The sequence below is a fragment of the Equus asinus genome, chromosome 5 (genome assembly GCF_041296235.1).
Source record: "Equus asinus isolate D_3611 breed Donkey chromosome 5, EquAss-T2T_v2, whole genome shotgun sequence".
In the NCBI taxonomy this organism is placed as follows: domain Eukaryota; kingdom Metazoa; phylum Chordata; class Mammalia; order Perissodactyla; family Equidae; genus Equus; species Equus asinus.
Window position 1 is genome coordinate 49,239,428 of NC_091794.1, and position 125,124 is coordinate 49,364,551.

At 43.2% G+C, this 125,124-nt stretch overlaps 1 protein-coding gene across 1 annotated transcript; it reads left to right on the forward strand.

The window, feature by feature from the left end:
• The first annotated feature begins 1,958 nt into the window (after positions 1–1,958).
• SLC7A14 (solute carrier family 7 member 14) lies at positions 1,959–118,602 on the forward strand. The gene is made up of 8 exons (XM_014837397.3): positions 1,959–2,127; positions 56,182–56,634; positions 81,189–81,425; positions 83,578–83,795; positions 94,429–94,575; positions 97,101–97,309; positions 99,157–100,034; positions 111,776–118,602. Exons 2-8 carry the CDS (start codon positions 56,334–56,336, stop codon positions 112,096–112,098), a joined length of 2,313 nt encoding a protein of 770 aa, XP_014692883.1. The 5' UTR covers positions 1,959–2,127; positions 56,182–56,333; the 3' UTR covers positions 112,099–118,602.
• Positions 118,603–125,124: the final 6,522 nt, after the last annotated feature.

Consider the following 125,124-nt stretch of genomic DNA (forward strand, 5'->3'; position numbering starts at 1 on the left):
TTAATCCATAAATTCATCACAGAAGAGAGGAAAAATGAAAAACACAGCACTCAAAACACTGCACCCCTTAAATTGCATGCACACACACAGACTCACAGAAACACACCGACATTTCAGTAGCTGCCTGTTTCAAGACAAGTGCCATCTCCCCATCCTTTCATGCCCATAATGCAGCTGGATGGGAATAAATTCAGGGTTTTCTTCAGTCCATAATATTAATAGCTTGTATTTGTTTACTCTTTACTTTTCAGGTGTGGCTTCTCCTACATTATCCCATTTGAACGCTACAATCATCTCATGGAGAGGGATACAGACATTCTACTCCCATTTTAAAGATGAGACTCAGAATTTAAATGATTTGCCAAAGATCACACAATAAGTAATTGGCAGAGCATTCACTAAGACTCCAAACTTCGGATTCTCTAAGTCTATGCCTTTTCTGCCATGTTTCACTGCTTCTTGGGTATCCCAGAAAGTTTGATATACCCTGAAGGACTCTCATAAGCTTAAATTATGGGATGTCCCAAGACTTCAGGCCTCAATGATAGTCCAAGGCAATAATAAGCTCGAGCAAGGTGGACTTACCAAGACTGTCCTGGCACTGATCAGTCATTTTTCTGGGGAGAACCCAGGGCCTCTGAGCTAGAACCCACAATCTAAAGTAGATTTTAACTGTTCCATCCCAGGGAGGGGGTATCAGTTAGCCAGTATTCTCCTCAAACACAAGCCAGTGAACTTGTTTCCAAGGGCAGGGAGTTACATTTCATTAGCTCCTATATATTTTGAGGGCTTGAACCAAAGAGGCAAGAATTCGTGAAGGTACTTTCCATCTATATCAGTCTACTCAAAGCATGTTAAATAATTCACGCTCTGATGAGGCCAAACACGGCTGAGTTGGTACCATCTGGTCCTCATCCTTTGAGACATAACTCTGGAATACTCATCTTAATGGAACCAGTGAAAAATATAAGCCTGTGTCTCTCTTGTCCCCACTCAAACTAGTTATCTGTCTAGCTTGACCTTACAAATGCCCCCTTCCAAGTTTACAAAAGATAGCTCCATTCTGCTGGCACAAATCACAATCTTCTTGTTTTCTGAAATTTATTTTAACTGAGGCAGGGGAAGGACTCTTATTTATTGTGTTCCAAGTATACGTCCAGCACTGGGCTAGGCAATTTCAAGAACATTCTCATTTCTAATTCTCATGACAGTCCTGTGAGGGGGTCATTTCACAGATGAGAGAAGAAAGGCTAGGAGAAGTCAAATACCCCAAGGTCACACAGACTGGAATTCCTGGCCCCTCTTCAAATCTCCAATCCACAATCTTTCCACTCTAAGATGTTGAGAACTCAAAGATAAACTTGGCCCACTTGAGCTTTGGAGAAGGAAGAGGGTCCTGTCTTTCTTAGGAGGAGAGGGGAAATCCATCTCTCCCATTCATTCTTTCCAGTAAAGCTGAGGGAGATGGGAGAAATTTAGGAGCAGCAAGGGCCCAGCAGAGGAGGGGGAGAAGCTTTCAGAGGGCAGGGAGCAGATCTGGGTAGCCACCTTGTTTCAGTGCCTAGGCCAGCAGAGGTGGAGCTGCTGGCAGATGCCTTCTCAACACAGGGACACTGCAGAGTCCTGCCTGGTCCTGCTTTCCTGGAGCAGAGAACTGACCCTATCTCTGGACCCCTCAGCCTCTGGACAGCCTGAGATACTGGAAGCGGCCCCTGGAGGCTCAGTAGACCAGGGACAATTTGAGAGTGGCAGATAGCAGAGTGTGTGTGTGTGTGTGTGTGTGTGTGTGTGTGTGTCTGTGTGTCTGTGTCTGTGTCTGTGTTGGGGGAAGAAGGGAGGGGTGTCTGGTGAGAGGCTTTGGCTCCATAATGTAAGGGGTTGGGCCGCCCATGTGACTCCAGGAAGGCGGGGACAGGCGAGCTGGAGGGAGGACTGACAGGCCGCTGGGAGGGGTGCGGGGTAGGGGGAGCTATCTGAATAATTGAGGAGCTGTTCAGCAGCAGAGGCTGTCTCCTGCCTTCCTTTGCCACCGCCACCCCGCTTCACAGTGGGAGACACAGAGCCAGCGCTTAAGTGCGGACCGCTACCAACAGCCCGGGCAGCCAGTTCATCGCCTCCAACCCTTTGGTGAGTGAACGTCCCCCTTCGCCGCAGTCTGTCCCCCTCTGCGCCCCCTGCATCCCAGCTGGACCCTACGAACGGGATGATCACCTCTCGTTGAATGAATCAGGGAGCCGGAGCCACTAGGAGGGGGGAAGCAGGAACATGGCGCGGAGGCTGAGGGCGCCCTCCGGGAAGGGGTCCCCTGGAAGAAGGAAGGAGCTGGGTCGGGGTGTCTCTGGCTTTGGCCGGGAATGGGGCCTGGACAGTGTCCAGGGTCAGGGCACGCCGGGCTCCGACTCGCGGGAGCTGCCAGGCGGGGCTGGGGCAAACGCAGCCCCGGCGCGGCCGGAGCGAGGGGCGGAGGGGGGAGCTGCGAGAGGCATCCCGGCCGCCCAGGTCTCCAAAGAGGCCGAGCGCGTCCTTTTCTCCCCGCCTTGGTACACACTCGGCTCCCGCAGCTCAGTTCTCGGCCTCGGAATGAGTCCACGGAAAGGAAGAGACGCTTTTCCGGCCAAAGCCCGAGGGGAGGGCGGGGACAACGTCTGCCCTTTTACCTGAGAGCAAACTCTTCAAAGGGACTCCAGCTGAGCCCAGTGCCTTGACCAGGCCTGTGTGCTCCAAGGGGCATCTATCCCCAAAGAGTGGTGACATGTCGAGGACGGAGAGGAGGACGTGATGGGAGCAGTGTCCCTGGCCAGGGTGGCAGCCCCCGGGAAAGAATTCACTCCCGCACTTATTCACCCCGTCAGAGGCTCCTTTCTTCCCCCATCCCAAAGCACAACAGTTTCCTACGAATCCAGAGGGCCGGAGTAGGGCAGTGAGGCCCCGCAGGACGAGGCCCGCAGGACGAGGCCCCGAACCTCCTGCTCCCTCCTGAGTAACCCCTCCGCAACGTGCATTTTACATTGTAATTGAAAAGTAAGATAGAAGTCTTCAAATGACTAGAAGCAAAAGGAAGGTGGAGGAAAGATGCGGGGAAGGCTGGAACAGCAGGGTTCTCGCCTGCTCCTGGCACTCTTCACCCCACTACCTGTGCGAAGCTCAGTTCATTGAGGTCTTGAACTGAGAGGCGCAGAGGAACGGCCCTGGGGAGGGATTCTCACCAAAATGACGGGGCAGTCATTGGCTAGCGATGGCCAAGGACCCCAGAATCATAACCCGCTCCCTCGCCAAGGTAAGGGGTCCGGAGAACACCGCCGACAGGACAGCACCAGGCAGGACCCTGGGGCGCGGAGCGGACAGCAGGAAGGGGCGCTGTCCGCGGTGCTGAAAGTTATCCGAGGCGGGTTGCTGATACTGCCGGGGAACTGGCGTCTCAACCCTTGCCAACATTTCTCAAAAACAGAAACTGCATTTGAACCACATAAAATGAGTCAGGTGGAGCAAGCGACCTAGAGAGACAGGGAAATGCACTGCCTTCCTGGGTTCTCTGCATTCCCCCAGACTCCGTCTGGAAGGAGGTTTTCTGCACTCCCGGGTAGAGGAGCAAGGAGCGGATGTCACTCCAGATTCCAGCTTTGCTAACTTTGGGTGGGGGCGAGGAGACCTGTGGTGCCTCGTTCTATTTCCTCTGCCTGCGCGGTGAATCTTCCTTTTGGTAAAGTGTTGGAAAAGCAGTTAAGTTCTGGTAAACACTTCTGTGGCTTTTAGGAACCAGAGAGTTGTGAGGCTACACAAAGGAAGAGGTTTCATTCCCGAGATACTGGGCTTTCCATTCCTGACATTCCTGACTATGGCTTTTCCTCTCTCCAGCACCCTTCTCTCCCCACCACGTGTTGTTTACATCCTCTAGATATAGATCTCTAAGCAGCCCTGGGCGTTTGTTTCTTTGACTAGCCTTTTATATTATGGGTAAGATGGGGAAAGAACTAAGCCAATTTTGGGAAGTCAGATTACGAGAATATTTACTGATTATCTACTGTCTTCTGGGTAATATTATCTCATTTAAACTTCACAATAGCTGCTAACTGTAATTACAACAAAGATAAGAAAACTGAAGTTAGGTATCTCGAATCCAGAGCTTGGATTCAAATTCAGGTCTGCTTAACTCCAAAGTCCAAGCTGTTTTCACGCCCTCATTTTGGTGTTTGGCTTTGGATAGCTGTTATTGGGGAATATAGCAAGAGAATGTTAAAGGAGGAAGGCCTGCTTTCTTTTTCACACACACTATTCTCTCTTCCAACCCTTTTCTCTTTAATTTGCCCACCCACCCACTGTCACTCACTCCCACCATACCAACTGCTTTTGTGCGTGCTGCTTGAGATACCACTGTTCACACAACTTGAGCTTCAGGAGTACAGAAACAAGTTAGAGGACTAAAACAGCAGGCTTTCTGAGAGAGAGCACAGCTTCAGGGAATCTGGAGGACTAGAGCCCACATGTGCTTTTGTATTCAGAGTTATACTCTTGAATTTGAGGACTTTAAGGAATAGCCTTAAAAATCATTCAGCACCCTTATTTTACAAGAAGAAGAATTTGGGACCAAAAGATGGTCATTAGTCTGAGTCATGTGATTGAAAAGTTAGGATTGGAACCCAATTGCCTTGACTCCAGAGCCAGTGCCCTTTCCACTATGCCTATGTTGCCTCAAATACTCTTCCATTCTGCCTTCTTTGATTATCTTTGACAAGAACATTAGCATCAGTGAGCTATATTCAGTAATATACCATAATGCAAGCACCTAAAATACAAGCAATCCTCTTACTTACTTTGTCTTGCCATTCCTTCCTCTCTTGTCTCACTATTCCAGTGTTGTCTGACCTAACATGCCTGAGACATCCAACATACCTTCCTCAGAAACAGTTCCCCCTATGGCAGCAATTTGCAAATGGGGATAGTGGAGTGGCATTCCTCCACTTGCCTTTATGTTGTCTATATTTTCTCTTCTATGATCTATTCCCAATAAAATAATTTTTCCAAAATCAAAGTGTAGGTATATGAAAGTACTTTAAGGAGCATGATTAAATCTGTAAAGGTTGATAACTTCATACAGAAGTAGTATAGAATAGTCTAATATATAAACAAATAGGATTGTTTTAACTGATGCATTTCTGAATGTTTTTAATCCCTGGTATAAATGTATTTTGCTTTATTATCATTTTTCCACTGAAGAAAAAACACTTTCTGGTTCTTGAGATTTCTAATTGATTAGGTCCTATTAATTAAGTTCTATTAATTACTGTGTATTGTTTTTGGTTTAGTTTATTTGGCCCTGAATATTTCTTTCAGGAAAAAATTAACCAGGAAGTCTCAGTGGTTCTCAGCTTTTACCTTCTAACTGATAGTTTTAAGTCAGTTGTCAATAGCTATCCTGTCATAATAATAAGGATTCAGAGATACCATAAAAAGTATTATGGATATTCCTCAGTATGGGTAAGCGAGGGGGATAATTTAAAAGGAATATATTCACTATTACTAGTTGAAATGAGCTTATACCCATCTCATGAGACAATGAGAACAAAAATAATTCTATTTCATGCATTGATCTCAAAACAAACGTAAAGACCATTAATTTGACTGAATTCTCGAGGATGTGTTAGGGATCCTGATGTTAAGAAGTCTTTAAACCACCCATTCTCTATGATAAAATAAGCTCAGGTCATGAGTAGAACCTTAAGCACTTAGCTAACATTTACTCTCAAATCTGGCACCTATTGCTCACCCTTGAGCCTTGATCTATGGTGCTTATGCATCAAGTAGGAGTGCTTTTTTATATCCCTGATTGGGTCAGGAGATGACACAAATGCAGCCATACCTTCTTTAATAGGTCACCATTTTGATACTTAAATATTTTTCTCTTACAACACCAAGGTTCACACAATGCTCAGGCAGTATAGAAAAGAAGCTTTCAAAGGAAGCTGTTCCATCAGATGATTCTTTTTTTTTTTTTTTTTTTAAAGATTTTATTTTTTCCTTTTTCTCCCCAAAGCCCCCCGGTACATAGTTGTGTATTCTTCGTTGTGGGTTCCTCTAGTTGTGGCATGTGGGACGCTGCCTCAGCGTGGTCTGACGAGCAGTGCCATGTCCGCGCCCAGGATTCGAACCGACGAAACACTGGGCCGCCTGCAGTGGAGCGCGCGAACTTAACCACTCGGCCACGGGGCCAGCCCCTCCATCAGATGATTCTTAATTGTCTTTATTATGGTTGTTGTTCATCTTGAAAACTCAGAGAAGTATTTTATTTTATTTTATTTTTATTTTATTTGTTTATTTATTTATTTTGTCAAAGCACCTGAGAAATCAAGCTGAGTATGGCCAAAGGCTCTAGAGTCTATCTCTGGTTCCAGGATCTCTGGCAGGTTATTTCCTTTCTTAGGCACCTAGTTAAGTCTTAACAAAGGCATCGATGATAACTTGTAAGATGCTCTGCCAGAAAAATAGCTGACACATACTCTTAGCCCCTGATGCTGATCAAGCATGACTTTCTCAGGCCATTGTTGCATATGGAATTATATTACTAAACAGAAAATTAGGGATATTGTCAACTCTGGCCTCTAGTAGATCGTGCTGGCTTTAATAATAAACACTCTTTTGGGAGGAATCATGGTTTATTCATTTCATGGAAATTGTTTATCTCTTGGAAGGACCTGGATTTTGAAAGAGGGAAAATATATTACCTCGGAGCTGAAAAGAGTTTAATTTTCACCATCTTTAGCTTGAGGGATTTCACTGATTTTGTATCCCAGGAAATAAAGAGAACTGACAATGTAGCTTTGAAACTCATGCTGGTAACATGCAGTCATTCACTTAATCAATAAAGTAATTGAGAATTGTCCTATAGTGGCCCAGAAATGCTGTGGTTACAGGTGTTTGGAACTCCCATAGCCTGGCACATGAGTGCTCAATAAATATTTGTTAAATTCAGGCCATTGTTCTAGGTCAATTCATGCCATATACTCATCTAGCCAAGAAATGAGTATTCTCTGTGGCATTTTCCTTTAGCAAATAAAACTGGAGACAAATACAGAACATCAAATCTGACCCTGACAACCACACTTCTAACCCCTCTGGGGGCATAGGTAGTGGTGGCCAAGATAGGTTGCTCCTGAGGATTGTGTCTTCCTGCCCTTCTCCAGGGAACAAGGAACACAGCAGCCCAAGGATCTTGCATGTCACTGTGATGAGGCAAATTCATAAACTCAATGCTTAAATGGAGTCATATGTTATTTTCCACTTTTACCTTAAAGAGATATGTGTTATTTCGAGAAAGTATTTGATTGGCCTTCATGATTGTTGCAGGCAATTACTATTGTTCTTAAACTCAGAAGGAGCTCAGCTTAGAATGAAAGCACATACATTAATTAGAGAAGAGCTGGTGACATCACAGTCTGGCAGGTCACAGAATATTACCCTTTTCCAGGAATAATTGGGCCTCCCTTTAAGAGTCTTAACTGGTGATTACTGACAAAAATGAAATAAAAATAGATCATTCTATTCTAGCAAGTCAATAAGCAAATGCCTGGAATTAACTGATTCTCATTTGCCAAAGGCAAAATATTCCAACCCAATAAACTGTCCTACAAACAAGCAAGCCGGTTTCCATGGCCTGTTCACTTTTTAAATTGTTTTTTTCCCTGTTTGTTTTTTAAATAATTAGCAAATTAAAAAACAATTGCATCCAGGTGTTTGAACATTCTGATGACAAAATCGTCTTCATAACTGTAAAGACTTAATTGTTCATTAGAGATTATATTTGTACGACATAATTAATTGTGTAATATATGTAAAATACATAATATAACATAAGTAAAATTTATACAATATACTATTGCAATACAGTCATATTTTAAACTAATACAATATTTTGTAATAATCACATAACCCAACTCTCTCATTTTACAAACAGAAATTGAGGCTGAGAACAACCACTCAAGTTCATTGCAGAGGCAGAAGATTTGAGTCTCCTCTTAATCCCCTCTTCTTTTCATCCTTTAACAGCATGCGTCTTTTCTTTTTTTTTTAAGATTTTTTTCCTTTTCCTCCCCAAAGCCCCCCAGTACATAGTTGTATATTCTTCGTGGTGGGTCCTTCTAGTTGTGGCATGTGGGACGCTGCTTCAGCTTGGTTTGATGAGCAGTGCCATGTCCGTGCCCAGGATTCGAACCAACAAACCACTGGGCTGCCTGCAGCGAAGCGCGTGACCTTAACCACTCGGCCACGGCGCCAGCTCCCAGCATGTGTCTTGTCATTAGTCATGAAAACTTATTTAGTTAACGAGTTTAGCCAACAAACTAATACCAGGGCTGCTAGAAGTAGGAAAGTGGGTGTTTTTGGATTTCATATTATTTCTCTTTGCACCTCCAGGTGAAAGAATTTCTGGTCAAGGATAGTCAACAGGGAGAAATGTCATGGGTGGCACTATGAGCCAGAAGAAATCCAAGAATCCTTGTTGCCAGAATTTGGGCAGGAATTTAACTCCTCTTACCTTCATCATCCTCATCTCTAAAACAAGAAATTTGGATTAAATAATGTTTCAGGTCCTGCAAACTATGGCATTCTATGGTTCTATGAAATGGGGCCAAGGACTTGAATAATCCATACTCTGCCTCATTCAGCCCAAACGATCAAAAATAAATCAAGATTATTATTTTTACATCCTTATTTTTTGGAAGCTCTGACAATTCATGATAGTTCTTCACCCAGTAACAATAATGATAATAACAACAATAATAATGAAGATGATGATGATAGCTAATACTTACTTACATTTACTATGACCCCATCATCTTGGTAATGTTTTCATCCCCATTTTCCAGATGAGAAATTTGGATCCCAAAGTAGTTAAATAATCTGCCCAAATTCATACAGCTAATAATTTTGTACCACTGTGCTACACTGCCTCTTTGATAACCACTAGTCTCTCAGATAATTGATATGCATCATTTATAGGCCACTTAACACACAAGTCCCTTCTCTGGTGAATTTCCATTTTACCTACATTTTATGGCTGGAGGAGCAATCAAGACAGTGAATAGGACTTCAAGCTCCAATTGTGATGAAGCTGTATAGGGATCTGCATTGTCTTTCTGCAAGATGGCTCTTGTCTTTTTGCAATTGATGCCACTGATCAATTGTTTCAATGGTTCAGTATTGAGTGTTGGTACTTTGCAGGCTGCTGCATGCAATGAGGACCCCTCTGTTGCTTTTCCCAGAATGTGTGGACAGCCTGCATTGCCAGAAGTGGATGCATACATGTGCAGGATCCAGCACCTTCTAAGTCTACAAAAGTTAGCCTACCACATCTTCACTGTTCAGTGGAGTTTTCTGCCTTCCGCCTCCAGGTTTCAGACACACAGTGACAATCTAGACAATTTTAAGACAGAGAGAGAGAGAGCTTCCAGAGTGTCATTTCCTAGTGTGGGCTTTGGTCAAAAGTAACACTAAAACTCTCAAAATAGTAGTAATAAAATAGTAATGTGAAATTTATTTTCTTTTCCTAAAACCTACCTTATTAAATTAACCATAAATACAATATACAACAGTGCCCATCTATTTCACTGTGGATTTTAACGTGAGCTAAATCCGCTCATGGGCATATAGCATTTAATATGGCACGTCTAACAAGCTGAGACTGCTCTGATAGCAGCCAAATAAACGTATCTTTTTATTCTTTAGCTCTACCTTCTGGCTTGGTAAACCAGCCACATAACCCACCAATACCAAAGCCGATTATAGACTTCATAACTCTACTTCTGTCTCTGTGATTTTCTAGACGACTTGTGGGGAGTGAGATGATCTAGAAGTCAGCGGAGACCTGGTTTCCAGTCTCAGTTTTGAAATGGCTATGAGACTTAAGCCAGCACCATTCAGCTTCTTTAAGACTCAGTTCCATTACCTTTAAAATAGGGGTGATAGAATCTGCCCCTCATATCACAAGAGAGGCCAGTGAGATAGCATTTGTTAAAACTCCTTGTAAATCATAAAGTCTGTACAAAAGAAAAGGAATGGGTCTTCCATCCTTTCAGTCCTTCTCAGTCAAAAATAACTTTCAAGCTGCTGATACCCAGTCCTGAACCAGAGTTGACAGCTAAATCAAAGTCTTCAGGGTTAGGAAGACCTTGGATCTAAACTTGCATGTCTAGAAAATGGCATTTACAAAATGGGAGGCATCCTGGTTTCTTCTAAAATCAATGGTTCTTAACCTGGGGCAGTGCCATCTCATTAAGGGGTATTTTTTATTGTCACAGACACTGGGGGGATAGGTATTGCTACTGGCTTTTGGTGGACTGGAATCAGGAATACTAAGTATCCTGCACTAAGCAGGACAATCTTGCACAACAAAAAAAGTATCCCACCCAAAATGCCACTAGTACTCCTCCACTGAGAAATAATGCTCAAAGTAATATGCTGTTCATGATCCCTAACTCCAGAGTTGATGCCGACTGAGAGAATTTACTTTTGGTATCCTCCCCCAGGTAAAACCCAGCCATACTCACATGAGGCCTACAGCAGCTCAGAAGCATTACTGGGCTTCCAACAATTTTATTGAGAAGGGAAATATGAGGTCAGAGATCATTGGTTTTCAAATTGGCCTTTGGAAATTTCTACAAGAAACCCTGTCCAACTTCAGCAGGGGCAAGGAGTCACAGTAGGTTAACATGGTCATACCACAAGGCTCAGATAAAGGTTAGCATGTGGGGACCCAAAACCAGTGAATCATGATTCTGAAAACCACCATCTTTGTAGTTCATCTTTGCAGCATTGAGCTATGCCCCTATTTTGTGATAAGCATGGGTCTAGCTAAGCCCTGAACACAATCCTTGCCCTCAAGTCATCAACAATTTGACAGGCAGACTGGTGTAAACTCCTCTAATTATGTGTGCAACATGACATATGCTGCACCCTGTTATGAGGGAGCCTCTGAGGAGAGACCAGAGAACAATTCACTTCCGTAGAAAAATTACAGTTGAACTGTACTTTGAATGACATGTAATATTTTTTCATGTGGATAAATGAAAGGAAAAGTCATTGCAGCAATGGGAACAGCACAAGCAAATGCTGCAGTTGGGAATGTAAATGACGTAGGTGCAGACCAATGTGCTTAGATAAAGACCTGGCTGGGAATGGTGGAAGGTCATATTGGAAAGACTCTAAAGAAACTTGAAGGTCGCTGAGCAGATATATTTATTCAGCTGAGTTTACCCTTTGAACAGGGTTTTTATGAATACTTTGGGAATATCATTAAATTCAGGCTGGTTCATGGCAGACATCAGAATCATGAAGTCTAATCTCACAGCTAGAAGGCGTCTCAGAAATCATCCCAGCCTTCTCCTTTCCCTCTGTTTTACAGTTGAAGTAATTAAAACCCAGAGATGTTAAGTGACTTGTCCAAGGTCAGCCAGCAAATTAGTGGCAGAACAAAGACTAGAGCCTATCCATCGTCTTAGTTCATAGTGTTTTACCCTGCTTTGTGCTGCCTTCAGGCATTTTATTCCTCATTTAGCATAATCTAATGTAACACACAATGTGATTATTCAGTATTTCTGCAGCTCCAAGTTTTCCATTGCTCACTGTGAAGATATGGTTCCTTCATTACAATCTGGTGAAAGATCAGATCCTGGGTTGCTTCTACATGAGAGCCTTCTCTTCAGAAATGCACACAGTATACCCGGCACACGGGCATGACATTCTTCCCCTGCCTCACACACCCTCCCCTGCCTCTTCGTTTCAGACTGCCAGAGATTATAGAGGCACAGCCTGAACAGAAGGCATCATAATCTCTGGTGGTTCTGTAAATAATATGCTGTTCATGCTTGCATATAAATGATCACAGCCTCCCTGTTTTCTAGATGAGGGAGCCTTCACAAAGACAAAGTTGCCTGCGCACAGAGCACACCAGAGATAGGATTTCAGACTCCAGAGCACCAGACCTCTTTGTAACAGGGTTGAATTTTTCACCTATCTGCACATTCCTAGCAATTTATCCAAGCTTATGGTCTTAAATTTCATGTCTTACTCAGGTTAGTCTGTGCATGTGTAGGTTCTAAGATTGGTTATTTCCCACTTCCCTTCCTCTGGCCACCTTTACTCTACTTTTTATACAATATACATCCAGTAAAATCATCTAAACTAATCCACTCATTTTACAAGAGTGGAACCTGAGAGCCAGAGAGGTGAGGCCACTTGCTCAAGGTTGCACAGCCAACAGCAGCACTGTGACAAGATTCTCTGACTCTCAGTCCCATGCTTTGCCCTCCACATCAATTTGCTGCTTCCCAAGGGTAGATAACACAACATTTTCCCACTCTCCACCACCCCTGCCCCCCATTCACTGCATAACCTCGTAAGGATGGATGGAAAAGACTGATTGCACTGTGCTCAGAGGTTCGTTAAAGGACCTTGTTTAGAATACATACAACTTGCTATCCCCCATGCTGTATTGGTCCACCTATCATGTGAAGAAGTTGGTTACAAAGGAGTTGAACACACTTTCTGGTCTAGACGATAAATACCATCCACGCCATCACTCAGGTAGAGATCACCACAGAAAACAGTGTGCCCACAAAGAAAGAGGGCAGGGCCCATGGCTCCTATCATTTGATAATGGAGCAGAGTTCATCCCAAATTTACAGTAAGTGGTAGATTATTTGATTCCTAATCCCAGAGACCAGACAATTGGGTAATCAGATGGATTTAAGTAAGATTGGTAGCAGCCAAGTAAGTGAAAAAAGACCACTGCCAGACCATTTCGGCTGCAAGGGCAAGGTGTTTTGCCTGAATTGATCAGCAAGCTTCATTGAATTTAGTGTACACAAAGTTTACAATGATGGATTTTTTTTTTTTTGCTCATTTTAGAAAATCAATGGAACTCAAATTTTCTGTGCAAAATCCTTCTGAGGAATCATTTAAGACAAAAACTTCAGTAAAAATTATATTGAAAAGAGAACCAGGAAAGAGGGGAGAGAAATCCAAGAACTAGCTTCACAGGCAGGGCTTCGTAGGGTCGTGACTGTCGCACAGTCTGACCAGGCTCATTAGGTCCAGAAACTCAATTTTATCAGTTCTATCAAAAGTCATCTAGTTCCGCAGAATCAAGCCATGCTCCCCAGATCCCAAGAGGCTGATTTGTGAACTAGATGCCAATATAGTCACATGCAGTGGGACATGCTTGTGAGTGTTGCCCTGGTCATTCCCTTCCTGGTAGTAGGATAGTGAGCAAAGCAAATGAGCGGTCAGAGATGACCTGTGAGCACAACATCAGGGTTAATGGATTGGACAGACAGTCTCATGAAATGCGCCATCCAGCTGCAACAGAGACTAGGGAATCCTTCCAAATTCCACCCAAGAACACCTTTCAGGTTACAGGAATAGTCGTGCCCTGCAAATAGAGGGTCTTGTTTCCTCTTTTCATAGGGTCGGAGAAACTTTGGCAAATTCTTTCGGTAGAAGATAGAGGTTTTGTCTAGTCTCTATGCAGCCCACATCTTCTGTTAAGATATTCTTTCAGACATGTTATAACTTTGTAACTCACCGCCTATCTCATATTGTTACATGCTAGTCTCCTCTGGTAGATGCCCCCGTTTACATACAGTCATGAATAAACCACCTTGGTGGTTGAGTTGTTTCTGTAAGGGGCAAATCTCTCATACTGTGCACTGATTCTGTATATCCTGCTTCAGAGGGGAGCATGATCTGACCTCGCTCTGAGAGCACAGAGGTCTGGCTTATCCTTGTCCGTAATCTCCGCGTGTGGATCCTGACATTTGAAACTCTATCTGTTAGTCACTCTCAACACAGAAAACATTCATGGGGTGACTATGACTCATCCACAAAATGCCAAAAGAATCAACTCTCAAAAGGTTTTTAAAACTCAGACAACATGCTTACCTCTGAAAGAGGCCAAACAACCATTTTGATCATTTTTATTCTCCCCTGGGGCTGACTGGTTATCCTGGTTCCAAGCAGGTACAAACTACACAGACTGTTTGGGATTCATTTTAAGTTCTTTTCTATTTACACAGACTTTTGACACACTTTCTGTTCCAGCATCCAAACACAGAGGGAGAAAATATCTGAATGAGTATAGACTGTCACACCAGAAATAAATTCCTAATATAGACAACTAAAATATGCCACTATAGAACTTAGCTGTCAAAATAGAAACAAGACTTCTCTGTTTCGATACTATCTTAGTGACTAGCTTGTGTTCTTCCTTTCTGCCCCCAAGTCTATTCCAAACTACAGTTATAAGCAAATACTATGGTGCCATCACAGTACATTGAGAATCTGGCAAGAACTTGTCAACTGAGCATTATGATACCTATTTACACTTGTGATTCCAATATGGCAAGTTATTGAGTGTTCTTAAAGTCAGGGATAATTAGATAGCTACGTTATAATACTTCTGATAATTACAACAACAGCTCACATTTACTCATTTAGTCCTGTGAAGTAGGTATTATTATCCCAATTCTACATAGGAGAATTATCAAATTTTTTTTTTAAGATTTTATTTTTTCCTTTTTCTCCCCAAAGCCCCCCGGTACATAGTTGTATATTCTTCATTGTGGGTCCTTCTAGTTGTGGCACGTGGGACGCTGCCTCAGCGTGGTTTGATGAGCAGTGCCATGTCCGTGCCCAGGATTCGAACCAACGAAACACTGGGCCGCCTGCAGCGGAGCGCGCGAACTTAACCACTCGGCCACGGGGCCAGCCCCGAGAATTATCAAATTTAAATGACTTGCCCAGGCTCTCATAGCCAGAGAGGGTTATGGTCAAGATTCAAACGCTGTGCATTCTGACCGCCCCATCCATACTGCCCATCCACAGTTTGAAAATGCCCTCTGAAATAGACCAGTCCTCTTGTATCTTACATGACTGCAGGGGTAAGAACGACTCTGCAAGTCTCCCTTTGTGGCCTTATCAGAGGATCAGACCCAGGCATCCAAGGACTTGGTGTGGAACTTCGGGCAAGTCAGACCTTCTCTAGACTTCAGTCACTCCATCTAAGAAAGTGAAAAATAGCGGCTGTTTATTCATTTAGTTATTCATTCAACAAATGTGCTAAAAGCTGTAGCTACAATAGGAAAAAACACGGACTAGGAGCTGTTAATAAAAATCAGAACCACTGTCTAATACCAAGTTCCAATTGCCTAGAATACGTGGAGAATTGCATCAAGACTGGTTGTTTTGGTTTGGTTTTCTTAATCTGTGAAGTGATATGAATTCTTCCCGGGGACCTGTCAAATAAACAAAATGACAGGCCCAATTGACCAACATAATGCAAGTTACTACTTACAGAGGCAACGGTCTAGATCCTCAAGCTTCCTGCGAATGGTTTCTGGAAGACAAATTTGCCCTAAACTTTCAGAGATGCACACTGCATCTCCAGACTTAAATTAATATTCTAGAACTCGAAAGTACATTTTCATTTGCCTACGGGAACTCATTTCTTTCAGTGAAGGCTGAGATTGGGTGATTACCCCAAAGCAAGAACACAGCACGGGGAGACTCATGAGCTGTAATGGGACAACTAATGGCGGAAGGGATATTTACTGAGCAAAACAGAATGGGGCATTTGAAAAGAAGCCAAGTAATTTGAAAGGGCATTTTGCTCAGTTTAAGAGAATTCTAAAGTTTAATCTTGCTGATAGACCAGAGCACATTACGGAAATGTCAAATGGGAGAGTAAAAAAGAAAATTAAGTCAACAAAAAAAAGGAGGGGAAAAAATTATATTCTTTCTAAAGCACTTTCCCTTAAAAGAGAGAGTTGGGGTGGGAGGTGTCAGGGCCTTTGCTGGGCCTTGAGAAGTGAGATGCGTCTCCTTCCCCTTATCAAAGCCTTTGTCAGTGTCCTAGGCTTGAGAGAAGGAGGTATGTCTCGCACACAAATGAACAATTGGCCTTTTCTGAGTTCTGAATCATTCAATTGTTCCCCAATTTTCAAAAGTCACTTTCAAGGAGCATTATTAAGAAGCTATTAACTAATGATCCCAACTTCACCAAGCCTAGAGGCCTAATCTATATATCAGAAACTATTTGGACTTTTAAGGTGATTTTTAACGTCTTAAGACCAGAGACATCAAGCCTTTCCTAGCGTAAAACCAAAACAAACAGACAAAAAAATCAAGAAGAAACCACTGTGATTAGAAAATGAAATAAATTTGCCAGCCTAATCTCACAGCTCAGCTTCCACGAAGGGCCAATGTCTAGTCCAGCGGAATGTTTATGGTGTAACTCAGGGCATGACTGCATAGCAGCACCCAGGGTGGTCCATTTTAACTTTGCTTTAAATACTAAAGCAAAGGTCTTGGGGTTGGCTTTTTTATTTTTTTGACAAACTACAAGTTGATCCTTGCCAAAACTCATTTGGGGCTCAGCAGCTTGGAATTTTTCAGAGAAGCATTTCATTACAAGCTCAGTGGCAACAAGATGAGTAAAAGGCATCTCTCCCGGACCTTGAATGCCAAGCTAAGAAGATTAGGCTTCAAGCCACAAGCAGTGGGAGCTGCCAAAGGTTTCAGTGCAGAGGAATTGTGACCAGAAGAGTGACAGAAGGTTCTGGTAAATGAGTAAGATAGATCAGGTAGACACGGAGAGAGGACAGAATAGGAAAGTAATTCAGGAGATTAAACTGTGAAAAATGTGAGAGAAAAAGAACATCTCATAGCTGTAGAATCAGGGCGCATTGTTGCTATTCCTTGCCTGGTTTTGAACCATGTTGGAGACAGCACAACTCTGAGGACTGGGGAGAAAGAGCGCCCCTCTCCTTGTTGGCTTCACACCTGACTTGAGTGGCCCCCCTTTCTCTCAGCTGACAGGAGCCACTCTCCACTTGTGGTGAAAGGACTGGTGGGGACGGGCAGAAGTGCAGAGAGAGGGTAAACCAGATGACCTTTGCATGCCTAAAACCAAAACAAAGATAAGGAAGCCCCATGGAGAAGTGGAACCGGGCTGGTGGTTTCACAGCCTCTCCAGCTGTGCGCACCTCACCTCACACCAGAGCCTTTGCTTTTCGGGGCCTGAGACGCCTCATCTATAAGACAGAAAGCCTAGCACAGATGATTGTCACAGTGCTCTCCAGCTTGAAAATTTATAACATCAGCAGCATATTATTAATTTAAAGATGCATTTCATGGATCACATTCGATTCCATTCGGTTCCAGGGTGGACCACTGTACAAAATGCTCAAGCTCCTAAGGGCTTGATTTCTTCAATTTCTTCTTCCACCCTTCATTTCCTGGGGGTTTTTTTCCATCCCTTTTCTGATGCAGTATTTTTCCTCTCTTCCATTTTTTTCTTCATTCTCTAGTGACAGCAGGGAAGGGGCTGTGTCCATAGGACAAGACGCTGAGGTCATCTGTTTATCGACAGGACAGGGAGGAGCCAGGGCCTCTCCAGCCAGCTATTTTCCACACCATTCTGCTGGTCACCCTCAGCCCTGCACCAGCAAGAAGAGGAAGTTGAACTCAGCCTCCCTTCTGACTTACCTTTTTATCACTGTTTTCTCCGCCAAGCTGCAGGCTCCCAGATGTTCCAGGGAACTCTCTCTTTCACTGCCTGCAGGTCAAGCAAGGGGATGGTTTCACTCCCTTTTCCTAGGAAAGTAATAAAGAGGGAGGCGATTTGCACAAGTCTTGCTGTAGTTTCACTTGACAATAACCACTATACACATGCACGTGTACACACACCGCCTCAGTCTCCCATCTGTAATTGCCTCTATTTAACCTTGGCCAGCTCAAATCCAGCAGGTCAGCAGAGCCACGCCAGCCTCGCTCCCAAGGACAAGACTGGATCCTGAATTAGTCGCTCGTCTTCTGGTCCCTTGAGATACTATTGCATTGGAGGACCATCAGCTCATTGCCTCGCTCATCTCAGCTGAAGCTGAGCTCAGGTAGGGTCTCCCCTACCTTGTTACCCCCATCGCCACCCACCTCCTCAGCCCAAGGCTTCTGAAGCACTGCTTGGGTGTCTCACTTCCCGTACCAGCCTGGCTCGCTTTCTTTTGAGACAAGGGAAGTTGCCCTAGAAACATTCAGTGAAGAACACAGATTTATTTCTCCTGGTCCTCAGAGCCTGAGGGGCTACAGATTTCCTCCCAACAATCCAGGATTCTGCAGTGAGAACCAGACCTTGTGTGGCTAGAAATCCTTTAAAAATAAAACCCTTGATTCCCAAGAAAGGCCTTTGTGGAACCTGAATCTACATCGAGCCCAAAGCTGGAGAGATGAGGAAAGACTTAGTTGCCAAAGAAGTGCTGTAGAAAATGCACGTTATTGTTAAAATTATAGGTCGCAGCTGGTCCACCACCATCTTTTGGAATAATAATAATAACGTCTGTATTTTCGTCTAGTATGTACCGGGCACTTCCTATACATTAACATGAATTAAGATAATAATCCTACAAGGTAGGCATTATTATCCTCATCTTTCAGATGAGGAAACTGAGGCTCAAAAAGACTTTAAAGCTGCAATAGATGGGACAGGGATTCTAACACAGATCTATCTGACTTCAGAGAATACAGCCTATTACTTCTGCAAAAGAATAAACTGCTAAAGCTTAAATTTCTTAAAAGAAAACCCAAACCACTGTACTAGAGACAGACCTCCTGAGTCCTTACTGCCTGTAACTAGCACTGCGACCCTGGGCACGTCTTTTGGGGTCAGATCTGATCACTTCTTCCAGCTCCAGCCCTGGGAGCACGCTCTCTGATGCATCCATGTCTCCTCCATGGGGGTCAGTAGCTAAAATCTCACCTCAGCACAACAGAACTCTAACAACAGGAAGTGCCACTTCAGAGGCTCTGGAAATGACTCAGAAAATAATTCTGTTCTCCAGAGAAAACCTATAATTTGTATGACTGTGATTTCCCACTGGTCAGGGCTGGCTCAGGTAACATTCCCTGCTGTTTATTTCACAGCACTCCACTCCATGGCACTCTCTGACAACATTGATGAGAGGACCTGTACTCAATATTTGTCATCCATGTGTTTAAAGAGTAGTGACTCAAAAGTGAAACAGGAAGAAAAGATAAACATTACACACCCACACAAACCTCTTATGTGAAAATCCATTACCAGAACACCTTAATGGTAGATTGGGCTGGAATTATTTTCCGGCAAGGATTCTTCATTTAATAAAAGGAATCACCAGGATTCCTAAATAGTATGTGTTTACAGGCTATCAGAGACTGAACTTGATGGAGAGATAGATACTAAATTCAATGTTGACTAAATGCAGATCAAAACCAGAGGGGAACATGTGTTATTTAATGTAAAAATATGATATTCTGTTTGCAAAAGTCTGCTTTACACACAACTTTTAGGAACCAGTGTTTGTTGAACTGATGGGAATGTATCTTCTGTGTGGCGTGAGGCCCAACGGTGTAAATCTATACAGAGGGACTGGGTGCACACTGGTGAGGGAGGGAGAGAGGGAGGTGGAGACAAGATGTGAGAGCCCCATTTCTACTTCAAAAGGCACCTTGGTGGTAAATATTGCATTGACTTAAGGGAAAAAACTGGAAGGATGTTGCTGAAAGAGAGGATGACATTTGATGCAATTCTTTGAGTTAAACAACCAAAAATGAAGCTTCCTCTAAGCCTTCCAGAATATCAATTGGGCTCCTTTGGTCAACATATTGACCATTAAAGGGAGTTTGACAAGTGAAAAAGTATTTCTGTAGCAAGGCCAGCAGCCAGACAATGCTAGAATAAACAATATTTCCCAAGAGGAATCAGGAAATCTTGTTATTGCCTCTGTGGTTTGCCAAGTCCTGACCCACAGACAACAGCACATTATCAACAACATACCATGGGTAGCCTTTTAAACTTTATAACACTTTCCCACATGGCATTTCTCATTTAATCCTTGTCACAGCCCCGTGGGGTAAGCAGAGCAGAGCAGATATTGCATTCTCATTTCATAGACAAAGAAACTCAGGTTCAGAAAGGTAGAATGATTTGTCTAAAGACACACAATTTTTCTACCACAGACTAGTATAAAACCCTGGACTTCTGACTCCTAGTCCAATACTCTCTCCGTAACACCCCAACAGGATCTCTGGCTTGGGGAATCTCCAACCATATCAGTTTAATTGGAAAACAACTTATATATTTTGTATGAAGATACACACACAACAATTGCCCAGACTGGTGAACTTGTGGATTAATTAGCAAACATTTGTTGCAAGAAGCTTGCTAGGTTCCATATTAACCCTGAAAAAGACTAAAACGTGGGTCGTGCCTTCAGCAAGCTGAGAGCTGTGGGGCCTAGACTGTAAAGGGACTTCAGGCCACAAGACGTATCATCAGAAGCAGAGTTAGCTCCACTTAAGTTTCAGAGAATGACGAGGTGAAAGAGTCAGACGAAAGAAATGGGGACACGCTCCTGCAGGGGAGGGTAAGAGGAAGAAGGTCTCTGAGACCCAGGAAAGGGCACTAATGCTTAAGGGCTTGGACTGGAAGGCCCATGCAGAAGAGACAGTAGATGGAGACCCATTGGAGGAAGGGAGTTGGAACCAAACCTCCTACATGGAGCTAGGACCCTCAAAACACCTCACTCTTGGTGAAAGGAGGGACTAGAGAAATCCCACCCACTGCAGCAGTGATCATCAAGGAAGCTTTTCCCTGACCAGTGCTCTGAGTAGAGGACAAAAAAAGCTTTGCATGAGAAATCAAAACCTCAAGCCTTTCCATGCAAGGATTTGGAGTCCAGATTCACACTACTCATGTGGTGTGAGAATCCCAAGGCTGAGAAGTTAACATAAAAATTGGTCATGGATACCCATGAAGTACCTGGCAGAAGGAAAATGCAAGCCAACTCTGGAGGGATATTTTCTCAATCCAGGCTAGAGAGGACACTTCAGAGAAAATAAACTCCATTAAAGTTAGCTAACAGACAAAAATTATAAAACAGATAAAGAAATACTCCCCCAGGAGTCAGAATGAACTGGAGTTAGGCATTCCAAGAACCTGAGAAAAGAGGAAATCTGAAGGAGACTATGAAATAAATGAACGTAAAATATTAAAGAGCTAAAAGAAAGGGGGGAGGGGACCACAAAGAAAACACAAGATGTCATGAGAAAAAAATAAGCGGTTTGCAAAATAGTCAATTGAATTTTTAGAAATAAAAATATGGTTGTTGAAATTTAAACTTAGGCAGCAGATTACACATAGCTAGACAGAGAATCAGTGAACTGAAAGACAGACTTAGGGAAATTGCACAAGATGCAGTAGAGAAAGATAAAGAGCTGAATATATGAAAGCATCATTAAGAGACAAGAAGAATGAAACGAGAAGGCCAAGCGTTTATCAAATATCCCTTTCAGAAAGAGAGATCAGAGAAAACGTGTAGGCAAAATGTTTGAAAACATAGTGTCTGAGAATTTTCCAGAATTTCATAGACATATGAATTCTCAGGTGTAAAGACAACCATTCGTTCTGAGCAAAATAAATAAAAAAATAAATCCACACCTAGATATATGTAACAAACTTTAGAATCTCAAAGACTAGAGGAAAAAAATCCTAAATGTGCGCAGTGAGGATAGAAAGATTACCTAGAAAGGAATGGCCGTTGCAACTCGCACTTCCCAAGAGCAACAACAGAGGCCAGAAGACAATGGAATAGCAGGTTCAAAATGCTGGAGGAAAATAACTGTCAATTAGTATTCTAAACACACTAGGAGTAAGGCTGAAATAATGACATTTCCCAACAAACACTAGGAGAGTTAATCACTCGGAGACCCTTAATAAAAGAAAAACTAAAGAATATTCTTATGGAAGGAGATTAAACCAGAGAATAATGAGCAAAGAAAGAAACTTGGAAACTTGTGGGTAAACCTAAAGAAGCGTCTACCTGTTAAAAATAAGAAATAAATCAAAATAAAGGATAATTGCCAAAGCAGTGAGGACTTAAAAACAAGGTGGGAATGAAATAATAGGGAACGACGACATTGAAGAACAGGGGAAATTAATAAGAGTGACATGAGTCCAAGGCACTTGTTTCATGCAGAAGGTAGGCAATGATATTGACCAGCTTCAGATTTTAAGTGAAAATTAAAGAATAACTAACAAAAATAATAGACTGTATAACAATCAAATGAGTAGAAGAGAAAACTTGCTTGTCCTATAGAAAATTAAAAGGAAGTGGGGGGTGAGAGAGGCAAAGCAAAGGCACGGTAACCACACAACACAGAATAATATAATGGAAATAATCTAAATATTCCAGTAAGCCAATAAATATAAACAGATTCAATGAGTCATTTTAGGATTCTAAACGTGGATTTTTAATATTTTCACTTCAGGGATATACTTGAAAAACATAAAGACACAGAAAGGTTTAATGTAAAGGGATAGAAAAAATATAATCAACATTTTTCAAATACTAATCAAAAAAGGCTGTTATAGCTCCATTAATATCAGACAAAATAATTTTATATAAAAACATGATTATTATAAATAACAATGGTAATAACGTAATGATAAAAGGAAAAACCAGGAATATTTAATTCTGAACCTGTATATGCCTAACAACATAGCCTCAAAATATATAAAGCAAAAATTGCCAAATGGATAAAATTCCCAAACGTGAAAAGCTAAATTTTAGAACTTCTAGATAAATATGTAACATAAAATCTTTATGACATCAGAATAAGGAAGGATTTCTTAAACAAATCACACACACAAACCCCAGTAAATCATAAGGAAAAACATTGACAAATTTGACTACATTAAAATTAAAGACTTCCATACAATAAAAGACAGTTTTAAAAAGAAAAAAGACAAGCCACAGACATAGCACTGCATTATGAGCTACATATAAAATATTAGAATGCGGAGTAAATGTTAAAATAGGAAACAAGACGAGCCCCCAAAGCTCATTTCTTCCTTACATACCTAAGAATAAAAACAAATGTAGGGAACTGGCTGGTCCTGTTTTCACAGGTCAGCACAGCACAGTTTAGTGTGTGTGTGTGGTGTGTCTGCTATGCGTTATTACAGACACGGGGAAGGTGGTTAGACATGCCGCGGACGCAGTTTCAGTGTACGGTCTAAGGTGAAGTGAGTCAAACAGAGTAATTGAATATAGTTGTTCATTGGAAATTAACAACACTGTCCGACTCTCCTCAGGATTGTCTTCTGTTGTTGAGAGGAGCTGCAAACACTGGGCCCCTTCCTGCTCTGGCTATTGTTTTCCGTGAATCAAGACCTTGGCCGCCAGCATACAGACGGCGAGGGGCTCGAGGCTCTTGTTCTGTCTCCAGGGGAGGAGCCTCCTCTCCCAGTTAAGTGATTTCTTTTGGTTTTAGGACATAGGAGTTATTTTAACCAAAAATTTTTGAAGCATCCAGGCTGTATTGGATAAAGAAAATCCAATCCCCATAGTTCCCCCTTTTTTGGTAAAATTTCTCTCCTCAGCGTTTTCATAAGAAATGGATGACTTAGAGCCTTGTCCCAACTAAATTCCCTCTTGAAGCAAACGTCACGTGAGCTCTCAGAGCGGGCCAGAAACAGCACCGGAGGTCTGCATTTGCCGTGGGACGGTAGCATCTTCCATTTTAGGTTCTGAAAACCAAGTTTCATCGGAAAGAAAAAATCCCTTTTTAATTTTAGGATTCTGTCGGCAAAGTAAGTGTAATTGTCAAGTCTCCTTGACACATAATAAAATGAACTTTAAAAAAAGGAAAAAAAAAAAAGAAAAGCCACAGACCAAGAGATATCTTCAATGCATATAACTAACAAGAGATCAGTATCAATCAGATGTATTTTCGAATTCCTACAGATGTATAAGAAAAGGACAAAACACAGTAGAAAATGGGCAATGACTAGGAACAAGCAATTCACAGAAAAGGAAACCATATGGTCAAAACACATGTGACAGGACCTACTTAATGGACAATCAGAGAAATACCAATTAAACCTCTTGAAGCTATTTCAAACCCATCATACAAGCAACAATTTTAAAGTCTGTTAACACGAGGTGTTGGCGAGGACGTGCAGAACGAAGAAGTCTGACACATTGCCGGTGGAAGCATAAACTTCCGCAACCACTTTAGAGAACAAATTGGCAATATCTAGTAAAGTTAACATCCCCCCACCTTACACCCCAGCAACTCCAACCACACGTGTGAAAGGAGGCACACACTACCAGGGTATTCACGGCAGCATTGTTCGTATTTGTGGTGAAAAGAGAAACCACCAAACTGCCAGCATTAGAAGAATGAGTAAATAAATTAGTATATTCATACAGTCAGATATTATGCCTGAGTTAAAATGGGTTATCTAGACCTAGAGACAGACAAATCTCAAAAATAAAAATTTGAGTGAAAAAGCTAGTTGATACTAGTTTCAAACATTTTGAACGCAGACAAAACAATAATCTATATGAATACAACTTATGTGGTGGGGAAAAAAGTTTAAAACATCCGTGGGCGTGACACATACCATCTCCAGGAGATCAGTTACCTCTAGAGATAAGGAAGGAAGAAAAGACCTAGGGGAGCCGTAGCTGTTAACTGGTACCTTGTATTTCTTTTCAGAAAGAGAGATCTGAAGCAAAAATGTTGAAATCTGTTAAATAGGTATGGCTGATATTGCTTTCTGTACTTTTGCTTATGTCTAAAATATTTCAGAATTTACATTTTTTTCCTATTTTATTTTTTATTGAGGTTATGATAGTTTACAATTTTGTGAAATTTCAGTTGCATATTATTATTTGTAAGTCACATTATAGGTGCACCACTTCACCCTTTGTGCCCACCCCCTACTCCCCCCCTCCCCTGGTAACCACTAATCTGTTCTCTTTGTCCTTGTGTTTGTTTATCTTCCACATATGAGTGGAGTCATACAGAGATTGTCTTTCTCTACCTGGTTTATTTCACTTAACATAATACCCTCAAAGTCCATCCATGTTGTTGTGAATGGGACAATTTCATCCTTTTTTATGGCTGAGTAGTATTCCATTGTGTGTATATACCATATCTTCTTCATCCAATCATCAGTTGATGGGCACTTAGGTTGCTTCCACAGCTGTTGTGAATAATGCTGCAATGAACATAGGGGTGCATGGGTCTCTTTGAATTGCTGATTTCAAGTTCTTTGGATAGATATCCATAGTGGGATAGCTGAGTCATATGGCATTTCTATTTTTAATCCAGAATTTAAATTTTTTAATGTTTTATTTTTAAAGAAGAAACACTGTGCTAGCCCTGTATCAGAGCAGCAAGATGGCCTCGGTGAGGTTAAGGGAATTAGACAAGTCTTCCTAACGATTCACGAGAGAAAGTGGAGTTTTGGAGGTCACAGTCCCATGGAGGGAGATGGGGAATAATAATACCACCAGGCTCCCCAGGCAGGGCTCATGCACACCTTGATCAGCCCAGTCCTATTCGTGCTTGTTTCTTCAGAGATCCCGGCAGCATCAGCCACAGATGCTCAGTAATGGAAGGAAGTTCTTCCTCTAGCTTACTACTGATCCCAGAGGATGACTCAGCCAGGCCTGAGAGGCGGCCAAGACTGAGCCGGTCCTTCTCACCTCTGAAACGCCAGTGGACTGAAAGGGTTCGATTCGATTTGGTTGTTAATTACACATTGTGAGAGACCAGAGTCCCACTTAATAAAACCAGCCACGGTGTGGCCTCCCAAATTCAAAAGAGAGAGCAAAAGACGGAGAGAGAGGGAAATGGAGAGAGAGAAACTCTGTACGTTGTCAGTTTACTCCATCTGCTTGGTTTTTAACCCCGGTATTAGAATTAGTCATTTTTAAAAAAATCTATGGCATTTAATTAGAGCATGGATTAATCAATATGCCTTTCTTGAATAATGCAAACTAATGAGTGTTCATGGATTAAAAAAAAAGATTTGCTGGAGAGAAAGAAAGGAATAAAAAATTACTCTGTGAATATTACATGTCTTACATGAAAATAACTTAAAAACTGATGTGACAGTAGTAGGCATGTTAAGGTGACAGACTGTAGGTCTTTTTCCTACCTTCCAAATTTTCTACAATGATAGCTAATTATTACTTTTACAGTAACAAAATTTTTAAGGAAAAGGGGTAGCACTGCATTTCTGAAACCAATTAGCTCTACTGATTAAGACAGATATATCTTTTCTGGCACCCAGAAGACGATCTTTACAATTCCTTAAGAAAGCGGTTTAATTTAATAACCATCCACCTCTCCAAAAGAGAAAAGAATTGCAGTCTATATTCTCCCCTTGAACAAATGCAAAATTTGAAACAACCCTTTGAAACAATTAATGTACTGTTTAAATAGGTCATTGATCTGTATTAATGCTGGCAATTGGTAAGAACATATTAATTAGTAATTTTGTGAGGCACAAGTTTAGAAAGCACGGTCTGTCATTTGCAGGTTTTGTGAAGCTGACTTTCATGCAGGTGGACTCCTACATAACCTCCCAAGAGGGTCTCTCCGCTGGGCAGCTACAAGCATGAAAATCCAGGGCTCGCGTCCTTCAGCTGAGCAGGCCACACGCACACAGCACAATTCATACCAGGACTAAGCACTATTATCAGAGGAAGGAATTGCCACCCCTTCTGTTTAAGGTGCAAGGAGAAGCTTAAACAAGCCATTCTTATACTATAACCGTGTATTTATAGCCAGAGAAAAAGCCCAGTCATTGAAATCCAACTTTGTAATTCTCCATTCAGAATGACATTGTAAGAAAAACATCATGTTTAACTCTGTCATTTGACATTTTTCATACGAAGTGGGTGTGTTTCCTATTTGAATTTCAGCCACACAGTCTTATTACTGAGCTACTCACATCTACCATGGTGATCTGAAAATAAAACTGGCTATTTGCCCAGATAGCTCGGTGTACAAAACACAGCAAGTTAGAAGTAGAATGGCAATTTAGAATTTGCCAACTGAAATCTGAAAGGGAATTTAAGCAGTTAATCCCTCCCACCCTGCCGTTTTGGTTTCTAAATGGGGAATGCCAAGGCTCCACGCGGACCTGCCTGAATTGGGTTGTTACAGTTTCCCACTGACTTTAACACAGGCCAGGGGAGTACTGAGGTGCCCCGGGGGAGCCCCTGTGTTCTAGACACATCCTTCCTGCCCCCAGGGTGGAGTACAGCTCCCTTTCCCCTTGATAGTCAGCTCCTTCAGTCCCTTTTGTTTCAGAGGCGTGAGCCTTGCCCAAGACTACAGAACTGCTCAGTGGGAAAGAGAGGACTAAAATTCAGGGCTCTGGCCTGTCAATAGTCATGATAAACATCATTTACTGATGCTTACTATTAGCCCTGCATCTTCTAAGCAAGTTCCATGGAGCATCTCATTTGATCCTTACAATAATACTTTTAGGGAGGATGCTACTATTACCCCCATTTTACGGAAGGAAAAAATCAACTTGAGATGTAGAGAGCTCAAGTTACAAGGTCACATAGCTAGCCAGTGAGAGAACTGGAATTTGAACGGAGAGAGTTGGACGCCAGATCTCCACTGTTATTCACTAGGCTGTGCTACCTTACTCGGACCCGTGTCTCCCAGTGCAATGACATTTCCACCACACAGGCATCTGACTGTGAGAACCCTGAGGACAGGGACGTGGTCACCTTCCTCTCCTGCCCCAGCACCCAGCACAGCACCTGATGCAATCAGCACTCCTTAACCGTTTGATAAATGGGATCGAACTTCTTTAGGTAACAAAATTAGGCGACTCCATTTGCTCTATTCTTAAAATCAATATGGAATTGTGTAACTCAGGGATGCTTACAATGAAGGTTAACTGAAAACTTCCTAGCCTGAAGCCATGATATTTTAAGTAATAAAAAGGTTGGTTTGTGGGTTTGTTTCTTTAGCGCTTTCAGTGCACCTGGACTGTGCTAGGTGATTCAGGCACATTATTTCATATGATTGCTCACAACAACCCTGTAAGATAGGTGCTGTTTTTACCACCACGTTACACACGAGAAAGCTAAAGCTAGAGGAGCTGGAGTAACCTGCCCAAGACCACGCAGCTGGGAAGTGGGAGAGACAGGCTTTTACACGGGACTGTCTCTTTCCCAAGTGTGCCCCTTACTGCTGTAAATATAACATCTGTGTTAAGCCAGCCATTTTGCCTTTTTTCCAAAAATTTCCTTATCAGTTTGTTCATGTAAAGATTCATGTCAAAGACCCCCCCCACTCTCGCTCCAGCTGCTCAGAATGATCCTTGGGGCCCAGCAGCTGGAAGGAGGAGGCACAAGGGCAGAGCCAGCTCAGGAGGGAGGCCAGACCAAGTTCCCCCTGGAGAGCACAGCTCTGCCTCTCCTCCGACATGCAAGCAGGAAGGCTCTGGGCAATGCCCTGGCTGCATGGAGCTTGCTTAGAACATTTCAGCCACACTTTCCTCCTTCCTGTGGCCCAGCTCAGCCTGTCTGCCTCTGTTGATGGGATGCCTACATCTCCCCACCCTGCCCCCCATGGACTCGGGTTCAGCTGGGCAGCGGAACCCTCTGTCATTGCGTGGCTTCTGAGAAAGTAGGTTCCACATTCCAAAGGATTAGCCTACCGGGGAGCTCCCATAACACATCCATTACAAAGTCCTGGAGAACCTACACCTATAAGGGGACCAACCAATCCATCTAAGTATGCTTTTTTCTTTCTTTCTTTCTTTCTTTTGGTGAGGAGGATTGGCCCTGAGCAAACATCTGTTGCCAATCTTCCTCTTTTTTTTTTTCTCCCCAAAGCCCCAGTACATAGTTGCAGGTCATTCTAGTTCTTCTGTGTGGGATGCCACCACAGCATGGCTTGATGAGCAATGTGAAGCAGTGAACCCTAGTCTGCAGAAGCAGAGCACACAAACTTAACCACTGGGCCACGGGGCTGGCCCCCCAAGCAATACATCTAAAAAAGGCAGAGAGTTAGCCGAGAAATACACTTAATAGGAGAATTGTGCTCCGTAATCCACCCGAAAACCACTGGAAAGAGCAGGAGGTGAGGACCCCAGGAAGCCTGATCCAGTTCTCTGACTGATTGGGACTGAGAGACTGTAAAAGAGAGGAACTCCTTGAGAGCAGAAAGGCCCCATGAACATGATTTCTTAAACAAAGGTCTCGAATATTCATTTATTCCTCCGGGCTCTTCTAGGGCCCTCCTCTTGTTTTTCTCCTTAGTACCGTAGTGGTTTTGATATTTTGTTACAAATGTTCTGATGGGAGTCAGGGAGAGCCTGGTAGGCTATATTTCAGTGAGGATAATCTAGATCTTGAAATAATTTACCCGAAAAAGCCATGATTTGGTTTCCTTTGGTGTGCCAATGTCTGTCTACGGTGGGGCAAAATCAGTACCCAGTTCCTCTAGATTTTCTGAGCCCTGTGTCTAGATTCTGCTATTAAAAATACACCCACAGAAAATAGGCTTATACGGTGACTCACCGTTCCCTCTGCTCATGATGAAAAAGAGGATTAATGCCTTCCTCAAAGAAAAACCCTGGTGGATCAAACTTTATGTCATCACCCAGGGCACACGGTGCCTAAGTGATTTGTTGAAATGTGTGTTACAATAATAGCTATGACAATTAAAACCCGGTATTACAAGGAGCCCTACATACACTATCCCATTTAGTCCTCCCATGAACCCCGCCAAGTAGACATCATTAACAGTGATTACAGAAGAATTGAATTCCAGAGAGACTAAGGTACTTTGCCCAAGGTCACACAGAGGGGAAACTGAAGCCAGGGCTGGGGGAATGCAAACCCGGTTAACTTCCCAACTGGCCATGTGGCCTCCCAACAGCTAGCCTCCATCCTTATTCAGGTTACAGGCCATCCTGAGCCCTATAGAAAATCAGTTACCCACACAAGAAATGGGCTGTGATCACAACTATTTGTGAATACCATGGCTTAGATATGTACTATTACCAAAAATCTGAAGGTACAAAAACCATAGTATGTCACTGTTTAAAGGTAATATAATTTAACACCTTCTGTTTACAAATGACAGAGACCCAGGGAGGTGAACTGCCTTTTAATTCAACCAACATTCATAGTGCACCCATTATGGGCAGAACACTGTGCTGGTTTGCACAGGGTAGACACACATTTAGTAGGGGAGATAAACATGCCAATGATTAAAATAATAGGCCAAAGAGTTGTAAGGTGCCATCTTCTAGGAATCTCTTCTAAGTAAACATGAAAAATGTGATCAAACATTTGTATGCAAGCAAGTTCATCGTAGCCTTATTTATAGTCGTGAAAATTTGATAGAAACCTGAATGCCGAGCAATAGCAACAATAGATGGATGATTACATAAATTATGGCACAACTATACAATGGAACATTGAACAACCACTCAAATCATATTTTATAAGAATATTTTAATGATCTGAGCAAATGTCCATAATATAATAAGTGAAAATAGCCAAATACCATATTGTATGTACACTTTGAGCATAATTTTGGACCATTTTGCACCGAAGTGTTAACAATGGCTAATTCTAGGCAGTGGGATATGGGTGATTATCATTTTCTTCTTTACACTCCCTATATTTTCCAAATTGTCTACAATGAGCACATTTCACTTTCATAATTAGCTAAACAAACAACATTTTTTTCAAAGTGCGTGGCAGCCTCTTCAGAGATGACTTTTCACTGGAGCCTTCTGAGAGCAAGAGAATATAAGGCTGGAAAGGTAGACTAAGGCACATAACCTGCTAACAGCATGAACTTCCTTTTGCATCAGGGAATTGTTGAAAGTTTTTGAGCAAAGAGGTAATAACCAGGGCTGGGCTTCGGAAGCAGTGTCTGCCGTGGGGCAAAGGATGGGCAGGAAGGAGCTGAAAGCAGAGGCCCATCAGGGTGTCAGAGGAGGTCAGAGCAGCCATGGCTCATGATGGCTGAAGTTGGTGAGGGAAGAACGACAGTAGCCGTGCCAGAGACAGGCACAGGCTTAGTGCTGGCCATGTGTGGAGCAGAAGGAAAAGCCCCCCAGCTGGGAGAAGGAAATGCTAAGCATCAGTTAAGGAGCATCAGTTAAGGTGCATCAGTTAAGGCCTCTTGGACTTCATACTGCATAAATGAAACATAGACATAGAGGAGAAAATGTTGAATTAATAAACCCCCACAAAATCCGTTTTTCCTTAGCTTTAAGAACCAGGAGCTGCCCTCTGACTCACGGTTAATTTCGTTCCGGTCATTCTGAACTGCATTACTGACGTCACGGCTGTGCAGAGAACGATGTAACAGCACCAATGCTCTAATCACTCCTCGCCATGCCCAGCACAGTCCCCAGCAGAGGAGAAGAGCTGGCAAACTCCTCAACGTTCCTTGTTTACCCTCTTCTTGCTCTTGCCTTTTTTTTTCCTTCTTTTTTAGCTCTGAAATTTACAGTTTTCCCCAACGACTGGCTATCAGAGTCACACCAAGGAGAGGTTAAAAATACTGGCGAGAAACAAAGTTGCTGGAAGCACATACACCAGAATATTCACAGTGCCATCTGTAGGCAGTGGAATTCGTGGTGATGGATGTTGCTTGTTTTTATTTAGCCATATTTCTTAAGATTTTTCCAATTAATGTGCATTAATTTTGGGAAGAAAAAAAGAGTAATTTTTAAATGTCAAACCATGTAAAAGAAAACAATTTTAACAGTGGCTTGGGCATCAGAGCTGTAGCAGGGGGATTAGTGTCCAAGGTTGACTCCAGTGACAATGTTTGAAAACAAGTCATTTAAACACAGCAGCTGCCACTTCAGACAAACTTCTTCTGCTTGTTCTCTTCTTAGGGGCCCTGTACTATGGCTCCTTTTGGGTTCCCAGGGCTTCCTCATCTCTCCACAGCCTCTGCTTATCTTCTCTCAAACATTTCCACTGTCCTTGAATTTCTCACATGGGACATTTGAGTTTTAAACTGCCTCTTTCTTTATGGAACACCAAGACTTTGCCCCATGAGGGAATTTCTAGTATTTGGGAGACTTTGTGTTGCTTTTTTTGTTGGTGATAATGATGATGATGTTGATGTTTTGAAGTGGGAGCTTCCTTCCCTTTCTCCCTGGAATTATGCATACAGACCCCTGTCTATCTTCTCAAATAAAGGCATGTGTATAATATAAATAAATGGTAATAAATTTTTGTGAGCTGCAAAGTTAGTCAATGTCTCAGGAGAACTGGAGCAGTTAGTTTCCCAAGGAGTAAGAACTTACGGAAGGACTGAGGATTCATTCTTTCAAACAAAATTCACTGACCCCAGCAGTGTGCCAGGCAGTGTGCTTGGCACTGAGATAGAGCCAAGGATGCCAAAATGAACAAGGCAGGGTGCTTACAGCCAGTGGCAGAAAGAGAATTCAGCTCTTGCATTTCAGAATGATAAACGTCAGAACGGAAGTCTTCCAAAGGCATTTCGGGAGCTCAAGGCAGGACACCACCAGCTGGCGAGAGGACCCACGAGGTCTCCAGAGTTGCTGATGGGGCCAGTCCTGAAGGATGAACAGGATTTCCAAAGAGCTGTCCATGTGCCTGATGGAGGGGCAGCACATAGTGGCAAGGTCAGTTCCATAGGTCAGGTGGCATGCAGGATGAGGATTTCGAGAGAGTTGAGCTGATGGGCCATGTTTAAAAATTTGAACTTCATTTCACAGGACATAAGGAGACATAGGAATCTGTTAAGCAAAAAATAACTGGGAAAGACTCGTATTTGAGCCATGTAGGTGATGGGCTGGAGAAGGCAGAGAAGGAAATAGGCTGAAGGATGCAGAAGGTAACTTTAGAGGAGTAGCTCTCAGCGGGAGTATTGACACCTGAGGGGTGTTCTAGAAACTTATGAGACATTTATTGCCAAAGTGATCGGGGGGCACACTGGCATTTAGTTGGCAGGGGCTAATAATGCTAGAGGTACTGCAATGGGCAGCATAGTCTCAAACAGGGAAGAATTGCCCTGCCTCCCACAAGACTTTCAAATGTACCACTAGACAATCATATGGGTGAAAAACCTGTTGATAATTGCACCCAGAACATAATTCCATTTTACATGTAAATATTGTGCATAAATTTTATGTATGCTATAAAGATAGACATATAGATCAATGGAATAGAATCAAGAGCCCAGAAATAAACCCTTACGTTGATGAGCAACTGATTTTGACAAGCGTGCCAAGACAATTCGGTGGGGAGAGAATAGTCTTTTCAACAAATGGTGCTGGGGCAACTGGAATCCACATACAAAAGAATGAAGTTGGACTTTTATCTCAGACTATCTACAAAAATTAACTCAGTATGAATCAAATGTAAATCTAAATATAAGAGTAAAACACCCAGAAGAAAACAGAAGCATAAATCTTCATGACTTTGGACTAGGCAAGGTTTCTTAGATATGACACCAAAAGCATAAGCAATAAAGGAAAAAAATAGATAAATCACGCTAAATCAAAACCAAAAACTTTTGCATTGCAAATGATACCACCAAGAAATTAAAAAGATAGCTCACAGAATGGGAGAAGATATTTGCAAATCATATATCTGATAAGGGGTCTAGTATCTAGAATATAAAGAACTCTTATGACTCAACAATAAAAAGACAAATAACCCAATTTAAAAATGGGCAAGGGATGTGAATAGATGTTTCTCTAAAAGAGGTATAGGAATGGTACAAATGGCCAATAAGCACACAAAAAGATGCTTATTAGTTGTTAGAGAAATAGAAACCACAATGAAATACTGCTTCACACTCACTAGGATGGTCATAGTAAAAAAGATGGACAATAAAAAATGTTGGTGAAGATGTGGAGAAATTGGAACCTTCATACATTGCTGGTGGGAATGTAAAATGATGTTGCTGCCTTGGAACAGTCTGAATAGTCAAAATGTGAAACATGGAGTTGCCATATGACCCAGCAATTCCACTCCTAGCATATACCCAACAGACTTGAAAATATGTCTGTACAAAAACTTGTGCACAGATGTTCATAGCAACATTATTCATGATAGCCAAAAAGTGGAAACAACCTAAATGGCGTCAACTAATGAAGAGATAAACAAAATGTGGGGTACCCATGCTGTGGAATATTATTCAGTCATAAAAAGAAATGAAGTTCCGATGCATGACACAGCATGGATGAACTTTGCAAACATTATGATACATGAAAGAAGCCAGACACAAATGGCCACAAATTTATTATTGCATTTATATGAAATGTCTAAAATAGGCAAATCAATGGAGACAAAGAGCAGATTAGTGGTTTCTATGAGTTGCGGGAAGGGACAATGGAGAGTAGCTGTTCCTGGGTATAGGTTTCTCTTGGGGGTGATAAAACATTCTGAAATTAGATAATTGTGGTAGTTGTACAACTCTCTGTGAATATACCAAAAACCACTGAATTATACACTTTCAAAAGATAAATTTTATAGTATGTGAATTGCACCTCGATTTAAGAAACGTGTGTGTGCCGAATTTTTCAGAAAGGTGACTAACGTACAAATCAAGGAAAGACGGTATTAGGTTTAATTTGGAAGTTTTCAGAAAATCACTTCACCCACGAGCCCTCATCAGTAGTATTTGAATTGCCAACACCCCACAGCTTTATCGTTTGTGGCTGTTGAGATCACAGTGATTCTGGGCACAGATGTAAGTGTGAGTACTTCATTACATTGTGCTTGAACATTTACAGTTTGAAGAGCATTTTTTTATTATAAATTAATTGCCTTCTAGTTCTTCATATTACTAGTGCACTATATTGATTTTTCTTAAATAATGTTTTGGGTTGATTACATTATCTATAAATTTTATGTCAGGATGGGAGCAAGTATAACGCCTCATCACATGCGTAAAGTAATCTGTGCTATAAAAACAATGGCATTGAGGCTAATAGAATTGAAGACCACTGACCTATTTTCAGATCAACCCCTCATTACACACAAGCCCAGTCACAATCATCATTTAATTACAGCCCAACATCTTCCTCTTTTCCCCTCTGCACATAAAATCACAGAGAGGTAAAACCACAGCAACCCCAGCTTTCGGCTTTTCCCTAGACTGAGGCCTTCACCCATCTGGCCTTAGCCCTTGCAATTACGAGGATTTCCCTGGAAAGAGCTTAAATTGCTTTCCTGGCTTGACTCTCATTCAGATTCTGCGCACCTCATGGGTTTGGAGGAAGGTGATTTTCTGCTGATTGATATATGTATGTTTTCTCCTCTGCTCATGTTTAAAAAGTATGACGTGGGCGGCCAGCCCATGGCCGAGTGGTTTAAGTTCTGCCTGCTCTGCTTCGGCAGCCCTGTATGAGGGTTCCGATTCTGGGCGCGGCCCTACTCCACTCATCAGCCATGCTGTGGAGGCATCCCACATACAAAATAGAGGAAGATTGACACAGATGTTAGCTCAGGGCCAATCTCCTGCTCCAAAAAACCCCACAAAGTATGACGTGGAAGTGACCAGGGGAACCATTGTTCATTCTCAAAGAATGCAATCTTGAAGTCACTGTTCCAGCTAAGGTCCTCTTCCTAGGATGGCAGGGGGGAGAACTGTCAGCATTTTTAGTTTCTGAAATCATAAGTGTCACACTGGGGACAATTAAACAAATTTCCTCACCTTGGGCTGAGAATAAAATCTGTGGAGGAGAGCCTGGAGAGGCAGAGAGGGGACTGGTCTGGGGTTCCCAACACCAGTGTCCGACTCTGGACTCATGCTGTGTCATCATTAACAAATCACTTTGTTTCTCCAAACCTTTGGTTTTTTGTTATAAGATGGAGATATTAATGCTTGTACTTCCTACCTCACAGACCTATGACAATTGAAAGTTAAAATATTTACAACATGTTTTATAATGTATATCTACTTGTTTATTCATTCCTGTGTCCTGAATGCCACCTACTTTCCAGTGGGCCCTGGCTTGGTGCTGGGGACACTACAGTGCCCAAGACAGACATGGCTCTGCCTTCATGGGACTCAGACACTAAAGGGACACAAATTCTAATGAGTAAGGACACAATTAATTTGTTTATTACATGGAGTGCTCCAAAGGAGATGCGTGGGTGCTATGAAAGTTTACAGTGGGGGGACAGGGTCCAAACTCATTCCTAGATCAGAAGTGATGCTCAGGGTGAGGCCTGAGGGTCAGTAGGAGCAACCTAACCAGCAATTCCAAAAGTATGGCCTATGATTTTGTTTAAAATATTGACTCTTGGACCCCACTCCCAGATGTGGATTCAGTGGCTCCATGGAAAAGCCTGAGAGATGTGTTTATTCTTTTGTTGTTGCTGTTGTCTGAAGTTTCCCAGGTAATTCTCACATGCAGCCAAGTGTAGAAACAACTGAGCTAGGCAAAGAGGGGGGAACAGAAAAATAGGCAAACGGAACAGCTGCTGTGAAGGCCCAGAGGTGGGACAGACCCTGTCGCCGGATGCAGACCAACTGCACGGGCACAGGCCTCTTCTGGAAGCTTCTTAGAAGTGCAGAATCTCAGACCCATTACAGACCTACAAAGGCAGAAACTGCATTTTAACAAGATGCCCAGGTGATATTTATGTACATTAACGTACCCAGAAGAACTGGGTAAGGGAGTTAAAAGCTCCTCGAAGGCAAGAACCCTGGCTTGTGCGGCTTGGTAATCTTAGCAACAAGCATGTATTAGGCACTCTGTAAACACAGCTTGAATCAAATTACACAGATGCAATTTTTATTTTATGGGAACTGCCAATTTCAGAGACTGCTCAGACTTCGGGAAATGGGCACAGGCATATTATACTGAGAAGCATGTAAACTGGCGCCATCTTTGGAAACGGAATCTGGCAAAGGCACTAGAATATAAAAGATGCATATGATTCACTTGGTGACTCCACTTCTAGGATCACAGGCTAAGGAATTATATGGACATGTTTGCAAAATATATGTCCACTATAGTGCTGTTTATAAGAGCAAAATAATGAGAAGAGCTGCAATTTCCATTAAAAGATTAAACTGGTTGTTGAATGTTCATAAAACGGGCAACTCTCTAAAGTGATGTATTTTTTTTTCCCAAGGAAGACTAGCCCTGAGTTAACATCCGCCACCAATCCTCTTCTTTTTGCTGAGGAGGATTGGCCCTGAGCTAACATCTGTGCCCATCTTCTTCTACTTTATATGTGGGACACCTGCCTCAGCACGGCTTGATGAGCGGTGCTAGGTCTGTGCCTGGGACCCAAACCAGTGGACCCCAGACTGCCAAAGCGGAGCGCACAAACCTGACCACTGCACCACCAGGCAGGCCCCTAAAGTGATGTATTTTTAAAGCGTCACTTTAAAGTGACATTTACTGTCTTAGAATGATATCTCTGATACATTAAATGAACAAAGAAAAACCATAAAATAGTGTCTTGATTTTGCAAAATACATATGTGTGAATGGGTTAAAAAGAAATAGACATATTTACAATAGATATGTATTGTCTCGTTTATAACAGATGGAGAGTATCTTCGTGTTCATAAAAGAAAACAAAACCCTCTAGTTCAGAAAGTGAAACCTACTCTGTTTTGCTCGTTGAGTCCGGCAGGAGATGGTGAGGAGGAGGCGGACAGGGGGAACTGGGGGACAGGGCCCTGACTACCTGAGGTTGCTCATTGCTCCCGCCAGGTGGTCTCAGCCCTGGCTGCACAAGGAATCACCCGGCGAGCTTTCCAACAGCATTGATGCCAGGTTCTCCCCTCAGACCAGTAACACATAAATCTCTTAGGAGTGGGACTGGACGTTGTTATTTTAGAAACTCCATAGGTGACTCTAATGGTTCTAAATAATTCTAAAGGGCTAGGAACCCATGGGAGTCTAGCTTGAGAGACCCAGGAGGTCTGTGCATTGTCCACCAGCCTGTGATATTATTCATGGTGCTAAAGATCCCACCGATAACACCAGTTCAAGCGCAGCCAGTAGAGACCAAAAAATGACTGGAGGTGTGACAGGCTAATCCAAACCACCTTCTAGGGCCAGCTGTCCATCAGCATGAGGGGCCTCTCCTCTGATTCCTTTATAGGTGGACGCACAGGGAACGGCACGGTTTTGACAGCAAGATTGCTCCAGGAGGTAGCTTCGCAGTCTGATTGAGAGCTCCTGTTTAAAAGTACAATGCTAGACTTCATATCTTGAGAAATTACAAATTGCCTTCTTATCCCTTTCTCCTTCTCTATTCATACCATCATGTAAACTTGTTCCCTCTAAATGAGTCAGTGGAAATGAGAACACTAGTTTATGTCAGTGTTCTGGATTTTTAAGTACCCTAGGTTGGCTGTACTGGCATAGCTCATCATTATTTGAGAACCACCAAGTTCAGGATGTGTCACAGGGGAACTGAAAACATCAAGGAGATGCAAACGCAGAAGCCCTTTCTCCCCATTTTCTCAGTGTCCTAAAGGACATCGTCTCCTCAGTCTCTTCTCGAGCTTCTTTCCAACGGACTCCCACTTTCCAGGTCATTGGAAATACTGGCGTGCTCCTCTCCACCAGGAAACATTAGCCTCTGCCTCCTTCTGTCTGGGAGCTGGGTGAGCCTTTGTCTCCAGATAAGACAGCAGTTGTATTTTGTGATCAGATGGGCAGGCTGCTGTCTGACAAAGTAACAGCATTTCTTCTCTTCTACTGCCAAAAAGGATTACCTGGGTGCTTTAAGCCTGGGTGCACCTGTGTTTGAATTCGGTTTTTCTTTGTAGAACAGAGTCCTGTTTTCTCTGTTGTGCCCAATGGTTAAAGTGAGGTTTCCCATTCAGATACGTCCTAAGTCACTAAAGGAAGGCAAGTCAATGAAATGTTAATAATTGTTGAGAGGTTACTGGACACAAGACACTGTACTTGGCTCTTCACGTGTTAACACAAGGTTGGTTTATTCAAAACCCTGCTTAAGAAAAAGTGACAGTCTCCCAAACCATAAATGATTGTATATATTTTTCTTTAATAATAATATTAGCTAATTGAACCTAATTGAAAGAAGTTTTTGGGGGTGAGGGGAAGGGATTTCAAGTTAAATAGCAAAGCTTGAGGTAGATATAACTTTAGTACTTTTAACCAAAGGCTGTTTTGGTTATGCAGCATATATTTTGTTACCAATGATGGAAGAATTGGGGTAGGTTGGAGCGAAAAATAACCAAGAAGAAAGAGACAAAGGAGAAGTTTGGGATAAGCCCTTAAGAATGTTAAGAACAAGTACGCCACTTATTACCAAGTTAAGCAGTTCCACCTGGGCCAATTAAACCCCACGGGCCCTGCCACATCCCCCACGCATGTAGCATGATGTTCTGTCACGAAGCGCTGTTCTCCTGTTACTGTGTTAATAATAGAGGAAGGGAAAAAGAGACTCTTTGATAAGGGTGTAGGAAGAAAGAGATGCTTTCCGATCCTGTTTGGAAAGAGATGAAGAGCTGGAAGAATGGATTGGTAGGGGGGTGAAGGAGGGTGCGTCTCTGGTGACCAGAGCATGTGGCTTTAGTGGCTGGCATCCTGGCTCTTCCACATTCTAGTTTCAGAGCCTTGCATAAATCCCCCAATTTCTCTGACACTCAGCATCCTTGTCCTATAAAGGATACCGCCACCTTTCTGATGTTATTTATGAAGTTATTAGGCACAGACACTACAGCTGTGTTGTCCAGTATAATAGCCACTAGCCACATGTGGCTATCCAAATTTAAATTAATTAAAATTAAATTTAAAATTCAGTTCTTCAGTTGCACTAGCCACATTTCAAGTTCTCAATAGCCACATGTGGTTATGGCTACTGTATTGGGTGGAACAAAGACATGTCATCATCACAGAAAGCTCCACCGGGCAGTGCTGCTCCAGATGACCCACTGCTCTGGAGCTACATGGCCTGGATTCAGATCCCGGCTCTGCCACTTAGTAGCTGCATCACTTTGAACACAGCAGCTTTAACTGCTCTGCCTCAGTTTCCTCCTCTTTAATTTGGAGGTTACAAATAATATCTCCCTCCTAGGGTTGTTGTAAGAATAATATATATAAATCAATTAAAGCCATGCCTGGCACATAGTAAGCATCATATGAGTGATGCTGTTATTTATGTAAACATTATCCAAGATAAGATGTGGGCAGCATCTGGCTCATAGGAGGGGCAGGGCAAATATTTCTACTTCAGGTGTACGAACATAGAGGGCAGAGAGGGGAGACTCTCTTCTTTAAGCACTATGATTTGCATTTTAGATATATAACCATTTAACCTCTCTGCTTTTAGTCTCACAATAAGAGACTCTCTTTTGTCTATTTTTACCCTTATCTACTTGCAACAGAATGAGACCCACAGTACGAAATAATAAGGGAGCCGTTTCAACCCTGTGATGTGTCCCAAAGGGAGTTCGCCCCTTTTTACTGGGAGAGTCTCACTAACTGCACGGAATGGGGGTCCCGGTCAGACCCCAACCACAGGCAGGAAGGACTGACACTCTCCGTGCTTGCCTGTGACAGATGGAAGCAATTAAGCATTCTCCATACCAGGCTCTGAACGCAGAGGCTCATTTGTTAGGATACTCTTCAGTTGTCAAGGATGAAACGCAATTTGGCCCATCTGCTTTCCCACTTCCCTTTGCCCCAGAGAGACTATGCTTCTTATGGATAGACGTCCGTGAGCTCATGGGTCTCACTGATACAGAACATGCTAAAATGGGCTCTTCTTGGGCTGATTCCAAACATTAAGCATCGTGGCCTTCTCTTCTGAAGGAGGCGTAGAGGAACAGGTCGGACCTGGGCTGCTGTCTTTCCGGGGAAGGGAGGAGGTCAAAGACACCAGGGCAGCAGGTCTACCAGCCTCGCTTAGCAAAGGGACTTTACACTTTCAACCTGAGCTTCAGATCCTAGAGAGGGCGAGAGTCTCAGACAGGTCAGCTCCAAGCACGGGTCAAGGTCAAAGACGACAAATAGTCCACATGGACCTGAAAGTTAGTAAACCATCTGACCTTTTACCTCAAGGAATATTTTTATTCTTTGTTATATTTACCAAGCAGATTCTCCCATTTCTTTTTCATTTGAACTAAAGGACATTTAGATGGTCTCTCTCCCCCTTCTAGACCACTCTTTCAGCAAAGACATTCCAGGCATCATGGCAAAAGAGTTTCTTGATGTTGCCTCACACTGATCGATACATGGTCACATCTGTATCTCATTCTGTGATTCCATTTAATAGTAGACATCACATTAAGGACTAAAAATGTACCAGCAGTAAGGATCTTCTGGAGGATGTGTTCTTCCTATTAAAACCTCATTATACTGAAGAAGAGAAAAAAAAATCCCAATAGCTTATTCCTAAAAGGATGATAGGAGGGCACCATCAAGTTTGCATGTGACATACACACACTCATCCCATGGCCCTCACTGCTGTAAGATGAAATGAGAGTGCTTTGAGAAGGAGGACTTGAACGACTGTGCTGAATGCCTCTGACAGGTCAAGTGCGGGAGATGAGGGCTAAAGTACGTTCATCGCATTTAGCAACATGGAAGCCATTGAAGAACTGGGCAAAAGAAGGTTTGGTGGGAAGGAAGATGTGGAAGGCAAAACAGAGAGGGCCAGTAGCTGAAGTGGACACAGCCTGGAGGACAATAGCTAAGTGTGGCAATGCCTAAAGAGGGGCGTGGTCTTGGGTAGGGGAGTGTTTGTACTTGTTTTGTAAGATGAATCTGGGTGAGAATTATTAGAATTCTGAGAACAGTTCCTGAAATTATCAGAATTAGTTGCCTGTGGGGGATGGTCAACATGGAAGGATAAAAGCCAAGCTATGAGAAACCAGTGTCGTAGGACTGAGGCGTTTGCTTCTGCGCGGATTCTGTCTTCTCGGCAGGGATGTTGGCCTGAGCTTTCTGTAGCGACTGGGAGAATCTCACCTCCAGGCTCCTGGTGATTCAAATCCAGTGTGTAAGGCTGATTCTGGAACCAAGTCAGAGCTTTCCCTGGGCCTGAAAATTCTATGCCCAACATAAAAAGTGTGATAATGATAACATTGGCTAATCTAATTCTGTGGGGGGAACAGATCCTAAAACAGTTTCCCGTAATGGAAGATGCATAGAGGCATAACTACGAAAACCAAAGATACCTCTTCATGGCCAGGAATAAGAACATATGCATTATTCTGCTACAATGTTTTGTTTTTTAATTATTTTTTTCTGATTTCAAAGGAATACATGCTGACCACAGAAAAGATGAAAATAGAAATGATTCGTAATCCAACCACCCATAGGTCCCTACTTTTAATATTTCAGCACACTGCCTTCAAGAGAGAATAAAACTGGATCATACTCTATACAGAGTACCAGATCCTTTATTGTTACAGTTGTTTTAATACATCTAGAGTAATTTTTGTGTCAGTAAATATTATTTTAGAACACTATTTTAATAGCTGCTTAATATTTTATTCTTTGAAGGCGTCATAATTCATTTAACTCTGTGCCTATTTTTAGACATTTAGGTTGTCTCCAGTTTTTACCACTATAAATAATATTGCAATGGATGCCCTTGAAAAAATCTTTTTCTGCACCTGATTATTTCCACGTGATAGATTTACTTTCCAAAAACATTCATGTCAGTTTACATTCCCACCATCAGGGTATGAAAGTATCATTTCTTTGACCCCTTATCAACAATGAGTATTTTTATTTTTTTTTAACCTTTGCCATGAAAGGTAATAAGTGAAAAATTCTCCTTTTATTTGGCGTTTCTTTGAATACTTGTGATAGTGGACCTATCGTTCCACATTTTTGAATATTTATATTTGCATTAACATTTGCTCCTTACTGTAGTCTACGAGCAATGCATTTGAACTAAGAACTTGCAGCCTAGAAAAATTTTATCTCAACGCTTTGGCAGCAAACACTTTTCAGTCAAATAGCTTGTAGACTGGAAATTCATTTAAAAGTCCCCAAATGAAATCTGGCATTCCTTTGTGAGTTAGGGCTGTTGGCATTGAAGGATGCTGTCAGATTTCTTAATGAAAAGAGATGATGATAGTTAGGAAAGGAACTTACCTCTGGAGAGGAATTCTCTGGGCTGTGGATCCAAAGCGTATCCCCAGGGCCTGCAGACTCGTAAACCCTGCATAGGCGCCATCCTCAAAGGAGAATGTGAAGCTGGAAATGAACAGTGCCCCCACAGGGCACAGCAGACCTCCATTTTTCAAAAATGTGTTAAATTACCAGGCTGTCAAAGGTCTCCACTATTTCCCTCCCAGATGAAAAAAAAAAAAAAAGCAATAAAACAAACTAAAAAATATACCTTCTCTTCTGTGGTGTATGCTGTATGATTTAGGAGGTTTTTACTGCTCTGATTGGGTAAAAGGCTATTTGAGATCTCCAGGGAGCTGCATGGAACATATACATCAAAAAGTACAACTCTAACCTTAACTAGATTTTGACGTTTTAATATCAAAGATTTTAGTATGATAATACCGTGAATTTTTAAGTCAGTCTTTCCTTGACTTAATTAATATCAAAGGATCAAAAACATACAGCAATAATTTGTTTATAATTAAATAGACTTATTTATAGATAATCTGGTTTCCCAAAGGGATTTGTGAAGGCAGTCAATGAAAACAGAGTTTTCTCATTTGTCACATGTGAGACTTGGACCAGATGATTTCTAAGGTTTTGTGTTCTGTAATTTTATGCACAAAGAATAATTAACAAAGAAAGTCATCTTACATTGCAATAGATGTCTCAAGATAGCAGGGATTATTACAAGCTGTTATTGTAAGTGGTATCTTTTATAAAGACATACTTTATGCCCAATGCTCTGTTTAACACTGTGGAAGACTCATTCTACAAATATTTGTTGATTACCTACTGTGTGCCAGTCCCTGCTGTGGTCACTGGGGATTCAGCCAAGAATGAGACAGACAAAATCCCTATCTTCAAGGAGTTTACAGTCTAGAGGGAGGATGCAGATAATGAAAACATAGATAGACACAAAATAGGATAAATTATTCAATAATACATAAAAATAGGTAGATGGATGGATAGATGATAGATAGATAGATAGATAGATAGATAGATAGATGGATGGATAATAGAACATGAGGGAGAGAGTAGGAAAGACAAGGGCTACTTTTAGCTCAGCTGGTCTGGGAGGGCCTCCCTCCCTCTGCAGAGATGACATTTCCACTGAGACCGGAATCATGAGAGGGAGAGAGCTGTGCAAAGACTTGAGGCAAGAAAGTCCAGAACAACAAGGGCAAAGGCCCTGAAATAACAGAGTTTAATGTGTTTCAAAAACAGGGAGGAGGTCAGTGTGGCTGAACCAAGAGGGAGGGTAGCAGGAGATAAACTCAGAACTGAAGAAGACACCAGACTGCATAGGGCCCTGGGGGCCATTGCAAGGAATTTAGATTTCACTCTCTTTGCGATACAAAACCATTTGGAGGGTTTTAAGAAGATCCCAGCTCTCAAGCGTGTAACAATCCGTGCAAGGCAATTTCATATGTGCTGAGTTGGAGGTCCCGTAGGAAATCAGAGAAGAGGAGGCCCAAGTGGTTAAAAACATATTTAATGACATATGGGATATGAGTTGAGTCCCAAAAGAACATGAAAATATTGATGGCTTCCGGGGGAAAAGGTGAGAAAAATAGCAAAGAGAAAGGCTAAGAAGTAAAATCATTGTAGTCGGGAGGAGGCCGGCTGTGTCACCCTGGGTGGTCACTGCAGTGTTATGCCTGTCTTCCCAGCCAGCCCTGGAGTTTCTGGAAGGCAGGGGCCATCTTCTTCCTCTTTCTATCTCTGCATCTTGCACACGTGGTACCAGACATTTACTTGGTGCTCTGAACCCACAAGAGCAGATGGTGTGTTCTGAGAAAGGTACAAACCCAGAGTAGAGTGGGGCTGGGTGTGTGGAGTCAGGCTTTCTTGAGAACTGAAAGTTCATGGAGCACGTATAACAGCCTACATCAATAAAACCAATATCTATATGTGATATTGCTATATCACATAAAAATAGCCATATCAAAACTTGAAGGGTCTACTTGAAATTATCTGACTTAAAATTCAGACTCTTTGGAAGACTGGAAATTCCCTTTGGGGATAGTGGAAGGAATCTCAAAGAGACAGGTGGCCAGCCTCCAGAATAACCAAATCCAAAGATCAAAAGAGGCCTGGGCATGGGCTAAGACACAGCATGTAAAGAAGCCAAAAGTTTTCAAATGTGCATCCAAACCCAAAAGCACGAAGTCAGTTATCCAAATTGCAGTTGTTGACTTGTGAGGGAGTTCTCACGTGGGTGACTATCTAGCGTGTAGCGATGTACCTACTGAAGATTTGCCTGAGCAACGCTGAGAAGCCAGCTGGTTAATTATGTGAATAAAAGCATTTAGAAGACTCCTACAAGAGTTGCGCTTCTCCAAATCAGGATGAGGAAATTCCCATTGAGGCCAAGTCACTAAGGAGAGCTCTGAGGAACATTAAATCACCCTTGTCGCTTGCCTCTGCTCCCGGGGGGGGGAAATATATTTTAAAGGAATATTACCACATAGACAACTGAGAAAACACCTAATTTTCCTTTGGGGATCATCCCAAGCCTGGCTTGAGAGCAATATCATACAAAGAAAGTGTAGGCAGCTCCGTTTACCTTCTTAAACATGGAGCCGTAGGGAGACCACTGGCATGGAGGGCAGGAGACCCGCCATTACCTGGTGTGTGGCCTTGGAGAAGTCACTTGAGTGCTCAGGCTCCAGAGCAACTCATCTGAAAGGAGCTGAGTGAATCACTCTACCAGGGGTATTCCTGAGGAACATGAGTGGATGTAGTTTGGTTACACTTTTGTTTTAATTAGGGACAGAATTTTGGAGAGAGGGTATGGAGAAAGGCTGAGCCAAGTTTTTTCAGGAAAAGAAAGAGAGAAGAGAAGAGAGAGGTGGCTGTTTGCCACAGGGTGTGGACATATGAAGAGGGATGTCTAAAGAGTTGTTCTTAGAAGGTGTGTAGGCTGAATCACGAGCCCCCAAGATGTCCACGTCCTAATCTCTGGAACCTTACATGATAAAAGGATTTTGCAAAGGTGATTAAATTAAGGACCTTGGGATGGGGAGGGTATCCTGGATTAAATGAGTGGGCCTGAGGTAATCACAGGGATCCGTATAAGAGGGAGGCAGGCGGTCAGAGAGGAGAGAAGGTGCTGAGCTGCTGGCTTTGAAGACAGATGGAGGAACCACAAGCCAAGGAATATAGGCAGCCTCTACTTTCCAGAAGCTGGAAAAGGCAAGCAAAGTGATTGTCCGTTAGAGCCTCCAGAAGGAACACAGCCCTGCAGACTCAGAATAGTAAGATTATCATCAATTTGTGTTGCCTTAAGCCACCAGGTTTGTGGTAATTTGTTACAGCAGCCACAGGGAACTAACAGAGGAAGAATTTCTGCGTGGTACGGGAGATCACGTCTCTATTTTGTCGGGAAGGCTTCAGGAAAGTCTGCTTACCCTTCAGCATCTTAGAAGGCCAGCTGGGGTTTCTGTCTGGGGTGTGAGGGCATGCTGAGATGGGCATCCAGATTGGGTGCAGATTGGCTTCCGGAGGCTCAGCAACATGCAGATTAATTAGACGTGGCATGAAGGTGCTGCGCTGGACGACCTCAGACACAAGCATCCCATGACCTCATTATTCAGAATGGCCTCTCAAATCACCATTTGGTTTAGAGAGAGAAGAATTTTTGAGCGAAAGGCCAACTTAGGCATCACCTATGAATGCGCTTTGCCATGTGTAGTGTTGCATTAAAAAGTAGGTCATTATTATCTATTTCTAAATGAGAAAATAGAATCCTCAGCGAGCTGTGGCTTACTCAAGTTCTCACCGATAGCTTGGGACAGGGCTAAGGACAAGACCTCAGACTTCTTGATTCACAGTCGCATGCTCATCGTATGAGAGTGCTTGCTCACTTTTCAGTGTTAACTTTAAAAGTCTGCATGTGTTTTAGAAATGGCCTCTGGGCTCACCACATTGCCCAGTAACTTTTATATGCAGTTGAATTCCAAATAATTGGAATGCTTGGGAAATATGTTCTAGCTCATTAACTTTTCTGGCTAGCCAAATGCGAGTCAGAAAAAATATTATGTCAGTCTCCCCATTCAGAGGTTTTCCAAACTTTAACGGTTCACTATCCTACCTTGGTAGGAGGAGCATAGCAAACAGGTTTTGGTCCTCTTTTGTTAATTACTAAGTCTGTCACTGAGTCTCAGCCACCATTTGGGGAATTGGTCACCATTTCAATGTCTACACTGATAGGCTGCTTTGTAGTTTTCAAATTGCATCCACAAGCATCATCTTGTTAAACCCTCATAACAACTGTACAAGGTAACTATTATTACTCCCATCTTTCAGATGAGAAAACCACAGCTCAGAGATTTTGAGACTCACCCAAGGTCACACAGCAGAGTCAGAGTCCAGACTTCAGTGTTCTGACTCCAAACCCAATGTCTCTGTCGACATAGGCAGTGGTGGATTGTCCTGACTCTCTCTCAGCCCCAGGATATCCCCGTGTATCAGTCGGGTCCAAGCAGAAAGCAGATGGCACACTCAAATCTGATATTTTGGGGAAGGTTTACGGACAATAACTATATACAAAGGTGTGGGCAGTGGGTAGAGAAATCATAAGGCAAAGTGCAATTCCCAGGGCACCATCCTCTGCCTGAAAGGACAAAAGGCGAGAAAAGTTATCAGGACTCAGAATGAAAGGGTTCCATGGAGAGGGCCACCCGGCAGGAGCCATGGTCCTTAGTGGACGGACACAACCAACAGACAGCGACCCAGCAGGGGTCGCTGGAGATAAACACTTAGCATCCCTCTCTTCCACCTTCCCAATGGCCTGCTGGTGCCTCCGGTTCACCCACCCAACCAGGGGGCCTCTGTTGTGCTCCATGCGGGTCAGCAACCCAGGACATAGCTGGTAGGTGAGTGAGAGAGCATCTGGAAGGACAGAGGCCACCTGCTCCCCCGAAGATGCCTTGTGTCTAACTTCCTGATATTCTGTGTCCTATAGTAATTTCTTTTATGGCCATAACATCTACCATTGAGCTAAGCACAGAGTAGGAACTCATTAAATACTTCTTGCAATGATTAATTTAATACAATGTCTTAAATCTTGTATAGTGGCACGGAAGGATCAAATGATTTTCCTGTGTAAATTATTCCTTCTAAAAGAGGGCTTTCCAGTGAAATCTGATTAGCAGGGAGTTTTTCATTTCCCTGGGCTCCGGTTCTGCTGATATTACTATATGTACAATGAATAACACATGACACCAGGCAGACACCCAAGATCTTGGACCACGATCAGTAGGAGAGAAGAGGGGAAGGTGACGTCAGGCTGTTACATCCTCTCTGCCTGGGGTGTTGGAGCACAAAGGTGGACCTCAGCACTAAATAACCAGATCTTGAACAAGCTTCTCCTTGTGTCTCCCACTAAGTAGATGCCAGGCACTCTCTTGAGAGTGTTTTCACAACAGTTTCAGCCAAACACACACACAGATAATATTCTCAACCACTGAAGTGTTGACAGACAGGGGAACAGAATGGGAAACTTTTTTTAAAGCAGAAATATTGTCCCAGATCAGGTAAAGATTAATTATCCTCACAAGGTTTTGAGAAGACTTTCTTGTTTATTTCAAACAAGTAAAGTTAAAAATAACTTCTCATTGTTTTGTTCTGCTTGGTGTCAGAAGAACATGAATTTTGGGTTTATACTGGTCATTAAAGGAATCAATAATTACACCTTTACAGAATTAACTGTGGAAGTACAGGATTGAACACAACAGGGTCTCATTAAGTTTATACCTCAGAAGCGCAGACTTCTGCCTATTCCAGAAAAAACAGCCTCAAAAAAAATATAATTGCTTTGCCTAGTACACAGTAGGGATTCAGTGAGATGTTATAATATCGTCACAACTATTCCCATCCACCTTTATAGGCAAAGTATACAACCTCACCCTTTGCCATGTGACTCACCTGTCTTTTGTGGGAGGAGTATTCATCCCCCAGCCCCCTGGCACCGCCGCACTGCCCCCCCACCCATTAACCTTGGGCTTGGTCGTTCGACTTACCTTAGCCAATGGAAAGTCCGTGGAATGCCAGTTCCAACCAGAAGCAGAAGAGGCATTGCGCATTTCCACCAGTCTCTTGTTCCTGGCCTGTGCCACGAGCGAACAGCATGTGTCAGGCAAGGACTGCTCCTTTAGCTTCAATCCCAGAATGAGAAGACACGTGGAGACTCACAGTCTAGATGAAGGAAAAAAACCTGAAGCCAACCTGCGGTCTGGAGTAGAGTCACAGCAAGAGATAAATGTCATTGTCGTAACATACTGAAATTCGGGATTGGCTATTACTGCAACAAACACTGATTAATGCATTCAACAACTTTTTAGAAACAGCAAGCTTTGAAAAGGAAGCTGAATTGGTACAACCTCTTTTGCATAGCTACTCAGTTGTCATAGATTCCAATTCCTCTTTGAAGACATTCCAAGAAAAACAAAGCCAGCACGTCTGAGATTCCACATACAATATAAATGGGCCAGCACATTGTTAAGTAATATGGTAGGTGATGAAAAATACTTGAAGAGGGTTTGATCAATCAAACACTTAGCAAAGACATAATAGAAGATCAGTTATCTGAAACTCAGGAACCCTGTTTGTAAAGCCAGTTGTACAACTGAGTGACTTTGTCAGGCCCCAGCATTGTATGACTTAGGCGGCACAGACACAGACACACACACACAGGGCCAGTGATCAAAAACATCTCCCTCACCACTATGTCACGGTCCAAAAATGTCAACCATGATAAACTGCAGCCTGCCCAAGAAGTACAAATCAGAATGTGATTGATCTAGAAGCTGTAACATGGGAGACACTGCTGATCACTGAGGAAACTGAAGATGTTTAGTCTGGAGAAGATAAGACTCCAAGAGATATATTAGTTGCCTTCAAAAACTTGAAGCCTTTTCCCGTAAACAGATTAGCCCTAAATTAAAGAGCAAAACTGGGGACAGCAGGAGAAAGTTACCAGGACGCAACTCTCCATTCAATGTACCAGAGTGTTCTGTGAGGATTGGGCAGCCCTCAGATTCATACTCACGTGAACCATGTCTGGCCACCCGGTGTAAAGTCACAGTGACTGATATGCACCACATCCACGATCGGCATACAAACACATAGCCATATCTGGCAAGCTTGGAAGGAATAGAAGAGCAAGAGAAGCAAGGAGCTTGGCAGAGAATCCACCACTGGAGACTGACAGAGTGAACCACAGTAAGCCATGGGCACAAGGTCATAAGGGGGTCGTGTTTTAAGGGATAGGGTGGTGACTCTAGGTGAACCCACTGTGACCTAGCCACCCAACAGTGTGTGTACATCTTGGGGAGAAAAGTCAAGGGTATAAGAGAATGAGAGGCAGTATAATACCCAAAGGGCCAAGCAAATCTGCTGAGGAGCCCCTTTAGACAACGAAACATGGGAGGAAAAAGCCATGCTCTACAAGCATGAGAAAAGTCAGCACGAACCCCTTTGAGTAAAAGTACTAGGGAGGACACGCTGCAGTGGGAAGAAACCCAGTGGAGCTTCAGCAGAGAAGAGCCCTGAATTCAGACTGGGCAGAGGCCAGGGGCCCTCTGAGAGCTGCCTGGGGAGGCGGAGGTGGTTGGAAATTGTGGCAGCAGTAGGGGACAAAAAGACCCGGGCAGTGGCCCAAGCAGGTGACACCACCTGTTGCTCCTAGGGCACTCACACTATGCCAGGCACTGTGCCAAAACTTCACACGGATTAACTTCCTCACTTCTCATCACAACCCTGTGAGCTAGGTACCACTGTTATCCCATTTTATAGATGTAAAACCGAAGCACAGAGAGGCTTTGCCCAAGGTCACTTAGCCAGTAAGGGCAGGGCCAGAATTTGAGCCCAGGGAACCTGACTCCTGAGTTATGTCCTTAACCAGGAGCCAGGAGCTCAGCTCAGAGGAGGAAAAGCAGCGAGCCTGGTGGGGAAGAGAGTTAGCATACGACCCCAGAATACAGGAGTTGGAGCGGGGCCTCAGAAGGCTCCTTCAGATTCTGCAGCCACCAGGAGGCGCTCATCAATCCAGGCACCCTTTACTCTAACTGTAGCCTCATTTTCCAGGGGAACTTGATTAGAAGAATTTTATAGCAATCATAAATGTCCAACCAGGGGAAGGGGCTGCTTCTGGTTATCAGCCAATGCTCCCTGCTGCACCAGATGTTCCAGCAAAGGCTGGACAACGACTCATGGGGAATGTCATGCAGGGATTCTTGTAATCCCTTTGTATATTTACAAAATCAGGCAGGAATGGTTTTTGGCTGTTTGCTGTTTTGTCAGCCTCCGTTTCCTTCCTCTCCTCACCTCCAAAAGTAGACTCCATCCTAATTCGATAATCCTACCTATTCAGTGAACTTCTAAGCCATAATTATTTTCATCCTTACACAAACCTGCTTTTACTGTCATTATACTTGGAGCCCAGTGAACCCTCAGGCACGCTGGCAAACACCGCAATGATGACTCTCTTCTCCCAGCGGCCGGTAAGCCTTCCTTAGTTATAGCTGTGAAGTATTTTGAGAAGCTTGAATTAAAGTGCGAAAGAAAGCACAACACACATTTATTGCTCATCTTGGAAAGACAACAGCAATGAGCTTCCAAAACTATCTTTGATTAACATAATCTGGGGTAATGAATATGGATATTGTCAATAGTCACTAGAAGCATGTTTTCTTTTGTACATTTTGTTCTCTCCAGTAAATTTCCAACCAAGAAAGGAGAGGCCCCCAAGCCCCTGTTTGCATCAATAAAGCAAGCACTCAGAGGAATGATGTGGAGGGAAGAGAGCCAGGAAGGAACTCTCGCACCCTCAACCTTTTTTCTAGTTGATTCTCTATGTTCTCACCATGTTTCTAATTATCTATCAGGTAGAAGCTGTCACCTCCCTAACCAGCCTGGTTAATTTCTCAGTGTCCTTGTGATAGTTTCTGATAGAGGGCTGATCAGGATGAGTATCCCAAAGGGTGGCTCCAGACACCACAGCATCCATAATACCGCCTGCACTATAGAGCTGCTGAGAAGCCCGACTGGGAGAGAAACAGGAAGTATCCGTCAGACCTTGGTCCTGTGTGGAGAGTGGCAATGTGTTAGTGAGGGTTCTCAAGAGAAACAGAACCAACAGGATGTATACAGATATAGACAAGGGGATTTATTACAGGAATTGGCTCCCATGGTATGGAGGCCAAGCAGTCCCACAATCAGCTGTCTGCAAGCTGGAGAAGGAAAGCTGGTGTGTCATTCCATCTGGGTTGGAGGACCTGAGAATCCTGAGGAGCCGATAGTGTAAGTCCCCGTCTAAGTTCGAAAGCTCAAGAACCAGGAACACCATTGTCCAAGGACAGGAGAAGATGGATGTCTCAGCTCAAGCGGCATGAGTGAATTCACCCTTCCTCTGTCTTTCTGTTCTATTCAGGCCCCCAACAGATCAGATGATGCCCACCCATACTGAGGAGATCTATCTCCTTTACTCAAGCTACCAATTCAAATGCTAATCTCTTTCGGAGACACCCTCACAGAAACACCCAGAAATAATATTTTACCAGCAATCTGGCGTCCCTTCACCCAGTCAGAGTGACACACAAAATTAACCATCACAGGCAATATCATGTTTCCACACCGGCACTTAGTCATTGCTGGGGGCAAAGAGCAGCGGACCCCAACTCTGCCTTGCTGGAATCGCCTGGGGAGCTTTCAAGAATCCCTGTATCGAAGCCACCCCTCAGACCAATTAAGTTGGGATTTCTGAGATGGGGGCTAGTCACCGGTGTTTCTGAAAGATTCCTGGGTGATTCCACTGTGCGGCCAAGACGGAGAGCCACTGCCTCCTTCACTCGCTTTTCACATCCATCCTGGGACTAATTTATCCTTAGGCATGATTCAGTAAAGCGCGCAGATGCTACAATGAGCTTCTAAAAACGAAAACCATATCATGTTACTCACCTGAATAAAACCCCCCAATCACTTTCCACTGCACTCAGAGTGAACTCGAGCCCCTCGTCTTGGGTTGCAAGACCCCCAGCAGTCTGACCCTGGGCACCTCAGGCAGGAGAGCGGAGAGTAAGGACATGAGCTCTGCAAACAGCCGCACCAGGGCCAAGTGCTGGCTCTGCCCCTATGGGCTCCCTCTCTTCGGAGAAGTTACTGGACTTCTCCTGGCCCCCACTGCCTCATCTGTAAAGGTAGATTTGTTACAAGGATTAAATTAGTCAATAGGCAGAAAGCTCGAACACGACTCCTCCTCTCTCTGTCCCAGTCTCACTCGGTTCCCCGAACAGGCCTCCCATCTTCTCCCCTCTGGACCCGCTCTGCAGTAATGCTCTTCACTGACCCCTTCTTGTACCTCAGGAGCCAAAGCCATGACCACGGAGACCCTCTCGCCCCTTCATCACTCTGTCTGATTTCCTTTATGGCCTGTATTCATTTGCTAGAGCTGCTGTAACAGAGCACGGCAAACTGAGTGGCTGAAACAGCAGACACCGACTGTCTCACAGCTCTGGAGGCTGGAAGTCCTAGATCAAGGTGTTGGCAGGGTTGGTTCCTTCTGAGTGCTGCAAGGGAGAATCTGTTCCTGCCTCTCTCTTGGCTTCTGGTGGTTTGCTGGCAATCCTTGGTGTTCCTTGGCTTGTAGATGCATCACCTGATCTCTGCCTTCATCTTTACATTTTATTCTCCCTGTGTGTGGCTCTGTGTCCAAATTTCCTCTTTCTATAAGGACACCAGTCATATTGGGTTAGGTGTCCATCCTACTCCAGTATGACCACCTCTTAACTAATCACGTCTGTAATGACTCTGTGTCCAAGTAAGGTCACATTCTGGCGTACTAGGGGTTAGGACTTCAACATACAGATTTGGGGGGGACATGACTCAACCCATAACACAGCCCTTATACCTCTCTGGAACAAGCTAGTTTTATTTATCCATCTGTGTATTGTGTTGTCTTGTCTTTTCTCACTGAGTGTCATTGTTACATTGTCTGATTTTTATGCAATAGACATGCTATGGTTTTTTAATAAGAAAAATAATATGGGGTTGCCCCATGGCCGAGAGGTTAAGTTCGCACGCTCCACTTCGGCAGCCCAGGGTTTCACCAGGTTCTGGTCCTAGGCACAGACATGGCACCACTCATCAGACTACGGTGAGGCGGCATCCCACATGCCACAACTAGAAGGACCCACAACTAAAATATACGACTATATACTGGGGGGATTTGGGAAGAAAAAAGCAGGAAAAAAAAAAGAAAAAGAATGAAAGACAAGCTTTTCAGAAAAAAATCCTTCTCCCTTGCATTGTGATGTTGGTGTCCATCATCTCTCATTCTAGACTGGAAGCTCCATGAGGGCAGGGACCACGTCTTTGCACCCCCAGACCTAACACTGTGCCTGGCACACAACAGATGCTCAATACCTGGTGACTGAGTTGAAATTAAATAGGGATATACATCAGTTTCCCCACAAGAGCTCAAAAGTTCAAGCAAAGCAATGTTCTTACAGCCTTCCTGGTATACATGTGATGCATTTTCTCACAAATCTAGAAATCTTTAAAGAAAAAAGAATGCTGACAGTCTAGGCTTTTAAATGATTCTGGTGTACACAGCAGTGATATTTAAGGTGTTGTCAAGAATTAAAACACAGTATGAATAAACACTGTCAAATCTAGAAGGAAATTAAACCAGTAGGGCTGTCACCAACCCCTGTGAACCAAACTGCCACATTTCACCTGATTCTTCTAATTAGATAGTGTTTGCAAAGGCTTTAGAAGCATACAAATGTTACATTAAGTGTTAAGTTGTATTAATTAATAATACTGGTAAATTACACAGGCTGGTACTCATATAAATGTAAATGTCCTAGGCTTATCAGCACAGTACATGAAATCAATGTTCAGCTGTACTTTAAACATTCTTTATAGAATTTTGTAAAGCTTCTGGCTTCCAAAGAAAGCAGTTTCATATAATCTTTGCATTTTCTAACTTAACAAAACTTTAGAAATCATCTAATACAATAGTTCTCAACTCTATCTGATCCAATACCTCTTTTTTGTAATGTGTTTTGTCACACCCCCCCCCTTTAATATCCTGAAGCGAAATTCATGGATAACCTACCTGTATATAACATATTTCAGTATGTAAACATTCAGGCACGTCCAGATGAAGTTGTCAGATGCTTGTACTATATGCAGAATCACTGCAAATGGGCCTGTTCCAAATGGCAGGCTGTTGCAGGTGCGCTGGTTGGAGATGCAGTACCGTGGGTGGCATTGCCATGGGGACCTTGGTTTTCTGAAATGGTGAAGAACTCCTCTTAAGTTCCAAACTAAAGAAGTTACAATCTTCCCCTTCAATTTATTCTATAATTGCATTCCTCGAAAATTCAATGTACTCATATATTAAAACCATCTAAAAATACCCCATGAGTTTTTATGTAAAATAGAGTTAGGTTTTAGGTTCAGATCATCATAACCAGAATTTTCATCTACAAGAACGTCTGATGAGATATTTGAAAATTGCATGGCACCATCCCATAGATTTAGCATCTCTGGGGCCCACCCACCAAATACCAGGAGCACTCTTCCTTCTCCAATCTTGGAGAGCGAAAAATGCTCAAAACATTTTACATTTCATTGAGAGCAAAGTTCTAAAAGAACCCCATGGGGTGGCACTGGCCCTCTTGAGAGTCATAGATCTAATTTTATATCCTTATGTAAAAAATGAGGTTACTGTGTCCCCAAAGAATATGCCCAAGAATCACAGACCAAGTCTTGGCAGATCCAGAAGTACTTAGAGCTTGGACAGATGAGCATTTTCTGCGTGCCAGACGTTGTCTTAAGCTCTTTTTAGACATACACTAATTTAATCTTCTCATTAACACTAGGCAGGAGGCTTTATTATTCCTGTTATACAGTTGAAACTGAAGCACAGAGAAGTGAAGTAACTTACTCAAGTTCCCAGAGCAGTGTGGCAGAGCCCTGACTCAGACCATCCTCTTCGGAATGACTATGCAACATAGTGCAAACTGCAGGTTGTCATTTAAGACTAGAGGGGACACAAAGGGGGAAATGCAACTCTCCCCCATATGAGTACACAGGATAAACTAGTTCAAGGACCTCCAACCATGCCTCCAAATGATGGTTTGCTTTCCACTTGGTCTCATCTTCTCCTTGCTTGTGTTTTTCCTACAGACGTTCATGCCCAGGAGAAGGCCGCTTTGGGTCCCTTTGGACCTTTGCTAAAAGGGAGATCTCTGTTCACCAGATGAGTTCCAGAAGCATCCACTAAGGCTTCCATAGCCGTCTTCTATCAGTTGACCTTCACCACCACCCCATCACTCAGGATGAGTGGCTTCCTCGCCTCCCTGGACCCCCGGCGGGTGCAGTGGGGGGCTGCCTGGTACGCCATGCACTCCAGGATCCTGCGTACCAAACCAGTGGAATCCATGCTGGAGGGAACTGGGGCCACCACACCACACGGCAAGTTAGCCCAGGTGCTCACCACCGTGGACCTCATCTCACTTGGCGTTGGCAGTTGCGTGGGCACCGGGATGTATGTGGTCTCTGGCCTGGTGGCCAAGGAAATGGCAGGACCTGGCGTCATTGTGTCCTTCATCATTGCAGCCGTTGCATCCATATTATCAGGTAAGTGTCTTGGTGCAGAGGAAGGCCCAAGGAAAGTGTGTTTGCCGGCCTGCTACCGTTCACCCTACTCTGCTAGAGTATTTAGTGGGGAGATTTTAGTGGTGAGTATAGTAGAGAGGTGGACACCATGCTCCTTTTTTGTCTTGACTGCCAGGGAGTTCAAGGATAGGTTTTGGCTCAATTGTGGTAGCTTCCCTTTTCTTTGGTTTTTCAATATAAATAATTATTCTGATGCCCAGCCATCTGCCAATTTCTCATTCCCTGTCATGTCCTAATGGCTCTATTTTTGTTATAACTCCCTCTTTCATTGGCAATAACTCAATCCCTTTGGGAGGGTAGATATAGCTAGGATATTATTTATAAATAAATAAAGGTTGGCAGAATAGCAAAATGACAAGTTACTAAATCTGATATGATTGGGATTTGATGAGCCTCAAAGTGGCCCCCAAACAGGGGGAATCCAAGCTAGGAAATATAAAGCCACTGTGAGAATCACAAAACACCATCACCATAAGCACTTTGACAGACGGGTATTCTACGGAGGTAGCTCAACTCGCCCCTTCTCTCCCTTTGAGAAAGAAACCATAAAACTCCTTGTTTTTTTTTTTTAACGAGGTATCAGGGCTTACATGTTGATAATTTGTGAAATCACTCTCCTATTTCCTTTTCCTCTTCCCTGTTCTCTTGAGTTATGATCCATGATATCTTCCCAGAATGCCAGGACTAGGTCAATGGACAACTTGAAAAAGAAGGATAAAGAAACCTCCTGCTTCTTGGTGGTTATACTACAAAAGTGTGAGGAGTTGCTGGGTTTGGGGGTGGCACATGATGTGGATCAACTCGTGAACTGGCAGTGAATGCTGTGGTCTCTTCAAATTTGTCAGGAGAGGTAGGAACACTCACGTATCGAGAGCTCTGTGATATACCAGGAGTTCTGTGTACTAACGCATACCATCACGAAAAAAGTTCTACGTTAATATCGCACATCCAGACTGTCGTCATCACCCAGCTAGGATGCACAGACTAGGAACATGCACCCAGAAAGTGCTCTGGCTTATATTTGACATCTTTTTATTTGGTGAGGAAAATATTTCAGACATTTTATTTATCCCCTGTCATGGCTTACTTCCCTATTAGTTTCACCATCTCCTTTTCCTGAAATCATTCTCTAATATGCATGAATATCCTAATAATTAAGGTTCATGCAGAATAGAGGATTTTTTTCCTTATAGATGAAAACTAATAATTCACATGGATGAATTCCATGGATGCTTGAAATTTTATTAACCTGACTGCAATCATTTCCCAGCTTATTTGGCAAAGAAATTATTTGGGAGAAGCTGCCAGACTCTTGCTCACCATAAATGCATAGATCTGAAAGTGTTTACATAGAATAGAATAGCATGGTGGGACAAAAGGCAGACATACATCCAGGGAGTCCCAGAGAGGGCAGAGGGCAGGGCTTAGAGTCCTGCCCAGTTACTGCAGACTGCACAGTCTCCTCTAGATCCCGCCCTATCATAGCCTAGGGCCCCAATCCATGAGGATTCCCCCAAATGGATCACCCACTTCTTATCCTTCACAGTGCTTTGTTACATTTAGGAACCAGAACAAGGCCCAGCCGCATTCTGGAAGCCTGCCCCCTGCCGCAGTGTTTTCGGTGCTACACAACCTAGACTTTTCTGCTGCTCAGATGGAGGGCCTAAGACTGGCCCAGCCAGCATTGTGCTGGAGCCCTTCTGCACCAGCTGCCGAGAGCCCAGATTCTACACACCTCTTGCCAACTTTGCATTCAAGTGAGGTCATGTTGTAAACTTGAAACCGGCTATGGTGGGAGTATTTGCACCACAGAAATTGGCAAATGCTACAAACCAGAGTTTGTTTTCAGAGAGTCTGTTCTTAGCTCCACTGAAGGCCCTGGTTCTGCCCAGTAACTGGTGCCTTCACACTGCACTAGGCAGTAAAAGACAACCCTGCCTTTCCCCTAATCAGGGACCCTACTATCCCCATATAGCTGCATCCATAACACTTCTCTACAGTTTGTGACTGACTCATCTCCCCACCGAGGCCAGCCAGAATCTCCCGGAGCTCCTAGCCAGAGCCAGGACCAAATAACTTGTCCCAAAGTTAGGATATTTATAGCAGGTTTCTTCAACCTGGCCTCTCACTCTGTGATCCTTTGTCACTAAACTAAGGAAAGTCTCTCTCCACTGTCTTCTTTCTGCTCCCATACTATCCCCGTATTTCCTCTCCATATCACAATAATCAAACTCCCCTCTATCCTCAGACTTTTAAATATGTGCTCCTTTTCTCCTTCTGGACTTAACTAAAACCTAACTCAACGCTGAGGACACCATTGCCCTGATACTCAATATGGGGAGGCTGCCACCCCTATGCTCCTCACCCACTTACAAGGTCAGAAGAGTCGGCTTCCCCACTGCCCCTTCAGACTCCTGTTCTTCCACCGTCACGTCAAAGCTCCATCACCGCCCAACTGTCTGAGCTTCAGAAAGTCCCTGAGCCTCTCAAAGTTCTCAAAGTTTTGTTTCCCTCATCAGCAAAATGGGGATAATAATGGTGCTTAACTGAGGTGTTGTTATGAAGAAGAAATGTGAAAATAAGTGCAAACTCTTGGCACAGTACCTGTCAGTGGCAAGCATCCATTAAAATTCATCTTCCTGAGGCTCATGCCCCCTAGCCCGCGATGCTTACCCACTACGATCTCCTCATCTCCCAGTCACTCCCTCGCAGTCTTCCTCTGCAGCCCAGCTTCTGCCACCATCCCAGGCATAATCCCATCCAGGTGGATAAAACCATCCTCCACCCTAGCCCGGCCATGACTGGACATTGTTATGCCCATGGCCCTCACCTCCACCAGTGCCACAGCAGCCACCATTCTCATGGCCACACTCTAGTGTTGTCATTACCTGGAACTGCTTTGCCTCAAGAACCTTAAACTTAAACCCTACATTCAAACCATGGCTCATTCCCTCACTCCCACTATACTTGCTGCCAAACCTTATCAAGAATTCCCCCAACACTCTTGACTCCCTTGTGCACCATCCAGGCTCTGAAACTACCCAGAAAAATCCATCCCAGAATCTCTTCCTTCCCAAGTCTTCACCTGAGTGAACAAGAGCTCTTGGGAAAGGTCATACAGTCCCACAGAGGAGCACACCACAGAGTTATGGGCTCCAGCCTCCCTCAGCTGGGCCCACGAGCCTTTCACTCACCCTTTGTCAAATCTTCTCAAAGATTTTTCTACACTTTCACTGCTCTCTTCAAGCCCCACTCAATTTACATCTCTCCACTTAGAGCAGAACCTTGATTCCTTGAAGATATCTGCCACAAGCTCTTTAAATATTCTACCACCAAACAGGTATCTCTACCCTCACCCATACTTGCTTCCTTTCCTCCAGTTTCAGAGAGTAAGATGTCCTTGCTTTCAAGTCAGTGGGATCCCTTGACCCCTTAACCCTATCCCCTTCCACTCTCAATAATCCTCCTCTCCAACTGTGTCTTCAGCCTCTCCTCAATTAGCTTCTTCCTCTACTCAAGTCTCTCCCATCCTAAAATGTAATTCTTCCTAGGCCCTCATCCTCTTCTAACAACTTCCAATCTCTTTCTTCTTCTTTCTATTCAAACTCCTCAAGAATGCTCATTGATGGCGCTTAACCTCCAAGTCATTTCTCAACTCACTGCTTTCTAGCATCTCCCCCGCTATGTAATGAAACTGACCTTAATGAGGTCACCAACGGCACCCTCTTTGCCAAGTCTTATAGATATTTTTCAGTACTTATCTTACTGGAACTCTCTGCTGCATTTGACAAAGTCATGCTATCTCTCTTGAGACATTCTATATTCTCTTGACTGCTATGTGACAACATTGTCCTTGTTCTCTTCATACCTCTCTGATCATTGCTTCTCTGTCTTCAGGGCTTCCTTTCCTCCACTTGGTCCATAAATGTTGGTGTTTCCCACTTTACACTCTCTCCAAGCTGATTCTATCCTTTCACGGTTTCAACTGCCATCAACATCACTATGCTTATATCAATATCCATAGTCATGTCTCAGCCACATACATCTCCTCCAAGCTTCACATTGCCTACCAAACATCTCCATCTGTTCCAGACACACCTCAATTCAACACACTCCAAATTAATCATCTTCCTCCAAACCTGGTTCCTCTTTCTATATTCTTGCTCTCTCTTTCATCCATTCTAGGCAGAAACTCGGTGTTATCTTTTCTGCCTCGCCTCTCACATTCAATTACAAGTCTTATCAGTTTCGCCTCCTAAATAGTTCTCAAATCAATCCCCTGTCTTTATCTTCACTCCCCCTGCCCTGAAGTCCCTATTAGTCAGGAATCTTTCTATTTAAAGCCACAATAACCCAACACCACCAATCAGGAATGTATTGGTTCAATGGCTGGATCCAGAGCTCGATGTTGTTCACACTTTCTCTCTCCAACTCTTTGTCCTCCTTCCCTCGTATATTGGCTTCTTCTTTAGGAAAGTTATTTCTTCATCTTTACAGCAAGAAACCTTCACCTGATATTCACATATCAAATATCATGGAAAGACTCTGGTTGGCTTTTCTTAGGTCATGTGTCCACCTTTATATTGCTAGAATAGGATAAACACAGCTAACACCTTTGCTGATAGATGCCATATAAAACTGGGCAACATTGACTGCTTATTTAAGATTTGCAGTCATAAATTTGAAGGTAAATCCAGTCTCCACAGTCTGCACTAATTTCCAGCAATCATCACAGCTTGGTTGCAAGAGTGAAGCAAAGGAAAATTTGGGATTAACTAGGTTTAGCTTTTTCCAAACAGAGAGAGAAAAAAGCAATGAGGTTAGGGGTATTTTCCAAGGAAGAGGAAACAGAGCTGGACCACACAATCTAGGTTGGATGAGGAGGGAAGTGAGAAATGAAGGTAGCGATGTTTCATGAGAGGTGGCAGGACAGATGGAGATTGGTGATCTCAATGAGTTCAGGAAATCATTGAAACGAAAATATTAAGAAAGTGAGCTAGGAGGATACCAGTGAAGTCAAAGAGTGGGATATTTGAAACTAACATTCCAGAAGTGGTACAGTAATCAGTAATGTTCAGTTTATTCTTGAAACCTGGCTCACCCACTGACTAGCTGTGAGACCTCGAGCAAATTCCACAATGTCTCTGAGCCTCAGTTTCTCCACTTTGAAAATGGTTATAATAATATCTACTTCATAGAGTTGTGAAGACTAAATGAGATGGCTATAAAGTGCCTGGTACAATGCCTGGCACATAGCATTAAATAGGTGGTTACTATTATTTTGTGTCAAATCCTATATTAGGTGCTTGCCACACATTATCACATTTAAAACTCATAGTATCTCTTCAAGATAGGTTTTATTATCTCCAATTTCACGTATTGGGAAACTGAAGTTTAAATAACAGAACCTAGATTCAAATTTCTTATGCCAAAATTATCTTCCAACCCTGACTATGAATTTAAATCTTTTGGAGAAATTTTTATTCTGAATAATGTATTGTGGGGGATCAGCTTTATTGAGTTATAATTACATATGGTAAAATTTACTCTTTTAAATATATGATTCTATGAGTTTTGACTGGCACACACAATTGTGTGACCTCCCCCACAATCAAGATAGAGGAGGGTTCCATCGACCCTTATAATTCCTTCACGTTACCTCTTTGTAACTTTCCTCTCCTGCCACCCTCAAGCCCTGGCAACTACTGACCTACTTTTTCCATCCCTATGCTTTTGCCTTTTACAGCATGTCATATAAACGGAATCACTCAGTAACATTTTGAGTTTGGTTTCTTTCACTTAGTATGATGCATTTAAGATCCGTTCATGTCATGTGTGTCAGTGAGTCGTTCGGTTTTATAGCTCAGGAGTGTCCCATTGTATGGATATACTACACTGTGTTTATCCATTTACTAGTTGAAGGACAATTGAATTGTTTCCAGTCTGGGACCATTATGAATAAAGCCATTGTAAATATTTGTGTATAGGTTTTCGTGTGCTCACAAGTTGTTATTTCTCTTGAGTAAATACCTAGGAGTGGAATTGCTGGTCTGTATAGTAAAGGTATGTTTAATTTTATAATAAACTGCCACAGGTTTTTCAAAGTGGCTGTACTATTTTTCATTCTCACCAGCTACACGTGAAAGTTCCAGTTGCTCTGTTCCTTTGCCAATGTCAGAATTGTCAGATGTTGTTTCTTGTGGTTATGATTGTTCTGTTTATTTGTTTGTCATTTTAAAAGGTGTATAGTGATATTTCAATGTGATTTTAATTAGAATTTACAAATTACTAATACCTTGAGCATCTTTTTTTATGTTTATTTGTCATCCTTAAATCTTCTTTTGTGAAGGGTCTGTTCAAATGTCTTGCCCACTTATTAATTGGATTTCTCTTTTTCTTACTATTAACTTTTAAGGGTTCTTTATGTATTCTGGATACAAGTCTTTTATTAGATATGTGTTTTTGCAAATATTTTCTCCCAGTTTTTGGCTCATCTTTTTTTTTTTTTTTTTTTTAAAGATTTTATTTTTTCTCCCCAAAGCCCCCCGGTACATAGTTGTATATTCTTTTTTGTGGGTCCTTCTAGTTGTAGCATGTGGGACGCTGCCTCAGCGTGGTTTGATGAGCAGTGCCATGTCTGCTCCCAGGATTCGAACCAACGAAACACTGGGCCGCCTGCAGCGGAGAGCACGAACTTAACCACTGGGCCACGGGGCCAGCCCCAACTCATCTTTTAATTTCTGTTTATTTCCTTTTTAAAATACTGATATCCAGGCTCCACTTCCAGACATTCTAATTCAACTGGACTGGGGCAGAGCCCAGCAACTGGTGTTTTTTTAAAGTTCTCCATGGGGTTTGAATGTGCAGCCAGGGTTAAGAAATACTCTGTTATAGGACCAGAACCTACCTTTGCTGCAGCCATAACTTATAGGAAGAGGAAACATTCATTAAAATAGACATTTTTCGTCCAGCAGATTCTTAAGAGATTTTCTTGGCTTTGTGGCATCATCCCCCATGCCACACAAACCAGCTTATAACAGGAGACAAATCTAACTCAGAGAGAGCGCTGCTTTCTCCATGATTTGACAAGAGCCAAAGTTACATCAACTTCCCTCCCTCCTTCCTCCTACCAGTCCTGCCCCAACACCGTAGCTGCCCGCAGCGCTATCACAGGTGGAGGGAAACTTATCAGAGGAAGCAGCTTGTGTGTAACCTTTAGCTTTTGTCCAAAAGGTCTCATCTACTCTTCATAGCTCAGCAGGCCAAAAACAGACCCCAAGCCCACGCCAAACCTAAAAACTCTTTTGTATATGCCAGATTAAATAAACCGGATGGGGAAATTGATTTTTTTTCCTAGTTCCCACCTACAGCTGTGTTAAGAGACCAAGGGATGGAGGCAGGATGGCGTGCAGAAGTGCTGTACTTCAGCTGGCCTAGGATGAAACACAGATCAAAGCCACCATGCCAGTGACATCTGGTCATTCAAAGCCCCAAGAGAGTCCTATGAACTTGAGTAGGGAAAGGATGGCCCATTTGACTTTCTTTTCTTGTTTATTTCCAATTCTCTTTTTTTTAAAGACTGGCACCTGGGCTAACAACTGTTGCCAATCTTTTTTTTTTTTCCTGCTTTATCTCCCCCAATCCCCCCTGGTACATAGTTGTATGTCTTAGTTGCAGATCCTTTTAGTTGTGGGATGTGGGACGCCGCCTCAACGTGGCCTGACGAGCGGTGCCATGTCCGCGCCCAGGATCCGAGCCCTGGGCTCCTGCAGCGGAGCGCGAGAACTTAACCACTCGGCCACAGATCCGGCCCCTCCAATCCTCTTTTAATATTATGAAAATTGAACCTCAAACAGCATATAGGTCTGAATAACTATAATAACTCTTCAAGCCCATATCTCAAGTGGTCTTGGTAAGGATTAAACAGCATACATGCACGGTCCCCTGTCTGGTGCACAATACCAGTAATTTTTATCACCTACTCATAAGAAATAGTTGGCAAAAATCTAAAAAGATATGGTTCAGTAAAGATGTATTGGGTACCTACCATATACCAGTCCTGGCACAGCACCCAAAACAAATACGAAATTGTCTCTACCCTAAAGAACCCATTGCTTATTGATGGAGATGAACACCAAAACTGATAAGTAACTATGACAATAATAGTAGTAACAATAGTAATAGTAGTAGCAGCAGCTGCCATTTATTGAACACTTACTGTGTACCAAAAGAGTTCTAAGTGCTTAGCACATTGTTTTACTTAATCTTCACAACAACCCTATGTTATAAGTGGTGTTATTATCCTCATGTTACAGATGAGAAAACAGAGGCTTCCAGAAAGTTTGGTAACTTGCTTAAAGGCTCCTGCTTAAGAGGTGACAGAGCAAGGAATAGAGTGAAAGCAGTCTGACTCCAGAGCCCACCTCTTAATCACTTTGCTGTTCTGCTACTCTACTAGCAGATTAGGATTAGGTTCAATTGAGTACAACATGAAACTAAAAATGAGCGATAATTCACTTTTCTCTTGTTTAAAAGAAATCTGGAAGGAGGCTGCTATTGTGGCTCCACAGTCATGAGGACACAGGCCCCTGGATCTTTCTGCTGTACCATCCAGATGCTTGGCTTCCAACCTCAAGGTGACTTCAAGATCCAGGGTGGCTGCTGGAGCTCCAGTCAGTGCATCTGAGTTCCAGCAGGCAGGGAAAACAAAAGGTTGAGGCAGGTCATTTCCCACATTTCTGTCCCCTTTTTAAGAAGCTTTCTCATAAGCCCTTCCTATAATTTCCACTTACATTGGCTAAAAGCTAGACACTTAGCCACAGCAACTGAGGCTTCTGTGGGTATACTGTCAACCCCAGCATTACAGAGGTTCTGTCGATGGGAAAGAAGAGAAAAACTGGCTGTCCCTGACACATCTGTAATCGATGCCTAACCCCTAAGCCCTCCAGTTTGCTGAGGTCAAGTTGTTCTGAAATATTTAAGTAAAATTGGTCCTGATTCTCAGTAACATACAGTTGGAAAATCTAGCTTCCCCCTCAATAAACCTAGTGATTGCTTTCCTCCTAGTTCTTACAACTCTGAGTCTCTGCTTCCAAGAAGTCTCTATCTCTACTCTGCACTTCACTTCCTGTTGCCCCTTTTCTTTACCACATCATCCAACTAGATGCCACCCCAATCTCTCTCTCCCCCAATTATCAACAAGGCAAGGTTGTATGTTTAGTGGACTTTATGGAAAGTTTGGGCCAGAGTTGGGACATATAATGCAGTCCATCCCAACAGATAACAAGCTTGCAATTGAATAGAGGACACTCCAGTTCTCCCTGCCTTTAGAGAATGTCCACCAACCCTCTCTGCCTCTTGGCTCCAGCCTCCAGCCCCATTGATGGGCAGCCTTTCTCCTTCACCTCACCTTCTACTCCCTAGCCTGCTCACTGCCAAGCTGTAAAACGCTTGTCCGTATCTTATCCAAAGCAGTCTACTCATCTCTCTATCTCCCTACAAGTTCATCCTGGCCATTCTGCAAAGACTGTCATTCCCCCAACCAATAAGGTCCATCAAGATAATTCACTAAACAAAGTGGGTTCTTGGAGGAGGGGTTTGGGGGCCAAGCCAGGAAGATTAGATATCCCTCTGTAGGCATTGAGAAGTTCAGCAACACGACCAGATTTGTATTTTAGTAACACAGTAGGGAGAGAATAGATGTGGAGAAACTGGTTGCGCACGTATTGTACGGAACAGGCAAGAGACTATGAGGCCCTGGGCTCTGACAGTGGAGGCCGGGAGGAAGCTTAAGATGGAGAGGATTTGGGCACGGGTGGATGAGAGAGGATAGAAGGATCAATGCTCTTGCTAGCTGAGAAAATTCACATAATAAATGAATATGTTTTCTAAAGAATCTCATTAGAATGATGAATTTACAACACACTTCTGGTGACAGAAAGTGAAAGTAGAAACAGGGAACTCGAGTAAAGAGGACCCCCACAGAACACCACGAGGGGCATTCATCTAATCTTTGTGTGCATAACACTGCATGTGGTGGTTTCATGTAGCCCCTCCTTTCTGTCCTCACCAACTCAGTGGAGGGAGAGATGACTTTAGTTCTGCCCTCAGATGAGGAGCCAGAGGGTCAGACATAAATCAACTTCCTGAGAGGCAGGTAGATATTTAGTGGCAGAGCCAGACTCAAATCTAAGACTACAGGACTCCAAAACTCACGCTCTTCCATTTCAGCAAGCTGCCTCTGAGATCTTTGAAGCCAAACAATCTGTCTCATTAGATGTGGATCCATAAATTGCGATCGAAGAGAGGGTCTAAAAAGCAGTAAAGAGATATCACACAGAGTAGCACTTTTCTTGGCACTTAGTTTATGGTTTAGCACTAGGGCTCATCATTTACATGTCCTACCATCCTCATTTGCTCTTTAGTATCTTCTGATCCATCATCAGGTAAGCCCACGGTAACTGAATGCCTGGGGAGGTGGTGAAGGGGGCAGAGCTCTGTTGCACAGATTCCTTTCCCACAGGCAAGGCTCTCAACCACCTCCCTTGGTTGGTTGTAAGGACCTGCAAAAAGCTCAGAGTCTCCCCATTCCAGCATTCATCTTGGGTTGGATTTTCAACACTGAGGAAGATTTCTAAAGATTCAGAGTCTATTTAGATAGTCTGGTGAGTTCCCTTGTTTTGTTTTTCAAACCACTTTCCTCTCCTCAAATTGAAGCCAGACTTGAGAGGCGAACACCAGGAGGGTGGGTCCTTTTGCATCACTGTTCGTTCTCCGTGATCTAGGATCACTCGTTCATTCCACAAACTTGCATTCTTCTGTCCTCCTAAACATATCTGAGAACTGCTTTTCACCACACTTTGGGTGGGAGAGGCAGAAACAGTGAGAGGGCAGGGAGGGAATGCAAAGATGAACAAATGCAGGCCAGTCTTCAAGCCTCTGGAAGATCAGCTCTCCAAAATATTGTCAAAGTGCACAGCTATATGTGAAAATCCTAACGATGACAGCAGCTACTCCTGATGTTTGTAAAGTCTCTAAGACACAACTTAGTAAGCACTCCATAAATGTAAGCCATTATTATATTACTGTTTTTATTATTATTAGGCAAATACTGTGCCCCAGGCATTGTGCATACGTTAACCCATTTCATCTTCTCAATTTCTCTGCAGTATTAGTGTTCTCATTTTATGGCTAATCATAACAGTTAAACTATTGAGGACTTAACGATGAGCCTGGCACTGGCTGAACACCATTTACATAAATTTCTCCACAAATCCTACAAAATAATTGCCATTATTATAATCATTTTGCAGATGACAACACTGAGGCTCAGAGAATAGGTTACTTGTCCAGGACCATAAGGTGGCCAGTGACAAAGGCCAAGTCTAAATTCAATTCTGCCTGGCTTCGGATACTGTTACCCCAATCTGCTTTATGCAGATACATCCCTCAAAATTTTAAAAATAATCAAGTGAATCAAGGAAACCCTCACTCCTATTGGGGTTTCAGAAAAGCATGTATCTCACTCTATTCTATTGATTAAGAGAGCACTTTTCGAGATCAAAACTTCTGTAACCCAGGTCACGAAAATGACTTCTAAGCTCAGCGCCTTTCTGTCACCTGTCAGCAGTGACAAGGGTGTTGTGAAGTGCATGAGCTCTCCTGTATAGGGCTGACTGACAGCCCTGTAGGAAGGATGTCAGTTACCAGTTCAGAGAAGGTGAGCGCACTTTAACAGAGATTTGCAAGTTCCTCAAATTGCTGATTGTGAAAATGAGTTTCCTCCAGCAAACCCAGGGGAACCTGGACTTCTTTTACACCTTTGACAGCACCTGGTAGAGTGGACAGTGCATAGTGAGAGCAGCCAGTGTGACTGCGGGAGGGACTGGCCACCTGCTCTGGACTCAGCATGGCAGAGATGCAGCAGAACATAGGAAAGAACTCTGAGACAAAGGGCTTGACATCAATGCAAAGAAACAGCACAGGCCCGTGGGAAATGATTGGGAGCCCTGCAGGAGACAAGAGGGCCTGGGTCAGAAGTGGGGACACTTGAGATCTAGTGACAGCTCTGTCCCTCAGCAGCTCAGGACCCTGAGGCAAGTCATTCACACATCTCTACTCAGTTTCCTCGTCTGCAAAATGAAGAGTTTGGGTTAGGTTGCCCATATGAGTTAGGGTAAGAAAGAACCCAGGCAAGGGTAAGATTTATAAAGAGAGGTCCAATATCTCAACTCCCCACACTCACATCCCAACCCCATGTAGCCTCTGGGCCCAGATGCAGTTAATCCCTGGAACTTATCTACCTCACTCCCAGCCCTGATCTGCCATTTACTATTTGTGTGATTTGGGAAAGATACTTAACCCAGAGCGTCCCAACCAGATTGCCAAAAATTACAGGTGTGCCAAGGTATCGATCCCTCCATGCTCAGGGCAGTGGGGAGGTGGCAGAGGCCCCAGACTAGTCACCTCCACCTGCGAGCAGCCTCACCCCTTTACAGATGACCTCCTTCTCATATCCATACAATAGTGTCATTTTCCAGGTGTGTTCTACAAGTGGAAAAGATTGGGAAGTCTTGATAACCTGTCTTGATCTTAGCCTCATCATCTATAAACGGAAATAATAACAGTCGTTGCATCATAACCATCTTGTGAAGATTCAGATGGTGGATGTGAAGTGCTCGGCACAGCCGGTGCGCAGCGTAAGCGCTCAGTAAGGTTTGCTCTTATAATTATCACCCCTAGGTCTCCAACCTAACAAGGCAAGTTTTGTTCTTAATGAAAATAAGCAGTCCATGTTTCAGATTCTGAAGCCCCTCAGGGCATACCTAGCAAAAGACCCAGTAGGCCTTTCTTTTACTCATCCTTCCTCCAGATGAACCTTGTGCAAAGATCATATTTTTGGATCTGAAAGTATTCGCCCAGAAGGAATTCTCATCTCCACCGGGACAGCCCCCTTCAAAAACATTGTGCTTCAAAATATACAAATAGGCTGTGCCTTAGAAAACAAGTAAATCAATACATATAATAGTTAGAAATTGTGATAAGCACTATAAGGAAATTAAACAGGGTACCTGACGAAGTACTCTCTCTGAACAAGTGATAGTTAAGTAGCCTCAACTCTGTGCACTGAAGTAGGTGCTAGAGGTGAGTTGGGCATGATGGCCATGGGACAACTACCTGAGACTTGAGTGCTGTTGGAAACTCATGAAAAGCACCAGCCCTCGCCCTCAGAGGCCTGGCACAAGGCAGACTTTGTGCATAGAGTCGAACTCGTTGACTACAGCAGCTCAGGAGCTTTGCACGAGCCCAGCCATCTGCTCTGAACATTCAGTGCCCCTCCTCACATTGCTAGGTCACAGAGGCTGGTGCAAACGGGCTGTGGCCATCTGAGGGAATCAGAGAGCCCCTGGCGAACTCCACTGGCCCTGGTGAGAGGGTGAGATCACCAAAGCAAAGGGTGTAAGGAGAGACAAGAGCTAAGGGCAGAAATTTGTTAAATGACTGCAGACAGATGGAGACAGAGAAATAAGAAGCAACAACAGAGAAAAAGAAAAATGAGCAGAGGAGGAGTAAACCTCAAGGAAATACAGACTCTTACACAAGGAAACAAAGGTGTAAGCACTGATGCCACAAGCTGCAGAGAAAAAAGGCCATTGCAGCTGACAGCCTATGGACTAGAGATGGCAATTTCTGGGGTGTCGTGTAGGCAAACATCACAATACAAAGGGTAGAGTTGACACGGAGAAGACGGACAGCAAGCAACAGGATGAATCTTTGATTTAATGACCTAAGAAGTGCATTGCACTCATCCCGGACGCAATCTGTGCTGTTGTTTATGGAGTGCCCGTGGGTGGCTGTATGTGTGTACACAGCAATGATTTGCTAACAAACATTACAAACATTTCATACTATACATCACCACTGGCCATTTTCATGAATCTGGCCCCAGAAAGTCCCTTGCAAAGTAGTTGAAAACATACATACATTTACGTATACATATACATAAATAAACATACCTTTATATCCTATCAACTCTTCAAGAATTTCCTATTTTGGAATAAATTCAGTAATAGCCCTTGGCTATATTTATTTATCTTGAGATTTTATTTATAAATACTCCAGCTTATAATTTCTTAGACTTTTTAAAGAAAATAACCAGTGTAACGAATTTCTCCTATATGTGAAACATAAATGCAAATGTTTGCTCCTTTGCAAATATTTCTAAAATATTTTAATTATGAGAGCACTTGATACTACAGCCAAGAGCACTCCATGTTTTCCTTGCTGGGAATGCCTCTTTCAAGAAGCCACCAACAGATCCAAGGGATTCACTGTTCCATTCGCAGAAGTTGTCTTGTAGAAAAGTCGGCTAAAATCTTACCATTGTTATTGCATTCAGTAGGGGCTGCCCAGATGGAAACAACCCATGAAGACCATCTAGGTGAGAATCTTAGGAAGAATAGTAACCCCCAGATCCTTGTCGGCTATGCACAGAAGGTACTGTGCATAGTACTGTTTACCAAGCACACATCACTGTTCCATCCTCATAGACAAGTAGGTGGCAACACTCACTCCTTAAAATGCAAATTTCATACTTCTGCCCTATAGAAGGCCAAATTATTCTAGAATTTGAGAGCCAGAGGTAGAAAGGGGGAAGGAGAAGGAGGGAGGTGAAAGTGGTAGGCATATATATCACAGGACAAAGAACTAGATGTAGGCACTGTAACCAATCCCCATGCCCAAAAGATTCTCTTGAACAGTCTCCTAAATGCCAAGTCTCTCGCCCTGCTCTGCCCTCCCTACACGTTGGCCCAGTTTGGAAAAACGTCAAGATGGCACCCCTTCTATGGGAAGTTTCTCATGTCTCTGGGAAGGTCCTCCTCAGAAAGCTGATCCAGGCCCATGAGAGATTCACCATGTCTCACCCTCCTGGGCATCTGCTGAGAATGCAGCCTGTCCCTGTGGAACCTGGTCCCACCTACTCATCACATGGGCTGAGGCGACCAGGCAAGGGCCTGAGTGTGTTTTCTTAGCACTCACCTTTAACCCTGTCCACTAAATTCTCATGACAAGAGTATGGTGCCCTGGTCCCCTCACAGAAGCTTCTCAGGTCTGTTATCTTTGTCGGTGCCACTTTCATCTGCTTTAGAAATGGGGGCACTGCCTGCTCCTGGAGAGTGATGAGCTGCAATGGAGAGAGGAGCTCCTGGAGAGTGAGAGGGAACTCCTGGTTGTCATTTTACCTCCTGCTCTCCCTTCCTTTCTGCACAAAGCCTTTTCAGCCCAGTTATCAGAGTCATCTGGACGAGAGGCTGTAGGCTTCATAAAGAAAGATTGAGCAAGAAAACAGGAAATTTCTCTTCACCTCACAATTTCTAACTGAACTTGTAGAATAGAACAGATGTTTCTAGATTAAAGATTAAAAACCTAGGAAGAAACTTTTCTAGCTTCTGTTTTAGAAGTGCATTGAGGGCTTGGTTTAGACTGCAGATGATTTCTCTTTTTATTTTCCCTCCCCAATGTCCCAGTGCATGATTGTATATCCTAATTGTAAGTCCTTCTAGTTCTGTGTGAGCCACCACCACAGCATGGCAACTGACAGACAGGTGGTTCCATGACCCCGATGTGAACCTGGGCTGCCGAAGTGGTGAGCACTGAATTTTAACCACTAGGCCATCAGGGCTGGCTCTAGGTGATTTCTGATGACCCTGCCAATGCTGAGTCTCTAAAACCATCAGCAAACCATACTAGCTTCCAACCTCTTTTATCTCACCTCCAAGGCAAAAGCTCTTGTATAAATACTCTGGAGGCTACTGCCAAGGAAAGTTCTCTGAGATTTCTTTCCCTCATCTGTAATAATAGCCATGGCTCCCACTGGAGAAGCACTTACTATATGCCAGAAACTGGACATGTATTCCTTTGAAGACCCATAACAACCTGCACAGCAGGTGTCACCATGACCATTTTTCCAGATGGGGAAACTGAGCCTCAGTGAATTGGATGACCTGCTCAAAGCCATAGTTGGTAATAATTTTACCATTTCCATTTCCATTTATTTCCATTATTTCCATTTATTAAGCACTTACTCTCTGCCAGGCACTGGGCAACATGATCTGTGTGCATGAACTCATTTAGTTGTCATAACCACTCTCTGGGTCTCTCTCCAGAGGCTGTGTGGCTCCTATGACACCTCACTGCCTCTCCTAAAGCAAAGAGGGGCTGTTGACAGAGGTCTCAGCATCCCCTCACAGCCTACCTGAGCATCAGACAAGGAACCGTATACAACGGGCCTAGAACAGATAGATGCCCAAAAAACATGCCTTTGCCTCCCCTTTTGTCTCCTCACCCCCCACCAAGGCTGCCTTTGATGTTAACCTGAGGTCACCTACATAAAAATGTTATGAGCAGAGAAAAGGAAAGTTCCAGACTACCTGCTACCTCAGCAAGGAGGAGGGACCAATCTGGGCCAGAAGATGGGCTCAGGGCACAGCTAACCCTGTGGATTCTTTGGTTGGAAGCAATTACATGAGCACTGTTATTATTATTACCATCGTCATCATCATTTGATAAAGCAATAAAGTAATGTATACTAATGATGATAATTAACAATAGAATGACCAGACAATATTACACATGAATTCATCGTGTTATGGAAAGAGACATCAGGCCTCCAATAACCTCTAAAATATTTTCATACAGGGAGACCAGAGAAGAGAGTAAACAGATAGGCTGGTCACATTTAATCAGCAAATTATTAAACTTCCTTGACCTGTTTCAGGGGTCACTTCTCTGACTACGAAGACAGCTTCTTTCCTTCCTGTTTACACGTTGATATATTGTGCTGCAGTTGGGGAACTTTCAAGTTCTCTCTTCCCTACCCAACTTTAATTGGGGCCCTGTCAGGTTCAGTAACTAATGGTGTCACATGCCCCCTGATTGAAGATGCTGTCCATCCCCTAAACACAAGCTCCTACTGTCCACCTGGGGCCTGCTTTGACAGAAAAATTACAAGTGTCTTCTTAGACACAAAGAAACATAGGCGTTCCCAGACAAATTGCTTTTCTTCCAGACTCATTTGTAAAAATTGCCTGGGCTTCACTGACAGGTGATGGAGTGACCAAGGTCGCTCAGGTAGAAGAGACAGTAGCAGTGAGGTGGCAGGGAGAGAGAGCCTGACGGATTACTCCCTGAAAAAGGAACCCACAATTTTCTTGGCTAATCAAAAGCATTGGGAGGAGGACATCAGTGCAGGATCACAGGGTCCCACTGTATGCAACAGGGGGCCGAATAGATGTTTCTCAGAATCCAGCAACCTGCTTCACAAGGGGGACAGCAGTGATGGAAATACTTCATTACCCCCTATCTGGAATTCACTGTCACAGAAAGCAAACATTTCCGAGAGAGTTCACACTCTGCTTCTCTCTGAGGTCCTGCGATTTCTCTTTATACTAGACTCTCAATCTACATGTAAGCAGTACTAGCAACCACGGCAATATATACAACATGTCTTAGCCTTGCTGTGAATTTATAAATGGAACAAAGATGTTTTAAGAAAATGAGAAAGAAATGGGTAACAACCATCTCAGCAAAATGCTATATTTGGTGAGGACTTTCTTAAAGACATGTTTGGGCCTAAGTGGTGAGCCGCACTGGTGTAGTCCAACGGATTTCATCTGCGTCTGGGAGATGGCAGATAATTGGCACTGGGGAGGAACTGACTTCATGGAGGAGGAATCGATGACCTCATCCATTTGCCAGATCAGCCCACCCCAACCTTCCTACCTCCCCTGTGAAGTGTTATAGAGACAAGATGTTCCAAACAACTAATCAGGACTCATGCCTGTAACTTGGGGCCCATCGCCCAAGCAAGACCCTCTGAGAGTGACCCTCTGAGCAACACTCGAGATGTTACTGATCCAGAGGCCTGGATGAAACTACAGAGTTGGCAAGCTGTTTTCTTGGACACTTCTCTCCACTCCTCTTATCTTCTCCTTCCCTATGGACAGTCCTTCTGGCTGTCCAAAGACCTTCCTTCAGATGTCGATTTTGCAGTTCTTTAAAGCAGTTCCTGCACTTTCCCCCACCCCCTACAACTAATTTTAACTCTTATTATAATTGTTGATTTTCTGATCTATCTTCTCTACTAGACAATAAGACCCACAAAAAAGGAACTGTTTTCTTCTATTTACCTTTAGATCCATAAAATTTAACATAGATGCATAGAGATGGTACCTTAAAAATGTGTTAGATAAGAATGAATGAATTAGAAAGCTCCTAGAACTGGATATCCGTCATTAATTGAATATGCAACATCAGGTCTGGGGCTCAGCTGCATCACCTATCAAGTAAGAGAACAAGCCCGATGAGCAGTTGACACCCATCCCACACCATCTCAGTACAGCCCTATGAGTCCACAGAGGAGGGTCAGCAGCCTTGGGGAGATGTGGGATGGAGGAGATCCTGGGAAGACCAGCTTCAGCTCTCCCAACCCTGACTCAAACAGAGCCACTGTGCTTTTACTTATTTATGTGTTCAGCTCTCAAATAAGACTTTGCATACAAAGAAGCTTTTACAACCAAGACAAAGTTTTGAAACCATAGAAGTGGGTGAACTGTACAATCCCTTTCAGCTAGATCCCCCAATCTATTACAAAATTCCCACTCCCTCAATCACTTGAGCCCAGTTCACCTCTGCAGACTCCTCCTCCTCAGTCCCCAATGTAGCCCCAATGTGTCGTTCCAGCTCTGCCCTTTCATCTACCTAAGACCACCCTTTCCTATTTTTTTCTGCCTGGCAAAGCCCAGTTCACCCTTCAAGATGCAGCTCAAAAGCCTCCCCCGTTCATCCCCACTTACCCAGCAACCAAAGAATCATGCTCCTTAAGAACCACGCTCATCCCAGCAGGCTCCCAGCGCACTCATAAACACTCTATCTTATTAAATCCTGGCCGTGTGGCATCGTCGGTTTATTAAACTCTTTCCTGATTGGAATATAGTTGCTTCAAGGTCAGGAGATCTGCCTTATTACCCTTTATGTCTCCGGTATTTACTCCAGTGCCTGATTTAGTAGGCACTTAACAACGTGTGTCACATAAAGGAAGGAAATTAGGAAGTCAGAAGTTATTTAGGAAATTGGTAAGTTAGTTGATAAGTAGGTTAGGGAATTAGTCAATAAGTTAAACTATACGTTAATGGGAAAACTCCTCTTTATCTGAGTAGAGTAATTGGCATTCAAGTGCAAGTAACCCCTACATTTAATCCTTCCAGGTGAAAGTACACTTTCAAAAAGTACTTATTTATCTAATGGCTTTCTATGGTGGAATGTGGAGGGAAATATACTACTTGAGTGGAGAAACCCTTCTCTACCTTTCCCCTATTCCCAGCTGGGTCTTTCTCGTTTACACCCTCTTAGGAGGGAGAATGTTTGCCTCCTGGTTCTGAGAGGGTAATAGAGAGCCAGGACAGGCTGTGAGCGATGGATGAAATTGGAGGAGGAGGGACACATAGTCAGTATCTCTACTATTGGGCAGTGCTCTCTTAGGCACAGTTTGGAAAGGTCAACATTGTATGCAGGCTCTCTGCTGGCCTCTTATGCCTATATATGATAGAACCACAGACCCTCTGAGTTGAAAAGAAATTCACATTGAAAGGGACCAAATTTTTCCAAACCCCAAATCATACATTGTTTGGGGACAAGCAAGGATTGATAGAGAATATTTCAAATATGTAATCTGGTATCTTCTCCCAACCCTCTTTTCAATGCATAAGTTCTAAGTTTGACTGCTTTTTAGGCTGGCAGCTTGTCAATTTAACCAAAAATAGTTCTGCTTATAGAAATAAAACAAACACTAGGGATATGACAAAATAAAAACAGGGTATGTTTACAATAGACTTAAAGGGTGGATCATTGAAAAGGATATCAAAGTTGCAGACTGTGAGAAATCATTCCTATTCCCTCTCGTCCTGCTGAAATGACTCCTCCGTATTTCTCAGGGACCTAGACTGGCCGTGTCTGAGCAATTCTAATAGGAAAACTTCCATCCTGTGGTTTGCAGCATGCAGTCACTCATCGATGGCCATCTGGACCTCGACATTGTACTCGATATTGATTTTCTCCAGCTACATGGTTATACTTTTGGAATCAATATGCCTCTCCTCTGCAATCACTTGACGGGGAGCCGAGGAATGCAAAATCACTTTGATAATAGCACAAGGCAAATATGATTAGGAAGGTAACTCTGGGGCAAGAATTTTTTTTAATGCCTTACTAAAATGAGTAAAGACTAAATTTCTCTCTCATTTAGAATAGTGATTCTCCACACTAGTACACCAAATCAACTGTGGGTAATAAATACGTCACAGTCCTTCCTTTGCTATTCTGAAATGCAAACTAGAGATAACGTTACCTTCCTACACAAAGAATTTTTTAAAAAATCGATATTCCCTTAGTATGAAAACAATGAAGGAAAAGTAATTTCTAGAAAAAAAAGCAATATTTATTTCAATGTGTGAACGCTGGGGCATAAGTACAGTAGGAGACGTAATGAAGTCGTCAGATGTTATCTGTCATTTGTGAAACCACTGTGAGCACAACTGCTGCAAATGCACACTCACATAAGTGTGCTCTTTGGTGCTCGAAAACCATGAGGGATGTTGCTGTGGATGTGGTTTTCCAAAATGATGACTAACTCTTGGTAAATTCCAAACAAAACAAATTACAACTGTCCGTCAATTTATCCAGTCGTTGTAGTCCTGGAAAACTCAAAGTATATAAACCTACGCATTAAAAAATGCTTTGTGTTAATATGTAAAAAGGAGATGGAGCCAGGCTCAGAAATTATAAACAGGTTTTTACTTACACGAATGTCCATTGGGACTTTCAGAAGTCATGTAAGACACAGGACAATGCCTCATTCTGTGGGATGGTCCTACATATTTCAGAATGTCTAACAGCCCAGGTTCCTCCCCATTTAATGCCATGAGTGCCCACAATCATCATGAGAACCACAGACACCCCCACTCACAGATTTGTAAAATTCCCCCAGAAGGCCTTTGCTGAGAAGCACTGATTTGCAGTATTTTCTACAGGGCTTCTCCCATTGACTCAAAGATGATTAAGAGTCGACTCTAGATGTGAAACTAAAGAATGATAGCACTGAAAGGAATCCTAAAGCTTATCTAGTTGGCCCCCTCACTTTACCCATGTGAGGTAAGGAACATGTCCTTGGCACTCAGATAGTACATAATCTGGAATAAAAACCAAGGTTTCCCTTTCCGTGGCTTTTATTTCTTGCTGAAATTAGAAAGATACCCTTGAATTTGTCTTTTGTACACACCAGATACTTCAACACAGTTGAATGATTCACAACATTTTCCAGTTTTTCCGGGATATCTAGAGTCTAAATCACTCACTCCTCACCGCTGAGTTTCACTGCCAGGCTGGATATTCTCTAGAGCCCACTAAAAGCCTGGACTCCTGCATGCAAATAAATCGGAAGGATTCAAAATATTATAAAATCCTTTACAATGTGTTCAAAATGAGAATGTATCTAAAAGAATGATTTGGGGGAGCAAAAATTGCCTTACACAGTCAGTAGCTTATTGATTTTCCCACTGTTCTCCCCAAACTCCAGTCATCAGGATCCACGTAGGACCCTGGGAAATGAATGACTAAGACTCCATGTGCTCCTGCACCATGCACAGCACAGGGCCTGTTCTTCTGACTTGGCACAGCAAGGGGCTGGACCATTCCCGGGACCTGAGGAAGACTTGGCTATATGCTAATTACCCTTGGCAAGTGGGTTATGATGGTGAATTGGGCATTTTAAAATTTAATTTGGCAGATCAAATATTAAGGAGAGAACCCTTGATTGCACAAACTCCACAACACTGGCTCTCCAAATTAAATTTGCAAATTGCTGCCTGTTTCAAAGCATTGCTTGGAAAAATTCTATGTATAAGTCTTGTATATTATGAGAGGGTAAAAGAGGGTGGAGAGAAGAAGCTCATAGGATATAAGAATTATTGGATAAAGCTGGGGATCCTACACCGAAGAGGAGAAGTTAGTTGCTCCTGGTTCCTTCCTCATATTGCACTAAAAGAGCAACCTACCCTGGACGTGCGAACTCAGCTCTCCTAGGAGAGAACACAAGAGTCCTCCAGGTCCAAGAAAGTCTCATCAGGGCCTCATACTGAGCGCTTATACACTATACTTTCCCTACGGAAGAGGTCTTCAGGCCTTCCTTCAGAGACCACTTCCTCTTAATTTTAGACTCACTCTAACAATTTAAACATCAGGTGTTGGAAGCAGCAATTTAGAAAAGGAAGTGGCCTGACTGCTCAGGGTAAGCCCTGTGACAGAAACAACAGACAGTCTGATCTCCAGGAAGGAGATGGAAAAGTATTTGACAAAGGGCAGGCAGCGGGGCTGACATAGGAACTCAAAATAAATGGCAGCCTAGGCCATTAGATGTAGGGACAAACAGCTTTGCTAGCCCTGAGAGCATCTCTATAAAAGAGAACAATACAGTAATTGATATAAAAGAAAAGTAAATTGTGCCCGGTATATTTTGCAGGAAAATTCATTATACAGTAGTCCCTCCTTACCTGCGGTTTCGCTTTCCACGATTTCAGCTACCGTGGTCAACCTGGGTTTGAAAATGTTATATGGAAAATTCCAGAAATAAGCAATTCATAAGTTTTAAATTGCGTGCTGTTCTGAGTAGCTTGATGAAATCTCACACCCTCCCGCTCCGTCCTACCCGGGATGTGAATCATGCCTTTGTCCAATGTATCCACGCTGTATACACTATCCGCCCATGAAGCCGTTAGGAAAAGCTATAATAAATATAGAGTTCAGTACTTCCCATGTTTTCAGGTATCCTCTGGGGGTCTTGGAACATACCCCATGTAGAAAAGAGGAGACTACTGTAACGATAGAATCCCAGAGTGTTAGAGTAGGAAGACCCTTAAGAGAGCATCCAATCTAATTCCTTTACTTTACAAAGAAGTAAACTGAATATAGAGATGGACAGGCTCACTGTGGAGTGAAGACAAGAGCACAGCCCAACTGCTCCAGTGTTCCTTCCATATGGATGTTCTGACAGCCAATGCCACTGAGGGAAAGGAAAAGAGATTTTGCATAACATTTAATTATTCATTGTGTCATTGCTTTTGACATCTCTGTTCTTGCTTCATTGTATCGATTTCACTCCTTCTAAAGGAGAAGAAACTTACTCTCTTTAGTCACAAAAGAGTGAACTGTTGTTCCCCGATTTGTGATGAGAGAACCTTAGGGTGGGCCCTGTCCAAAATTGGGACCGAAGGTAAAGTTTACTTTCAGTTCCCCCTACACTCCTTTCCTGGTGTGTTTCCTCCTAGCTGTCCTATGTCTGTCCTCCAACTTAGCACCCACTGGCCCCACACCCAGAGTTCCTAGCACAATGTAGGAAACCCTCCCAACTCCCAGAGGTTTAGTGTATTCCCATCTCTTTCTAGCTTGATTTATAATTCTATCAAACAAAGGAGGCAATATACCAGTATTTTTCAAATATAATTGGGAAACATTAAAAGACGGATTTCTGTTCCCCATCTCCTAAAATTATGATTCAATAGATGATTCCAGTGAAAGTGGATCTTTTAGGGAAAACACATGGCTTATGCCTGCCTCTCCAGCCTCATCTTCTCCCAGTCCCCTCATGCACCCTCCCTTCCACCCAAATGCTTCCTACTGTCACTCTCTGCCTTGTCTTTGACTCATGTCCCAGCTTCTTTGTCCATTTAGTTCCTCCATAGACCTCAACACCAGCTGATGCACATCTCCTCTCCACTCTCCTTGTTCTTTTCATCTCTACACTATCGAGCTGACGCAGCCAATGATGGGCGCTGATTTTCTGGCATATCTTCCCTTGAGAGCACGGCCATGTCTCACTTGCTTTTGTTAATTCCCAGCACTTAGCACCCTGCCAAGCACTAGTAGGCACTCTAGAAGTGTTCATTCAGTGATCTTTTGCATGTGCTAAATTTCCTTGTTGATAACTAGACATTTATTTATATTTGCATTTTTTATCAACTCTTCCACCAGAAATAGTACAAGATTTTCACAGATTGCTCAAAGGATCGCTCTCAAATGAGGAGCACCTTCTGTAATATGTAAAAATGAAGGAGAAGAATGTTATGCATAATATAACCCTGATGCCATCAAGTGTGGGGTTCGTAATGAATTAGGCTCACGTTCACTCTGGATATGTGACGGAAAAGGAACAGCGACAGAGACACATACAACAAATGGGAATTTTTCTAAGTAAAGAAGATCAGTTTCCCATATTTCATTAGAATTAGTTCTAGAACTGAGGTTGAATGACATTAGAACTGGCTTTAAAGTTATTCACGTACATAAAACTTTGTGTATTTGTTCTAAGATCTCAAAGATTCCCAATATTTCTACCCAAGACGGTCAACCATCAAGAGGTCAGCTCATATTTTGAAGTCCGCCATCTGTGTATTTGTCCCATGCAGGTGTCTGCTATGCAGAGTTTGGAGTCCGTGTCCCCAAGACCACAGGGTCAGCCTACACCTACAGCTATGTCACGGTCGGCGAATTTGTGGCATTTTTCATTGGCTGGAACCTGATCCTGGAGTACCTGATTGGCACCGCGGCCGGCGCCAGTGCTCTGAGCAGCATGTTTGACTCACTGGCAAACCACACCATCAGCCGCTGGATGGTGGACAGCGTGGGAACGCTCAACGGCCTGGGTGAGACTGCCACATCCTCCCACCCCAACGTGCAAACTTACTGGTCCAAATAAATGAATTCCTTTCAGGATGCTATTTAGCAAAATATATCAAAAGCCTTAAATATGTCTTTGCTTTTTTTGTAAAGTAATTCTTCCCCTGTGAATCTATCCTAAGGAAATCATTCTAATTTCCATAAGAACTTTATAGGAAAAGATGTTCATCATAGCCTTATTTATAATAACAAAAAGTGAGAAACAGCCCAAATATACTACAGTGGAGCAAATGATTACGTTAATTGCGGAAGCATATTATGTAGCTAGCAATTAAAAAGATGATTAGGAAGACTGTTGCAATAACATGGAATACCTTTTTGATGTAATGTTGTGTGACAAATGATACAAATTATACATGCATCTTGTGAATAACTATATAAAAATAAAACCAATGCAGGAAAAAGAACTGTAAAGAACTTCTCCAGTGGTTTTATCAGATTTTTTAAATTTTCATAAATAACATGTATTAATTTTTAAATAAGAAAATATATATACCTGTAAATATATATTTTTTTTGCAGGGAAAGATTTGCCCTAAGCTAACGTCTATTGCCAATCTTCCTCCCTTTTCTTCCTTTTTCACCCCCCAAAGCCTTAGTACATAGTTGTGTATGGTTGTGAATTCTTCTAGTTCTTCTATGTGAGCTGCTGCCACAGCACGGCTACTGACAGGCGAGTGGCGTGGTTTGGCACTGGGAACTGAACCCAGGCCACTGAAGCAGAGTGTGCCAACCTTTAACTGCTAGGCCATGAGGGCTGGCTTGAGAATATATATATAAAATTATTATTATATTATTTTATTATATATTTTTTTTTTCCTGAGGAAGATTAGCCCTAAGCTAACATCTGTGCCGTTCTTCCTCCACTTTATAAGTGGGTGATCGCCACAGCATGGCTGACAAGTAATGTAGGTCCACACCCAGGATCCAAACTCACGAACCTGGGCCACCAAAGTGGAGTGCACTGAACTTAACCACTATGCCACGGGGCTGACCCCAAGAAAATATATTTTTAAAAGGAACAAAATGGATTCTAATCTATCAGAGGTCAAAGAGGGGTAATGTAACTGACTGAATCCTAACCAATCGGAAGCTCACATAACAAATACCATGAGACTTTAGGCTCCATCCATCACTTGCCACTCACTTTTCATCCTGATATCTGACTTTATCCTTTCACATTCCTGGGAAGCTAACCAATAGTTGAGGAAGCTTTAGGGTCTTGCCCCAGAACGTCCAAGTACTGATTCTGTGGCTGCATGCAAGTCATTTGACTTCAGTGTCCCTATCTCAGAAGAACTGACAAAAAATGCCAAAGACCCAGACACCATGAGAAGATAAAAGGTAGGAAGGCCACATCTCCTCAGTGTACCGATGTCACAGAATTTTAGGTCTAAAAGGGCCCTCCAAAATCAGGTAGTCCGACCCCTTCACTTTCAGATGAGGTCCAGAGAATGAGGCACTTGCCCAAGGTCACAAAGCTGGTAATGGGCAAAAGTCAGGACCCTGACTGCTGAGGCAGTGCCCTGTCCACTCTGTAGAGGGCAGGAGTCCACCGGCCAACGGACTAGACCAAACAGGCGGGTCATGTTCACTGGTCATTTTCTCTGCAACCACATACACATAAATGGAAAGAACACCCTTTTCCAATAGTTTTCAAAGACATATATTTAAAATTTGCTAATAATGAAAAGATTGCTAGAATGAAATAGAAAACTTATAGATTATAAAGTGAATACCAATGAAGATAAAGTAGTTTTCAAATAATTTCAAATATTAGACCCATATATGCATCCCAAGTGTCCCAGGAGAGTCCTGACTTCAAGTGTTCTGTGCTGTGGTTCCAGAGTCACTGTTGTCATCATCATATCATGTAGCCGAATTTTTGGTCCAGGATATCAGGTCATTTCACCTATATACCAAAACCTTCTCATTTTCAAATGACACATGTGGACCTCAGTGTAGGCATGCATACACACGCACACGGTTCCTTCTCCTCCCTCCATGACAAGCTGACCGCGTTCTCAGAGCTGAGTGCAGATGCCCTGGGGTGGGGCTGGGAGTTCGCATGGCCCTTTTTTCCCTCTGGACAATACTAACTCATGTCGTTCCCCTGTAGGGAAAGGTGAAGAATCATACCCTGACCTTCTGGCTCTAGTGATTGCCATCATCGTCACCATCATCGTCGCACTGGGGGTGAAGAATTCCGTGGGCTTCAACAACGTCCTCAACGTGCTGAACCTGGCAGTGTGGGTGTTCATCATGATTGCAGGCCTCGTCTTCATCAATGGGAAATACTGGGCTGAGGGCCAGTTCTTGCCCCACGGCTGGTCAGGGGTGAGTTCATTCCTAAAGCTTGGGAAAGCTGTCGCACGTTCTACCTCTCACCCTGTGACCGACCTGAGACATACTTTCAAGAAAACGCTACGCTGTCCTATAGTCTTCACGGTTCCCTCTTCATCACCTTTTATCTGAATTTAATTGGAATGTTCTGAAGAAGTGGTTTTCATATAATTTTTTATTTGTTTCACGTTTATTGAGATCTTAGTTTATACAAATAACACTAGCAGATTGGATATTTTGGCCACTTGCAATATGCCTAATGCTATGATAAGTGCTTTGTATATAATATCTCTTTTAATCTTCCTAATAACCTTGCAAAGAAGATATTTACATTCTGGTCTTATGGATGAAAAAACTCACACTCAGAGAGGTCAAATGACTTGCTATTAAGCACGTTGTGTAAGTGGCAAAGTCAGGACCCACGGCAGAAAAGTCTGATGTAGTCTGGGGGCTGGCAAGAGAGTGGGCAGGACCTAAAAGACATTTTCACACCTCATCCCTGTGATCGGGTGGTCTGGTTTATGCCAAAGAAAAATGAGAGGGTCAGAGCAGCAAATTCTTTATCCTAACAAGTAGTTCCAAGTCGCACTTGGATTCTTTCTCTAATGTGACTAAAAGTGCTTACCTTATGGATTTATTGGTAAAAATTCACCAGCCAATTCTTTAAAAAAAAAAAAATAATAGAACATAAGCCAGAGACTTTTGAGCTGGAAAGGACCTTAGAGGTCACCTGGTGCTATCACCTCATTTAACAGGTGGAGAAACTGAGACTAAGAGAGACACACCTGCCCAGCACTGGTGGCAGAGAGCCAGTCCAGGATCCCACGGTTTTGCTTTTGTAGCTTTTGCTTAGATTGGTTTTCTTCCAAGATGTCCAGGGACCAGAACTCTCTCTTGGAGAACACTCAAGATAATTTCTGTTTATTCTGAACCGTGGCATGCTGTTCAATGCAAAGAAATAAGCAAGGAAGCAATTTAAGCCAAGATTTCTAGTCTTCTGCTTATCTGTGAGAATTCCACAGAACCACAAAATTCATCCCTCCTCCTTGAAATGAATAAACCCTGAAACTGGTTAAAACCAGAAAAAGAGACAAAGAAACACTGTTGACCCCATTCTGGATCCCCAAGTCTATATTTTCTTACAATACAAATCGTTCCTTTCCTATCAAATAAGAGAAACAACAAATTATAAGAGTGACAAAGAAAGAATGTTTTTCCGAAACTCAATTGCGTTTTCATCATAACACACAAAAATGTTCTCACTATTTTCTTAACAATATAAGAAATTATTGGGTTATTGACTTACTGTAAGACTTTGGCCAATGACTAACTTCTGTGCTTTCAGGTTTTCCCATGCATCAAGTGGGAAAAGTAGTTGCACCAAATGCTTGCAAAGAAGAATTAAATCTTGGATGTTTTTAGGTGCATGTTGTGTGGTTAGCCATAGTGATAATTACAGGAGGAAGGAGCTAGAATTTATTGATTACCTATTAGGTGTCGTCCTTGTGCTCTGTGAATATTATCTCACTCTTATAACAAAACTTGAAAGCAGATGCTACTATCCCCAACTTACGATGCAGAATCCAAGGCTCAGAGAGGTTAGTTAACTTACCTGAAGTCACTTAGCTAGTCAGTCCAGGAATTAAATTCCCACCCAGGTCTGTGTGACTCCAAAGCCCTTTCTACCATGTCAAGTACCTTGTTGCACAATGACCCCTCCCTTCTGAGTCTTCTGTAAAAAAAAATTAGTAAAGTAATTAACCTGACATGTTACATTTTCATTTCCTTTGAGCTGGGAGGAACAATAAGAGATGGGCTAGTCTCTGTCCTTATTTTCAGATGCGAGTGCAGTTAAACCAGCCCAGGCCAAATGTGCATTGTTTACCAAGATATCAGATCAAAATAATTTGAAGACTTGTCTTAATTACTTGGTTCATGCTTAATTTTCAAAATCCTCCTGATAGCTCACCTCAGTGGCTCACGCTGTGGTCTAGGCCCCTTGTAAAGCCTGGAAAGAGTTAACGTCCTCTGTGTAGATACCCTTTGCCCAGGCTGAAGAAGATCAACGAGTCTTTCAGCCCTTCCCCTTGTAATTTGTTCTGGGGTCTTTATTCTCTTTGGGGGTCTCCTCTCCCCTTCTCAGGGGCTCCACATCCTTCCTCAGTCAGGAGCCCACCTCATCATGGAAGGAGCTGATCGAGCCAGCCTTAGGGGCTCCCATTTATGCATTCCAGGTTCTCACTAGCTTTTGTAGTCAGAAGAGAACATCAGAAATCATGCATAAAAATGAAAGGGAGGAGGGGCTGGCCCCGTGGCCGAGTGGTTAGGTTCGCGTGCTCCGCTGCAGGCGGCCCAGCGTTTCGTTGGTTCGAATCCTGGGCGCGGACATGGCACTGCTCATCAAACCACGCTGAGGCAGCGTCCCACATGCCACAACTAGAAGGACCCACAACGAAGAATATACAACTATGTACCGAGGGGCTTTGGGGAGAAAAAGGAAAAAATAAAATAAAATCTTTAAACACCTTGCCTTTAAAAAAAAAAAAAATGAAAGGGAGGATGTTATTTCTAACACAACATTTTCTTTATGACACACTCTTTCGTAGACACTTTTCACTTAATCTTCACAACAGCCCTATAAAATAAGTGCAATAATCTTGACTTTTACATCGAAATAACTTAAGTTTGGAAAAGTTAAGATCACAATCTAGACGGTAATAGAGTTAAAATTCAATCCCAGTTCTAGATGAGCCAAAGCCCACATTTGCTCCACATCCCACCAGTTTGGACACATGGGACCAACTGTCTTTCTTCGCACCTTGGGCCTTACTGACCTCACTCCAACCCAAACCTACTACCGAGTAGGCTTGTCACTGGCCACCAAAAAGGCATGGCTGAGAGTTTGGATTTTTCACTGCAAATCCAATACCCCTGCAGGAAATTCAAATAAGTGCCCTAGTGGCTGTGACTGAAAGCATCATCTGAGCACAAAGGACAGCCCAGTGTGAACATGTTGCTGACTCATCCTCTTTGCTATCTGCCTGGCCTTGGATTTCTGCAGAGTACATTTCCTCCCCCAGCAAACTGGCCTGGACTTGTTCTTTCTCAATTTTGGTTTCGGGTCACTTTTCCAGTCCAGCAAGGGTGTTTTGAATATAGATCCTATTTTTTAAGATCTGACAGCCTCTCATGAGCATGCCATCCACCAAGTTAATAAATACCCTCCCTGCTCTGTTATCTAACAATCATCAACAAAAGCAAATTGCCTACTTAGCAGCTGCATGAACTTCTTCACTCTTTATGGAAAACCTGGCTCCTACCATTGACAGGAGGACTAGTTCAAGTTCCAATCCACTTTATTTTTCAGTCACTTTAGGTAGGATGGGATGGAGAAAACCATTGTGTAGGGAACGGTTTATAAGAATACCATTACATGACTTGAAACACAATTCTCAAGTGCTTTGAGAGGGTTAACAAACAATCTTTCCTCTGGCCATGGACCCCTCATAAGCCTATTCTTTCCCCTGATGCAACCACTTCCTTCCAAAGAAAATAGCTAAAGGAATGGTTTACTCACTTACAGGTTCTGGGTCAAATGCTTCTTTGGTCTTGAAGAGCTTAAGAACAACAAACATTTGTCCCTGTATCAAGTAACTGCTGGCCCTCAGCTGAACTCCTGCTTCCATCTGCAATTCCTCAGCCCCTGAACATTGTTGGACATGTATTCTCTGTATGTTATTTGTTCTTGATGCTATCTTATGCTTTTTCTTTAGCCAAAAAAGACATGCTATCAGCACAAATAGCTCCCAAGAAAACCATCCATAGCAAGTATTTGTGGGTAATGCTGATAGCCTCCAAACAAAGGAAAAGTTGTTTTTCATGTTCTTCACATTTGAATCCATTTGTTGGAACATATTAGTACATTCCACTGCCACTGTGGACAGGCTGCTAATAGATCTGGAGCATGAGGATGATGGAAAATGCTATTAGAGTTGGAGTTTTGTCTTGTTACCTTGGAAGTGAATTATATAAAGATGTCTAATTATCTCCCAGGCATCTGGCAGACTGGCCAAGGCAGAATATGGAGAGCTGCCTCATCTCAATGCCTCTCAAATATCAGCAAGGCACAGGAGGCCAGCTTTTAGGGACCCCACACACTGAGTAGCAGGCCACTAATGACACTGCTTGTGACAACTCATTAAGCAGCAGCACTCCAGCAACTGAAGCACGTGCTGCTTCCCCACAAAACTCTACAGAGGGACAGACCTATCTGGATCGCCTGGCTGAGCAGCTACATCAGGTTTACTTTGGAAACAATCTCTGCTTATGTCATCAAATTAAAAGGTCAATACTACTTTTCACTCACGTAAAACGTTAAAGGTGAATTAAGATAAGGCACCAATGAATCCAGAAATACACATACACACACACACGCTTCACCCACCAATTTTATTCACGGACGATCACCCCTAGGTACCACACGCATGCTTTCACGCATGGAAGGGTATCCTAGTCCTAAATACCAGTGACCGGATCTGAGATCTGGATAGAGTGAAGTGGAAAGCAATTTTAGTGGTTATTTGGGTAGAGACACACCCATACACAGCTTCTTTTCACGGCCCTTTTGTATTTACCAATCAGGGATCATTTGCTTGCAAGGAAGAAAAACTCATCTAAACTAACTGAAGTAAAAAGGTGACCTTATTTGCCAATTTTATTACCTTCTCTTCAATAATCTGTTTATTCAATCTACATGTTTTTAGGGCAGGGTCTGTTTGATCTTGGCAGGTGTGCTGGTTTTTCACCATTTGCCTCCACTCCGCAGATGCATTCTCCACCCTACATGCTCTGTTCTATGCTCCAGTAGACCTCTTGTTGGCCGCTTCCTGTTGGGTTTAGCCAATGGGAAATATTATCACAAGCTGAGGGTGTTTCTTCCTCACTCCTTCCCAGCCTTGGCTCCTACAGCCCTTCACTGAAATCATTCATTTGAACCCTCCAAGTTAAATTCTGTTTCCTGCCTGACGTAGTAGAAACTCCAAACGTCCTACCTCTGATCTGTTCAGTCTTCAACCATAATTGCTTTTGAGTGCTACCTATGCAAATTCAGGCTAACAGACCTTCTCTTTGCAAACTTATTCTTTCTCCTCCCAATTGAATCACAGTTAATTTTCTAGTATCTAAACATTATCAGTAATTGCCGTCCATTCTTTCATTCATCTGGAAAATAGCAGCATTTATGTTTTACAAATAATATAGGTACTTATTAATTTTGTTCAGTTTGTTACCACAGTCAAGGTTGCCTTTTGGGTCTTGCAGTATCCTCTCGACTCCAAGCCCCAGGGGTCAAGCTCAGGGTACTTTTTGCTTATGACTGGATCCACATCAGCTAGGACAGTGCCTGGCACAGGGGAGCGGTTAATAAAATGTGTCCATTCCAAAAGAAGAACAAAGAGGAGGAATTTGTCTGTGCCCTTGGGTTTCATCTACTTCTAGAAAAATTTACAAAAGTAATAAAAACACTGCTGGTAAGAGCTGATATTTATTGAGTACCTACTGTATTATATGATGGTGATTTACTATATTATCTCTCTTAATCCTTGTGACAACACTATGAGCTAAATACTATTTTTATCTCATTTAAGTGATAAAGAAAATGAATTTCCAAGAGGTTCGGAGTTTGTTCTAGGTCACCGAGCTAGTATGTGGCAGAACCAGCCGAGGTTTGACGGTCTAGAGTTTGAACTCCTGACCAGACCTGACCCCGTTCACATGCGTGGCTCTGGGATTCCCTCTGGAGCCTACAGCTTACCTCTCTTCCAATCACTGCATGGCCTGCCCTTCAGACTTGGAGGGTGTCCTCCATGTCTTCCACTGAGTCCTCTTTTCTTCAAGTGAGATGCCCCTGGGTCTCCACTTACTCCTCACATAGCGTGGATTACAGACCTCTCATTTTTTTCTAGGGTAGATTTGCCCCCAGAGTTCTTATTTAGGACCCTCCCACCCTCCTTTCTTCAGCAGTGAGCTCTCCCAGTATCTATGACCTTTCCATCCAGAGCTGACCACACCAAATAGGCATGGCACTGTACCCCTGGGACAGCCTAGTTGGGAGTGACACATCATCAGACTGATTGTCATAACAGGTCACTGTATGATCTACAGGAGGGGTGCGTGTGTGTGTGTGTGTGTGTTTGTATGTGTAAGGGAAGAAGGGAGAACTTGTTTTCTGGAAGCTGTCTTAAAGTGAGGATTTCCTTGATGGAGGCAGCTTAGCGAACCTGCAATCCCAGTATCTGTCTATCCTTGAAGACCAGAAACATTTTCTAGACCAATGAAAACAAGCACATTTCCAAACCTGTGCACCTCTACAATGTACAATGAGGTGAGCTCTGTTTTCTCTCCTTGCCTGGAGGCCAAGAAAAACAAAGCACTTCACTGGAGTGAAATTGGAGTTATCTCCTCTCCTAGCAAATAGCCCCCGGGTGACAATTGCTGGTTTGAGAAGTTCTTTCTACCTGGGTTACTAGAATAGACCAGGAGTTCTTAGATTTTCTTTTTTGTGCCATGGACTCCTTGGCAGTCTGGTGAAACCTGTGGACCCTTTCTGAAAGTTGTGTTTATAAATGAATAACCTAATTACATAGGAATTCAAAAGAAATCAATTAGGGGCTGGCCCGGTGGCGCAGCGGTTAAGTGTGCATGTTCCACTTCGGCGGCCCGGGGTTCGCCGGTTCGGATCCCGGCTGCAGACACAGCACCGCTTGGCACACTATGCTGTGGCAGGCGTCCCACATATAAAGTAGAGGAAGATGGGCACAGATGTTAGCTCAGGGCCAGTCTTCCTCAGCAAAAAGAGGAGGATTGGCAGCAGATGTTGGTTAGCTCAAGGCTAAACTTCCTCAAAAAAAGAAAGAAATTATATTGAATATAGTTATAAAAATATTTTTAAATTGTAATATAATAACAATGTGCTTCTTTATTAGTGCTTTAAATATTAATATCTATGTCTAATAACTATCATAATTTGGAAGTAGCAATGAGCACAAGCAATATTTCAAGATCTCTGCAACAAGTCTGATGTGACAGGAAAATATCTGATTGCTACTGGTGACAGTCACAGGAACTGTTAGCTTGCCACCTACATCCATTATTAAAAGAAATGCTAACGTTCAGTCGGAGGTTAGTGAAAATAAAGATTCAAATTTTTATCAGCAAAATTCAGAGACCCCTTAAATTGCATGGACCCCGGGACAAGAGCCCCTAGTTAGAGAATTGAAACAGAATCCTAACGGGAGAGTCTGCAGAGGAGACCAGCTCATCTTACAGATGAGCAAAGGTGCTTTTGAGGATTTCAGAAGACCTTCAATTTTGTGAGGTACCTTGTAGGTTCCAGTACTTAGTATTTTGTCTTTTACTTACTGAGAAGTTGGTGGGAAAGGTAAGAGTCAAAATTGGGGGCAGGTGTCTGCTTGGCACTTGTTTTGAATGTCATCATTTATAAACCCAATGTGGAGAAAAAGAACAAAGGGTCCAGTCTACAATGAGCATCACTCCTGGACCCCTGGCTGGAGCTTACATGTTGCCAAGGCCCTCCACATACACACAAGTCCAGAAAAATCTCTCTCATCTTCCCCTTAAAGGACATCCCCAAGCATTCAAAGACGCACATTGTTTTTTATTTTTTTTTTGAGTTCATAATAGTTTACATCATTGTAAAATTCCAGTTGTACATTATTTCTTGACTATCACCACATGGGTGCTCCCCTTCACACTTTGTTCCCACCCCCACCTGCTTTGCCCTGGTAGCCACTGAACTGGTGTCTTGGTCCATGTGTTTGTACATATTCCACACGTGAATGAAATCACCTGGTGTTTCTCTTTCTCAGTCCAGCTTATTTCGCTTAACATAATACCCTCCAGGTCTTTCCATGTTGTTGTAAATGGGATGAATTTGTCTTTTTTATGGCTGAGTAGTATTCCATTGCATATACATACCACATCTTCTTTATCCAATCATCAGTCGATGGGCACTTGGATTGTTTCCATGTCTCGGCTATTGTGAATAGTGCTGCAATGAACATAGGGGTGCATATGTTACTTTGGATTGTTGATTTCAAATTGTGTGGGTAGACACCCAGTAGTGGGATAGCTGGGTCATAGGGTAGTTCTATTTTTAGTTTTTTGAGGAATCTCCATACTGTTTTCCATAGTGGCTGCACCAGTTTGCATTCCCACCAGCAGTGTATGAGGGTTCCCTTCTCTCCACACCCTCTCCAACATTTGTTATTTTTAGTCTTAGTGATTATAGCCATTTTAACAGGTGTAAGGTAGTATCTTAGTGTAGTTTTGATTTGCATTTCCCTGATGATTAGTGATGTTGAACATCTTTTCATGTGTTTATTGGCCGGCTGTATGTCTTCTTTGGAAAAATGTCTGCTCATCTCCTCCGCCATTTTTTGATCGGGCTGTTTGTTTTTTTTGTTGTTCAGTTGTGTGAGCTCCTTATATGTTATGGAGATTAACCCCTTGTCAGATATACAATTTGCAAAAATTTTCTCCCAATTGGTGGGATGCCTTCTGGGTTCGATCTTAGTTTCTTTGGCTTGCAGAAGCTCTTTAGTCTGATGAACCCCCCACTTGTTTATTTTTCCTTTTGTTTCCCTTGTCCAAGAAGACATGGTATTCAAAATGATCCTTTTAAGTTCATTGTCAAAGCGTGTACTTTATCTTCCAGGAGTTTTATGGTTTCAGCACTTATCTTCAAGTCTTTGATCCATTTTGAGTTTATTTTTGTGTAAGGCATGAGATAATGGTCTACTTTCATGCTTTTGCATGTGGCTGTCCAGTTTTCCCAACACCATTTATTGAAGAGACTGTCTTTTCTCCAGTGTATGTTCTTGGGCCCCTTTGTCGAAGATTAGCTGTCCACAGACGTAAAGTTTTATTTCTAGGCTTTCAGTTCTGTTCCATTGATCTGTGTGTCTGTTTTTGTACCAGTACCACGCTGTTTTGATCACTATGGCTTTGTAGTACATTTTGAAGTCAGGGATTATGATGCCTCCAGCTTTGTTCTTTTTTCTCAGGATTGCTTTAGCAATTTGGAGTCTTTGGTTGCCCCATATGAATTTTAGGATTCTTTGTTCTATTTCAGTGAAGAATGTCATTGGGATTCTGATTGGGATTGCACTGAATGTGTAGATTGCTTTAGGTAGCATGGACATTTTAACTATGTTTATTCTTCCAGTCCATGTGCATGGAATCTCTTTATGTAATTATCTATTTCTTTCAATAATGTCTTATAGGTTTCATTGTATAAATCCTTCGCCTCCTTAGTTAAATTTATTCCTGGGTACTTTATTCTTTTTTTGCGATTGTAAATGGAATTTATTCTTGAGTTTTCTTTCTGTAAGTTCGTTATCAGAGTACAGAAATGCAACTGAGTTTTGTAAGTTGATTTTGTATCCCGCAACTTTACTGTAGTTGTCAATTATTTCTAACAGTTTTCTGATGGATTCTTTAGGGTTTTCTATATATAAGATCATGTCTTCTGCAAACAGTGAGAGTTTCACTTCTTCACTCCCTATTTGCATTCCTTTTATTCCTTTCTCTTGCCTAATTGCTCTGGCCAAAACCTCCAGTACTGTGTTGAATAAGAGTGGTGATGGTGGGCATCCTTGTCTTGTTCCTGTTCTCAGACGGCACATTTTTTACTTTCAGCTGATAATGAGAATTCTAAAGTGGGAAACTTCATTTAAATTTCAATAGATTCTTTGGAAGAAAGTAACACACTCCTCAAGGAAAGATTTTCACTGACATCTTGACTTCTCAATTCCCAACCACCCTGGGAGCCACATAGGCTCTTGTCAGACAGACATCCAGCAGATGTCACTGGATACCACCTCCCCAGCTTTCCCTGCCTCACACCTCATGTCTTCTCCTGCCTTATAGCCCAGTGAGGTCACTTAAGCCCCCAAAAGGAGCAGAAAAATCAAACTGTCTCTGCCTGTCTTCCTATGGCAGACAATAGAATATCTGAAGATCTGAAAATTCTTAATATCATTTCACATCTGGAAGTTACCATACAGCTGATTTATCAAGAGCACTAATGGTAGTATGAGCAGGACAACTCTTTGTGCAGAAACATCTGAGTCCCCTACACTAAATGCCAGAAGCGCCCACTCCATGTCTCTGTGACAGTTACAATACCTCCTCACATTTCTAAATGTCCTCTAGGGGTGTTCATACAACCCCTGGTTGTGGTTGATAACCATTGAATGAAAACAAAGCACAGAGAGGTTAATGAGTTCCCCCAAGACATAGGGTTAGCCAGCTTATTGATTTATTTATAATTCCACATAATGCCAAAAATGATTTGAATGTGTTGAATGACCTAGTTTTTATTCGGACATAATTCTTCTTATCTCCATTTTAGACATGAGGGAATTGCCCAGGGTCATACAGCTAGAAAGGGGAGGAGATCAAAATTCAAGTGCTTAACAGAAGTTCCACCATATTACCCCCTCTGCACTCAATAATGTCTGCTGGGCATTGGGCACTTGCAGGGACCACGTCTAAGGCCTTGGTGCTGCCCTGTCACTGAGTCTAACAAATGCCATTATTCATACAGGTGCTGCAAGGTGCGGCCACATGTTTCTATGCTTTCATTGGCTTTGACATCATCGCCACCACTGGAGAGGAAGCCAAAAATCCCAACACGTCCATCCCTTATGCTATCACTGCTTCCCTGGTCATCTGCCTGACAGCATATGTATCCGTAAGTACCAAATGCTTATGGAACTCTCCTCATGGCCTTTTCATATTTGATTTTAAAATGTGGCTCTGGGACGGAAGTCCCTTCTGTCGGGAAGCAGTCCTTTCCTTGTGCCCTTTTAGTGTTTCTATGCACATGCCTCATGCCCCCTGGATCCCCATCCACTAATGACAAAAAGAAAATCAGCACTCCAAACTGGAGATGGGAGAAGCCCCAGGCCCTCACTTCAGCCATGGCCTCTGAGTTTCCATCCCTGTCCCACCCTACACACAGGCTCTGGGTGTCCACTGCAACCCAGGGGATAGCGTGCAGGGAGTGGGCCGCCATCCAAGGAGCTCAGATCATAGGCTGGCAGTAACGGGTGGGTGTGCGAGCAGAGGCATTGTGGCCTCTGTGCACCCTCCTCAATGCTCTTCTGTCTTCTGGGAGCTTCCCGGCAGCAGAGGCGAGGCTCCCCCAGAGTGGGGAGAGAGAATACATTATCCTCTAGAGACGTTCTTCTTAAATCTCCCAGGGGAAATGCAATTTCTGTCTGCTCTTGCTCGCTCTTTTTACACCAGCTCAAGCTCTCCCCTTCAGGTTTCCCTGCCAAGGAGAGTCCTCAGAAGGAAGCCTGCAGGCTTGTCTCCCAGGATCACACCCCTGAGATACATTTCACACGTTTGATGTGTCATCTCTCAGCTGGCGGGGGGGGGGGGCGTCCCATCCCAGAATTTCTATCACAGAAAGAGTTTAGCCACATCCAACATCCCCCTCAGCCCCTGGCAACAGAGGGAACCCGCTGACAAGCCAACAGGTTTGTAGTTACACAAATACTCCCAGGCCTTGAGGGTCCCACTCACTTCAGTCACCAAATTGGGAAAGAACCAGCATCTGGAGTGTACCCTGCCATTCCTGCTGCCACTGCATGTGAAAAGCACCTCCTTCCACCCCCCACCCCAAAAAGAAAAACAAAAACCATCTTTAGCAACTACCTAAAGAAACCAGGCCAGTGGATCATTAAGCTGCAAAACAGGATTGTCCTGGAAGCCAAAGGAAAACACAAGGGCAACCTTGGATGCAGTTTATAGAAATTCAGCTGCCCACCCAAAGGTTTACAGATAGGTCACTTAGCACCACCCCCTCTGCACATGCGTGCAAGTGGCTTCATCTTATCCATGCCCTGATCATCCCAGCAGACAGAGCATGGGTGTGGGGGGAGCAGCAGAGACCCTCTGCTCTGCATTTCCCCTCCTGTTCCTCCCTCACACCTCCCCCATCTCCAGTGGTCTACTCTTGCAGCACACAAAGTAAAGTTAATAATCACAGTTCCTTCCTTAGAATAACACGTTATAGACTACAGAGGACTTCTGTGCATCTAGCAACTTTTTGCCCATCCTGATCTAACATGGGCAGGAGACTCAACGCAAATTGCTGTAAAAATCAATCCCCTCTCCTCTAGCCCATCCCACCCGACCCCCAGAGGAGACGTTGCAAGTGGCGATGTTGCTGGGAAACATTCCCTTTCAGAATGCAAGGGCCTTAACCAGGCCTCAGGGGCTGTTTGGTCTTGTGCTGGTCACCAGCCTGCCGTTTCACCACTAGGAGAAGAGTCAGATTGCTGGGCTGTGGTGGTCCATCCTGCTGTCCTCCCTAGTGACCCAGGACTTCACCGGAGGGTCTTGGCTCCTGAGGAGTAGGCAAAGAAGTGGTCTAGAAATGCACTACCCTCTCCCTTTCAGGCTCTGAACTCCCTTCTTGATGCCAGGATTAGCCTTCGCAGGCCAGGGTGGGTAGGAGCCTGGCCATAAGAAGGAAGGGATGCTATGGCAGATCTACGACATATGAAGAGAAATAGGTCCTGGGAGTCCCAAGTGATTCCTGGTTAAGCCATAGTGGCCTTACAGCTCCAGAGTAGCACTGGATTCCATCTTGATGTCATAATTTGTTTGTTGGCCTGCTCGGCTCCTGGAACTGAGCTACAGAGAGAAAATGGAAATATGAGTCCTCATTGGTTAGTTGACTGTGGACCTCCTATGCACGTCTCTTTGGAGTTTTGATCTCTGGTCTTCAGGGTGAGAGGCAGTACAGATAAGACCCTGTAGGACCCTGAAAGTATAAAAGAAATGAGGGGCTTGTCCATGTGGGCAGGGTGTGCATGGTCACTGCCAGGCCCTGGCTCCAGCACCTTTGGCTGCAACTCCTTCCACCTGGTAATATCTGCCCTTCGTTGAACAGTCAGCACGGCTCTGCTTCCATGGGGCTGAAATACCTGCAAACTTATTCCTCGAATATGAAAGGGCCATAGAGAGATACTAGAGGTTATCTGGTCCAGTCCTCTAAATTCTCATGTGGAGAGAAAATACTGAGACCAAGAGCTCCAGAGGCCAAATGACTGGTCTAAAGTGAAGGCACATGCTGGGAAGTGGCAGATCCAAACTGCATGCAGGCCTCTGCCGCCAACTGCAGGCCTCTTTCCTCTCCTATGGGACATCCATCCGTGTTTCAGTCCCTTCTACCTCCAGCCATGTTTTCTCTTGCTTTGACAGGTGAGCATGATCTTAACTCTGATGGTGCCGTATTATGCCATTGACACGGAATCCCCGCTCATGGAGATGTTTGTGGCTCATGGGTTCTACGCTGCAAAATTCATCGTGGCCATTGGGTCTGTTGCAGGCCTGACAGTCAGCTTGCTGGGCTCCCTCTTCCCAATGCCTAGGGTCATTTATGCCATGGCTGGTGATGGGCTCCTTTTCAGGTAAGTGCTATGCTCTGTGGAACTTGTGCTGTTCTGCCATGAATGTCCAGGGAGAATGTCACCCGCTCTCAGCCTGACTAATTTTGATGTGAGTGCCTTTAACATAGTCAGTGGCACTTCTCATTTATGCTGACAAAGAGCTTCAGTGAAAACAGCTTAGGCCCTAAGGCAGCCCCTCAGTTCGACTCTGGTCCCTCAATCCAGTGCAAGCTGATATGTTGCCCTAACTGGCCCCTCCCCTCCTGCCTGACACTGTGTGTTCCTTTGTGAACATGGTGGGTGCCAAATTGCTGCACTGAGTGGCCTTCAGAAGGAAGAACCCATCCCGGGGACATCTTAGGCCTGCTGTCACTTTGAGACCTAGTGACTGCTCCTCTCCCCACAGCCCCTCTGAAGTTGAAAAAGTTCAAAGCTACAATCAGAGAATAAGACCCTCCTAATGGAACCTAACAATTGTAGCAACAATAGCTACCGTTTACTGAACGTTTGTGTATCCCAGGTGCTTTGTATACAGTATCCCATTTAGTCATCACAAGAACTCTGTTTCAGATGACTATGCTAGATGAGTACACTCAGAGAGGTGAAAAAAACTTGCCCCAAATCCCCCAGCTGCTGAACGGGGAGCCAGGATTTGAACCCATGACTGAATAGCTCCAAAGACCAGACTTAACCACACCAATGTATTGGCAGTTCCAGTCCCCTATGTTGGCCACAAAGTGGCCTATCTGCCCATAGTACAAGGGGATGTGGCCCCATCTCTTGGTTCCCAGTGCCCACCATGTGAGAGGCTTGTGGGGAAGGCACTCTTCAAGGGCGCAAAGCAAAGAGTAAACCATGGAGGCCAATGAGCTCTCAGGTGCAGAGGGATCCAGCTCAGGGACTTAATCTCTGCCATCAGCTGTCACCTTCTGCTCCATTTCCTGTGTATACCCCTTGAAGTCATCACCAGGTCAGAATTTCTGTGTCTAGGGAGCTGGACAGATCAAGAAGAGGCTGACCGTGGTGGAGGTGTGACAACTTCACACATCCAGAAGGTTTTTCTGCTGTCAAAGAAAACTAACAGGAAAGATGCTGGGGCTCCAAGAGCAGTTTATAGTCTTGTGTGGATCATGAAAATCAAGGCGGAATAGAAGAGGAGGGAGGAGACAGGATCAGGAGGAGAGAGAGGAAGCAAGGAGGCACCTACCTGAGGCCAACAGGAATCGTCCTCCACTTGGTAACTGGCTGGATTTAGCCTGCATCTATGAGCACGTGTTCTTAATTATTGTGCTGTTTGCCAACTAACTCCCTGTACTTTTATTGTAGAGCAGTGCTTCTCAAGCTTTGCCATAAATCAGAATCCGCCGGAGGTTTTTTAAAGCATAATTTGCTGGCCCTCACCCCCAGAGATTCTGATATAGCAGGTCTCAGGTGAAACCTGAAAGAGTGTATTTCTAACAAGCTCCATGGTGATGCTGATGCTGCTGATCCATAGAACACACTTTGGGTGACAGAGGTTTAGAGGGCCTCCAAGAAGGTGTATGACTTCTCCAACTATCACTTCTTCAGAGCAAAGCCTGTGCTTCAATTTAGGCTCTCTGGCATACCTCCTAGATTATATCAGCCCTTCATACCACATAACAAAGTAAGAACTTTAATAAAGAAGTTTGCCTCAAAACCAAGGAATTATATTAAATTCTTTTTAAATTATATTCCAGGAACCAAATCCTGAGGTAGGAATAGCAGGTGTATTTAAAACAGTGAATCCAGAAGTAAATTGGAGGAGCAGGGCCCGGAGGCATTAAGCCATGTTAGAGTCAGTCACCATCTTAGCCCTCTGTTAACCCTCTGCTTGCCCCTCCCGGCAGGTTCCTGGCTCATGTGAGCTCCTACACAGAGACGCCAGTGGTGGCCTGCATCGTGTCGGGGTTCCTGGCCGCTCTCCTCTCTCTATTAGTCAGCCTGAGAGACCTGATAGAGATGATGTCCATTGGCACACTGCTTGCCTACACCTTGGTCTCTGTCTGCGTCTTGCTTCTTCGCTATCAACCAGAGAGTGACATTGATGGCTTCGTCAAGTTCTTGTCTGAGGAGCACACAAAGAAGAAGGAGGGCATTCTGGCTGACTGTGAGAAGGAAGTTTGCTCTCCTGTGAGCGAAGGGGAAGAGTTTTCAGGCCCAGCCACCAACACATGCGGGGCTAAGAACTTACCGTCCTTGGGAGACAATGAGATGCTCATAGGGAAGTCCGACAAGTCAACCTACAACGTCAACCACCCCAACTATGGCACTGTGGACATGACCACAGGCATAGAAGCCGATGAATCTGAAAACATTTATCTCATCAAGTTGAAGAAGCTGATTGGGCCCCGTTACTATACCATGAGGATCCAGCTGGGCCTTCCAGGCAAAATGGACAGGCCCACAACAGCCACAGGGCACACGGTGACCATCTGTGTGCTCCTGCTCTTCATCCTCATGTTCATCTTCTGCTCCTTCATCATCTTTGGTTCCGACTACATCTCAGAACAGAGCTGGTGGGCCATCCTTCTGGTCGTTCTGATGGTGCTACTGATCAGCGCCCTGGTGTTTGTGATCCTGCAGCAGCCAGAGAACCCCAAGAAGCTGCCCTACATGGCCCCCTGCCTCCCCTTTGTGCCTGCCTTTGCCATGCTGGTGAACATCTATCTCATGCTAAAGCTCTCTACCATCACATGGATCCGGTTTGCAGTCTGGTGCTTTGTGGGTAAGCAACTTCCTTTGGAGCCTTGAGAGTTCCCTTTTAAGCCTTAGCCCAAAATTACCTTCTAGATAGACCAGGCATCTCCATTCTGAGAAAAATCTGGCTGGTTCTATGGACCCTTGCTTTCTGCAGTAGTCAATAAAGCAAGTTGTCTCCTTTCTGCCTGTCATGGTCTTGGTCGTTGGTTCTGAAAAATGATGCTGATCAATCCATCACTTCATTGAATATGATTATTGGAAGTTTTTCTTATGGATAATTAGTACCAAAAAAGCTCATTTAAAATGAATCCACATAAAAAAGGGACAAAAATAGCGTAGTAAAAGGGAGAGGGGGAAAGGTTGATTAAAATTCTGAGAAACTAAAAATTATGAAAAAGTTATTTATCTTACATTTGACAAAATTAAATTAAAATAGTGATCATGCTCTAATTTTTTAAATTAGCAAAGTATGAATTAAGTATGGATTTTTTGGCATAATTTTTCTGACAAAATTGCATCATGGCACCATTTAACATCTCTCTCTTTAAATTGACTTCTGTAAAATATTCAAGAGTTTTTCACTTTTTCCCAAGGTCTCTTTATCATCCTTTGATATACCAGTCATTCTCCTGGGCAGTACCCATCACTCCACCATCCTTGTTGATTGTCTCTTCTTCTGTGAATAACTGGTATGACTCTCTCAGGTCCTCAATTGCCCACAGATTTGGGTGTAAATTAAAGTTTGTCTCTAAACTCACTCTAATGCCTTCAAGAAGTTCTGTCCCTTTCCTAGGATTTCTAGCCTTACTTTGTGATCAGTTTATATTGCATTCAGATTACATGCTTATCATATCTGACAAGCACTGATGTTTACAATGTGGCTGGGGATTGGTGCTTGTGATAACTGAGAGGGTTGTTTAAGTGAAGACTAATTTTAAAGTTTCTGAGTCACTATTCTTATGTTCCCTAAGCTGCTTGGTAACCCTGGGGTCTCTAATTAAAAATACTGAGCCAAGGATCCTTAGGTGCCTTAAGGAGTAGAAAAGTAATGGAATGAGTAACCCCTGCCTTAAGAAGAGGCAAGACAAACACACAAGAAACAACCAGCCTGGGCATGGCAGTAGAGACTCATCGGTCAGTAGCCCATCTACTCCTTGAGGTCAAGGACATGGGTGTTCAACAGGGTGTCCTCTGTGCCGAGAACACAGCACATGCTTAAGAAACACTTCTCAATGATTATAAAGCACTCTTCAGACGAGAAAAAAGAAACTTCCAGTCAGAATAGCCAGAAAGGACTTTGAGGAGGTAGAATCTGAACTGGGCCTATAAGACTTGCATAGAGGGAAGTGGAGTAAAACAGTACTCAAAGGAAAGGGCATATGTCTTCTGGCAGATTCCTCACCTCTGAAGGCCATCCTATGCCTTTCCGTAAGCATTTGTCCCCATTTTCCACTGCTCGAAGCCTCATCCCTTGTTAGACTTTAGGGGGATTTCTTGAGAGGACCCCACTGACTCGTCCAGGTTTTAACCATTTATGTGATTTATTCACAATCTCTCTTCTCTGTTTAAACATTTTTCCACTGGAATATGTAGTTAACCAATGGAAAGATTCTACTATGGGTGAAAATGACTGAAGGGAGTAGAAATATTTCAGTCACGTGTTTTTAAATGAATGAAGGTATTGACACAAAGCCACATGGATGTATTCATTCATTCCCACACTATTAAAGCTGGAAGGGGTCTTCAGTATCTAGTACAATGTCACCCATAGTGTGGTGACCTGGACGATGGTAATATTTGGGCTGATTTTTAGAGAGTTTATGAATGAACTTTTCAAAATATTATATAGTTATTATACATTTTCATATATACTAGAAAAAATGTACATCCATGAATCTGGTGGCTATTTTTAAACGTAAAAAGTGAGTCAAATCAAAGAAAAAAACAGTAGAACCAGTACAGGTGCCATATGATTCATAGTAATAATGAACACTCATATAGCACTTATCACCTATCAGCCATTGTTCCGAGCGCTTTACTTACATGGATTTATTTAATCCTCACAGTGGTCTCCATTTGACAGATGAGGCACTTGACTGATGTCACATAGCTAGAATACAGCAGAGCCAAAATTAGAATTCAGGTAGTATGGGTCCAGAGTCCATGATCCTAGCCACTATATGAAAATGTGCTATATAAATAACTAGAGTTTGAGAAACACTGAGCTGGTCCACCACCTCTCCACTTCTCCCTCTCTCAGTTTTACAGATGAATAAACTGAACCTCCAAGAGGCTAAATATCATGCTCAAGGTCAATAGGAATAATAGGAAATTATCCATAGAGATGTTACTATAATCTAGTATCTCCATCCTCAGATCTGGGGCTCCTACCTCCCCAGCAAGGTGCCTCTGAGCACACCTTCTTATTTGATCAGATGTTTCATGTGTAGTTTGCACTGTTAATACATAACGTCAGGACTGGCTTCACGGGCATGCAACCTGTGCGGTCACACAGGGCTCTGCACTTGGTTTAATGCTCTGATGCTGCCTTCTTGAATTCTTAATTTTTTTTTTCTTTGCTGAGGAAAATTCACTCTGAGCTAAGATCTGTGCCAATCCTCCTCTATTTTGTATGTGGGATGCTGCCACAGTATGGCTGACGAGTGGCGTAGGTCCACACCCAGGATCTGAACTTGGAAACCCAGGCTGCCGAAGCAGAGCATGCAAACTTAACCAGCCGGCCATGGGGCCGGCCTCTGGAATTCTTAATTTTTTAACAAGAGGCTCCAGCGTTTCATTTTGCACTGGGGCCCACACATTACGCAGCCAGTCCTGTATAACATCTATGGTTTCTGGAGCACCAGAGGCATTTTGCAAAAGTGGTGAGGTGGCAGCTGCCTTGCCTTTGGAGTCAAAGAGCCCCAGATTCAAATCACAGCTCTGCCACCTCCTTGTCTTGTGACTGTGGGAAGTTCACTTAAGTCCTCTGGGCCTCAGTTTACTCATCTGTAAAAATGTAGATAATTCTCCCAGCCTTGATCTGGTTACTGTTTGGAGCTTAAATAAGAAAATATTGGGGAAAGCAGTGAGAACCGTTTCTTTCCTGCCTTTTTGTTAAAAAGATAAAATGATTCATTGTCCCCCAGACCAGCTATCACATGCCCAAAGCACAATGTGAACCTGTTCTGACTCAGGCTGCCCTCCCAGTTCTCAGGCAGAAGAAAACTCCCAGGGAGGCTTCTGTAATCTTGCTGATAGCCCAGCCTCCTCCAGAAACTGCCCCTCCTGGATATGGGAGGAGGCCACCCTGCAGCAGGCCAGACAGAGGGCACAGGAGCCCGCACTTCAACAAGCTCCCAGCGGCTGGCTGCTAACTGTTTTCTTATCACGATCTTTGAAGGCTGGGACATGAGTAAGGGTCACCTAGAACAAAAATTCTCAGCGCTGACTACACATCAGGGTCACCTGATTGTTTCTGAAACATTCTATGCCCAGGATCCCCTGGCAGAGATTTTCTGATTCAATTGGTCTGGTATGGTCAAGCACGGGACATTTTCCAAAGCTTCCCCAGGTAATTTTATTTATTTTTTGTTGAGGGAACATTGGTTTATAACATTACATAAATTTCAGGTGTACATCCTCATATTTCAATTCTATGAAGACTACATCATGTTCACCACCCAGTCTAGTTGCCGTCCTTCACCACACACATGTGTCCCTTTACCCTTTTCACTCTCTTCTCTCTCTTCTTCCCCTCTGGTAACCACCAATCTATTCTCTGTGCCTATGTGTTTGTTTGTTGTTGTTGTCTTAACTTCCACATGTAAGTGAGATCATATGGTATTTGGCTTTCTCTGTCTGACTTATTTCACTTAGCATAATGCCTTCAAGGTCCATCCATGTTGTTAAAAAGGCAAGATTTCATCTTTTTTACAGCTGAGTAGTATTCCATTGCATATATACACCACATCTTCTTCCTCCATTCATCCATTGATGGGCCTGAGGTTGTTTCCAAGTCTTGGCTATTGTGAATAATGCTGCAATGAACATAGGGGCACAAATATCTTTTTGAATTAGTGTTTTCATTGTCTTTGGGTAAATACCTAGAGATGGTATAGCTGGATCATATGGTAGTTCTATTATTAAGTTTTTGAGGAATCTTCATACTGTTTTCCACAGTGGCTGCACCAGTTTGCATTCCCACCAGTAGCGTACAAGCGTTCCCTTTTCTCCGTATCGTCTCCAAAACTTATTTCTTGTCTTTTTAACAATAGCCATTCTGATGCACTTAAGGCAATAGGTCATTTTAGTTTTGATTTATGTTTCCCTAATAATTAGCGACGTTGACCTCTTTTCATGTGCTTGCTGGCCATCTGTGTATCTTCTTTGGAACAATGTCTGTTCAGATCCTCTGCTCCCCTAGGTAATTTTGATGAGCAGCAGGTTTACAAAGATTTGGAACTGTGGTTCTCAAAGTGTTGTCCCAGGCCAGCAGCAGCAATACCATATGGGAACTAGTTAGAAATGCCATTTGGGACCTCAACCCAAACCTACTGAATCAGAATCTCCAAGGGCAGTTTAGGTTTTAACAATCCTTCCACGTGATTCTGACGCATGCTCAAATTTGAGAGCTACTGATCTAGAGAGAATGAGAGGATATTAGCAAGCAGGGCAGATAACTTAATTACAATAACTTGGTGTTTTTCTAAAACAAATTTTTGCGTATGTAAAATTTATCCATCCCACAACCCCAAATTGCCTTATAAAATCTCTAATGATCTTATAGGATAAATATTCCACCTCTAAACTTCTGACCTTCCATGTCAGATGTGCCTTCTTAATCTCTCTATTCATAGTGTAAATTTTCCTGGGGAGAAGAGTTGCTATATTTTTTAATGGATCTTCTTATGAAATATCAGCTACTCTTTTAAAAAGAAGATTTACACGGTTAGGCTGAGTCATAACTTGATAATCTTCTTAACCACATTTTTTTACCCATCCTTCCCTAAATGAATCTTAATTACAGCATTTTTATATCAATGTTTTGCTAAGCTTTTGGCCTTCAGAAGACATGACTCCTGGAGTAAAATGAGGCACAAGTCCCAACAAAATTGCCCAGAACTTGTTTCTTTTCTTTCAGACAAGAGAAACAACACGATTAGCAAATGTTTAATAATCCCAACAAAATGAGCACAAATTAGGCTGCATTTTCCTTTTCTCTTAGCTGGTGCAGTCTTGTAACAGCACACCTCAAGGGGCTGGGCTGAGTCTCAGAGAATACGAGGTTAGCAGAGACGAGTGAGAACACTGTCCGATGGTATTTTCCAGGGCATCTTTCAGGTCTGCTGTTCCCTGTGGGCCTTTATCATAAGTTAAGCATCTGGAGATCAGCCTGTGGGCCCCCTCACCCGGGAGGCTGCCAAGTTTTTATTTGGAATTTTTTCAGTCCCTCTGAGAAAACAAATTCTTGTCTATAGATTTAGAGAAAAGACAGTGATCTGGGCCATGGACCTCATAAATCCTGTACTAAGTAAACATAAATATTCCAAAGAGAGGACACACCTTACCGTCTGTGCCTGAGCTATCATCCGGGAAATCCTATTGGAAATTGATCCAAAGCAGCCATCGTGCTGAAGGGAGGAGGAGGGAAAGAAGGAGGCCATGAATCGGGACCTGAGAGGGCACCAAGGTAAACAAATTCCTGGTGGCACGTCCGCCAAATAAGTTTGAAATTCTCCTTATAGGCAGAGGAGAAAACAATAGGCACCTTCAACAGCAAAATCATGCTCAAAAGTGCAAGAAAAATCATAAAGGCCGGGATGAGGATAGTAACAGGGCCAGTGCGATTCCAAGGAGGAGGGAGCATGGAGGTGAATTCTGCAACAGTCAAGGCTGCCCGCTGGCAGGGGTGCTGTGCTGGACAGGGGGACGCATGGGGAGCAAGGGGCAGGGTGATCCCACGGTTCTGCACCCAGTGCCAGCTGAGATGTTGGCTCTCCTTTGAGATGAAAGAATTGAAGGGAGAGAGAACCGTGGCAGAGGTGGAAGGCCCTGGAGCAGGCGCGTGCAGGCACCTGGGACAGACTGAGAGCCATAAGAGTGGGCGTTGGGCTTCTTTCCCTCAACATTACATTTGCGAGATTCATCCACGCATTGCTTGCAGTTTTAGTAAGTTCACTCTCCCTGCTGTCCAGCCTTCCACTGTGGTAAGGCACTGCAATGTGTTTGTCCAGTCTAGTGTCCATGGCCACTTAGCTTGTTTCCAGGTTGGGGCTGTTATGCATAGACCTGCTGTGAACATTCTTGTACCTAATGGACATTCTTGTGTGATGGACACATGGACACATTTCCCTTGGGTTTCTCGTGAGTTAGAAGTGAAGTAGCCGGCTTGGATTACTGGATTTTTTAAGATTCTTTAACAAGATTGCATTCTGTCTCATGGCTATTATACACTTCAAATAAAATAAGGGTCCCCATCTCCATTTTGCAGATGGGAAACTGAGGCATAAAGTAATGTGACTTTATGTTAGATCAGTTGCAGGGCCAGCGAGAGAATCTCCCCCCTCCATTCCGTCCTAAACCTGCTCTTCCCGGCCCCACGTATTAAACAAACCTTATTGTTATTACAGTCGACAAGGCTTGTGGTGGTATTTAAAAAACAATCAGCAAGAGTGGGAGTTGGTAGGGATTGCGGTGGGTGGGAGCACACCTTCTCATTACCATCCAGTCTGTGTTTCTGCATTGGCAAACATCTGTTTTGGAAAGTTGATCCCAGAGTAGTAAAAATAAAAAAGCCTCTGGGCATAACAAAGTGCCACAGTTATCTGCACCGGGCAGGGCTTCCTGCTGGAAAGTGAGCCCCAGGGAGAGGCAGCTCCACCCAACCTCAGGTCAAGTGGCCCACCTCCCCTGGCCTGGAGCATGGAGCTGCCTGCAGAGGACAGGAAGCTCCTGGGGACTCTAGAGACCAGGGGCCTGCTCCTCAGCCCGAGCATGTGCCCACAGGGTCAGAAATCTGCTGTTATTGTCTACCCACACATCAGCCAGTCTCTTTTCAGAGTTGAGTTTTTGTTCTAGGTTTTCTCCCATTTGATGCAGAGATGGCCCCCACACACACTCCTTTCATTTGTAGGTTTAGGGTCATTTGCTTAATTTGCACAGGATGGATCAACACAAGTAGAGTGAGTAGGTGTCTCACCAGCTGGTGCTGAGGTGCCCCAGCATCTGAAGGCAGGCTTGGCATAAACCTTACCTGGGGGGACCTGGGAGGGATGGGAGTAGCCATTGGTTTAGACTCAACAGATGTGAGTTCCAGTGCCATTTCAATCACTGATTATTGCACAGTTCTTGACTTCCCTGGGATGATGGACAAGAAAGTGCATTTTTATAAAGGGGTTTATGGTCACAAAAAGTTCTATTACATAAAGAAAGCCCATTCAACTGCTGACGGCATGATTCGTCATCTTGTCTTGTCCAAACCTCTCATAGGCACGTTCTCCAGCAGGGAACTTCTGTCTGGAAAAGAAGTCAAAGCTCCCCTCTGAATATGTCCCTCTGCTGCAAACAGCCTTTCATAGGACTCATTGCCATTACCTTTGACCAGGGCTGGCATTCAGCCTGTGTACCCCAGCACAGCCATGTCTGTTGTTAAAATGCTGAAACACTTAGGGCCTGCTGCTAACTAGTCGCTGCCCTCAGCGCCCCCTCCCGCCACGATCCATCAGCTAAAAGATACTTCCAGCCCAGCAGGAGTGCATGTGGACCCTGCTGCAGCACAAATCTGATTCCCTTCTGATTTTTCACACCACACCTGCCTTTCATTTATTACAGATATAAGATGTGTAAGGAACAGAAGAGCTAAATATCCAAATAGAATAAATAATATTATTTATCAGTTAACCGCCTTTTTCTTGAGGCTCGGTTCCAAATGACTTCTGGCTCATAAGGTGAAGAGTTTTTCCTCACATGTATCATAATTCACGAAAACTTTAATACTGCTGGATATCAGATGATATTAAGGAATTATTATGAGTCTTTAGATGTGATAATGATACTACGTTTTTTAAAAGAGTCTATTTTAGAGATGCATGCTAAAATACAGATGAAACATACGAATGGAAGGGATTTGTTTCAAAATAATCTACAGAGAAGAGGGCAGGGTGCTAGGTGTCAGAGGGAGCTGGTGATGAGTGCGTGGGCTTCTTTATACAATTCTCTCCATTTGGGGGAATGTTTGAAATTCTTCAAAATAAAAAGTTGGGCAAAATTGTTTTCAATCGGTCTATACTTGTAACTATCCCTGGTAGGTGGGAGAAATAACGAATGGAAGCAACCTGGATGAGAACATGGAGAGACCCAGGAGGATTCAGAGTCCGACCACTAACCTTGTTGCTGAGGACAATCCTTCATTTTGTCCTGTGTCCCAGTTCCCTGTCTGTGAAACGCACAAAATCATAACCTCCACACACATTTCCAACAGGCTAGGAGGAGCCTAAACCAGACAACATTCGTATCACATTTTGAGCTCCTCAGAAGAGATGTGCCACATGAACGATGCATCTTTATAGGACCTCAGGACCCAGAGGTGTTGTGTGAAGCTCAGTTGAGATGATTCAGGATTCCCAGAATCCCCACAGATTTTTCAGAAACTACCTCATACTCAGTTCTCTAAGCCAACTGAAAAAGGAGCAGAAACAAAACACCCGCGTCGACACAGCAGGCTTTTAGCAGCTCTGTTTACTCCTCTGACACAAAGCCCTTGTTTGTGTGGGACAGATGGTGGTACATGTTTCTCTCCTTTCTCTCTCCCTTCCTCCCTCCCTCACTTCACTCGTTCCCCTCTGTTTCTTTGTCCTCCTCCATTTTTCCTTTTCTCCAATCCTTCTCTGCCTCATACCACTTTTTCTGAATTGACTCCAGGGCCAGTGAGGAGGATAAAGGCAGACAGACGCCAAGAATGCCTTCGCCCAAGCCAACTGTTTATTCTAGTTATCCCGTCGGGCTGCATGCACACAGTCGCTTCTTCGTTCACAGCTCTCATATCTGAAATGTATTTTTGAAGACAGAGTGACACACCTTTGAAACTGTAGGGGGCTCAGAGCAAACATTAAAAGACCCATAAATATTTATGTGGCAGATTTCCATGGATTGCTTTCCCAAAGTAATCACAGTCGACACGTTGGCACGCGCACACACACACACGTTTCTGCTGGGCCCAGCCACTCCCAAAGAACAAATGTAGACCTAACCTCTTACTGAATGTTTACTGCAATAAGCACAGTCTATAAAGCAGCAGGGGAAGGGGGGATGTGAAGGACTGGATATGCAACAGCCTTTTCCAGATCTGTATGGAATGCTGGTTCTGCCCCTCTCAGACCCAGGCAAGTGACTTGCTCTTTTCCAGCCTCTGTTTCTTCTTCTGTAAAGTGAAAGTATTCAAATACATGGATGATCTAAAGACCTTTTTCCAGCTCTAAATATCTATGATTCTGCGAGCCATCACACGAAGACTCCTGGAGAATTTCCGTAAATATCAATCTACCTCACACCCCAATGCCTGGTGGGGGCAGGGGGAGTTCTGGCAGAATAGATGTCAAACCAGGGCTTGAACAACAACCTGTGTAGCGGCAGAGGAGAGACCTTACGGGCAAGGGGAAAGGAAAAACATGGTACTAAGTTCAGTAGGGAAATAACTTGCTTATAACTAGGGTCTGAGAAGGGGAGGGGAAAGGAAAGAACTGATATAACAGATACCAAGCAGGAGCAGGCGGCAAGATCTGGCACCTGCCTGGATGGCTAGGAGAAAAGACAGCACAAAAGCAAAATTGGGCAAAAGGAGGTTGTGCCTGCTGATCCTGCTTGGTCTTCTGAAACTTATTCTCAGGTCTCAAACATGCTTTAAACAGAGGTGGTCTCCAAGAAACAGCATACTGGCCCTTTTAGAAGTGGCCTTAATTGAATACCTTGTTCCACACAAGCATAACAACTATCCCCCACGGCCACCCCCGCCCCCAGACAAGAAAGAGTAAAGATCCGTGCTCAGAAAAATGAAGTCGCCATTTGAAAAGTAATAGCTACATCTGCAAACGATTAACTCTAGGATTTATTACCAATTAGGACATAAATCTCTGCTTACTTTGGCTCCTGGAAAGTTGATTTCACTGGGGATGGGGAGAGGGGGCAGGGAGAAAGTCATTGGAGACAAGGATGAGAAATCCAAACTTAAAAAGGCACACTTCAACTTCAAAAGGGAGCAGGATTTCTCAAGCCCCAGAGTGGAACGCAGGCTGGACCTTGCAGTTCTAAACAAACAGCCCAGCAGATGCCTACCTGGCAGGAAGCCAAAGGGAGTGTGCCCCTCAGAAGAGGGTGTCAGCGGCCTGGATGGAGGTGGCATAACTGAGTGGCCCCCAGTGGCCAGGCCCTAGCATGGCCGGAGTTGGCACTGGGGTACATGTGTCAGGCTCTCTACGTTCCTGATCTCAGGGGTTCCCAGCCTTGGCTGACCATTGGACTCACCTGTGAAGTTGCCTAGGTCACACTGCAGACCAGTTAAATCAGAATCTGCACGAGTGGGGCTTGGGTATTGGGATGGTTCCAAAACTCCCCAGGTGATCCTCAGGTGCAGGCAGGGTTGAGAACCACTGTTCGTCTCATTTCATCCTCCCAGCAACCCCATCTTATAAGTATAATAACTTTCACAATTTTACAGAACAGAAAACTGAGGCACAAAGAGGCTAAGTGCCTGGTCCAGGGTTACACAGCTAACAGGGATGGAGCCAGATTTGAACCCAGATCTCAAGCTTTAATCATCATGGCCTATGGCCTCCCAAGACCATGGTTCTCAGCTTTCCAGGCCCTGAGCCTTCAAGGGCTCTTCAAGGTAGAAAACGGACTCTTAAACTATTTTTATGTATTATTTCAAAAATATTCTAATAGAAATGCAACATTAGCCCATATTAATGCTACATATTGACTAGGGAAGCAAGTTTCTTTCCTTTGCTTGCAATGACTTCAAAACAAGGAGGTTACACTGGGCATTTCATGCTCAATCAGGACTTCTCATTCATTCGTTCAACCAACATTAAGTGGCAGTTTTCTGCAGAGTGTAAAACAGAACCACCCTGTGCAGATAATCACACAATAGGTGTTCCAAGGGCCATAAGAGTGACATATACTAGACACTCTAGGAGCCCACAGGAGAAAGTGGACAACTGTGAGTGGCAGTGACATATTATGCTTTTGGTGAGTGAAAATTGGCCGGGTAAATCATAGGATAATAAGTGCATGCTGCTAAGTGGCAAAATTAAAGATGGAGTCTCTAAGTGGAGGCCTGAAACAGTAAAATGTTATGAGAAGGTTGGGGATACACTGTTGCTCATCACAAATATTTAACCCAGGGTAGAAAATGCAAATTCCTGGCTGGCACCTACATAAGGATAGTGAGCTGGCTGTCAACAGGCGAGGTAGGGACTGAGGTGACCCAGGAGCCCAAATCCTGTCTACCGAGGCAACTAGTTCTCACCTCCAGCCAAAAGTTACCATATAGGAATGTGGATGCAGTGTTGTCAGCCCTTCTGACTTTTTTAGGGGGAGCTGTAAATATGGGTTGCTTAATGCAAGATCTCCTAATTTGTAAATGGCATCTAATCGACCAAAGAAAACACACCCGCGGCCAGTTCTGCTTTCATTGTTGAGAGTGGTCTCTCCGCTAGCCCCATGGATCCCAAAGCAACTGCTTATTCCCCTGTGCCTTTCCCCCCACAGGTATGCTCATTTATTTCGGGTATGGCATCTGGAACAGCACCCTGGAAATCAGCGCCCGAGAAGAGGCCCTGCACCAGAGCACGTACCAGCGCTACGACATGGACGACCCCTTCTCGGTGGAGGAGGGCTTCTCCTACGCCACAGAGGGCGAGAGCCAGGAGAACTGGGGCGGGCCGGCCGAGGACAAAGGCTTCTATTACCAACAGATGTCAGATGGGAAGGCGAACACCCGGACAAGTAGCAAAGCGAAGAGCAAAAGCAAACACAAACAGAACTCAGAGGCCCTGATCGCAAACGATGAGTTAGATTACTCTCCAGAGTAGGAGGGAACACCCAAGAAATGTGTGGAATGGTGGGGATTTATTTTCAGTAACCTGGGGGCTAGAAGGTGAAAACATTTTTGGCTCTCATTTCAAAAATCCAGCCACCCCTAAAGTCAGTCCCCAGTCATACCTGTCATTTGCTACTTTTGCTCCTTGAGATAGTTCTGTCGAAGGGTTTAACCTGGGTCCCCTAACTGGTCCCCTTGTAAAAAAAAAAAAATGAAACAAGAGGCTATAAGAAATTCTATCTTAGGTGCAACCGTCAGAGCTGATGGCAGCAAATGTTCCCTAGGTCTTTGCTTCGCTGATTGAATCTTTTTGCTTCTTACTCACACCCAAGAAGCAAGGAGCAAACTTTTTGGACCACCCCAAGGCTGCAGGTGGGCATGGGCACAAGGCCCGCATTTCAGCCACCCGAGACCACAAGGGCAAGCTCTGTTCTCAGCATGCCCAGCTGAGAGCAGCTCCCAGAGCCCGGAGCGGGCAGGTGGGCCTTGGCATTTCCTTGGCAAGCAACGTCTTGTCCTGAATCCCACAACACAAATTCATGGAGAAGGTCCATGCTTGTTTTTATTAAAAAGGTTCTCAGAGTCTCCAAACTATAACTTTAGGATCCAGCAAAGGTCAGGGACGCTGAGTGAGACCATCTCCCTAAAGGCTTCAGATTCACCATAAAGCAGTCATGCAGATCCAATCATAAGTTAAGAAGCACCATCAAAGCTCTACTTAAAGGGCTAGAAAAAAATAAATAACCATCTCATATGGTGAAGGCCAGAGGGCACTGGCAGCAATGAGCTCTCTGTCATTGCTTCTCTTATACCGGACTCTAAGCTCCTGCTGATACGATGAAAGAGGGCAAAGCTGGAGCATGACTTCACAGCACTAATATGTCTCGAAGAAGCAGGCTGTTTGTTTTACAATCAGATAAAAATCTTTATAAGGAGAAGTGACCCAGCCACTGAGATCACATTGCAAATTCTATTTCAGATTTCTGAAATTATGAATTCTGTAGTCTTTTGAGATACGCAACCGCCTGATTGGTGGGTGCTGCTCGGAAGACAAAAACGGTGACGCACAGCGACCTAGGTAATTGCATTCCATGAGATCATGTTTCACTTCTGAACCTTATTCCTCTGGAGCAGCTCAATTTTAGACACGTATTTTTCCTGTTATTTCCCAAAGCGGTTTCTCTGAAGACCAGAGAAAGATCTGAAGAGTAAGTTCTGAAGCTGAGCCTTAAGAGGGACTCTTAAAGGCATTTTCTCAGAAACAACCTAAATGAGATAATTTACAACAGGGAAAAACACATGGTCCTTAAATTCTGCTCTTGAGGTACAGGATTCCCATGGCTGCCCTAAGATGTGTACGCGTGTATGTGAAGGCACAATTGGGATCAAGCTAAAATCTTGGTGAGAATTTCCTGAAAGGGAGGGAAAATAGCAGATTCCACGCTCTCTCTCTCTCCTGGATCTAGCTTTATGCCAAAAGTTTTCCAGAATATATTGACTAACATTTAGGTCTACTCTATCTTAAAGGTTGAGGCTTGTGCCATCTTGGCATGCTTTAGGATTCTGGAGAGGAGCCAAAAGTCCATTTTTTTTCACTCAACTAACGCTGATCGAGAATGTACCAGGTGCTAAGTGATGGAAATGCAAAGAAGTATAACATCTGCCCTTGGGAAGTCACAGTCCCAGGAATGAGCAGCCTGAGAGATGTCAGTAAAACAAGCGACCCCAACGGGTCCTCACAGTTGATGCACAGGCTGTAACACAGTATAAAGAAAGATCCATCGAAACTAGTTTTTAAAAAAAAAATAAGCTTTCACATAAGTTGCATCTCATACCTATAGCCAATATATGCCATTAAATTCAAATAACTACTATTTTCTAGATCTCCTTTTTCATTCCTCTATATTAATTATTTAGAACTCTGGTTTCCTGAGGTCCTTTTGTCATTTTAACATAATGCCTGGCAATGCGTGCTTTCTCTCCCCTAAACTTAGCCGTAAAGATGCTGTGCCTGGTCTGTGAAATACATCTTTGGGGATTAATTGTACACAAATTACCCGTAACTCTTGTGAACACAAAGTTTTGAACCGGTTTTACGACTCAACAAATCTGCCTAGTGTGATATAATCTGTTAAGCTTGAGATACATCCAGATAGATGAGGCGGAGCTGCCTTCATTAAAAATATTCAAAGAGAAATATGAATGCAAAATAACAAAACCTTAATGTGAATCAAAGAGCTTTCTTTTATCAGTGAGGTTTGGGTACAGAAGTTGACAATGGTTTGGCGGGAGATGTGCAATTTCTATAGCCTGAGAAGGGGCAACACGTGCTCTGGTAAACACCATTGGTATTGATTTCATGAAGATCCTATGAACCACTCATTGCAGGAGCCATTTCTCCCAAGTAATATCTCTATATTTTCTAAGCTTTGCTCTCTTTATTTCTTTAAAGTTAGTCATTTCCCCAGCAACCTTGGTTTAAAAAAAAAATAATAAGTCAACATAATGAAAAAGTTTTTTTAAGGTAAATAGACATGTTTTCCCTCGTAATTCCCAGCCTCTGTGAAACAGTCACAGATTTCACAATGTAGTTTTCAAATACCATCAATCACTAGAATGATTATATTAATGTTTCCTAGAATTTTCTTAAGGCCACATTTGTGGGACCATGTTTAATGTAAGATCACCTTATAAATAATTACAGGAGAAGTTTAGCCCCCTTGAAAGGACCCAAGGAAGAGCTACATTTTGTTGACTTCTTCTCTAGAGCAAGAGCTCTTCCAGTGAGCTTTCATCATGTGGATTTATGGTTTGGAGCCAATTACTTGATTTTTTAAAATTGCATTCTGTTTATTGGTACTCTGCTTCATTTCAAAAAGATTTGAGGTGGCTATTAAAATACACATAATACCAGAAAAAATCAAGTGAGGAGCTTGGGGCAAATAGAAATAAAGGATAAGACAAAGCTAAAAGTGTGTCTGGTGCTCAAATGCAGAATCTTGACATGCATTGCTAAATTTGCCAATGAGGGGACAACTTGAAAAATAATGGAATTGTTGGTAGTGACAGGAAGAAGTACTCCTGAATGATAAGAACATATCTTGCCCCATGAGGGCAGAGAATTGTGATAGCATAGATCATTGGAACCCACAGATGAGCTTCAGACCTAGATTTTACCAACTACCAGTGCCTGGCATATAGTAGATGTTCAATAAATATCTGATGATTGGATGAATGAGTGAATGGAAAATGAAATATCATTTATTCAACAATTTTTTGTGGAGGGTCTAAAGTGTGCTATGGCATAAGAAATAGGGGAAATAGGATATATAACAAGAACAATAGTGAAGGTAGCAGGTGAGATCAGGGAGTTACATGCGGCAGAGGTTCAAATACGGAAAAGGCCTCCTTCCATTGAAAGATGATAGAGAATGGAGCCTTTGTGCTTGTGGAAAGGATGGAATTCTGCCAGGTAGAAATGGGGGAAAGGCTTGTCAGGTGAAGGATCAGCATGAGTAAGGTAGAGGCTGTGGCTGACGCTGTCTCCTGACTAATAATTTGTACTGTGTCTCCTTTAAGGGAAAGCAAGAAGCTAGTTTGACAGGGGCTTATGATTTATATATAGAAAGTGAGAAAGAATGCTGAGAAGGCAGGTTAGGGCTCACTCAGAGATCGGCTTGAATGTCGAGCTGAGCCGGCTGGCTCTCCTGGGGTGGGGAGGACACAGGAAAATGATGAAAGTGTGATTCAGGAAAGGGTGGACTTCAAGAGACTGGGCAGTGGCTTCATCTGCCTACGAAAGGAGCTAACCAGTCACACACGCACTCCAAGTTGATTTAACATATTAAAAGGAAAAAATATCCCTACTTAATGCAATGTATGATTCTGCCTTTGAGTCCCGTGTCTGATTTCATTATTAACCCAGGGGAAGTATAGTCATTTAACACGCGGACAGACAACACAAACAAAGATATTTGCAGCCACACTGAAATTTTCAACGAGTTTAAACAACCAAACCTAACAACTTTTTATATCTAACTAATCTAAACACGGAAACCTCAGCTCAAAATTTTACTCGGCTTGAGTTAAAGGACACATTGAACTAGTGCAAGGAATTAAATGACAGAATTAGGTTAAGAATCCATTTCTACTCCTTAGTAACAAACTAATAGCTAATCAAATGTCTACGGAATGGTCATGATGAGCCTGGTTAAGTAAACAGGAAAAAATGTTGAATTTAATGATCCATTTTTCTCTAGAACCCATGGGTCCATCAGGATATAAATCTAGCAACTATTGAGGGGAAAAAAAAAAAAAAAAACTCCTTTAAAGAAATGTCTTTCCCCTGTTCTCCTGAAAACGGTTGATAAACTTGACCTCCTTTACATTACATTTGTTGGAAGTCTACCTACCAAGGGGCTGCCTCCTCTCTGCATTCTAAATAGAAGCTACAGGAGTTTGAGAATCAGCCTAAAAGACTGGAGGAAATTGCTGTCCCCTCTCCCACCAGGTTTTACCGGAGACCTGAGACGTCAGTGGAAGTCTGCTGAGGGTCAGCCACAGGTTTACCTAATTTAGTATCTCAGATTAGAATGTCTTTTTGGGTGGTGAAGTCAGAAATCAGGAAATGTGTCTGAAGCCAGAACTGAGGTCAGCTCACTGAGTCCAGGCGGCCGTTAACAGTCCACTGGGATTTCAGCCTTGGGGCTAGTGAGCAGTCTAGGGATGGCCTTAATTTGTCACACTGGTGGGGAAGTGGGGAGCAAAGGAAACGCACACTCCACAGTTAGCACTCTAGGGCTGCATGGCAAGCCCCCATTTCCGTGCTATTTGGAACAAGACTAGTGAAGGAGGGTGTTTCTATCCAAAATTTTCACAAAGCCTCGGTTTCTCCTGTGTGCATGTCCCTCTCTGAGGCTGAGGAGCCATTTGTCTACAGGGCCCCTTTGGAGTCCCTAGGAGAGAGAGGCGCTGGCTGGTAACCAGTGGTGGCCTGGCTGTGAAAGAACCAATATTGGTAAACAATGCACAAGTGCAGAAAAAAGCATCCCCAACCCCGAGCTCCACCGCAAGCGGGAGCCAGGCCGCTGCTTCACCAAGGAGTTCTCATTGTAATTCTGAATCGGAACGGTGATGGGCAGCAAAAAGTCCCTTTTGTGTACAGAATTGTTAGTCCTGGGTCTACTTTCATTTTCTCTAAGACTTTAGAGGACAGGCTGTTGTAATTTTTCCCCTCCTCAGGAGCAACTTCCTTTCTAAAATGCCTTCCTCTTCTTGCTTCGGCTTGAATAACACACGTCTCATTCTGAAATACCTAAGCAGTTGCTTTTTGCCAAAACTACTTCTTTAAGAAAATGTCCCTTTTTTTCTTTTTTTAGTGCTTAAATCCCAAAAGGGATTGGTGGAAGTTTCGAAGCCCATCAAAAGTGAATAGATATTCTGTATTCTGCAGTATCAACTAAAAGAGTGTTGAGACTCAGTGAACAGTATTCCACATGCACGATCTACAGAATTCATATAGGACTATCACAAGGGCAGCTGCGGGCTTGACGTCTTCTGAAAGCAGGCAGCACTAACTTCCTGCTCTGTGAGAACATTTAGTGCATTTTGGCACAATAAGGAAAGAAAATGGCTTTTATTAAGACTAGGAAACAGGAGCAGCCTGGATGTTTTCACTAGTGCTTTGTCTCTGTGCTTTTTTTTTTTTTCTAGTACACTTTCTTGACATTCACTTTGGTGACACTGGCTAAAGGGGATTGTGGGTCATGTGAATTTCCCAGGAAGCGCAGACTTTGAAGGACTGCATTCATTCTGATGTGGGGATGAGGAGACGAGACTGGTCCTCACACGTCTCTTGGCAGTTACCAATACACTTGTCTCACTCACTCATGCTCCCAAAGGCAAGACTCTACACTGGGAATCATAAACCCTCACTCTCCAAAGCAAAGACACTGTTGATGATACCATGGCGCATAAATACCTCAACTGTCTGGGCTGATAGAAGGGGCTGCGGGTTTTTAAGAGAGCGGCTATTGTCCTCATGCCATGTAGTTACACCATCTAATGACGGGACTCCACATTCTAGCTTTTCTCACTGTGGTAAAGAAACGCTACTGTTTAATTCCTATCCAAAGTTATAACCATGGCTTGTAAATTTGACTAATTTGTTTCGTTCTCGTTTGGTCCTTGAGAAGTACAACTTGCTTTTGCGGATGGTAATTTCTGGTGTCGTTCTCTGCTTTTTTTTTTTTTTTTTGGTATGAAATTGCTGTATTTGCTGAAGTTTGTCCGTTTTGTGGTTTCTAATTCCCATTGGTGCACTGTACAATGGGATGTTGTAGTATATTATGAAGAAGAAATAATGTGCAGATATGTTATGAAGTGTGTTTTATTTTAAAATGACTGTGGTGTTGAGAATATATTGATTTATCAAGATACTAAGGGAAAATTCTAAATTTACCAAAATGTGTATATTTTAATAAATGTATAAAGCTTTATTGTGTGCCTTTAAATTTAAAAATGGGTGTATAAAGAAAGTCAGAAACAAAAGTGTCTTACAATAAAATATCCATAGTAATGGAAAGCTTTTACACAGGAGACTACCACAGGAAAAAAAAAGAAAAAGAAGCTTGCCCGTATTTTGTTAACCTTAACCAGTACCTGAAGTCTCATACTTTCTTTCCATTCTAAAATGGAGAGGAACAAGTGAATCTTGCCTTAAATGTTTCAATTGTCCTTTGTAGAAAAGCCAGATAAATGAGCTCGTTATTTTGAAACTAATTGCATTATTGTGGAAAATTTGTTTTCAGAATAAAAATATTTTAAAAATTGCAGCTAACCGACTATTAAAATTTAAATTTGAAGAAAGTCAGTGCCATCCACCTTTTAAAACTCACTTTACTTCCAATAGGAGAACTAAAAGTTCCATTTTAGTGGACTCGTGGGAGAATGTGAAGCGATTCAGTCTCCCTCTCGCCATTTTCTTCTATCTGGGCCCCTGCTCACTACGCTGCCTCCTTAACTACTGCATTCCCAGTTCCAGTGCTCAGTGACAGCCACAGCCCGCTCCAACCTCAGCACTACCAAGCATTTGACTCACTGCCCCCATTCATTTTAAGGACAAACTGGAGGACCATTACATGCCTATGGTTCCTAACCCAATTACAATAGCATTAGTAGTGGTTTAATTTATTTTACTTTTCAATGGTACAGGAAGTGATACCTGGAGAAAAGGTAGAGTCGTGTAGCAGGGTCACATATTTCCCACACTGCACAAGATGCAAAGAAACCGCCATGTCTTTATTTCCTGTAACTCATGGCCCTCCCTGGCAGAGGCCCACCTGCCTGGGTAGCAGGAAAGAAACAAAAACTGTGAATGTACTAATTTACGGAATTCCAGTTGTCTCCCTTTTAGTCTCTTTTGAGATGATTGAGTCTCCTTGGGATAAAGGCTCAGTCTGTTGGACTTCCTCCCCTCTCCCTTGCTTCTCTCCCAAATGGCATCTGGTAACAGAGCCTGTATGATCTCATAAGGAGAGGGGACGTTGGGATGCAGGTGAGAACCAAGTGCTCTGGACCCTTAACGGATGCTGCTGCAGAATGGTTCCCTGGACGGCTCCCCGGACGAGTGACCACAAAGAAGGACTGGCCTGTCTAGCCATATGGCTTCATGATCACATTCACTTGCAAAACCCACAGGTCTGGCATTTAACTCCAGTTGTGAAGTTTCTGCACGTTGACGCATCTTCGTTTGCACTCCAGGCCTTTGCTGGTCCACTGAGCCTTCAGCACTTCCACATTAGAACCCACTGCATCCCTGCCCCTCGAGACCTGGGGAACCAAGAACATCACCCCGGGCTCAAGCATCCATCCACCTCCTTCACTAACGATACACTATCATTTCCGGGCTCTGCTCGCTGTGGCGCGTAGTCAGTGACGTTCTACAGCCTGCTCATGAGAACGATTGTTAACTTTCCATGAGTTCTAGGAGTCAGTTGCTAAACACATCCACTATTAAAACTTGACTTCTATAACCTTACAACTAATTATATTGAAAACAAAGGTAATAAGTACTTGAAACTATTTTACTATATTTAACTGTTAGGTATGCTCTTGCGGTTATTTACAGCTATTCTGTCTGTGTGAGGAAAATACTATACGATGATGTGCTACTGCACGTCTCTCCCCAACTCTAAGCTCAGTGGGTTCACAGCGGTAGCTTGCAATCAGCCATGGTGGGAGTATTTACACCATGCAAACTGGCAAATGCTACAAACTCAGGGTTGGTTGGTGTTTTCCACAGAGCTGTCTAGTAAACATTTACCAGCACACCACTGCTTATATCCTTTCCAGCTCGGTATGCCACTACTCATCCAATGCTTCAGGCTTTCTCAGTCCTACCACAGCCCCACCCTTGGAGGGGGAAAAGCCTGGACAGGTATTTTTTCCCTCTCTGTCCTACCTCTGTTTCTCTTCCTCTCCCCACCATGCAGCAGGACAAGCTGGGGCTGGCTTTCCACTTTTCATTCACTCTGACAGAGATTCCCCCTACACGTTAGCCGCCTTCCTGGGGACAATAAGCCTCATAAATCAGTCTCACTGATGGAAGGATTACCCATTTGCGTCTTTACAAATAGAAGAGTCACAGGGTTACTTGGAACTAGAGATTACCAGCACCAAAAATAATTGAGTCAATATTCCAAAATACAACCTCATTACATGGACCTTAAAATTCAGAGGTTGTTTAATAACAAGTGTTGCCAAAGACACAGAGAAATTGGAAAACTTGTGCACTGTTAGTGGTAATGCAAAATGGTGCCACCACTGTGGAAAACAGTATGGCAACTGCCCAAAAACTTAAAAATAGAATTACCATATGATCCAACAATTCCACTTCTGGGTACATATCCAAAAGAATTAGAAGGAGGGTCTCAAAGATATTTGTTCATGGCAGCATTATTCACAATGGCTAAAACATGGAAGCACCCAAGTGTCCATCAATGGATAAATGCATAAAGAAAATGTGGTATATACATACAATGGAATATTGTTCAGTCTTAAAAAGGAAGGAGGGGCTCACCCCATGGCATAGTGGTTAAAGTTCAGTGCGCTCTACTTCAGCAGCCCAGGTTCACGGGTTAGGATCCCAACACAGACTTACGCCACTCATCAGCCATGCCGTGGCAGCAACTCACATATAAAGTGGAGGAAGATTGGCATGGATGTTAGCTCAGGGCTAATCTTCCTCAGTTAAAAAAAAAAATGGAAGGAAATTCTGATACATGCTACAATATGGATGAATTTTTAGGACATTTTGCTAAGTGAAATAAGCCCATCAAAAAAGACACATACTATATGACTTCACTTATATGAGATACCTAGAGTAGCCAAAATCATAGAGATAGTAAGAAGAACGTGGTTGCCAGAGGCTTGGGAAAGGGACAATGGGGGTTATTGTTTCACACATGTAGAGTTTCAGTTTTGTAAAATGAAAGAGTTCAGGAGAGGATGGTGCTAATGGTTGCACAACAATATAAGTGTGCTTAGTGCTACTGAACCATACACTTAAAAACAGTTAAGATGGTAAATTTTATATTGTGTATATTTTACCACAATTTTAAAAACTGAAAAAAAATTTTAAAGTTATTCAGAGCATCAAAGCTGCTTTACCAGCATCTTATCTTAGGCCATAACTCAAAATCACTTTAAAAATTAAATACTCTATTAGAAATTTAAGAGATCCCCATATTCTAAACATTAAATTGACAGCCCTTCTTCATTTTTTTTTGACTGGCAATCAGAGTCCTTCCCGTGTCACGTTCCCTTCCTCTCCTTCGCCCACATGCGTCTCTTCCCCCACCTGAGGATGGGTTCTTTCTGATCTCCCGTTGGCCTCAATCAATTCAAAACAACTCTAAGCTATGAGCTCAGAGAGAAAACCACACAACCCCATTTCTATGACCTAGAAGTCTGAATTCTCTAAGCTTTTATTACATGTATGTGTAAGCCTCATGCTTACCCATCAGAGCCTTTTAGAGTGTTTTCAGGAAGGGATGAGCTCGCTATAAGTCAATTAACTGGATGAGTAAGTACTGTGGCCGGCTTTCCTTCAGGGAAGGGAAATACAAATGATGTGTGACTCTAATTAACTTCAAACACAGCAACAGGAATACAATTTGGAACAGAATCCAAAGAGGAAATAGTCCATCCAAATTCAATTCTGGTGGCTGGAAGACTATGATTGAATTTCCTTCCCAGTGGAGACACTCCTCACAGAGTGAGGTGAGGAGGGGGAAGGGGGTTTCCTAGCAATGGGATTTCCCTGATCTTTGAAGCTCTCTGTCCAAAGCAGCCCCTTTAAGGTACTGGCAACAAGTTCAGGGTGTGGATACAATGTCCTCGACTTTCTCCCCAGCCTTACCAATCCTGTGCAAGAAAGTGGACACTGGGTAAACCAACCACAGCCAACCGGGCATGAGAAGACGTGCTGTGAGCCTTGAGGACCAGCGGAGGAAGGGCACCTCTGCCCTATCTGCCCCCTGATGCCCAAAATGCCTCCACTGGAAACAAAGTCTGCCATTCCCAATAAGAAAGAGATCCTTAAATGCCTTCACAGTTAACTCCTCCTGGAAGAAGGAACACATTGTTTTCACTCATCCACATGGAGATATGAATGACTGATAGCAGTTCCTTCTCAGAAAGCAGGTTTTTGCAAGTCACAAGAAAGGATTAGGAGGTCCCAGGATGCCTGAGAGGGGGTTGGGGGACTCCAGGAGGGGAAAGGGACACAAAGACACACTTGGCCCCATTCCCTTTACAACCTCACACAGAGTTGGAGGTAAATACAAAGAGGGCGCAAGACACCATACACCTGACCTGAAGTGATGCCTCCAGGACTACTCTGAGGGGAGAGATGGCTGGTGGCCTGCAAAGAGGCTTGAACCGTAAGAGAGAAACCCATCTTCCCACTGGGGCTCTCCATAACTGGGTTTGTCAATGCAGGCAAGCCTCTTCCCCTGTTCCCTCACTTGCAAACAAGAAGTGGATCCACGATTCCTAACTTTCCGGATCACTGCCATGGGGGAGGTGAACACATCTCTCTTGCTTCCAGCTGCACCTCAGTGCCTAGTGTAGAGCCCGGGATGCAGGAGGCATTTAATGAATATTTGCTGAAGGAATGAATGAATAGAAGTTAAGTTCTCCTTTTCATTCAGAGGCCCTCCCCCTGCTTTTGCCAAAGTGGAGAACCATTTCAATCACTCTACGTAAATATTCGACAGATTTCGGATCCTTTGATCACTTTTAGAATTGATCCTAGAAAAATAAATAATCAGAGATATGATCAGAGGTTTACGCCAAAGGACATATCTACAACTACAGGAAAAAAATAGCAGAAAAACTGAAATCAATGTCCCAAACTGGAGTTTGTTTACATACGTGATAGTGTAACTGTGGAACTCAGAATGATACAGCGTCGAAAAGTATCTTTCCAAAGAATGTTTCCTGACAGGGGAATCTTCATTAATTATGTTGAATTTTAAAAGTAGGATGCAAAGATTATTAATAGCATGTCTTTAGTCTTGAAAATAAATGTATTCTATATACGTATAGAAAAAGATTTAGAAGGACATTATGTAATGTGTTAACCATTGCTGCCTCTGAGAAGTCTGATTTGGGGTGGTTTTGTATTTTCTTTTTTATACTTTTTTTTCCAAATGTGCTTCAAAATATATTTTACTTCTATAACCTAAAGTGTGATTAATTTTTACTTCCTATGACATAAGGGCTTTTTCAGATATTTGCTGTGGCCTAAATGGCCAACCGAGAAGGCATCCTGACACCTCTCCCCAAGTAACGACACAAGTAATAGACGTTTCCTCTCAAAGCCACACCACAGACAGATTTGTCTCTCTACACGGGCACAGATAAGTTTAGGATCCTTATACTCCTTCAGCAGAAGGAGTCCATTCTCAGGTAGAGTGTATTAGCTTGGACACTTGGCTCACATACGTATTGTTAAGTATTAAATACTAGTGTCAATTCATTCCGGACGTCAAGGATATTGAAAAGACATCACTATTTTAAAGGGTAAATACACATATTTGTGTATTTAGCCATTATTATTTTGCTTAATCCTTCTACCAAGTAAAATATGTGCCAAAATACCTTCGTGCTGCCTTGGGGATGTTGCCTGTCACACAGAATATGGTCAATAATTATCTGTTAAATTAGATCGAATAGCATTTCATCCACACCTGACAAAAATGTGATTTTCAAAACGTACATATTGTTCATGATTTATAACTGAAATACATCCTTCACGAAGGTCATTCCTCTGCTTCAAATCTCCAGTGGTTCCTGCTGCCAACAGGACGAAGCCCTTCATAGCCTGCATCCCATCCGTCTCTCCAGTCTCGTGTCCAACCCTCCCCCAGTGTCCTATGTTCTGACCCCAGAAAGCTTTCAAAGTTTCTAGGTGCACTCTCTTATCCTCTTGTGTCTTCTTGAATATCCTTCACCCCCTTGTCCACTCAGCAAACTCCCCCTCGTCCAATTTCCTCTCAAATGTATCTCCTCTCTGAATTTCTGTAATTTACCCTCCCCCCTACCCTGTCCTCCACCAACCATATGTTCCCATAGCATTCCTTTTCAATGTATATAGCATTTTACATGGTGAACAGTTATTTGTTTATATATCTGTCTCCTGCTATAGATCAGAAGCTCCCCAAAAAGATAAAAAACAGAACACATTAGAACTTTTATTTTTGTAAAATATTTTAATATATTTTAATCTAAAAATTAAGAACAAAATTAAGCCTTATACTCAATATACTAATATTATTAGCAGTATATTGTATACTAATATTACTATATAATATAATACATTGAATATAATTAATATTAGTATATTATTGTAATATACTCATTATATCATGTGTTTAATCATATTATATATTATTATTAATTCTATGCATTAATTGTAACGTATTCAATATGTTGAATGTAAGGCTTAATTTGA

Excerpts from the sequence above, each read along its gene's own strand:
- SLC7A14 (XM_014837397.3), top strand. The coding sequence starts at position 56,334 with ATGAGTGGCTTCCTCGCCTCCCTGGACCCCCGGCGGGTGCAGTGGGGG. Across the intron at positions 81,426-83,577 it reads GGGAACGCTCAACGGCCTGG|GGAAAGGTGAAGAATCATAC; the intron begins GTGAGACTGCCA and ends GTTCCCCTGTAG. Across the intron at positions 83,796-94,428 it reads TGCCCCACGGCTGGTCAGGG|GTGCTGCAAGGTGCGGCCAC; the intron begins GTGAGTTCATTC and ends TTATTCATACAG.